Raw genomic sequence first — 144,179 nt, 5'->3', positions numbered from 1 at the left:
TTTGGGAGGCCAAGGCGGGCAGATCACGAGGTCAGGAGATAGAGACCATCCTGGCGAACACGGTGAAACCCCGTCTCTACTAAAAATACAAAAAAATTAGCAGGGCGTGGTACCAGGCGCCTGTAGTCCTAGCTACTCGGGAGGCTGAGGCAGGAGAATGGTGTAAACCCAAGAGGCGGAGCTTGCAGTGAGCCGAGATCGCGCCACTGCACTCCAGCCTAGGCAACAGAGTGAGACTCCATCTCAAAAAAAAAGAAAAAAAAAAAAAAGATTCATTAGTAACTGGGGCAGAATCTATTCCCCAGGGTGCGCACAAAGCCCTTTTCACTTTCACAGCCAACAAACACTTTGATGTCCAAAGCCTCGCCAAAAAAAAAGCAGCCATTTCCTCTCACAGCAATAATATCAATTCCCCACGTTTTAATGGAACTCTGCACTTAACAAACACTGTCACACCCATTATCATCTCATTAGATTTCAGTGAAAGAACGAGTAGAGCAAAAGCAAAATAATTCTTTTCTCAGAAATAACTGTGAATGAGCCAGTGGTTTATGTTCGCCGGGACATTGCACCGTTCATAATTAACGTCATCTCCGTTATCAGCCTCTTGTGGTCCTCAATGCTTCCCCAGGGAGAAACTGAACTGTAAAGAAAACCAGGTTGGGGAATCGAGCCCAGCTTAGTGTCACCTCATTGATGTGACTCAATGCCTGGTGGATACACGTGTTTCTCTGGGTCACCCAGATTTGGTCAAATGCTCTTGCTGGGGGTTCTGCCTTCAGCAATCAGCAGTAGGGTAGGACATAGAACTCCCTGAGAAAACAAACAAACAAACAAACAACAAAACCTATTACATGGTATATGGAAAGATACATCTGAGAGATTTGGTAAAGAGGCTCTGTTGCCCACCACACCAAGGTGCCGATGGGCTTCTCCCTGGTCTATATGCCCTTTGGGCACCAGCTGCCTCCTGGCCCACCACCCATCCTCATGCAGGGACTCCTGGCCTCTGGCCTCCCGTATCCTTCCTTCTGGCTCTCTCTACATCCCATCCTTTCCTTTTCCGGGCCTTGCAGTTTTTTCCTGCTTTCTCCAACCTTGTCTCCTCACACTCATTCGTTCACTCGTATTTATTGAGCAGCTGCGATGTAGCAGACGCTGCTCCAGGGGCTGGAATTACAGCAGGGAACGAAGCAAAGCCCCCACCCTTATGTACTTTATGCTCTAGCCAGAGAGATGGAGGGCAAACAGATATACAATGCTCTGCTACTAGAGAGTGAACAGGGGCGCGAAGAGAAATAAGACAGAAATAGGAAAGAAGAGATGGGAAGGGGAGATTTGAGATAGGCCAATGGCTCTTATCCAGGGGAGATTTTGATTGGTGTCTGATTCATAAACACCTTTTGGCTAAGGCTTTGCACAAAAGTAAAATTAAAAATACTCACATAAAAGAGTGCCTTGGACATCTGTACCTGGATGTGATTTCAGTTCTGCCACTTACTGGTAGTTCCTTTACTTCTTCAGTCTCCATTTTCTTAACTTGAAATGGGAACTTGGCCTCTTCTGCAGGGTTATGGTACAGATTAGGTGAGATGATGTGTCCTGTGTGCACAGTGTCCGGCACACAGGAGCACTGATGTGTGGTAGCCGTGACGACAGTGATGGTCCAGATGATGGCAAGACCAATAATCCAATAATAAGCAGGTACTTATTAGACATATTTGGGGCTCTCAGCCCCATATCAGGCACTGTTCAAAAAATGGTGGGGAAACTATGACCTTTGACTTAAAAATACTGCCCCCCACCCAACACTTGTAACACAGCTTTCTAGGCACAGAATGGGGGAGAGCTACCTTTGTCCCCGTCCCACCCACTTCAGTTTCTCATAGCCTCAAAATCAAAATCATAGAGGTAGGAAAGATCTTAAGATCAAGTCTCACCCATCCATGTTATAGATGAGGAAGATGAGGCCCTGAGAGCAGAAGTGATCGCATCCTTGGTAGAAGTCTGTGGATAGTGGCCTGACTATTTCTTTTGGGCATAGTGGTGAGGAATGCTTAAGAGTAGAGGCTACCGGGCATGGTGGTGCACGCCTGTAATCTCAGTTACTTGGGAGGCTGAGGCAGGAGAATAGTTTGAACCCAGGAGGCAGAGGTTGCAGTGAGCTGAGATTGTGCCACCACACTCCAGCCTGGGCAACAGGGCAAGGCTCTGCCTCAAAAAAACAAAAACAAAAAAGTAGAAAAGTAGAGGGAGACTGCATAGGGTGGAGGGCTACTAGAAGATGGAGAGGCAGGAGATGAAGGGGGTCCAATCAGCACTCCCTCCCCAGGTAGGTTCCTGGCAGTGGACTACCCAAACACATCTTATTTACGTACTGTTTCTTTCTTCTTTTCTTCATCTACTAAGATAGAAGCTGTGTGAACTCTATCAAGCTTCTTGTGTATCTGGTTCTCCTCTATAGCCCTAGTCCTTAAAACTTTCCCCACACTCCAACAAACATATGAAAAAAAAAGCTCATCATCACTGGTCATTAGAGAAATGCAAATCAAAACCATAATGAGATATCATCTCACGTCAGTTAGAATGGCGATCATTAAAGTCTGGAAACAACAGATGCTGGAGAGGATGTGGAGAAATAGGAACACTTTTACACTGTTGGTGGGAATGTAAATTAGTTCAATCATTGTGGAACACAGTGTGGCAATTCCTCAAGGATCTAGAACCAGAAATACCATTTGACCCAGCAATCCCATTACTGGGTATATACCCAAAGGATTATAAATCATTCTACTATAAAGACACATGCACTCGTATGTTTATTGCAGCACTATTTACAATAGCAGACTTGGAAACAACCCAAATGCCCATCAGTGATAGACTGGATAAAGAAAATGTGGCACATATACACCACGTAATACAATAGTATATAATCAGTCATAAAAAAGAATGAGCTCATGTCCTTTGCAGGGACATGGATGAAGCTGGAAACCATCATCCTCAGCAAACTCACATAGGTACAGAAAGCCAAACACTGCATGTTCTCATTCATAAGTGGGAGTTGAACATTGAGAACACATGGACACAGGGAGGGGAACATCACACACCAGGGCCTCTCGGGGGTTGGGGGAAAGGGGAGGGAGAGCTTTAGGACAAATACCTAATGCATGTGGGGCTTAAAACCTAGACGGGTTGATGGGTGCAGCAAACCACCATGGCACATGTATACCTATGCAACAAACCTGCACATTCTGCACATGTATCCCAGAATTTAAAGTAAAAATAATAATAATAAAACTTTTCCCTACACTGAGCAGGTGCTCAATAAACCCAGAAGAAGTGCTCACCACCTGCACAGGCTCAACTGCTCCCTCAGAGATCATGATGAAAACCCCATCTCTCCCTGCCTGGGAACCTCGGTGCCTCCAATCCAGACAAAAATCCCCATGACAGTCAAATCACAAACACTTTTAAACAGCAGCTACTTATTTTTATTATGGCTTTTATCAGTAACAACAGTAGTATTTTAAAAGTATACGGAGGTCGAGCGCGGTGGCTTATACCAGTAATCCCAGCACTTTGGGAGGCTGAGGTGGGCAGATCACTTGTGGTCAGGAGTTCAAGACCAGCCCGGCCAACATGATGAAACCCTGTCTCTACTAAATATACAAAGATTAGCCAGGCATGGTGGTGGGCGCCTCTAATCCCAGTTACTTGGGAGGCTGAGGCAGGAGAATCACTTGAACCCAAAAGGCAGAGGTTGCAGTGAGCAGAGATCATACCACTGCACTCCAGCCTTGGCAACAGAGTGAGACTCAGTCTTAAAAAAAAAAAAAAGTGTATGGAGATCAACAATAAGCCAGTGTTTTCATATGCATTATTGGACTCTTTCCAATGTATCACCAAACTCTTTTTAAATCATGAACATTCTCCTGTTAACCACCCTATTGGTTGGGCCTTTTGTCTTATTCCATTTCAAAGAGTTGGGCTGAACCTGGTAAAAATCTCCACCAGAGGGGGCAGAATTAGTTTAGAAGGGTCTTGGGACCAAATATAATCAGAAAGATGTACACTCAGGTGACTTGAAGGTACAGCCAGGAGACAACCAAGATTGTTAATCCAAGGTCACAGCCAAGAGCTTGCAGTGCTTTGCATCAAATCCCAAAAAACAAAGGATGTCAATCAGAGAATGAACAGCACTGTTGGTGACTGAGAGGGTCCAAATAAAATGTCACAACTGAGCACGGAAAAGGGTTCAGCACGGATTTGTCAATGTAGTAAAGCAATCTGTTTGGTGCCTGTACCAAAAGTCTCAGAATGAGAGCTTAAAGGAGATTTTGAGTGGGCCCCTGTGGGTCACTTCCCACTTCTCAGTCTCCAGGTTAAAGGAACGTGGAAGAGATATGTTTTGATGGAGGATTAAGTCTGACGGGAGCATGTAGCCTTGGTCTCTGCAGCTCTGTCATCATTTGCTTTTAATTTCATGAAGAGCTTTAATGTGGGGTGAAAGCAGTATAAACATTCAATAAGTGGTGTGTCTTTGTCACTTTTAAATAATGATACTAAAGCAATAAGCTTCTTGCTACGGAAAATGGAGATGATATAAAATGGGCAGTTGAGATGATTCCCTAAATAATTTGGGAAGAAACAAATAACCAGCTACTGGGAAGGAAGTGCTTATTAAGTCTAAGGTGTATTGTCCAGTTTTGTACACCTGTCCTTTCATTCAACAAGTATTGACAGTTCTCTAAACACCTGCCTCCACTAGATAATTCTATTGCACTTCTCTATTCTGCTTGTGCAGACACAATCTTTCTCTCTCCACAGCCGAGAGACTTGCCAATTGCCAAGTTCAGCTACAAGGAGGTCTACGTTGGTGACTGAGGCCCTCGGAATTGCATTCTCACTCACTATGGGCAGTTCTCACTCACGATTTGGTGAGGTGTCCAGCTCCTTATCAATGCAGCCCAGGAGGCAAGATGGAGATACTCCCCCAACCCTGGAGAAGAATCACCAATCAGAATGTCTTGAAAGCATCTCTCAGTTGCTAAGTAATAAATGCTTCTGTTGGTAGTGCCCTCACTCTGATTTTGACATAGGGAAGAATGAGAAAATCAAGGTTCCCACCCTGGTAACAGAATGCCCATGACCCCAGCTATACTCAAGTAATTGGTTTTTACACAACCTGCTTAAAAGAGGACACATGACAGATCTCTCAAAGGCCTGTGGAAACAGGCACAATCTGTTTTAAAACCTCAGCAAAGAAGAAAAAAAGGCCTTGGAGTAAGAGAACATACAAGATTAATGATCTCCCTGCACTGTAGGGAGAAGTCAACACCAGCTGGGGATAGATCTGTCAGAGGCAATGAACGTGATGAAAAAAGGCAGCTGATAAGTTCATTCGGTGTAGAATTTCAACTATGATCTATGGATACACACTGCAAGTACAGGAGCATCATTTTTTTGCAGAGTATAAATACCCCAGAATACAAACGAACCAGCTCTAGTTCTCATTTTGTCCTGACCCTGCATCCTGTTGTAAGTCATATTAGTCAGAGGCAACAAACAGGACAATTGTGAATATTCAGTTTCTTTAAACGATGGTGGAGGAAATGTGTCTGTAATATGCATTTTCATAATGAAACCAACTCAAGAAGTCAACTTCTTATTTACAAGGATACTTGTTTATTCTAATATTTTACAGGTATAAATATACCAAGTGTGGTGGGGTGTAGTGGCTCACATCTGTAATCACAGCACTTTGGGAGGCTGAGGCAGGAGAATCACTTCAGCCCAGGAGTTCAAAACTGCAGTGAGCTATGATTGCACCGCTATTCTCCAGCCTGGGCTACGGAATGAGACTCTGTCCCTAAATACCAAGTATGTATTATTTCCATGTAATGCATAATATTTTGAGTATATTAAAACTGAAGCTCATGAGGGATTCTGGTTTAAGCTCAGTTGTTATGTTGGACGGCACATGGCCCCAGCTTCCTCACTATGTAGGGCAAAAATTTCTACAGTGACGACCGTAAGGAGAAAAGATAATCAAATTATGTGAGCGGGTCTCATTTCAATGATGTCAGACTCATGTAGCTGATTTTGTAACATTTTTACTAGATGTTTGATTGAATTAACTTTAGAATTTCAACCCACAAATAATCTAATAAAGGTAGGGTTTGAATCCATAAGTCATCTAAATTCAGGCGGCATTGAATTTGCTTCCCCAAACCTTTTTCAGAAGCTTATGTCTTCAACGCAAGGCTCAGCTGTCGCTTCCCATCCTCTGCAGGTGATCACAAGCTGTCAAGCAACAGAGGGGCCATTGCCTAAAAAGGACAGTGAGCAACAGCAAGCCGACAAACACACCCTACAAATTAGGGCGGCTCTGCCCCAGTGAGGGTCAGTCAGTGTCCAAGAAGCTTTGAATGCAAGAACTAGGTGATCACTTGGAGATTCAGTCCAGAGCTGCAAAATTCAGGGATCCAGATCACCCAAATGGTGAATGGATTGGAATCCTCTTCTGCTAATTCCTCTCCCAAGCTCTATTGAAAGATGCCGGGTTTAAAAACAAAAGCAAAACAACACAACCCCAAACTGGAAATATGTGGCTTCCAAACCATGAGTCAGCTCTGGTTCCAACTACCGCCCATCTGGCATACACAGCATAAATCCACATGTTTCAGAGGCTTTTCTAGTAACAACACACAAAATTTAAATCCCAAATCTGTGATTTTAGCCTGAAAAGTTTTTTAAAACCAGAAAAAGAGAGAACGACTTTATACTTAGAAATGAGGAGTACCACAGCTCATTTATATATACACGGGTTGACTAAAACCTGGAGCTGGGTGTTTTTAACCTGAATTTTTTATCAGAAAATGAGAAAAAGAGAAACTTTCCAAAGCACCTGCGGTTTCCAGATCTTGGGGAGAAGGTAAAGCATTTTAGAGACGTTTCAGATAATATTTTCTCATTTTAAAATATGAGTGATAGCTTTAGGGCATGTGCATAGAGAGAGAGAGAGAGAGAGAGAGAGAGGAAGAGAGATTGAAACAAAGAAATTGAGAGAGAAAGAGGAAGGGAGACAGTGAGAGGGGCTTTTTCTTGCCATCATTTCCCAATTCTTTTCCATCTCTGTCTCGACCGGGCCAGCTACAACTCCCTACCTCTATACCAACAGGTCCACATCTATTTCTCTTACATGGCTATGAACTAGAAATAATGAGCTTTTATAATTTATTTTGGGATGTGAATAATTTTTCAAAAAATCTTATACTGTGGTTGGGTGCAGTAGCTCACGCCTGTAATCCCAAAACTTTGGGAGGCTAAGGCAAGTGGATCACTTGAGATCAGAAGTTCAAGACCAGTCTGGCCAACATGGCAAAACCCCATTTCCACTAAAAATACAAAAAAATTAGCCGGACATGGTGGTGCACACCTGTAATCCCAGCTACTTGGGAGGCTGAGGCACAAGAATCACTTGAACCCAGGAAGTGGAAGCTGCAGTGAGCCGAGATCACACTACTGCATTTCAGCCTGGGCAACAGAGTGATATTCTGCCTCGAAAAAGAAATCTTATATGGTGATTTTTTTTTCTGCCTGTGGTTTCAGTGGCCCTTCATAGAAACAGGTTCCCCACCCTTCACTCCGCTGATGATACATCACGTAAAAACCCTTCAGTGGGGACAAAATTAACTTCCCTCCCTTAGAGAAGAGAAAAATCGTCAAGTATTGTAACTTCAGTCTTCTGTTTACATACACAATGGTTCTGATTCCTCGCTTTTGTCTCTGGTCATCTTAACCTTGAGTCCCCACTGCTTACATGCTGACCCTTGAGCAGGGAGGGAAAGATATGCCAAGCTGTCCCCGTGATGATGGTGACAGGGGAGAATATTTAAGGTACAACAGAAGTCGCTCCCTCCAAAAGAGAAGTACTGAGATGAGGGTTGGTTTCAGGGTATGCCCCATGAGGGGTCGTCATTATACTTCCAATTCTGAAAAAAAATCCTGTCTGGAAGCACACAGATTTTTTGAACTCTGTTTTTCTTGACTGTGGTCTAGTATTTACAAATTCCTTCGAAGCATGTACTTGTCAGCCAGTGCATACTTCAAGAATTAGCTTTAGAAATATGTCTGTGTGCATATACACATTAAAATATGTGCATTCTGTTTTCAAAGTAGTACAATGAGAGGCTGATGAGCTTAGCTAGAGAAGTTGTACGATGTCCTGTCTGTCCTCTCATGAGCCCATGACCCAGCAGGCAAGTTTTAATACAGAAAATCAGCAGAAGAGAGGTCTTACTGTCATAGAAGAATACCTTGATCTACTGCTGTATTAGTATGTTAGGATAAATAACTGCAACAACAACCCCCAAATCTCAGTGGCTTGGTACAATATAGGCCTATTCCTTACTCAAATCACATGGAAAGCAGTTTGGTAGCTCACTTCCAGGAGGTGACTCAGGAATCTAAGTTCCTTCCATCTTATGCTGCCACCATCTTAAACACGTGGACTTCCACGTTGTCACAGAAGGGGAAGAAGGAGCATGTCGGGTTTTTATGCCAGGCCCAGAAGCAGCTTGAATCTCTCCCAGCCACATTCCACTGGCGAAAACCCAGTCATCTGGCCCCAGCCTAAGTAGAATGGAATTTGGGAAATGCAATCTCCCAGGGTGCCTGGAAGAGAAAACAGGATTGATATTTAGCCAACCCCTGCCATAGGTGATTTTTCTTCAGTCTATTACGTTTTTAAACTTTGAGTGTGCTAAATAAATAAGCAAAGGTAACAAAGAAAAAGCTAAATAAGAGCTTTGTACGTCTGATAAAATTAGACCTCTGATCGGACCCAATTTCCCCAAGTGGCAGACCAAATGGAGCTACACCAGGGTAGAACATCCAATATACAGACCTCAAAGGTACTTTTTATTCCAACGTGTATAGACACCACACCTTGCAGGAGCTGTCTTACCCAAAGGGCATCCCAAGACAGGGAGTGCCGTTGCAACACTACGACGATCCGGCCTCGAGGTGGGTGTATCCATTGGGCCCTAGCTGAGGAAGGAGGGACAAGCCACTCCTGAGAATTATTCTACAACTGTGCTATTCCCTAGTGAAATGAGGACAAGCGAGGGACAGAGGGCTATCCAGTGAAGTGGGGGGTCCAGGACCATTCTTAGCAGGGTGGGGGACCCCAACAGGAACCAGATCATACTGTGCACCTCCACACACACCATGTGCCCGTGCTGTGTTCCCTACCCCAAGGAATGCCACCACCATCCACCCATTTCCCCAAGCCAGGCTCCTCTCACTCCTACCTCCTACTACACAACATTGCCACTCTGTTGACCTCACCTCCTGGCTCTCTCTCCAAGGCATCCCACTTTCTTAATCTCACTGCCTCATGACCGCTCCCTGGTCTTCTGCCGCAGCCTCATACCTGGCCTCCCTGCCTCGAGAGAGGCACCAACGCTTCAGGGGGCAGAGTACTTGTTCTAAAACATAAAGCTGCTCATGTCATCCCTGTTTAAAACCCCTAATATAGCTGAAGTTCCCATTGCCTTTAGAACAAAACTCAGAATCCCTGGCATGACCATCAAAACCCCACATAACTGGTTTCTTGCTTGTTCACCCAGCCTCGGCTTTCTCCATTGCCCCTTCTCCCGAACGCCCCCATGCATGCTACAACCAGCTAAGCGTTACCGCTTGCAGTTCCCAATATGGGCTCCTGCCCCTTCCTCTGCCTCAAACTCTCACCCTCTCACCTTCTCCCTCCTCGCCAGATGACTTCCCACTTGTCTCCAACAGGACAACGAACAAAATATTCCTCTGTTCCGACTCCAGAAGGAATGATTGGAACATGGTACCATTCGTATTGAAGAGGGAATCTGACTAGACGTAGCGTCATAGCCCCAGGTCACTGTTTGGCAGAGATTTGGGTCAAAGTATTGTTATCAGAAGAAATCTGCCTTCCTTCACGCAGACTAGATTGGGAGTTCAGCCAGAGAAGCACTCTCCAGGGTGGACTCCAAGTCTTCTTATATGCACTTGAAAAGCACCCATGGCCCCACATTGCAGGTGAAGAGGAACCTCCCTGAAATGGAGGTGCCCACAGGCACCTTGCTGTTGTTCCTCTCTCTGACCCCATCTCAGCCCTCTCTCCGGAGAAGTCATCAGGAGCCAGGGCAGACAGAGACAATATGGAGTCTCGTCATGTTGCCCAGGCTGGTTTCGAAATCTCAGGCTCAAACAATCTTCCTGCCCCAGCCTCTCGAGTAGCTTACAGGTGAGAGTCACCATGCCCAGAGGGACAGAGACACTAGTGACATTGACTGGCAGAATTTGTAGCTTCTCGAGACAGCCTTAGGACTGGAGCTCATCAGTTATTCCATGGGGGAGCTTGTGAGCTGATGGAGAATGCATGGACACCAGGCAGCGAGGGTTAAAGGGGCTGTAGAATGGCCACAGGGAGGACTGGGGGAATGAGAGTACTCTGAAGGTGTAGTCATGTAGTCAGTGAGTCCTCTGCTGATGCCCCAAAGAGGAGATTCAGAGGCAGCAAATGCATCTGCACTCTACAAAAGGCGCTGCACCATCTACGGAGGACTGCCTATGGGTCCCCTAAACCAAGCGTGTGACCTCGAGCCCAGGGCTGCCTGCAGGCTCTGCGCCAGGGGTGAGAGCGATCAGGGAGCAGGTGCAAGGCAGGATTCCTGATGGTCTGGAGGGCTGGGTGTTCCCTCACCCATGTTACGAAAAGGACAGGGGTTCCTGAAGTCAGGTGAAGGGGTTTTTAGAGAAATACTTGCAGAACATGATGTGGCCCCTGGAATCTGGAGGACCCAGAGAGAGAGGGTGCCTGATCTCAGCCTGTCTGTAGCATTCTGAAAACAAAAGTCTGACCTGAGGCCCCCTTGGGTATAGGGTGGGAGAACAAAGTATAAGCAGCCTGCTTTTCCGAGTTCAGAGGGGTGAATGTGTGCTCCCTATGAACCAGAGCAATTGCTGCAGAAGGTCATGAAGCTTGAGCTGTCTTGAAAGGGTCCCTCCCAACAGGTCCACCTGCAGCCAGAAGTGACCACAAATGAAGAGTCTGTGAAGGGTGGATCTCCAAAAGTAGAAGCTGGGAGGAACAATCAAAATGGCAGGCCTGTGGGGCATCACCTGCACAATTGCACCTGTGAACCATGCAGGGGGCATCACCTGCACCATTGCACCCATGAACCATGCAGGGGACATCACCTGCACCACTGTACCCATGAGCCATGCAGGGGGCATCACCTGCACCATTGTACCCATGAACCATGCAGGGCATCACCTGCACCATTGCACCCACAAACCATGCAGGGGGCATCACCTGCACCATTGCACCCGTGAACCATGCAGGGGGCATCACCTGCACCATTGTACCCATGAACCATGCAGGGCATCACCTGCACCATTGCACCCATGAACCATGCAGGGGGCATCACCTGCACCATTGCACCCGTGAACCATGCAGGGGGCATCACCTGCACCATTGTACCCAGGAGCCATGCAGGGGGCATCACCTGCACCATTGCACCCATGAACCATGCAGGGGGCATCACCTGCACCTCTGTATCCATGAGCCATGCAGTGGGCATCACCTGCACCTGTGAGTCATGCAGTGGGCAGGGGACTCCAAGGGGGTTCCCCAGGGGGACACTTTCACAGAACTCACCATAATCAGAGCTAGCATTTGGGCCCTGTCTCCCCTTCCTGCACTTTATCTCCCTGCTCTTCCTCTAGGTAGAGCAGGTCTCCCCATGGAGAACAAGTCAGCTTAGGGGGTGGGAGATGAGTGTAGGGTGGGAGACAAATCCTGAAGAAGCAGACCACTCTGCTATCTCCTCCAATGTGGGTTTCCAAGACTAATGCAGGTCAACACTGGACTGAGGGCAAGAATCTTTAAATGGGAGACCCTAGAGCTTTCATATTAGATTAAATTAGACTTTTTTTAACCCTAAAAAAATGAGACTGCTTATTAGGACCTAAACCTGGTCAAGAAAGCTGTTAATTGGATAGATATATATGTCGGTGAGTTGAGGTAATGATGAGGAGCATCAGTTTTTGTTTTTTTTTGCTTACTCTGCATCAAGTCTAGCTCATTTGATGAACCAGTGATGTCAGCTACACTGGGGCCACATTCTCCATCACGGAAACCTTGGACCCACGCATGGATAAGGGAGCTTTCAGAAGTCTTGTGGGCTTTGGGTAAACTAAAATTTTGGCCAGCAAACAGACACAAAGCTGCACCTTAAATCCGTCTAACCTTTCTTAAAGGTTGGCCATCCTGAGTGAAGGGGACCACTCTGGTGTTGACTCTCCTGAAGCCACCAGGGCTGCTTAGGCAGGATTTATGATCCTGCTCAGGGAGCACTCATCTGTTCACGTGGAGCCTGGCATCACCCTGCACTGGTTCCAGGGGCGGGAAGGGAAGCCACAGCCAGGCAGCCCAAGGGCTTCTGTGCTGACATCCTGGGAATTCATTCTGCCTTCCTGGTGAGGGCTGTTGATTCCAGGCACAGACCCAAGAACTGGAAAATGTCAGGCTTTGCTCGGCAAGTCCCTTCTGTGATTGAGAGAAATGGATGAGTTGGAAGGGAATACAAATGGGGGAAGCACGTAAAACAGCTGAATAAACCTGACAGCCTTTCTCCAACCTTTTAGAGGGAGCAGAGAAAGAGAGTAGGGAGGGAGAAATTCTTTCCAGGGGTCTCGCCCTCGAGTAGGGGAGACGTTACTTTTCTGGGCATATGAATACTTCAGTATTTCTCCCCCTTAATGTTGTTTTCATCTTCTTCTTTTTTTTTAAAGGTGGAAGAGTGTGTGAGTGTGTGTGTGTGTGTGTGTGTGTGTGTGTGTGTGTGTGTGTGTGTGTGTTAGAGAGAGAGAGGGAAAAGGTATATTAGTTTTCTAGGGCTGCTGAAACAAATTGCTACAAACGATGTGGCTAAAACAACAAATTTATTCTTAAAGTTCTAGAAGCTAGAACTCCAAAAATCAAAGTTTCAGCAGGGTCATGTTTTCTCTCCGAAGGTTCTAGGGAAAATTTCATTGTTGCCTGTCTAGTTCTGGTGGCTCCAGGCATCCCTTGGCTTGTGGCAGCCTCACTCCAATCTCTGCCTTCGTCTTCACATGGCCCTCTCCTGTGTGTGCCCCTATCTTTTCTTCTATCTCTTATACCGATACTTGTCATTGGATTTAGGGTCAACCTGAATAATCCAGGATGATCTCATCTTGAGATTCTTTCTTTCTTTTTTTTTTTTTTTTTGAGATGCAGTCTCGTACTGTTGCCTGGGCTAGAGTGCAGTGGCACAATCTCAGCTCACTGCAACCTCTGCCTCCCAGGTTCAAGCGATTCTCTTGCCTCAGCCTCCCTAGTAGCTGGGATTACAGGCATCCACCATCACGCCCAGCTAACTTTTTGTATTTTTAGTAGAGACGGGATTTCACCATGTTGGCCAGGCTGGTCTCAAACTCCTGACTTTATGATTTGCCCGCCTCGGCCTCCCAAAGTGTTGGGATTACAGGCGTAAGCCACCGAGCCCGGCCTTTCTTAATTATATCTGAAAAGACTCTTTTTCCAAATAAAATTACAGTCACAGGTTCCTAGTGGATGTGTTTTTTGTTGGGGAGGAGGACACCATTCAACCCACTGCAGAAGACCAAAAGACAGCAATGAAATGATAAACTGTTTAAGGTCCAGGAATAAGGAACTGGGGTTCATGGGAAAGCTCTTCCATTTTAGGGATACGCGTCCAGCCCCTCCTTATCTCCACGCAGCACGTGCCAGGTGGGCCTCCATACCACTGCCTCTCTTGGAATCTCTGGTCTGGGTCAGGTGGGGGCATTGGGACCAAGAGGAGATAGCTGTGCTCTCCCCAGGGCTTTGTACCAAGACCATGCCTCTGTTTAGTGGCACACAACGGAAGCATCAGTGTTAGTAAGGAGTAAGAAATGACTTATCTTTCTTGAAATAAAAAAAATCAATTGCCTGTAAGGAAGCCAAGGCCTGTTTCTCCAGGACCAGCTCTTTAAATGCATACGACTCTCTTGAGGATAATTAAAAGTCCTTTGTAAATTTTGAAGAGCTATATAAACATAAGACTTCTTCATATCATCACCATCATTATTCCAAGGAAATAAACTCTAACGACAGCAAGTACCTTCTGTATATTGAACACATTCCACATACTGCACATGGACATGCATCACGCTCCACATTTTACTCCCATAGCCTCAGTTAGTCTCATGTCTCATTTTCCTTTCCTTTTTTTTTTATTTTGACAGGGTCTCACTCTGTCATCTAGGCTGGAGTACAGTGGTAAAATCATGCCTCACTGCAGCTGTGACCTGTCGGGCTCAGGCGATTTTCCCACCTCAGCGATTCTCCCACCTCAGCCTGTAGTTGAGACTACAGGCATGCACCACACTCAGCTAATTTTTTGCTTTTTGTTTTTTGTAGAGGTTTTGTCATGTTGCCCAGGCTGGTCTCGAACTCCTGGGCTCAAGCGATTCTCCCACCTCTGCCTACCAAAATGCTGGGATTACAGGCTTGAGCCACTGTACCCAGCCTCATTTTCCTTATTTTTTAAATGGAAATGAAAACACCTCCTTCTCCAGTTATTCTGAAAATCACGTAAGTAAAACAGCTTACCCAAGGTCATACAACCAGAGAATGATACACTGGGGACTCAAATCCAGATTTTTCTGATTCCAAAACTGCTGAGCTGAAATCCAGTGTTTTTTTCCCATTTGTGTGACTTTTTAAAAGGGGTAGTTTCTGCCACAGGGGCCAGGGATGGGGGGCGGGGGGTGCTTTTTGGCACTCTTGGGAATTATCTTCTCCTTTCTTCACCTGTGCAGACTTGCAAGCACCTTTTAGAAAAATGAGGGACAGGTGGATCCTCAGAGGGTTAGACTTGGTGTGGAACGGCCTATTCTGGGCTAAGGAACTGGGCGTTTTCTGACTTTCTGATCCCAAGTCTCTAAGCTATGGTTCTGCTGTACCTCAAATAGATCTTGTGGAAAACCGCAGGACTATGGCATCAGGCTGCTCTTCTGCAGGTATTTATGGAAACCCTGGTAGAGGAAGGATGCCTTCATGGAGGTTCAACCTGGCTGGGGAGAGAGAAATCTGAGCATAATCAGAAGAGTGTAAAATTAAGTGTTAGTAGGAGAGCAAACTGTAAGTAACAGGTGCCAGGGAAGTGGACAATCAGAAAGATGTAAGGATGTACTTTGTTCAAGTCATAGCTCTGGTCCACCCACCTCCGTGAAACTGACTTCAGGCCTGCGGCTGGCCCCCTTTCTGATGGCAGGAGGCAGGAATGACGTCCTGTCTCCTTTTGCCAAGAATCTGAGCCAGTGACTGTAGGGTAGTACTGTGAGCACACGGAAGCGTGAAGAGTGGCTCCATGGATCTGCCTGACACCGAGGTGTCCCAGACTCCTCCACCCTTCAAGGCTCACATGCTCAATAATGCCCTGAAAACAGCGGTCCAAGCCTGGTACTCCTGGGACTCCCCCAGGAATGCTGTCCTCACCGTGAGGGTCACCTCATCAGCCGTCTGGCTCTCTGCCCAAGCTTGAACCCTGCACTACTTGTTAGTTCTAATTATAGATTGTAATGATTAATTAAGTTTTGATGACATAAATACGTTTTGATGGGGATAACAGGAGGTTTGGCTACTCTTGGAGCCCAGGGGTCAAGCCTTCTTCAAGGTCCCCACTAGACACCATTCTCTGTGGTCACAGTGAAGAGGCCAACTCGGTTCCCAAAGAACCATGTCTCTCCAACTTTGAGTCCAGGCAGATATTTTCTGAGGCTCCCATAGAAGAAGAAAAAAAAGTTGTTTCTAGGAGAAAAATCATCTGAGATGTGCAATTCTGCCCTCAATGAAGACATATTAATTTCACAAAATTTGTATATCCTTGTTGTCTTAAACCACTCTATTCCAGAAGATGGTCTGGGGTATATGCGTTTCATAACCCAAAGGTTTATTAAAGTGTTATTCTGCAATTAATGATGCCTGTCCTCTATCTCTAAAGAAACAGACACATAATAGGTAGGTTTGGAAAGAGCAGTTCCTTCCTATGTTGATATTTTTTTTAGGAAAAAAAATAAAAAGAACTAGAGCCATAAGCAAAGAGTAAATAAATGGAAAGAAAGAAGAATGGAGGGAGGGGGAAGGAAATAAGAGGGGGAGGGAGAAAGCCTCCTTAGATGCTGGCTTTTCAAACCATTAGCTGTCAGCTTAGTTACAACTCCTTAAAGCCCCGGTTCCCTCATCTTCTTGGGGACAGATTACAAAAAAAGAAAAACTTCATCCCTGAGAAGTGCAAATTCTCTATGAGACCTTTGAGGTATCTGAATAAGGTTAAAAAGAATGTATCTATCTAAAAACTCCTTAATTCCTCCAAGACGTGGAGTGTTCGCTACACCAGGTGGCTGGTTGTACCCGATACAGTGGCATAGACCTCACAGTTAACTGTTCCTCATCGTGAGTAATTTTCTTTTAAATTAAGAATTTAAGGCGTGCAATGATCCAATTGCGATGACTTTCTCTTAAAGATAATATCCCTTAAAATGGCATTACAAATTAGGAATCTAATTTGTAGCAATATTTTTAAAAATTAAACTTCTACACTCAAAATTAGCATCTTCTTACATTAAACTATCAAATGTGACTCAGCTTAATCTTGGCTCACTGGTTTACATTATTATCCCGAATCTTTAGATCTGTAATTTCTTAGTAGTACCATTTCTTTGAGGCTCCATAGATTTATATGTTTAAGAAAAGAATGAAAGGAAAAGGGAAGTGAAGGAAAGGGAAGCGAAGAGAAGGGAAAGGAAGGGTGAGAGGAGAAAAAAAGAAGAAAAGGAAAATAAATGGAAAGAGAAAAGAAAAAGCAGAAAAGAAAGGAGAAACAAAAAGAAAAGAAAAAAGCCTCTTGATTTAGTAGGGTGCTATGTTACTTCTGCTTCCAAGTCCTACCAATTAGCTCCAGCACATGGTTTTTCTTGGCAGCTTTCTGCTTCCCATCCCAGATGGTATGGAAAAGTCTGGCTGCTGACTTTCTGGCTCTTCATTCCTACTTCCTCTCCACATAGCTAATTTAAGAAAGTCTACACGATACCAGGACAACTGTCGGCCCTGCCTCATTTCCCCTGCCTCTGCCTTCTTCAGCCACCCACAGCCACAGCTGCGGCTGCCCCCCTCTAGCACCTGAGCCTGATTTGACAGCAACAGGAAATAAATCAGCATCCTCGGCCACATGGCGTGGAATTCAGCTGCACCCCCTTCCCCATGAGGATCGAGTGACCCATATATACTTCTGGGCTCCGGCAAGCTCCAGCTGCCCATGGGCATTTTCTCGGCTGCCAACCATATCTGGGTGCTAGTCAACGAGGCAAGACCTACAAGCTTTCATACTGAGCATGCCTCGCCCTTCCAGTGTGGGTCCACTCCATGGACCTAGGCTACTACCTGGGCCTGATTAGCTCCTCCACCACTCTAGGCAGGGCAGTCCTAGTATCTACTGTTCATAGCCATATCCTGGTTCTTCCCACCTCGCCCCATGGAGGGACCACTCATTTCTCAATGCCTATCGAGGATAGGCAGGATTTAACAGGCCACATATGTGGACCCCATTATGATTATAGGCCCTACTGGGGCCAGCATCTCTGCCTGGACATACTCCTAATCCACATGCTCACTTCCTGCACTTGGCTTTCGGAACGCATGTGGAGGCAATGAGACAGGAACTCCCTACTGATGGCTGATGTGACAGAACCCCACTGCTGCCAGGGAACAGCCAGGCACCCTGCGGTTGCTGGGTACTCAGGAACTCAGCTGTAATTGGGCCAGGAGTAGAACCTGCTCAGGTCAAAGGAGCCTTTGTGAAATTCAGCTCTGACCCATCACTCCCCTGCTCCATGATTTCTGATGCTTTCTTATTGCCTGCAAAATAGCTTGACCCACAAATTCCCTTACAATCTGGGATCATGGTTTTCCAGCTTCACTTCCCAATGCACCCCTATACAAGTCCTTCCTCTAACCACCCAGAGACTAGCAACTATTCCTTGCACACACCAGGAACTTCAGTAGCTTTGGGCCCTTGTCCATCTCTGTGTACTCCCAGAATCCTGTTCCTGTGTCTTAGCACATTTCATTGTAATTAGCTGTTTACCTGCCTGGATTTTTGATGTCCTCAAAGACACATTCAGTCTCTTAATCATCTTTCCATTGCCAATCTCTGCAAAGTAGTGGGAACACTGTAAGCCTTCAATGCATATTTGTTTTTAAAAAGTTGGTCCAGAAAGTTGATGACCCATATCAAAGATGAGGGCTTAGGGTGTGAACCATGGTCAGGAATGAACAAGGAGACACAAGTTCAGAAAGTCATAATGAAGCTGCAGAAATCACGAAGGGCTTCATCAAGAAAATCACATTTGCATTGTGCCCTGGAGGACGATGAGATTTCAGCAGGTAGAGATGTGGAGGGTATTCCTGTGGTAGAACCCCTTAAGGAAAAGCAGAGAAGTGGGAAGGTACAGAGAATGTTCAGGAAGAGTGGATACAGTTTTCCTAGAACAGAGACTAAGTGAAGGTGGGGTGGAGCAGGTGCTGGGAAGGCAGCAGGGGCCAGATCATTGCAAGTGGCAACGCCAGCCTCAGCGCCATGGGTGTTTTCAGATGCTGTGGTAAGCCATGGGAGGCGGTCTATGCGAAGGGGTTGGGGAGTGATGTAATGATTGAGGTTGGGCTGTCACTTCTGCCTTTGCCAGGAAAGTTATTAGAGTGAGGTTGCTAATGTGGCAGTTGTGAGGGGTGAGCTCACTGACGCAAGAGTGAATTAAACATTCGGGATGGGCCCGGGAAGCCACCTTCACTATCATTCATTGCCAAACCCTAAACGGGGCCACAGATCTGACTGCTTCAGTTTCACTTATTGGTGTCATTTAGATACTGTCTGATAGAGGAAGTAGAGGAAAATGTTTCAAAAGCTGAAAGACCTAGACAATGGCTATGCCTTAGTCTTGGCAGCAAATGCAAGCGAACCCAAAGATGGGCAGGATGTCATCAAGTTAGTCCTCAGTGTGAGTAGAAAGGCTGTGCTCAGGCTGCTGGGGCTGCGGTGCACACCTTAGCAGGGACCCGAGGGCTGAGCTTTCAAAGGCCCCTCTTCCGGAGGCTGAGGATCAGTCTGTCCTACAGCTCTACACTTCCAGCCTCTGCATCACTCCTGTCAGTGTCTGCAGAAACCTCAGGGAAAGGAAGAGCTTGGGCTCCTGTAAAAAAAAAGCACTCACTGAGAGGCAGAGGGCTCGCAAATAGGGCTGCTGCCTACTTTGTTCTTCTAACTCCTTCCCTTCCCCACCCTTCATTGTTTTTCTTCCCTTAGTTCAGTCTCAGATATGATTGTGAATGCAGAGCTCCAAACAATGCCCTTTTCAAGTGATTTGCCTCAGCCTGGAGCATCCAGGGAAGAGCAGATCCCCATCCCACCACTCAACAGCTCCCCTACTTTCCCCAAGCCCCACTCACCACAGCTGTTAGCAATGCGGTCCCCATGGCCTCCCATCTAAGGCCTATACCTCCTCTGCAGATCAGACTGAGAGCTCCTGCAGGCAGGAGCTGGGCAGGCTTGTTTTCTGGGCTCCCCACTCCTGATTAGTATGGTCTTCAGGCACTGGTGGTCCAGTTTTATGGACCAGGGTGAGATGCAGGCAGAAGTGTGCAGGTATTTGCATAAAGCTCTGCACATAGAACACTCAGCACCGCTGTTTTGGGATCTAGGACAAAGCCTGCCCCACCGTGTACAGCCCCAGGGAGCAAAATGGCAGCGTGGTGCTCCACTCTATCCCGGTTTTATTCTCAGCTGGGTTCTGAAGCCCCAGCTGCAGCCAGTTTGATATGATTGAAGCAGAGCTTCAGGGAGGAGAAAGGAGGCAGAGGACTAAATATCCCATAATATTTCTTCCATTAAAGTCTTTCAATGAGGGAAAAAATCAACAAAATGGTTTTTCCATTTTGAAAAAGAAAAAGACAAAGACAAACCCAGCAGGAGATTGAGAAAATGAATGAAAGGCTTATTAAGCAGGGAAGTATTTTGTTTACTTCCTGCAGGCTGCATTCCACAATTACTACCTTTCTTCTATTAACAAAAATCACGGCCAAATGATGGGATAAATTGTCTGCCTGAGCCTCGTAAGGATTTACTGAGGCAAAACCTCAAAAAAAGAGCATGTGGCGGGGTGCTGCTTCTTCCAGCAACACTGTAGGTGGCAGGTGATTCCAAGGGCTATGCTGATCCCACTGCCCAAGATAAAGCATTTGGGACATTACAGCCTCCCTCCATCGAAACTAAAATAATGAAGACTGATGAAAAAACAACAGCAACAACAACACTGTATTTTGACCCTTAAGAGCCAAGGAGGTGCCGGGCACGGTGGCTCATGCCTGTAATCCCAGCACTTTGGGAGGCCGAGGTGGGTGGATCACCTGAGGTCAAGAATTGGAGGCCAGCCTGGCCAACATGGTGAAACCCCATCTCTACTAAAACTACAAAAATTAGCTGAGCATGGTGGCAGGTGCCCGCAATCTCAGCTACTCAGGAGGCTGAGGCAGGAGAATTGTTTGAACCTGGGAGGTAGAGGTTACAGTGAGCCGAGATCATGCCACTGTACTCCAGCCTGGGTGACAGAGCAAGACTCCGTCTTCAAAAAAAAAAAAAGAACCAAAGAGGGATGCCTACCTTGTGAGCAGTAAGGCCACACTGGCTCTGCCATTCTGAAGCCAGGAGCTCCTGGGGCCACACCCTGAGGACGGCCCATCCTGGGTGCTAGAACAAGAGAAGCGGACCCTCCGCAAGGTCTGCCATTCACTGCACTACCCGATTCAATCCTCGCTCCAGTCCATTCTCACACTGCTATACAGATACTACCAGAGACTAGGTGATTTTTAAAGAGAAGAGGTTTAATTGACTTACAGTGCCACATGGCTGGGGAGGCCTCAGGAAACTTAAAATCGTAGCAGAAGGTGAAGGGGAAGCAAGGCACATCTTACATGGCAGCAGGAGAGAGACAGCATAGGGGAAGCTGCCACTTTTAAACCATCAGATTTCGTGAGAATTCCCTCACTATCACAAGAACAGCACAGGCGAAACTGCCCCCATGACCCAATCACCTCCCACCAGGTCCCTCCCTCCAAACGTGGGGATTCCAATTCGAGATGAGATTTGGGTGGGAACACAGAGTCAAACCATATCAATGATTATCTCCATTCTTCAGATAAGAAAACAGAAGTCCAGAGAGGTTAAGTAACCTATCCAAGCTCACACAGCTAGTAGAATTTGAAGTCAGGCCTGTCTGAGACCAAGGCTTGAGGCTCTGACTTTTTGAAGCCCCGCCAGTTGCTCACTTCAGGGTGAGGGACCAAGGGGAGGAATATCACAAGCTGGAGCCTAAGTATTGGGGGAAAGCATGGACACAAACCATATCCTACCCACAATTCCAGAGATATCCGAACCCAAACCCCACCTCTCCCAGAACTCTCAGGAATGATCCCACATCCTATAGATCCATCCAGCCATGGATAAGCTTTTGCCCCAATATTCTGGATTATTACAAATATAAAACAGAAACATCAGGCCTCATGAATAGCAGCTAAGACAACAAAATTAATCTTCATGGCCTCTTCCTTTCCCTCCTTTTTGGTCTGTATTGGAACGAGCAGGAGGAAAGGCAAGCATATTTACTAATGATGGTGTGTTTCTTCACCTACTCTATTATTCTGTATTCAGCTACCTGGAAGGTTAAAGGGGTGAGAAATGTCAGGGACAAAGTAAGTATAAGAGGATGGCATTTTCAAATGTCTAATCATTTTTGAAAACCAGTTGCAATGTCCAGTGCATAGACCTACATGCCTTTGCTACACTGCACCACACACTCCATTCCCGGGAACCTCTACCCAGAGACTGGCAAAGCTTGGTCTCAGCTTGGTGACCTGCTGGGCTGCCCCAAGAGGGAGAAACACCTTCTCCCACATTGCACAAAATACTCACTGTTAATGGGGTGCCCAATTTGACACAAAGGATTTATGTAAGAAATCAGACTTAACGGCTGGGTATGGTGGCTTATGCCTGTAATCCCAGCAGTTTAGGAGGCCGAGATGGGCAGATTGCTTGAGCTTAGGAGTTCAAGACCAGCCTGGGCAACATAGCGAAACCCCATCTTAAAAAAAAAAAAAAATACAAAAGATTAGCTGGGTGTGATGGTGTGTGCCTGTGGTCCCTGCTACTTAGGGGGCTAAGATAGGAGGATCACTGAAGCCCAGGAGGTGGAGGCTGCAGTGAGCTGTGATTGTGCCACTGTACTCCAGCCTGGGTGACAGAGTGAGAGAGGAAGGAAGGAAGGAAGGAAGGAGGGAGGGAGGGAGGGGGAGGGGAGGGAAGAAGGGAGGGAGGGGAGGGAAGGGAGGGAAGGGGAGGGGAAGGTTAACTAACACAAGGTCTCACACTTAGCATTTTTGTTTTCGTTGGTCGAAGGAGTAATGAAACCTGGTTTCCTCATTTGTGTGATTAAACCCTAGCAAAACTTCTTTGTAATCTGTCTCCTGTATGACTTTCCAAAAGCTTTGAGAGAAGGCTCCAATGACGCCAAACCTTTCATCAAATGTCTTGGGCATTGGTTACACAGTGCTTGGCAGGCTTTGTTCGGCAGGGTGGGTGGGAAGACAAACAGTGGCTTCTCCTTCCTGGGGGCAGTGGAGTGTCAGGATGGCTCAGTAGCTGGCTGTACTTCCACCAAAGACCAAAGCCATAAAAAGTCACCTTGCCTCTGTATGCCATTCATCCCAAATAAGAAAACACAGACTCTGGGAAAACCAACTACAGAAAAGCTCTCCGAATGCACAGAACCAAGCAACATACCTCCTTCTGAGCAGCCATGTCTTATCTGGTGGTAAGCTCAGCTGCTCCTGCAGTCCTGCACGCTGCCTCTGCTTCTTTCCAGTGAAAACATACTAGGACACAGTGATGCTCTCTCCCTGCTATACATTCAAAAAATTAAAAGAGCACCAAAGAAAGGAGAATTTTGGAAAGGAAGTAAGCAGCTGTCAGAATAAATTTATATGAGACAAACACTCAAATATTGATCTACTCCCAAGATTTCCAAAACCTATCTATAAGCCTGCAGTTGAATTGCTTGTGAAAGCTTTTTGCACAAATAAGCGCTGAGTAGGAATGTCAGTTGGCAGTAGAAAAAGATCCTTAAGAGACAAATGATGATCTACAGATAGACAGAAATAATTCACAGCACTATTTTTATTAGAACTTACCCTATGCAGCCCTCCTTGAGTCAGCTGGTGAGGAAGTGGATTGCAGTATTCATTTGTGGCAGACATACACTTTTGGTTTGCACTGCATGACCTTTTTTTTGGGAAATGCCCCTCTCCACCCTCTGTGATTTCCTGGAGCTGTTGTTCCTGGGACTTTACCCTCTATGTCCAGCAGTGAGCACAGACTGCATCCTTGTTGTCTAAGGGAGGCAGCTTCTGAGTGTGCCCCACAGGGGTCCTGCCTCCTCGCATTCACACGCTCATGGAGCCCCTGCCTACAATTGACCACAGCTGCTCTAAAGTGACCAATAATGGCAGAAAGGATGGTATGTCATTTTCAAGGTTAGGTTTTACAAGACTGCAGCTCTACAATGGGTTCTCCTTGTCTCTTCTCTTTCCCTCTTGGATATGCCATTCTGGAAAATGCCAGCTGCCATTTGAAGAGGACACTCAGACAGCCTGTGAAGAGGCCACATGGCAAGGTGCCCTACAGCCAGTGAGGAACTGAGGCCTGAAAGCAGCCATGTCGGTGAGTGTGGACGAGATCCTCCAGCCCCCATTGAGCCTTGAGAAGAAGCCCTGGCCAACAGCTTGACTGCAGCCTCATAAGAGGCCCTGAGCCAGAATCACCCAACTAAGCTGCTCACAGATTCCTGACCAGAGAAATTGGTTTAGGTTATACATATTTGAAGTTGCTAAGTTTTGGAGTAATTTGCTCAGGAGCAATAACTATACATTGACCAATCACACTCTGGCAAAGCCCTTTACACATTAAAGACTGTGACTGGCTCAGGGGTGGAAACATAAGCCCAGCAGAGCTCATCAGAATCCTTTTCAGGAACTGATATAGACACTAGGTGATAGAGAATCAGGCCATCTTCTCTGGGATCACAACCGTGGGTATAAAGTCAGCCTAGAGTTGTGGCTCTCAATTAGAGGCCATACTGCCTCCCTAAGGGGCATTTGGAAATGTGGGGGACGTATTTAGTCCCAATGTATGAAGGTGCTGCTAGCATTTGATACCCGGAAGCCAGGGATGCTATATATCCTGCAATGTATGGGACAGTCCCACATAACAAAAAGTATCCACTCCACATGTCGTTAGCATTCACAATGGGAAACCCTGGCATAGGACCTTCTGTGGCTTTATTATTAGTCCATATGGAGAGAACTTTCATGAGAATGACACAAATCTAGGTGACAGAAGAACCAAGACACACTGAAAGATCAAGCCCCCATGATAGAATTTGAATCCCTGCATAGTCATGCCTGAAGCTAGAACTACCCTTAGAATGTCCCAATTTTCACATGAGCCCATATATTTTCTCTCATGCTTAAAACCAGTTAAATTGGTGTAATGGACTGAATGTTTATTCCTCCCCAAATTCGTATGTTGAAATCCCAACGCTCACAGTAATGGCATTAGAGCATTAGAAGGCCCTTTGGGAGGTGATTAGGTCATGACATTGGAGCCCTCAGGAATGGGATTCATGCCCCTATAAAAGGGGTTCCAGAGAGTTCCTTGCCTTTTCCCCCACAATGGTATGTATGGTGGAGGTTATCATCTATGGACCACGGAGGTAGCCTTCCTTAGATGCCAAACCTGCTAGCACTTTGACCCTGGACTCCTAACCCTCCGGAACCACGAAAAATGTTTACAAGCTACCCACTCTGTTACTTTATCATAGAAGCCCCAGAGCCATAACTATTTTACCATCCAACTGCGTGTAGAATTAGTAGGTCCTTGATCTCACCGACTTCAAGAATAAAACCAGATCCTCAGTAAGTATTAGTTTTTAGAGGCAGCGTGCTCAGCATTTAGTTTTTACTAACGTTCGCATGTGTTCAGAGTTTTTTCTTTTTCTATGGGTTCATGATCTTGCTGGTGTTAACAATGAAGCTTCAAACTTTCCCAGTGCTACAGCTCAATAAAGGTAGTATAGACCTAAAACGTGAACACCAGCAAAACTTATTGCACAGCAAAAGAACTAAAGCTTCCACAACACGAAACAACACGTAAAGCAGATTGCCACTGCTTGCTCTGGCAGCCTGCTTTTATTCTCCTATCTGGCCCCACCCACATCCTGCTGATTGGCCCATTTTACAGAGAGCCCATTGGTCTGTTTTACAGAGAGCTGATTGGTCCGTTTTGACAGGGTGCTGATTGGTGCGTTTACAATCCCTGAGCTAGACACAAAAGTTCTCCACCTCCCCGCTAGATTAGCTGGGTAACAGAGTGTGGACTGGTGCATTCACAAATCCTGAGCTAGACATAGAGTGCTGGTTGGTGTGTTTACAAACCTTGAGCTAGATACAGAGTGTCGATTGGTGTATTTACAATCCCTTAGCTAGACATAAAGATTTTCCAAGTCCCCACCAGACTCAGGAGCCCAGCTGGTTTCACTCTGTGGATCTCGCACTGGGGCCGCAGGTGGAGCTGCCTGTTAGTCCCGAGCTCTGCGCACGCGCTCCTCAGCCCTTGGGCCGTCAATGGCACTGGCCGCTGTGAAGCAGGGGGCGGCGCTCATCAGGGAGGCTCAGGCCACGCAGGAGCCCACGGCGGGGGGTGGGGGGAGGCTCAGGCATGGGGGTGCTGCAGGTCCGGAGCTGTGCCCCGCGGGGAGGCAGCTAAGGCCCAGCGAGAAATTGAGCACAGCAGCTGCTGGTCCAGGTGCTAAGCCCCTCACTTCCCGGGGCTTGCGGGCCGGCCGGCCGCTCCGAGTGCGGGGCCCGCCGAGCCCACCCCCACCCGGAACTCGTGCTGGCCTGCAAGGGCCGCGCGCAGCCCCGGTTCCCGCCCGCGCCTCTCCCTCCACACCTCCCTGCAAGCTGACGGAGCCGGCTCTGGCCTTGGCCAGCCCAGAAAAGGGCTCCCACAGTGGAGCGGTGGGCTGAAGGGCTCCTCAAGCACGGCCAGAGTGGGCGCCAAGGCCAAGGAGGCGCCGAGAGCGAGCGAGAGCTGTGAGGGCTGCCAGGGCTGCCAGCATGCTGTCACTTCTCACAACCATCCATTCATTCAAACAATGTTTATTGAGCCTTGACTATGTGTAAGGCGCTGGTTTATGTCCTGAGGATACATAGTTAAAAAAGACATTCCAGAATGACAAAGAATTAACTAGCAATTACAATACAAGATACATACTCTCCCCGCTGCCCTTTAATGCTATGGAAATACAAAAGAGGAACATCAGCTCAGTCTAATGGTAGGAGGTAGTCAGGGAAGATCTCAGATTTAAAAAAAAAGGAAATTGATAACTTATAAAAGATTGTCCAGAAATGCCAGCAAAAAGAGTAGAGGAGTCTTGTTTGTTAAACAAGTGACTCGTTGCCCAGGCCAAAGCTTTTAATATATACTACTTCTGGCTATTGAGACTGAGATCACAGTGATTCAAGAATCACAGGCTATTTGGGAAAACACAGATTAATAAGACAAAGAGGCATTGATCCAATAAACTGTCCCTTATAAAGCACTCGGGTCATTTTCTTTCTCTACTTCCTTATGATCTCTAGTATTTCATCACAAGAAATAAGTCTCTATTATGAAAGGAACTCTGCTTTTTAAAAGTGATGAGGGAGGAAGATATTTTTCCCCCAACCAGACTCAGGTCAGAGCAGTCAAAATCATTTTCGTTTGCTCCTAACATTTTTACATCTCCTTCACCAGTACACAGAGTTACAGGAGGGGAACTCCACACTATTAATCAGTGCTGTTGCAATCACACTATTTCATAGCACCAGAAAGGATATAAACAGTCCTCTGTGTCAGGGAGGCTCTCAGTCTCCAGTGAGCACTGGGGTCTAGGGTATACGTGGAGAAAGGAGTAGCCACTGAATTTCTTTCCAGATATCTCTAAACATTTCCCAACTAGCTCCCCTAACCCTGAAATTCACACGCCATCAATCAATCACATTATAATATCGACTAAGGCATTATTCCAGGCATATAGGAAAACAGAGGGAAAGAGACACAGTCCTTGTTCTCAAGGAAGCTACAATCTAATTAAGGAGACACTCAAGAAGTGACAAGAATTCACTGTCACAGAGCTGGCTGAACTGCAACAGAAGACTGAATAGGAGGCGGTTCACAGATACCTGCCTGGGCCCTGCGCTGGGCCTGCAGAATGGGTAGTGTTTGATCAAGAAGACAGAAGGAAGAATGCTTTCTTTAATGGAAGTGAATAGAATTCCTTAATAGAATGAGCAGAGCCTGGAGGGAGCCGGCCGAAGCAGCCAGACTGACAGGCCAGAGGGCGAGTGCTGAAAAACAGAATCCGGGAAGTGGGGTGAGCCGGACTGGGGACGCAGGGAAAGGCTGGTGTCCAGCTAGCAATCCGTTGATCCCTTGCCTCTCGGCCCCAAATCTGCTCTGTGACAAGAGTTCGGGCGTTTCTCCTTTGCACCAAACACAATATTCAGCTTTGTCAGTAGCGTGCTCTGAGTCTATGCAGGAGGAAGGGGCTTCTCCTCCTGGGTCTGGCTTGCTACTGTCTTCTCCTGCCTCCAGCTGTATGGCTCTTATCACTGCCCCAGCCATGTGCCGAGTGTGCAGTCTTCAGGCTCATGGCCCAGCCCCACCTCTTGGCCACCCATGGTGACCACCTCACCACGATGTTCCTAATGCAGGCCTGGCATGCCCCAGTCTTCACTACCCTGCTGGAGAGCAGGCCCCTGACGCCTGCAGCCCTCCATGCACTCTTGCACCAGCCTTAGCCTCTACCCAAGACTGTTGATTTCTCCTTGTCCAGTAACCATGGGCAACCCAGGGAACCTTTCTGCCACTCAGTGGGCTACAACCACACCTCTGATGCAGTCCGGATTCCGGATCTCAGCCTTGAAGAGGGGTCTTCTTTAAACTTGTCCTTCCCCAGATGCTCTCCATCAGCCTCAGGGTCACCTTCAGAGTTTTCTTTACATCTTCTTATCACTTCACTGTTACAGTTAAGTAATCTTTATATTAAACATCCCACATTCAAATTACTGTGTGGTTTCTGTTCCCTGATTGGACCCTGAATGACACGGCCAGGTAGAGAAATCCAGATGATGTGGTAAAGGGGCCAGGCAAGTGGAGGTGTGGATGTGTGTGCTAAAGGCTGGAGTGGAGGTGCTGGACTAGGAGAGCAACAGGTGCCAGAGCTGTTTTGTTCCTGGTCTATCTAATAATCTCAGGAAAATGAAGAAGAGTGGGAGGGATGAGAAAAGGAGAGGAGGAGAGAGAGCAGAGGAATGGAGGAAGAGCAAGAACCACAGTCATGGAGATCTTCTTCATCCAGCGTCCCAGCCACCCGTCCATCCGTCACTGGCTCTCAGGAGATGTTTCTGATCCTGCTGACTCCGAGCCTGAGAGCCAGCACAGTGATGCGTTTGAGAATGATGAGCCTGGGAGGAGCTTGGGGAATGGACTGGAGTGAGTGGCTGACATGGTCTGAATGTGTTCCCCAAAGTTTATGTGTTGGAAACTTAATCCCCAATGCAACAGTGTCAGGAGGTGGGGCCCAATGGAGGTTGCGAGGGCTCCACCCTCATGACTGGATCAATGCTGCTATAAAAAGAGCTTGGAGGAGTGGGCTCACTCTCTCACTCTTCTACCATGTGAGGACACAACATTCGTCACCTCTTACCCTTCCACCTTCCACTATGTGAGGACACAGCAAAATGGTCCCCACCAGATATCAACACCTTGATCTTGGATTTATCCCATCCTTGAGAACTGTGGGTACATAAATTTCTGTTCTTTATAAATTAGCCAGTCTGTGATGGTTTATTATAGCAGCACAAAATGGACTAAGATAGTGGCAAATAGGTGGAGGAAAAAATGCAGAAGTGAGGTTGACTGTCTGTGGGACCAGACAGTCCAAAGGAAGAATGGACAGGGATTGGTAACAGGCTAGGTCTAAATAACAAAGGATTCTGGGAACAAACAAGCAAACCAAAGAAGTAGATATTTCCAGGAAACCTCCCTTAAGAAAAGAGGAAAGGAGAGGATTGGCCTCTCCCATGCGTGCATTCCTTGGCTAAGTCATTGGCCTTTCTCATCTCAGTTTCTGTACATACACAGTAGGGATACTAACACCTGCTGCAAAGGATGGTCTTGGGATTAAATGGAATGCATTTGGTACTACATCTGGAACTTGGAAATTCTCATCGTGTTGGAAAGTGGAGAGAGAAGGCTGGGAGTCCCAGTGGGTGAGCTTAGATCCCGGTGTGGGGCATGTGAGGTTGGGAGGGGCTGCCAACATGAACAGGGCCCCTCACATTCTGGGAAATGAAGAAGCAGCAGGACAGCATCTGGCTCCTAACGCAGGGCAGGAGAATTCCTTGAGTGAAGAGAAGAATTCAAAAAGAAAGAGGGAGGAAATCACACCTTCTCATAACTTTGCTGGAACTAGGGCTTTTAAATTTTAAACTAATCATTGTGTCACATTTATTGATGTTCCTCACTGGTTTCAGCAGGGCAGGTATGTATTGGGCCATTTAAAGTGTATGAGTAGGCTGGGCATGGTGGCTCATGCCTGTAATCCCAGCACTTTGGGAGGCCAAGGCAGGCGGATCACCTGAGGTCAGGAGTTCAAGACCAGCCTGGCCAACATGGTGAAACCCCATCTCTACTAAAAATACAAAAATTAGCTGGGTGTGGTGGTGGCCACCTGTAATCCCAGCTACCTGGGAGGCTGAAGCAGGAGAATCACTTGAACCCGGGAGGCAGATGTTGCAGTGAGCTGAGATGGCGCCACTGTACTCTAGCCTGGGCGACAAGAGCAAGACTCCATCTAAATAAATAAATAAAATAAAATATATGAGTATATTTTTTTCTTGGAACTGACATTCCATGAATACATTTTTAAATGGATAATCTGCCTTATGCAGGTACATCAGAGGTCCCCCCTTGCTCTGTGGGTACATCAAAAAGTCAGGAGAAAATGCATGTATTACCTTTGTAAGGGACCTTCCCACCTCTAATTTTTTTAAACCTCTGATCTTAGAAAATCCTCTAAAGGTTAATTAAAGCTTTACTTTCTAGCCTCTGGTGTATTGTGCTAAATTTATTTGTTGGTGTGGATGTCAACAGCAACTGATATTTGTGAATAGCTTATGCAATATCAAAGAGTTGAGTAAAAGAAGAGAAAAAACCCTCAAGTACTATATGTCAGGGCTGAATAATTGCCTCACCTTCAATGCTTATTAAAGTAATCTAATTCTACATAAGAAGTACTTTATTAAAAGGCTATAGGTAAATAAATACATTCAAATTATGCAAAATTTCCATTTAAATAAAGCACTTCAGTATTATTCATATTTGTTTATTAGAATACGATTGTGAATTGGTTGGGTCAAGAGTAATTGACAAATATAATGTGATAAAAATGGTTTTATCTTAAAAGTCTGATGAAACCTCTCTCTCACACACACACCTACACACACACACACACACACACACACACACTGCCACCACCACCACCACCTGCCTTCTGATGGGAGGCAGAGCAGACCCATTCATCATACTCCATTATATACATTAACAAAAATGGCCAATATATTGGTTAAAAGCTTTAATCTCTTGAACCAGAATTCTGACCTTTATTCAGATTCTAGATCCAATGATGAAGATGAGGAAGAGGATGATAACAATAATAATTTTTCAAAGGTTTAAAAGCAAAACCAGAATTTTTGGGAAGATGCACTCTTAGAATGATTTTCCCTTTGAGAGATAGCCCAATTCAAATTTACTCTAAAAAGAACACCTAATTTCCCAGGAAGAGGTTTATGCTAACTAGAGCCAACACCTTTGGATTATCAATAATTCGTTACCCTTAAAAACAAATTTCATTAAATTCCTTCTCCGTCGTTCTGAACTCTCTGCTTCTATTAATTACTTAACGATTGTGCAGTGTATTAGGGACCCCCTTGGAAACAACAGAAGGAATGCAAGAGCCATTTAGCACTTGCTTGCTTGGCTTCTACAGCAGTAGATGAAGTACTTCCCTACAGCAGTGTAGGGAAGTGGAACTCAGCTTAGTGGTGTTGTTGGGAAATCAGGGCTTGGCACCTCTTGCAGGCAACTCTTCCAGCAGGCACCATGTTCCAATGATTCCACCATCCCTGCCCAGTCTCCAATTTGGGCCCTGGAGTCTGCTCTGTCAAACTCCATCTGTAATCACCATGTCCTAAGGCTATGTCACCCTTGTTCCCAGGTTGGGATTTGTCCTGTGTACCCAGCCTACCCCCTGGACTCATGCAGCAAACCACAGCAGGCTGAATGCATGACCGGTAAATAATGCGTGCTTTCAAACTGGTCCAATGGCTAATTTAATGTGTCAACTTGATTGGGCTAAGGGATGCCCAGATAGCTGGTCAAACATTCTTTCTGGGTATGACTGTGAGGGTTTCCAGCAGAGACTAGCATTTGAATCAGCAGATTGAGTAAAGAAGATCACCCTCCTCAGTGTGGAAGGGCATTATCCAATCCTTTGATGGCCTGCATAGAACAAAAAGACAGAGGAGAGGCTAACTCACTTTCTCCTTTTGAGCTGGGACATCCATCTTCTCCTGTCCTCCGACACTGGCACTCCTGGTTCTCAGGCCTTCAGAGTCTATCTGAGACTTACACTAGCAGGCTCCCACACCACTCCTGTTTCTCAGCTCTTTGGACTTGGACCAGGACTGATATGCTTTGGCTGTGTCCCCACCCAAATCTCATCTTGAATTGTAGCTCCCATAATTGCCACATGTTGTGGGAGGGACCCAGTGGGAGATAACTGAATCATGGGGGGTGGTTTCCCCCATACCATTCTCATGGTAGTGAATAAATCTCATGAGATCTCATGGTTTTATAAGAGGTTTCTGCTTTCACTTTGCTCTCATTCTCTCTCTTGCCTGCTGCCATGTTAAACACGTCTTTCACCTTCTGCCATGATTGTGAGGTCTCCCCAGCCACGTGGAACTGTGAGTCCATTAAACCTCTTTTTTTTTTTTTTATAATTTACCAAGTCTCAGGTATGTCTTTATCAGCAGCATGAAAACAGACAAATACAAGGACTTACATCACCAGCTTCCCTGGTTCTCAGACTTACAGACTGAGACTGAAGTACCCCCACTGGCTTTTCTGGTTCTCCAGCTTGCAGATAGCACATCATGGAACTTCTTAGCTTCCACGGTCCCATGAGGCAATTCCCATGATAAATCTCCTCTCTCTCTCTCTCTCTGTGTGTGTGTGTGTGTGTGTGTGTGTGTGTGTGTGTGTGTGTGTCCTATTGGTTCTGTTTCTCTGAAGAACTTTGACTCTCTGACTAATATAGCTGGGTAATTGGATAGGCTAAACCCACCATTAGCCACCTCCCTGTCCATGAGTGAATCTGAGACCCTATAAAAATGGGTAAATAGATACCCTGTGGAGAGAGGAGAGAAGACATAAGAAGAATCAACTATAAGTGGGGAGAAAGTCAAAAGAAATCATAACTGAGTCTTGTCTGTCAAGATTTATCACCTTAAGGCACAGTGGCTCACACCTATAATTCCCATAGTTTGGGAGGCTGAGGAGGGAGGATCACTTGAGCCCAGGAGTTGGAGACCAGCCTGGGCAACATAGTGAGACCCTGTCTCTACAAAATATTTTTTTAAAAAAGCTGGGTATGGTGGTGCATGCCTATAGGCCCAGCTACTTCAGAGGCTGAAGTAGCTACTTCAGAGGCTGAGCATGGGAGGTCGAGGCTGCAGTGAGCACTGCACCCCAGCCTGGGTAACACAGAAAAACCCCATCTTAAAAAAAGAAAGAAAGAACAGATTTATGACCCTAGACTCTGATTGGATGGAATGCTAAAGGTTACTGTATTAGCTGAGGTAACTGCTAGCTGCTAAAACAAGTAAATACAGAAAGCTCAGTGATTTCACAAAATAAGAGTTTAAAACTGCAAGGGAGTTTGGGAAGGGTGATCTAGTTGATGCCCAATAAGAAGAGAAAACAGCAATGAGCCAAGCTCAACCACAGTTTCCTAGTACAACCTTTCACACTTCCCCTTAACATCTACACAAGTGTTACATACCTACCCTTGAACACCTCCAGTGATGAGCACCTCATCCCCAGCTGGCAACCATGGAGCATACTCAGGGCCCAAACAAATGAGCAAGTGGAAAATCTGACACTTGGGCAGGTCCTGCCAGGGACTAAATGGCTCTCCTCATCCTGTATTAGAAGACACACACCAACCAGGGCTTAATTCTAAACTGATTCCAGCATTATTGGAAATGCAGGCTCTACAATCATAAGACAACTGGAAACTTTGAAAGTCTGCCCAACAAGCTTCTGGAATAGAGCGACAGAGATTCAATAGTGGTAATGACTTAGAATGTTTGTTGAGTATCTAAGACTGAGTAAATAGTGGCAGGTCATTGTTAAAAATCATTGCATAATCAGTTATTCTCTACTCATTTGGTTGACAGGGGTGTTGGGATGTTTTGTAACCTGTGAAACTCTATATACAGGTAAGAAACTGTTAATGTTCATTTACACTAACAGATAAGTATTAATTCAAATATTTCGCACAATAAGTTTTTAGTGTCATCGCTATTCCTTGAGAACACTGAAGAAAGAAGTGCAACACACACACACCCTGTGTGTCCTATTTATTACTTCTATGGACATGTATTTCTGCCCCTTTAGGTGTTTTGTGTGCTATACATCAGTCTTAAGCACACACACACAAATGCTGATTCCTCATACCGGTCACAATAGTTCAGTGTAATTGTACAGTGATGCCTGGCCCCTTGTTCAGAGCCAGGTTGATCTGTAATAGAAGATGTGGTAATTCCTGATGACATCTGCAGGTTGTCAAACACTAGCAAATAGTAAAACACTGTGAAAGGACATGAGGAGAGATTTTTAACTATTAATAATTGGTTGTGGGTAGCAAGAAATAAAAATGGAATGAAGGGCTTTGGTGTAAAGAGGGCAGAGTGTACTAGCCAGAACCTATTCTCATAAGATGCTTTTTTCTGTCCTAAATTCAGGGTAGTCTCTAAACCTTGCCCTGCAGAGCCCCATTTTCTAGAGGACATTCAAAGACGGTCAATGTTTTTTGTGAGAGGGCAACAGCAAAGCTTGTATTTGAGTGGACTCTCTGTTCCTGAAGTCTCTGCATGTTTCCATTGTGTGCAGGAGCTTAACCCAGAAAGGCCCAGCAGGGGCTTTGGAAATGCAGCTGATGGCATTTGTGGGGTGCAGACAACAAACTCACACAAGCCCTGAGAGGGGAACAGCAATGGGAGGAGTTAGGATTGGACATGTTGCTGGGGGTAAGCTGTGTCTTCCAGAAGCAGCCAGTAGGACTGACGACAGCCCTGCCAGCAGATGCAGGAAAAGAGCTGAGGCCATCACACTCAAAATTAGCCCATGCTATCTTCCGTAGCACTTAGCAGGTTGTAGAGAGGCAATGATCTTAAGAGTAATGTCATCATGAACATCTCTCGGTGCTACTGATAGATTTTTCTCTCCTCAAAAAATAGATTCCAGCATTTATTTCTCTAGCTTGCAATGCGGTATATTCCATGAAACCAGAAGTGTCTTTAGCATGCTATTGAGGCTGATGGCTACTTCAAAGATCTTGTTAATGCCAGTGTTGTAAGATTCATATTGAGTGCAGAGGCATAAGGGAATGCATTTGTTCTTATCAGACCCACAACAATTTGTAAAATAGGAAAACAGAAAATTTGTTTTCTCGAATGAGCTCAGAGCATTTTAAAGCACTCCCAGGTAGCCTAATAACAGATTCATGAGGCAAGGGAGGTAGAAAGTCACATGTGCAATTTATAAACGGTGAAAGGGGCACTCATAAGAGAGTTGTGCAATAACATAAAACGTGCAATTTATAACATGTGTATAACATATAACATGTATAATTTATAACATACAATATGTGCAATTTATAACATACAGGTGCAATTTATAACATATATGTGCGATTTATAACATACAACATATGCAATGCATAACATATAACATGTGCAATTTATAACATATAACGTGCAATTTATAACATACAACAGTGCGATTTATAACATACAACATATGCAATGCATAACATATAACATGTGCAATTTATAATAACATATAATGTGCAATTTATAAATGGTGAAAGAGAAACCCAAAAAAGACTTCCTACAGCCCTAAGGCATGCTGCACAGAGAAATGGGGACAGCAGCCCAGGGTCCACCACAAATCAGTCCCTAACAAATGTTTTTGAGTGATGATGGAAAATCAGGCCTCTAACACAAGGCTGAGACACTTAACACCCCTCATTTTCTTTTCTGACTCCCTAAACTTTATCTGACTTTATCTCAGAGAGATGACTGAAGGAGCTTGCTATTAAGTAAAAAATGGGCATGGAGCAAACATCCAATTAGAAAAGGACCTTTATGATTATTTTACAGGCAGGGAAACTGAGATAGAGAAGGCCAATGGCTTCCTCTGAACACAGAAGTAGTAAGTGACAGAGCCGGATAAGATCTCAGACTGAATTCCTCTGCCATGCTATCCCCCTGTAGAGACTTAAAGCTCAACCCATCCTTTAAGTCCCCCTTCCACAGAAAACAGACAGGCAAGACTAATCGCTATTTTGGTAAAGTCTGTGTAATAACTGATCAAACTCTGCCAGGAGATCATCTCGCTGACATTTTGATTTCTAGAATGTCAAAACATATAAAGGATCATGAAGTTAAAATTAGATCTCAGGTGGGTTGGAGAAAATTGTCAGGTTTTTTAAAAGAATATAAAAGAAAGAGAAAAAGAAAAAACTTCATCTCTCTCCCATAACAGTAGGAATCACAGTCAGCAGTATACTGTTTTCAATGAGAAGATCAAGGCAGCCACCCTGAAAAAGCTTCCACTGGCTTCCCAGCCACCAACAAAGCATCAGTGTTCTGTGAAGAAAGTTACCAGCAACAGGCTCTGAAAAATGTCTGCAGTGGATGCAGAAAGAGGGAGAGTCCTCAAAATGGAACTTTTTTTTTTTTTTTTTTTTTTAAGACGAGTCTCACTTTGTTGCCCAGGCTGGAGCGCAGTGGCAGGATCTTGGTTTACTGCAACATCCGCCTCCCAGGTTCAAGCAATTCTCCTGTCCCAGCCTCCTGAGTAGCTGGGGCTACAGTCACATGCCACCATGCCCAGCTAATTTTTGTATTTTTAGTAGAGACGGGGTTTCACTATATTGGTCAGGCTGGTCTCGAATTCCTGATCTCAGGTAATCTGCCTCAGCCTCCCAAAGTGCTGGGATTATAGGCATGAGCCACCTTGCCCGGCCAAAATGAAACTTTTACATTGGGAAAATTCAAATGAGAGTGCAGGACAAGATAAGGATAAATCGTCTATAGAAATTCAAGCTGAGTACAGTAGCTCATACCTGTAACCCCAGCACTGTAGGAGGCCGAGGCAGGAGGACCACTTGAGCCCAGGAGTTCAAGACCAGCCTGGGCAACATAGGGAGACCCCCATCTCTACAAAAAAATTAAAAATTAGCTAGTTGTGGTGGCATATGCTTGTAGTCCTAGTTACTTGGGAGCCTGAGGTGGGAGGATCACTTGAGCCTGGGAGGCTGAGGGTGCAGTGAGCTATGATCACACCACTGCACTCCAGTCTGGGCAACAGAGCAAGACCTTGTCTCGAAAAAAAAAAAGAGAGAGAGAGAGAAAAGAAATTAATTCCCTCCATCCTAAGAGAGCCATGAATTCTGATAAGCAGTTATTACTTGGAAGAGAGGAAGAAAGCGAATGAAATGGGGGGGACGGGGTGGGGAGGAAAGGGAAAGGGGAGGGATGCGGAGGGGTGGGACGGCAATTCACAAAATGATAGACTCGATATTTCGCTAGAAGGACCTTCCCAAGGTAACTGCCGCACCTGTTCTTTCAAGCACGGCTTAGACACAGAGGAAATGTGGTATAATAATCCGAAAGAACAAATCAGCAAATCTTTTTGTATTAGAAGAAAAACAATAGACTAGCAAAACGAATTTTGACAACCTGTTAACAAGGTGTGAGTTCTAAACTCTGTTTCAGTAGGGAGCAAACATCCTCACTGTCAGAAGAGCATATAAGGGATATTTGGGTGTGGAAATGCTGATGTCAAGTTGATAGCAGGACAAATGAAATGGGGTGTGCAAAGGAGGGTATCAAAGTGCGGCAGGTCCAGGAGGCGCCTTTTCTGAAACTACACGCAGGGCCAGTGTTGACTTCCACTCTGGTCCTAAATTTTCAGATCAGTTTAAAGATAGAAATGGATATTTTCCTGTGTGAAAAAAGCAAATGGTATTATTCAATAAAATCTCAACGCTAAGGTGCAAATTACCTCCTCTACTCTAGGCTTTAACTCCATGACTGTGCAGTCAAAGTGGGATACACCCCTCACTTGGGACAAAAAAAGTCAATTCTGTGACATTCTGTGTTCCACAGAAAAGTCCTCATTGGGGTGATTCAAGAAAAGAACCCGGCTGGGCGCGGTGGCTCATGCCTGTAATCCCAGCACTTTGGGAGCCCAAGGTGAGTGGATCACGAGATCAGGATATCCAGACCATCCTGGCTAACATGGTGAAACCCCGTCTCTACTAAAAATACAAAAATTAGCTGGGCGTTGTGGCACGTGCCTGTAGTCCCAGCTACTCAGGAGGCTGAGGCAGGAGAATCATTTGAACCCGGGAGGCAGAGGTTGCAGTGAGCCAAGATTGTGCCACTGCGCTCCAGCCTGGGCGACAGAATGAGACTCTGTCTCAAAAAAAAAAAAAAAAAAGAAAGAAAAACCCAATTTTCTACTGGAAATGCTTTCCTCAAATTTAGGGCAGCAGATGTGTGTGGTCCTTATTTTTATGCTGCGTAAAGGATGCATTCAAGTAGAACAAGGAGCATGCCCATGTGCCCATCATCATTAATAGAAACACCTGCGTTTCTCTTAGCACTACTCTGAGAATTCATCACTAGAAAGCTCTTGGCTACCCATCTAGACGCATTCTTGGAAGTAGCCTGGGGTTCTCTGTTTAGGTCATAAAATAAAAATCTTGAGGAGATGAATTTCCATTTTTCTTGTGTTCAGAACAGTTTACTGTGGAGTTCCTCACTGAGGGCAGGAACAGAAGGTTTTTCTGAGAAAAGTCGTGGCAGCTGGGTAGTGTCTTAATGCCCTCAATGGCTCTTTATCATTCATACCTGGGAGGCCCACCTATTTCTGTTGCTATGAAGATTTGCAATGGGTTGAAGGAATGCACTGACTTTTGCTTTCATGCTGGAATTTGAAATAATAAAATGTATTCCAATCTGGGCCTTAGTTATCACACAGCTCTACATAAATCAAGCAAGAGGGCTGGTCAGGAAACTAGGCTCAGTCCTCCTATCTCCCTCCACTCATGTTCCCCCAGTTTGTTGGTTTCCAGTACCAAAATTCACAAGTTTCTTTTATGGAAACAATTTAGAAGACTGTAGCCTGTGCAACTGGCTTCCATCACTAGCAGCTTTGTGGCCCTCACCTAAACTCCTCTTTTCATCTAACCTTGGGCTCCTGAACACAACTTCATCATGACCTATGGCATATGACATGCATTGGAAGTGTAAATTGGATGAGAAAATGAGATAAATGGCCATTCTACATTATTTCTTATACGAAACTCTACAGCTCAAACCACCTTTGTTCTACAGCTATTCAACCAGTTATTGAGGGAACGTTTTCAATTATTGGAGGGCTGAGCCCGACGGGTTATATGACACCTTGGAGGAGCAGGAACTTCTATCCTTGTGCCTTCATCAACAAAAGAAAGAGAAAGGATAAAAGAAACACAGGCAATTGAAAGACATCTGAAAAATACTGGCAAGTAGAAAAGAAAAAAATTAAAATCACCTGCATTCTGTGATCCGCTGATAACCACTGTTCACACGTTCCCTGGAGTCACTACAGCCCTTTTTCTGTTTTGTCCCCACAGTTGAAATTATACCGGATATATGAATTTTCCTATTTTTCTTGTAATATGATAAGAAGAATATTTCCATTATTACCAGAGAAACTCTGTGGACAAGATTTTGTCCTAATTAGCTGTCCTGCCTTTGATCTCCTGTGATGGAATCATTCATCTAATTTGAAAAGCTTTTGTTTCAAAGTTTCATTACGTTCTGATTAAGGAGGGATTGGAAAGCGATGTTCTGGTGTTGCTGAGGTTTGTCGGGGTTTAAGTCCTGAGGGATCATCCACACACCCTCACGGTTCAAAGGAAGAAAAGCGAATGTTAACGGGGGAAGCATCCTCCCTTCAGATGGGAAAAAGTCAGCTCTAGACCCAGCTGGCAAATGCAGACACAGAGAGCAAAGGGATTACTGGGAAAATCAAATGAACGGGTGATTTGAAGGCCAGATTATACTTCTATTAAGTGCAATCAAGGCAAAGAATCTCTTGTGGGAGGCAAGCAGAGCCTGCAGGAAGTAAGTCCTCCATGGAGCTAATGGAATATGGACAGTGAAAGGTCTTCTGAAAGGAATTCAGGATAAGAAAAAAACACACGTTCTCTTTAAGACCAGACACGTGAATGCCAAGTTTAGATGCGCAGTTAACTAAAAACGGCTACGAATAGCGTAAATGGGTGCCTTATTTTAGTTATACTTGTATATGTCTTTATTCTGGTCAATCAAATTGCAGAGTTGGAAAGTGTTATGGGTTAAATTGTGTCCCCTGCAAATTCGTATGTTCAAGTCCTAGCCCCTCTTACCTCAGGATGTGGCCTTATCTGAAACTTAATTCGAAGATACAGTTGTTGGACATGTAATTAGTCAAGATGAACTCACGCCAGAGGAAAACTAATCCTACAGGACTTGTGACCTTTTAAGGAGAAATCTAGATGCAGACATACATACAGGGAGAATGCCACGTAAAAGCTGGAACAACACCGCCACAAGCCAGAGAACTAGAAGCTGGAAAGAGGCTGGAGCAGAGCCTTCCCTGGGGCATCAGAAGGAGCTTGTCCCTGCCCAAACATTGATTTCAGCCCTCGAGCCTCCAGAAAAAGAGAAAAATAAATTTTGTTGTTTAAGCCCTGGGTTTCCGCTACGTCACAGCAACTTCAGGAAAATATAGAAGGGGTCCTAGACACTATTTGGTCTAACTTCCTCCATAACATAGATTTCTTTCCCAACGTGGATATATATATATATATATATATATATATATATATATATACATGCTCCCTTTGTGTCCAGCATGGGTGGGTTCTTGGTCTCACTAACTTCAAGAATGAAGCCACGGACCCTCACGGTGAGCATTACAGTTCTTAAAGGTGGTATATCCAAAGTTCGTTCCTTTTGAGGTTCGGATATATCAGGAGTTTCATTCGTTAATTGGTGGTTGGGGGGGTTCAGTGGTCCCGCTTGCTCACGAGTAGAGCTACAGACCTTCCAGATGAAAGTTACAGCTCTTAAGTATAAGAGTCTGAAGTTGTTCCTTCTTCCCAGTAGGTTCAGTGGTTTTACTAACTTCAAGAGTGAAACTACAAGACCTTTCCCAAAAATACTACAGCTCAAAAAAAGCAGTACGTACCCCCCACAACCAGCAGCAACAAAACTTACCAAAAACAATTAATAAACAAACCTGTCACACGGTAGAAGAGAACCCAAAAGAGTTACCACTGTGGCATGGGGCAGCCTACTTTTATTTTTTTATTTGGCCCCCCCCCCCCCACATCCTGCTGATTGGTCCATTTTACAGAAAACCAATTGGTCTGCTTTACAGAGAGCTGATTGGTCCGTTTTGACAGGGTGCTGATTGGTGCATTTACAATCCCTGAGCTAGACACAAAAGTTCTCCACCTCCCCACTGGATTAGCTAGATACAGAGTGTCCATTGGTGCATTCACAAACCCTGAGCTAGACACAGAGTGCTGATTGGTGTGTTTACAAACCTTGAGCTAGATACAGAGTGCTGATTGGTGTATTTACAATCCCTTAGCTAGACATAAAGATTCTCCAAGTCCCCACCAGACTCAGGAGCCCAGCTGGCTTCACCCAGTTGCTACCCCAGTGGGGCTGCAGGTGGAGCTGTCTGCCAGTCCTGGCCGTGCACCCACACTCCTCACCGCTTGGGCAGTCGATGGGACTGGGAGCCGTGGAGCGGGGACGGCACACGTCTGAGAGGCTAGGGCCGCGCAGGAGCCCACCGCGGGCGGGCGGGAGGGAGACTCAGGCATGGCAGGTTGCAGCTCCCGAGTTCTGCCCCGTGGGGAGGCAGCTAAGGCCCAGCGAGAAATCGAGCACAGCAACTGCTGGCCCAGGTGCTAAGCTCCTCACTGCCTGGGGCCAGCGGGGCTGGCCGGCCGCTCCGACTGCGGGGCCTAGCCAAGCCGACGCCCATCCAGAACTTGCGCTGGCCTGCAAGCACCGCGCGCAGCCCCGGTTCCCGCCCGCGCCTCTCCCTCCACATCTCACCACAAGCTGAGGGAGCCGGCTCCGGCCTTGGCTAGCCCGGAAAGGGGCTCCCACAGTGCAGCGGTGGGCTGAAGGGCTCCTCAAGCGCGGCCAGAGTGGGCACCAAAGCGAGGAGGCGCCGAGAGCGAGCCAGGGCTGCCAGCCCGCTGTCACCTCTCACCTTCAGCAGTCTCCGTGGAACACGTCCAGTGATGGGACCTCACTGTTCTCGGGGCAACACCTTCCGTTACTTGAATAGCTCCAATTATTACACTTCATGTAGTACCAAGCTTTTGTAATACAGTTATTAGTAAAACCGACTAACGTTAAACTTCACCATTTTTTTTCTTTAAAGTTCTATTTTGCATTCAATAAAAGGGTGCTGTGTGGAAAAGCATGCATGCATCTGCCTCTTGGCCCATAATCAAGGCACCATCATTCACCTGGGGCAGCAAAAGTATGAGGCACTTGGATGGAAATAAACAGCCTCTGAGTTTTGACCTTGCTGATGGTGGTGAGCGCACACTTCACCCTCGCTTCTGTGGTTAGCAGGGCCTTCTGCCCAACGGTGTCCACCAAGAACAAATCAATGCTAACAGGCTGGCCGACTGAGTCATAAGAAGCACAATTCATGAGTGAGAAGCACAGCATCTTCCCTTCCTGCCACAAAAGGGCAGGGAAAGAAGTGGAGCCGTGAGTCATACAGCAGCGCTGGTCATGGGAAGATCCCACCAGAGTTGTCAAGCGGCCAGGAGAGACATCTCCTTTGATATGTTCCGTTACATTCCTTTTTCTCCAACCAGCCATATTTGAGGAGAGATTAACAGCTAGACTCCCTTCAGTCCAATTCAACAAGGATTTGTTGTGTATACGCTGACCATTTTCCCCGAGGGGAATGACTGCAGTGATGAAGCTGATTAATTCTTATGAGCCAGCTGGGAGGAGGTGCTTGGGGGCTAATGACTCATGATCAGAGATCAATGCTTTGGGGAGAGGTGGCAAACAGACCTCATTTCCAGAATGCCTGGCTCCGGATGTGGATGAGAAATTCAGTCTCTGCTCTGTAACGTGGCCTCCTTCCAATATTTAGTGACGAGATCAGGCCACTTCATTGGAGGAAGCAGATTCTGTGTTTCCACCCCCCGGGGCTGTTAATATTCTGAGACCCTCTCTGCTGGGTGCATCTAGACTTCTTGTCTCACACATTCACATTTAGTTAAACCCAATAAATGTTTACCAAGTGCTGTTTCCTCTGGACAGCCCCATGCTGTAGAAGTTACAAAAGTAAGACCCAATGCACTAAAGGAGCTTGGGGAGAACACAAGACAATTACGCTCTCCTGGCTTGCTAGCAGCAGCTCAGAGGCAATGCTGCTGCTTTTCCCCATGGGAATCAGTATCCTAGGCTCACATCCTGGCACTGGTAAGTGCTTGCTGTGGAGCACGAGACAAACTTCTAAGATGGACTTCATAAAACTTGACAAACTGATTTAGAAATTCATAGCAAAAGCAAAATATTGGGATGAGCAGAAACAAATTTACTCTTTGTAGTTTTGTTTTGTTTTTTGAGACAGGGTCTTGCGATGTTGCTCAGAACTGCTGGGCTCAAGCGATTCTCCCATCTCAGCCTCCTGAATAGCTGGGACTACAGGAGCATGCCACCAAGCCCAGGTAACATCGTTTTAAAGGAGACAGTCAGGTTAGGGGTCTCTTACTGCAAGATATCAGATTAATAGCTGCATGAAGCTCCTGTGATTAACACTGGGGAGTCATCACAGAACCGAACGAGTAGAACAATGACACAGAAGAGAAAGCCAGAAAACTCACACCAACCTGAAAACTTGGTAAGTGACAGGTGATGTTACAGACCAAGAAGTACTGGAGATTCCAAAAATAGCTGATGCTATTGATTATTTCCATAAAAATTAATTTCTTACTTCAAAGTTATGAGTCATTATTAGGGCTGTTCACCCAATGCACCAACTGTATCTGCCTTCTGGGCCCAGGATGGGGTTGTACCTCTTTGTCCCCTCTGAAGCTAGACCTGGTCCCTGTGACTTGCTTTGGCTGCTGAAACTGATCAGAAGAAATGTGTGTTACCTTCAAGCAGAACCAAAGCGCCATGTATATGACTCTCCACACCCCCTCCTTGCTGCAGGCATTTCAGATGCCCCTGTCTAGAAAAGCATCCTTCAACCTGCATCCCTCAGGGACTCTGATGAGCAGAGACGCCTGCAAACCCACAGTGGACATGCAGTTTGTATAAATGAGACACAACTTGGGGTTAAACCTCTGCGATTTGGGGTTGTTTCTTTGGTATAACCTAGTCTGTCCTACCTAATACAAAATAAACAACTCCAGGTGATTAAAGACCTGCATATAGAAATGTGTAAAATTTGAGGAAATGATATAGGCAAATTTGATAACCTCAGAGTATAGCAGGATTTCTTTTAAAGTTTTTAAACTTATAAACCATGAAGGAAAAGATGAATGCATTTGACTGCATCAAATTTGAAGTCTTCATTTCACCAATAAACACTACAAATTGAAAAGACAAGCCACAAGCTGGAAATGATATTTGCAGTGTGTCTAACTGACAAAAGATGAGCAAACAGCTCACACAATAATACCCTGAAGACCAATGAGGAAAAGACAAACAAGCCAAAAGAAAAATGAGCAAATTACATGAAAAAACAAGAAACATATGGAAAAACTGCTGAAATCAGTTAATAATTGGGGAAATGCAAATTAAAGCAATTTAAACCATTCCACACCCATCAGTTTGGTAAAAAATTAAAATTTGATAATACCCAGGATTGTCAAGAACATAAAGAAACAGAAACTGGTTTTGGGTGTTTGTTTGAGACAGGATCTCGCTCTGTCATCAAGGCTGATGATCTCGGCTCACTGCAGCCTTAACATCCCAGGCTCAGGCCATCCTCACGCCTCAGGCCCCTGAGTAGCTGGGACTACAGGTGTTAGCCACCTCACCAGGCTAATTTTTGTATTTTTTGTAGAGCCAGAATTTTGGCATGTTTCCCAGACTGGTCTCAAACTCCTGGGCTCAAGCAATCCTCACATCTTGGCCTCTGAAAGTGCTGGGATTACAGGTGTGAGCCACTGCGCCTGGCCCTGAAACTGTTTTGATAACATTGGTGGAAGTGAAAGGTTGGAAAAACCACATTTGTGGTATATGCAATGGAATACCACACAGCTACTTGTGTCAACATGGATAAATCTCAAAAACATAACGTGAAACAACAACAAAAACAATCATGTTACAGAAAGTTGTGTGGTATATGTACCATTTACACAAAGTTAGAAATCACCTACACTTTAGTAAATACATACGTAGTAAGGCAATACAGTGCACAGAAGAATGATAAATAACTCTGAAGAGAGAGGATAACAGGGTAAGAAAGGGGTACAAAGTTAATTATTAAGAGAAATAAACTAATATAGCACAACTTTTGACTGAGATTGGATATAGCTGGGAGGTAAGCTCATTATGCTGTTTTCTGTAATTTTCCATTTATATACTTTTTTTCATTCATAATTTCCCAAGGCCTCTGGTATATTAATAGTTTGGGTATTTGTCCCCTCCAAACCTCATATTGAAATTTGATCCCTGATGTTGGAGGTGGAGCCTGGTGGGAGGTATTTGGGTCATGAGGTGGATCCCTTATAATGGCTTGGTGCCATTCTTGTGGCATTGAGTGAGCTCTCACTCTAGTTCCTGTGAGATCTGGATGTTGAAGAGTCTGGCACCGCCCTCCCCTATCTCTTTTCCTTCCTCTCTTGCCACATGATGCCTGCTCCCTTTCTTCTTTGTCAGAGTGGAAGCTCCCTGAAGCCCTCCCCAGAAGCCAATGCCGGCACCATGCTTCTTGTACAGTCTGCAGAACTATGAGCCAAATAAACCTCTTTTCTTTGTAGATTACCCAGCCTCAGGTATTTCCTTTATAGCAACAAAAACAAACTAAGCTTCATAATGAGCAAATTGCAAGATGAACCCCAGATATTCTAATTAAATTGGTCTGGTGTGTGGCCTGGGTAGGAACGGTATTTAAAGCTTCCAAGTGATTCTTATCTGCAGTCAAGGCAAAAAACCACTGCATTAGGAGAAATGCAGGGAAGAACCCAGGTTTTAGAATCGGCCAGCTGTGGGGAAGAATCCCAGGTCTGCCACTGTTTTGTAAGCTTGGCCAACCGCACAATCAGTGTTTCCATCAGTACAATGGGGTAATAATACCTATTTTGTTGAATTGCTAGAAGAATTACAAAATAGTGATGTGTGTGAATTACCCAGTGTAGTATCTGACTTATCACACTAATAAGTAATTTTTCTCCTTGGGGTTGATGTATACAATTCTGATGTATTTTCTTGAAGTAAAACTTCATTACTCTATGGTATGATCTTACAAGAAACGAACAACAAACAGATTGCTTAGGTCCTAGGAGTGGGCTGAACATCTCAACACCGTCTCCCACCCGATGCCCCAGTCTCCCTTCTCTCTTCTCCAACCCACTTACTATATTCTAGAACAGCTTATAATCCTGCTGCTTTCTCAGCCCATCTTATTGAAATGTGTGCTTGTTATTTTGAAAGCCATAATTGCATGTTTACACCCAAAACACAGCTCTTCATCCAACGATTTGGTCTGTTGGATTCTCAACATTTCTTTTTAACTGGTATCATTATCTCAATGTGTCAAATAATACCACTGAAGTGATGAATGGAAAATGCTTTTTCTTTTTTTAATTCTTTACAATAGAAGGAAAGATGCCATATTACCAAGCCACAGTCTTTTAAACTACTTTGCTCAGAATTAGACTTCTCTTAACCTCAGAAGAACAGGCTCTGTTTTCAAGGTCTACTGATGTTGCATATCATGTATTACAAAAATAATTTTAGGCTGGGAGCAGTGGCTCATGCCTGTAATCCCAGCGCTTTGGGAGGCCGAGATGGGCAGATCACAAGGTCAGGAGTTTGAGACCAGCCTGGCCAACATAGTGAAACCCCATCTCTACTAAAAATATAAAAAAATTAGCTGGGCGCAGTGGCGGGCACATGTAATCCCAGCTACTCAGGAGGCTGAGGCAGGAGAATCGCCTGAACCCAGGAGGTAGAGGCTGCAGTGAGCTGAGATAGCACCACTGTACTCCAGCCCAGGCAACAGTGCAAGACTCCGTCTTAAAAAATAATAATAATAAATAAGTAAATAAAAACAATTTTAAATACTCATCATTTTCAAAACAACCTACTAATTTTTCAAATCTCCCCTTTATGTGTTTGAGAAAAGGGTTGATGAGGAGTTTAGGTATCCGAGAGAGAGGACTGTAACCATATAGCCTATCGGGGGACTGTGCTGACCAGGTGCCATTCTGTGTCTTAAGCAAACATTCACTGTGTGTCTACCTTATACTAGATGTGAGAGACAAGCAATGCGTAAGACATAGCTTCTATGCACAAGACACTCGCAATAGATTTCTGATGAAAAGATACAGGCTTGAAAACTCATAAGACAGTAAATGATTTAAGGCTAGTAAATCATTTACAATTTACAAATCATTACATAGAGGCAATACCTGTGGGAATTCTGTGAAAAGAGAGACCATGGCAGTTGGTGTGGTGAGGAGACAGTTGGGGTAGGGGATGGTGCCTGATCTGAGCATCGAAGGATGAATGGTCTGTGCTATGGTTTGAGTGCTTGTCCTCTCTCAAACTACTGTTGAAACTTAATCCCCAATGTGGCTGTACTGAGAGGTGGGACCTTTAAGAGGTAATTGGGTCATGAGGGTCAGCCCTTATAAATAGATTGATCCATTCATGGACTAATGGGTTAATGAATGAATGGGTTATCATAGGAGTGGGACTGGTGGCTTTAAAGAAGAGGAAGAGAGACCTGAGCCAGCACTCTCAGCCCCCTCACCATGTGATGCTCTGCACCATCTTGGGACTCTGGAGAGAGTGCCCACCAGCAAGCAGGAAGGCCCTAGCCAAATATAGCACCTTGACCTTGGACTTAGCCCTCATAATGTAAGAAATAAATTCCTTTTCTTTACAAATTACCCAGTTTCTAACACAGGAACAGGAAGCCAAACACTGCATGTTCTCACTCTTAAATGGTAGTTGAGCAATGAGAACTCATGGACACAGAGAGGGGAATGACACACTGGGGTCTGTCGGGGGACGGGGAGGGGAGAGAGAGCATCAGGACAAACAGCTAATGCATGCGAGGCTTAAAACCTAGATGATGGGTTGATAGGTGCAGCAAACCACCATGGCACACGTATACCTATGGAACAAACCTGCACGTTCTGCGCATGTATCCCGGAACTTAAAGTAAAATAAAAATAAAAATAAATTTAAAAAACACAAATTACCCAGTTTTAGGTATTACGTTATAAGCAACAGAAAACAAAGTCTGGCAGACCCTGAAGTTTCTCCCCAAAGTCATTCCCCCATTCCCGATGGCTTTCAGATCCCCAATTTTGTTTAGACATCAATGTGCCCACTTCTGGAAATAAATCATGTCTATAACAACCCTGATGCCTGCAACTGATGGACCTGGGGATGGGTTTAAGGTCTACTTCTGCCCACTTGAATTCTGGGAAATATTTTCTTGCCTTTTGCTCCCACTCCCTTTCTTTCTGCCTGGATTCCTGTCCTATGAAGACGTAACTTTTTTTCTTTTCTTTTCTTTTTCTTTTTTTTTTTTTTGAGACAGAGTCTCACTCTACCGCCAGGCTGGAGTGCAGTGGCACCATCTCAGTTCACTGTAACATCCGACTCCCTGGTTCAAGTGATTCTCCTGCCTCAGCCTCCCGAGTAGCTGTGATTACAGGCACGCGCCACCACACCCAGCTAATTTTTGTATTTTTAGTAGAGACGGAGTTTCATCATGTTGGCCAGGGTGGTCTCAATCTCTTGACCTTCTGATCCACCGGCCTCAGCCTCCTAAAGTGCTGGGGTTACAGGCGTGAGCCACCACGCCTGGCCAAGACATGACTCTTAAAGCTGAATCAGCCTTCTAGTGAACATATGGGAGATACCACCAAAACTATGAAGATGACAAAAATACAAAGAGGAACAAGTGTGGGCCATTGGTAACACTGAAGAGCCATTCTGTCCATCCTACGACTGTCCACTACCAAATTTTCTGTTATGTGAAATAACTATGTCTTTATTATTTAAGTTGCTCTGGTTGGCTATTTCATTACTAATGCAGGTGAGTCAGGCATTCCAAGGATAACAGCAAAAGCTAATAGCATGTTTGGGGGACAATGAATAGACAAATTTGACTGGACTGGAATACAGGGCTCGATAAAGGGAATATACATTAATCTAAGGAATAAAGCAGTCAACCAGACAGACCTGGGATCCAATCCTGGCTTAGTCATTTATTATCTGTGTGATTGTGGGCAAGTTACTCCAGTTCTCCACATCTAGTATTCACATCTGAAAAAATGGAGACACCTCTACCTTGTAGTGTTATTGTCATACACTTGTAAATAGTAGGTGCTCAATAAATGACAGCACTATTATTTGAAGAGAAAGCTGAGAAGTTAGGTTGAAGCCAAAATCTGGAGGCTTTTGGCTACCAGGCTAAAGAGCTCAAACTCAATCTTATTGATAATAGGAAGTCCTTGAAGGTTTGCATTTTGCAGCTTTTAATATTATCTATATGTTTATTTTAAAATTATTAATGTTAGCTAGATTAACACAAATTCTCACACTAAAGGCCTATCTACCCCAGTTCTCATCACATAATACAAAATGTCCAGCTTCCAACTGAACTACCAAAATTCACATGAGAAAACCTAGATAACCTGAATAACCCTATATCTACTAAAGAAATTGTATCAATAATTATAGCCTCCCAAAAGAGAAAGCACTAGGTTCAGATGGTTTTCTGGTTAATTCTACAAAACATTTAAAGAAGAAATCATACCAATTATCTACAATCTCTAGCAGAAAACAGAAGCAGAGGGAACACTTCCTAAGTCATTCAGTGAGGCCAGTATTACCCAAATAACAGAACCAGATAAAGATGTTACAAGAAGGAAAAACTACAGACCAATATGTCTCATGAACATAGATGGAAAAACCCTCAACAAAATATTAGCAGATCAAATCCAACAATACATAAAAATTATACACCATAACCAAGTGGGATTTACTCCAGGTATACAAGACTGGTTCAGCATTTGGAAATCAATCAATGTAATCCACTATATCAACAGGCAAAAGAAGGAAAATCATATGATACTATCAACTGAATTGGAAAAAGCATTTGACAAAATCCAACACTCATTTATGATAAAAACTCAGGAAATAAGGAAAAAGGGGAATTACCTGAACTTGATAGCGAGCATCTATAAGGCAAAATTCTATGGAGCATCACACCTGATGCTGAAAGGCTGAATGCTTTCTCCTACAAACAGAGGTACACAAATGCAGACAACTGATCTTTCACAAAGGAGCAAAGACTATCCCTTTCTCCTACAAATGGAGGTACACAAATACAGACAACCGATCTTTCACAGAGGAGCAAAGGCAATTCCGTGGAGAAAAGGATAGTCCCCTCCATGATGTTGGAACCACTGGATGTCCATATATCAAAAGCTGAACCTATATACAGACCTCAAACTTCTCCCAATAATTAAATTAAAATGAAACATAGACTTAACTGTAAAGAAAGGGAAGAGAACAAAGGAGAAAAGAAAGAAAGAAAGAAAAAGAAAGAGAGAGAGAGAGAAGAAGGAAGGAAGAAAGAAAGAAGGAAGGAAAGAAAGAAGGGAGAAAGAAAACAAGGGAGAAAACCCAGGCAACCTTAAGTTTGGTGATAAACTTCAGATACAACACAAAAACCACAATCCACAAAAAAAGGTGATAAATTCGATTTTATTAAAAATTGACAAACTGGACTTTAATATTTTCTTCTCTGAAAAAGACATTGTTAAGTAAATGAAATGATCAGCCACGGTCTAGGAGAAGATATTTGCAAAACATATCTCTGATAAAAGGCTTGCACCTAGAATATACAAAGAACTCTTAAAACTCAATAAAAATCAAACAACCTGATTAACAAATAGGCAAAATATCTGAACAGACACCTCACCAAAGGAGATATATATCTATATCTATCTATCTATCTATATAGAACTTCTTGTAGTTCCCAAAGTAAGAAAGTGCTCAAAAAGAAAAACAATATAAAAATCCACCATGATTAGCACGTGTCAAAAGGAAATACAAGCCAACTGAAAAACTTCTCAATGGCCAAAGCTGGAAGAATTTCAGCAACAAAATAAATAAAGTAGTACTGGATTATATCGCAAAGTATAAAATGTGTACCCATGAGTCCATGTTGAAATAACTAAAGATTGAAAACATGAATAAATGAAGGAGAAGAGACAAATCTCCCATATGGAAATATTCCAAATAATTGACTAGATGCTCTATGCTCAAGAAAATGGAGCATAACCCACACTCCTTAAGTGCAGGCTGCTCATAGTGACTTCCTTCCAAAGAGTACGGTGCAGAAAGTGGGGAAAAGAGTAGCCTTACAGAGGAGAAATATGATAAACACTGTGTCAGCCAGATGACCAGGCCATCAACCATGATGAGTCACGTTCATAGTCTGTATCATGATATGATGCAAGAAAATGGCACTTAATCTCTGTGATCTTGCTCCCAAGAACCCATAGCCCCTGTCTAATGATGAGAAAAACATCAGACAAGTTGAGAGACATTTTGTAAAATACCTGACTAAATCTGCCAAAGTCATGAAAAACAAGAAAAGCTGGCTGGGCACGGTGACTCACACTTGTAATCCCAGCAGTTTGGGAGGTCTAGGCAGGTGGATCACTTGAGGCCAGGAGTTTGAGACCAGCCTGGCCAACATGGTGAAATCCCATCTCTACTAAAAATACAAAAACTAGCCAGGTTTGGTGGTACTCGCCTGTAATCCCAGCTACTTGTGAGGCTGAGGCAGGAGAATCGCTTGAACCCAGGTGGCAGAGGTTGCAGTGAGCCGAGATTGCACCATTGCACTCCAGCCTGGTCAACAAGAGTGAAATTCCAACTGAAAAAAAAAAAAAAAAAGTCTAACAATCTGTCACAGCCAACAGGAACCTAAGGAGACAGGACAACTAAATGTAATGTAATTTCCTAGATGGGATCCTGGGACATAAAAAGGACATTAGAACAAAACTAAGGAAATCCAAATAGAGTATGAACTTTCTCAATAATAATTTATTAATACGGGTTCATTAATTGTAATAAGCATACCCTATCAATGTTAGATATTAATAAGAAGAGAAACTGGGTGTAGGGTATATGGGAATTCTCTCTACTGTCTTCTGAATTTTTCTGTAAGTGTAAAGCTTTTTCTAAATAAAAAAGTTTATTTAAAAAAATATTTACTTCAGGCTGCTTGCAAGCATAGCATTTGGCCTTTTTCAGAGTTTCCATTCCAAATCAAAAAAAGCTGAGATCTCAGAATCAGAGTTTAGGGAACAAAGAGAGGCATCCAGACATGGAGACATTAGATTGAAGTTGAAGTATACGACCAGTTTGGTAGAAGAATTACAGATAACATAATCGATAAAATTTAAGAGAAGAGACAGTGGAAAGTAATGTGAGTTAAGTATCTCCACTCTCAAAGACTGGAATCTATAGGTACTATGTAAAGTAGATACATTTTAATAATAATAATAATAAAACAGCTTAAAGGAAATACCTGTAAGGAATAGAGCTGTGTTTGGGAAAAGACAACTTTTCTTTTTCACCTGGTAGCATCCTGAATTTAGTCTCTAGATGAGCACAACAGAGTTGCTATGGCGATTGACTGAAATATGCATTTTAAGACAGTTACCCCAGGCCGGATGCGGTGGCTCACGCCTGTAATCCTAGCACTTTGGGAGGCAGAGGTGGGTGGATCATTTGAGGTCAGGAGTTCAAAACCAGCCTGCCCGACATGGTGAAACCCCATCTCCACTAAACAAAAATTAGCTGGGCATGGTAACGGGCACCTGTAATCCTAGCTACTAGAGGAGGCTGAAGCAGGAGAATCACTTGAACCCGGGAGGCGGAGGTTGCAGTGAGTTGAGATTGCACCACTGCACTGCAGCTTGGGCGACAGAGTGAGACTCCATCTAAAAAAAAAAAAAAAAAAAAAAATGGCAGTTAACCCAGAACTAAGAATATATGTAAGTGCTCAGTAAATCTTTGACAGTGCTATCATTTGCAAGTCTCCCATGCTACAGATGCTACAGGAAGAGGGAACAAGGCCTTACATTCTTCAGAGGATTTACAATTCATAACCATCAGTAACTTAAAAAGTTCAGAAAAATACTTTGTTGCTCAACAGAGCACGTCACTTCAGGTTTGTTACTCCTTAATATATAGCATGTTATAATTTCACAACCCAAAGTTATGCAGTAGTTGGCTGATGTACCAACGTCAGATGCTTGTACAGACGCAACAGACTCTAGTCCCACATTTACCTGCACAATTGAAAACAAATGATGCCTGACAAATGTTTAATTATTTCTGAATTTTATATTAGAACAATGTCAGCATCTTGCAAAATAGATTTTGATGAATACTTTGGCCACAATAAACCTTTTAAAAGAAAAACACTGGCTTTTATGATCTGAGATTTTCAGATTATGAGATCATTAATCACTCCAAGTGTTACGTCTCATTTCTACCCGAGAGTTATTTTATACCCTTAGGACCATGACATGTTTATTAGACTTAAGTTAAAACAGAGAATGATTTCTGCTCATGGTTATTCAAATTCCATTAAAAATAACTTCTAAGCCAGTGACCATTTTTCCATGTCTCCATTAAATATAGGAAATGTTAGAGCGAGTTGGAAAACAAATCTACCAGACTCCCCTGCACATTTTTCACACCCTAATGTAGTGAGATGATATTAACAGCCATTGATAAAGAATCTCTCTCTTTGGTGAGATTGCTACTGAGGATGTGTGTCTCTTTTGCAATTCTGAACTCCAAGTGAACCCATCCATGCTCCAAGTAGAATGGGTATATGGCACTGCATGTGCTTTGGGAACATTTTTAACTCTCACTGCATCGCGTGTATACATTAGAAGAAAAAGTTCTAACATTTCTGGAACCCATGGGAGCTTATTTTGAATCACTACAGCCAATAAATGTAGTAGGCATATATTTTACCGCAAGTTGCCCCCAAGCCTGCAGCAGGAGCAAGTGGAAAGGCAGGGAGGAGAGGAAGGGTAAGCTAATTCTTGCAGAACAACCTTGGAAAAGCTGGAGAATTAAAGACACCAGCTACCTGTGACTCTGGAGAGGACCAGGCCATTGAGAGTTGGCACCCAGAAAATTCGCCTCCCAGATCCCCTTGTCTATTCCTCCATGAAGCCTGGCAACTGCTCCTCCCCTGCCCTGCTGAAGACCAGAGAATGTCTGTCCTCAGAGACACCACATGCACCTGAGGGTGGAATGAGCCCTGCTGAAAACAAAGGTATTCAATGACAGGCTGCATATTGAGAAGGGAGTCTGACATCCTCCTTCCTTCAGCTTCCAAGACACTGGCAGCGAGGATTATCCTCTGTGGTGAGATTCGTCAATATAAAAGAAAGACCTACATGGATTGAGAATTGGTTATCTGCCAATAAAACAGGAGACACCTCCCCGGAGGCCCATCAGTTGACAAGCCCCAGCCATGCATACACAGCTTCCGACTAGTTTGTTTAGCTCCTCACTAAACTGAAAAGACAGCTAAAGATCAGATACTTGAAGGATCGTCTCCATGAAAGATAGGGACCAAAATAAACAGACAATATGACTCAGAGGAAATAGCGCAGGGAGCAAAAGAACACATAAAAACTCTAAAATTAATATTCTCACAAAAGAATGAGAAGAAATAAGAAGAGAGTATCATTTAAAAAACAACAACAAAAGAAACATTCAGAGGACAAGAAAGCACGCTAAGAAATTAAAAATGATGGCAAGCATGATAAAGTTAAAGAGAAATGTTGATAGATAAATTTGAGGTAAATTCTCTGAAATCAGATTAAACATGAAAGATGAGAAACAGGATAAGAAACTCAGAGGATCAACTCAGAAGGTTCAAAGGCTGATGGGCAGGAGTTCCAGAAACAAGAAGAAAGGAAACATAAAGAAAGCTATTTTGTAAAAAAATTAAAAAAATTTTTAAAATGCAAGAACATTTCTAGAACTGAGGGACATGAGCTTCCCAATGGAAAGGGCCTATTGAGTCCCTAGTAAAACAAATGGGGGAAAACAGCTGCACACTAATTTTTTTATTGCGACATTGTGGAACACTGTAGATAAAAAGAAGACCCTAATGGTTTTCAAAATGGAAAAATAATGACATACAAAGAATCAGAGATTACAATGCTCATTGTGAACTTTTAGAACACTGTGGAGAAAAAAGAAGACCCTAATGGTTTTCAAAATGGAAAAAAAAAAAAAAAGACATACGAAGAATCAGAGATTAGAATGCTAAATAACTCCTCTGCAGCAAAGTGGGGATTGAAAGGCACCAAAGCAATGAGGGAAGATGATTTCTAACCAAATCATCGATCAAGCTTAGGGCTAGAGGAAAGACATTTTGAGATGAGATCAGGCACGTTCAGAGTGGTATAGCTGTAGACGGAAAGATATTTTCAGACATGCAGGGTCTTAGCATTTTTACCTCCATGCATCTTTTTCTCCCAGCAAGCTAGTAGAGAATGTGCTTTCTTGTCAAAAAATGAATAAACCTAGCAAAAGACGGCAAGGGACTCAAGAAAAGGGGATCAGAGAATTCTCAGGATGCGTGGCTGGCAGCTGTGCAGAAAGTAACTAATCTGGATTAAATCAAGAGAGTGAAGGGCTCCAGGAGGGCTGTCGCCATGAGAGTAAACTGGCACATTATCTATCACGTTTGACAGAAAGGAAAGGTTTCTTCAATAATCATAGACTCTGGGGATGCTTCAGTTATACATACAAAGAAAACTAAGCAAATTCTAAAATGAGGCAATTAATTCCAGGGAAAACAAAAAGTTGTATATGAAAGAAAATGTATTCACAATACACTAGAACCTCAGCTATGAGTGATATTAGATAGTCATAACAATCTAAACACCAAATGTTGATTTTACCAAGAATTGTGATATAATTATATTGGGAACATGTAAGAAGTGAAAGAGTGTGTGTGTGTGTGTGTGTGTGTGTGTGTGTAGGGAAGGTCATAAGAAAATTAAGTCATTTTCCACAATAGAATATCGATAGATAATGGCTAAAATTGAAAAAAAATTAAGAAATTATCATATAAGTACAATTTTCAGAAATATGGAAGTAAAGAGAAAGAAATATTTAAGAGTAGAAAGTGGTTGCCCTTAGGAGGACAGGGAAGGATGGTTCAGAGGCACCTGTTTTTCATTAAAAGTGCTTAATACTATGTAACTTTTAATACCATGAAGATGTACAATTTTAATAAAAATAGAAGTTACTTTTTTGAAGAGCTATCAGTCCCTCTGAGAAAGCAGTTTCAGTGAAGTTGTAAAAGCCAAAACGCAAGCCACTCGAGAGCATGCATGGGTGATGAGAGCGAGTGAGTGAGAGGACGGCGTCGGGACCCATCACCAGAGTGGAGGTCCATGCACTGAGGGAGCAGGGCATGCAAACATCATCTTCCTGGATCTGATCATGATCCCAGGTACCGAGGAGGTCAGAATGTCATAGGGTGCTCTTTACACGATGCAGTAAAATTGCCTCAAAGATGATTGCAACTATCCAGGTAAGGGTCTAGATTAGGGTGCTGCACAGGGTAAGGAAAGATTATGTGAAAGCCTCCTGATTCTGATCATTTGTCACTCAAGTACTGACCTCTCACCTCAACGCTCTTCCTTTCCCTAATGACTACAGCCGTCTGCTTGTATATGATAAAGCTCTGTGTCTGCTTATGAATAAGTTTTCACTTCTCACATGCTTTGACCTTACTTCTCGAGAACAAAATGGGATGTTGAAGAATGTAGGTGATTATTTCATATCCTCATTACATATTTTTGTAGCTAGACATAGCTTCTAAGCATAAAATAATCTCTGTCCCACTGCATATTTTGTTGTCCATAAAATTCAGTAACCCATGTGGGAAAAATAAATTGACGGCTATTGACAAAGAGACAGGGGAGTGTAGGGTAAAAAGCAGACTGGGACTTCAGTGGTCCTTATTAGAACCTATCTCTCGCCTTTGTGAGAGGGATCATTTCTAAGTGTTGGTTTCATCATTTAAAACAAGGCAGCTTATAAGTGTGGGTTTAATCATTTAAAACAAGGCAGTGTCTACGTGTTGGTTTGATAATTTAAAACAAGGCAGTTGGCCTCTGATATATAAAATCTTTCCAGCCCTAACGTTCAATGACCAAAACTTTAAAAATCTGGTACATGTTTTCCAACAGTTGGAATATTAGGTCTATTCTGAGAATTAGCTGTGGAAGTTTCATAGGCTCAAAAAATAACTAGCACTTAATTATTCCACTTGAAATCTCCTTCTACATATATTTAGATATTTAGTAGGGGCTAGAGACAAAGCTTGAATATGTCATTCCATGAAAGTCTGACAAGAATTGTTCATTGTAAATTGTTTTATGTTGGGAACAAGTGTAGGGATCAATACTCCTTCACTATCCATGCTCCTGGTGGTCTGTTCCTTTGCCCCTTTGCACTTTGCCACTCTCCTGGGATGCACTGCCTAATTGTGACTTTTTGACTGCCTTTTAGATTCATGCACTGGTTTCGTGATTTCTGTCTGCCTTCAGATTCTATATTATGACTTTTATCAATTCTGTATTGCAGAGTTCACAAAATATGCTCCACAGAACACTAATTCCACAAAATATTAATAGATGTTTTGAGAAAGATTTCCATGGTTACATAGTTTGGGGGAAACATTGGATTGGACTGCTAAATAAGTTTCTTTAACCAAATGACTTCTCAGGCCCTTTCCTGCAGCAACACTCATGAGAATCTCTAAAAGAAAGATGCATAGGCACAGCTTCTGAGCAGGCACAGCCAGGAAGTCCTCCTTTCCTGGGCCAGCTACTGAGACATGTTTTATGTCATATATTTTGAAACTACTGCTTTAATCAGATACACCTTGGAAACATTATACTTGTCTTTATATCCTTCCAATGAGTTGTGACATGTATGGATATCTTGTCAAAGAATCAAGAAATATTTATATGTTATGCATCATAAGTAGTCAATATTTGAGTTAAAATAATGAATCTTTAGGTTTCGTATCAAAAACTTTGGCAAGGTTCCCATTTGGGATATAAAGCTGTAAGTAGGAAAGAGGGTTGTCTTCATCCATTTTTGCATTACTATAAAGGAATACCCGAGGCTGGGTAATGTATAAGGAAAAGAGATATGTTTGGCTCACAGTTCTGTAGGCTGTACAAGAAGAATGGCACCAGTGTCTGCTCAGCTTCTGGTGAAGTCCTCAGGCTGCTTCCACTCATGACAGAAGGCAAAGGGGAGCCTGTGTGTGCAGAGATCACATGGCCAGAGAGGAAGCAAGGGAGAAGGGGGAAGTGCCAGGCTCCTTTAACAACCAGCTCTTGGGGAACCTAACAGAGCAAGAACTCACCCTCTAGCAGGAGAAGAACGGCACCAAACCATTCATGAGGGATCCACCCCATGACTCAAACCTTTTGTTAGGCTCCACCTCCAACATTGGGATCAAATATTTAACATGAGGTTTCGGGGGACAAGTAAGTATCCAAACTATATCAAAAGTCTGGTAATTAGCAGTGCCACCTTCCTCCCGTTTCAAGGACAGAATTTAATATTCTTTGGTCTCCCAATGACCACTTCTCCGTTCTCCACTCTGGCAACAGAAAAATCCCACAAAAGTAGGGCATATTGTTTATTCCCTCTTAACTGGTGATTAAGAGTTGGTCAAATTATAGGCTAGAAATAATTTCATAATTTTTAAAATTCTAACCAACAATAAAATTTGTAATGACAGTAAATTTAACCATAGAAATACACAGTTCAAACTGGAATCTCTTGGAAAAAAAAAAAATCACATCAGGTCAGGCGTGGTGGCTCAGGCCTGTAGTCCCAGCACTTTGGGAAGCCAAGGCGGGCAGATCACGAGGTCAGGGGATTGAGATTATCCTGGCCAACATGGTGAAACCCTGTCTCTACTAAAAATACAAAAATTAGCTGGGTGTGGTGGCACATGCCTGTAGTCCCAGCTACAAGGGAGGCTGAGGCAAGAGAATCACTTGAACCCAGGAGGCGGAGGTTTCAGTGAGCCTAGATTGCGTCACTGCCCTCCAGCCTGGCGACAGAGCGAGATTCCGTCTAAACAAAAACAAAACAAAACCAAAAAAAACACAAAAAACCGTCAAATGGAATCACTGTCAACAACCATTCCATCATTTAGCTAGGAAAAATCTCCATTGCTCAGCTATGGTGAATATTGCAAAAGAGGGCACAATTACCTCTGAGACAAGCAGCCGAATCCATTGTTCTACAAGAAGTCATAAATGTAGTTGTTAGTCATCACAAAAATATTTTAAAATAATACTTAAATGGATAATCCCCAGCTAGTGGAAGACTAATGTGGTTCTCTTTCACAGAGCTTTGTTTCCTGAAATATAAAGCGTGTGTGTGTACAGGAGGTGTGGAGGAAGGTGGCAGTGACTGCGTTAGGTCACTAATGTCCTAAGTGACATTAAAGAAATCAGAGGAAATGGGGGAAGAAACAAAGAGCGCAGGAGGTTTTGGCTCAGCACATAGCAAAAACAGATGTTCATTTATTGACTAATGGTGTTATGTGGCATTAAAAATAACATTTCATAGCTAAAGTGTCACTTTAACTCTTTTGAAATGCTATGTTAAAAGATGAGCTCTCTTATTTGTAGGCACGGAACAATAAAAAGTTTAACTTATTCGGAACTACTGAGAAGGATTTACCATTAAGCCAACTCAGAATTATCTGACTTTAGTCCAGTATACATCTGTTAACCAAGACATAATTCGTGATTGGCTCAACCAAATTGGGACTGTATTGGCAAGAATTAGGGGCAAGTGTTAAGTTTAGAATTACACAGCATATATGTACTAAAAATAATGCTTACTAAAAGTTTGAAAACATTATCTAAAGACTACAGAATTTATTGTATGACTTGATAGATGCCCTGCATGCATTCTACTTGCTGCTATGAAGAATGAAAAAGATCTAACAACAGGGAGTGGATATACAGAAAAGTTCCAGCAGAGTATCAAGACTGGGAACACACAGTGAATGCTGTGGAGGAACCCACTGCCTGGCAGGGATTTTAAGAAGAGATGAAATGGTCAGACAATAGGCAAGAGGTTATTCTGGGCAAACAGGATCACTCTGAAAAACAGACTAAATTACTAGAATAACAAGGAAAGAGAGCTGTCTAAAGCAAAGAATTTAAGATTTGACAAAGATTGAGAATAAGGAGTACATAGTCTTCAAGGAAGTAATGATTCAGCAGATGAACAGAGAGCTGCCTATGAAATGTTCAACAAGAGATTGGTTGAGAGTGGACAGTTCAAGGCTAGAGTCCAGTGAATTATTTAAAGGTTAAAAAAAGGTACTTCACAGATGATTTGGGCTTCTTTCTCCTCTGAGATCATAGAAAGTACATTGGAAGATAAAAGATTGTGATTTTCATTCCAGTTTATGCCTTCAATAATTGGGTAACTATAAAGATGCATTCAAACCTTAAGATTTACTGAAGCTTTAGACAAGGGTTGGCTCCTATGGTTCTATTTCCTCCATTACACAGCTGACAGTCGAGGCGGGAGTTAGTTCTCACTAGAATAACACTCCAAATCTTTGGAAAACGAAGTACCTGTAGTTGATTCGTGCAAGGATCATTATTGGCTGTTAAAACCATCAGGTGAAAATTGTTAGGGAAGAGAATATTTGCATGGATCCAAAGTGTCACCCCATGGATTTTTTTTACAGTTGCACAGGGGAAGTAGAGACCACCTTAACTGAGTGATCAAACTGAGTGTTTTGAATGGGAGGGCAACCTTTCATTTTATGCCTCCAAATGTGATGTGATACAAAGGTGACTAAGACAACTTGTTGCCCAAAATCTGAGTCCAATCAAGCTTATAGATTTTTGGCTTACAGAAAATACAGGTAACAGAAATTAAACACCACCAAATACAGAATGCGGGACATCATACAAGGTAACTGGTTTGCTTTCTTCAAGAAGTCAAGGTTATGGGGAAAACAAGGTGGGGTGACTATTCCAGAAGGAGAGAATAAAGATATAAAAAAATCAAAGGCAATGTGTGAGACTAGACCAGATCCCGGTATTTTTTTTTTATTTTTGTTGGTTGAGTTTTTTTTTTTAAGTTACAAAACATATTTGAGAATAGAAAAATTTGAGAAAAATGTATACAAAATGATATTAGAAAGGTATTTTTAATTGTCTGAGATAATATAATAATGTTTTAGTCAAATTAGAGGGAAGTTCTTTATTTTTAAGGGTGATAGAAAACAAATATTGCAAAAGGTTAACAATTGACTCTAAGTGATAAGTGTACAGGTGATAATTATTCTATTTTCTCAACTTTTCTGTATCTTTGAAAATCTTCGTGAAATAAGCTTGAAGAACCTTTCTTTCTTTCACCATCCAATCTACTTCTGTTGTGTTCACCCAATCATCCTAACTCCCCCCTCATCCTTGCTCCCATGACCACTGCCTCTGGTGTCCATTCTCCCCCTCTGGTTGCACCATGACAGTGGCTGTGCCCACTGCCCTACTGAGCATTCAGAGTTATAGCCTGGAGAGCTCAGCCTCTCAGTCCTCTCTGGGCCTCAACATTTCTCTACCCCCTCACCTTCAGCTGCTATTGAAATACACTGTTGGTGGAAATATAAACTAGTACAGTCACTAGGGAGAATAGTACAGTCGCTGTGGAGAATAGGATCCTCAAAAAACTAATAAGACTGTGATCCAGCAATCCAGAGCATTTATCCAAAGGAAAGAAATCAGTGTATGGAAGAGACATCTGCACCCCATGTTTACTGCAGCACTGTTCACAATAGCCAAGATATGGAGTCAACCTAGGTATCTAAGAACAGATGAATGGATAAAGAAAATGTGGTATAGTACACAATGGAATCCTATTCAGACATAAAACATAATGAAATCCTATCATTTGTGGCAACATGGATGGAACTGGAGGACCTTATGTTAAGTGAAGTAAGCCAGGAACAGAAAGTTAAATACCGGTGTTCTCACTCATCTATGGAAGCTAAAAAAAAAAAGTTGTTCTCATAGAAGTAAAAAGCAGAACAGAATACCAGAGGCAGGCAGCGTAGAGGGAAGGGAGAGATGGGGAGAAATTTGTTCAAGGATACAGAATTACAGCTCGATGGGAGGAGTAAGTTCTAGTATTCCATAACACTGTAGGATGACCCTAGTTAACAATAGATTATATAGTTTTAAATAGCTAGAAGGAGGATAGTGAATATTCCCAACAAAAAAATGAAAAATGTGTGAGATGGCTATGCTAATTAGCCTGATCTGATCACTATACATTATATGTATCAAAACACCACTATGTACTACATATATACAATTATATTTCAATTTAAAAATCTTAAAAATAGACTATAAAAAAGAAGAATTGCTAAAGACTCCCAAAGCTATGTCTTCAGGCCAGACCTCTTATCTGGGGTAATAAGAATGTAAATGTAATGTGAACGTGAATGTACAAAGAAACTTTCCTTACACTTCATGCGAAAAACAAGATCTAAAACCACCTACTGTCAGAGCATATTCTTTCTCCTGTGAAATTCCAACCTTCTCAATTTAAAGTGTTAATATGTTACAAATCTAATAAACTCTTAATTAAAATGCTTGTGACTTTTCAGTTAATTGATGTTTTAATTAAATCAAGGTTTAACACTTTTAAAAATACATTAGCACAGATCCCTACTTAGTATACACAGTGTTCAGGATGTAATTTAATTTTTGATTCTTTTATTCATAAGCTTAAAGCACCTTCATGTCAGAACCATAAATGTCTGCACACTGAGTATATGCAGATTTGGAGTCTACCACAGTATGAAATGATATCAGGAACTGGGTTGAATCTGTATTACCTCCAGGACTCATTTGGAATTTACTCAAATTTCAACATTCACATTTTTTAAATCTCTCTTACACAAAAATAAATGTGTAAGGAAAGACCCAATACTAAGCCTACAGTTCCTCACAAAGGAGTAAAAATTCATAAAGGGTATTGAAGTAGAGAGAATAATTTAATAAAAGGGCAAAGATGTAGAAAGCACACAAAACTCTAACTTGGAGAGCAAATGGTTAAACTCTTTCAGGGACCATACCAAGACTCTCACAGGTTTTGAGTAAAGCTCTGGAATAATATGTGGTGTTTCTATGGCATTTCCAAGGAATCAAGTTGAGGTATTTTTTACCAAGAAGAGTAGGCAAAAAGAGCAAGTCTCAAAAAATGCAGAAACATAAAATCGTAGTTTGCTTGCATGATACTCTCTCTAACTCATTTGCATCTCATCTGTATCTCATGAACTATAAATATGAGCTACTCCAGAGCTCATATTCATAATGGCTATATCAGTTTGCCTATCGATACCAGGATTCATTTGGCTTTGGGACTACCTGGTTGACATACTAAGACATTTCTTCAAGGTGTCTTCGAAGCCTAGTATCTGTTTACAATCTGGCAAATACATATCACTTTCAAGTCTCTCGGCAGATATGCATGAGTTCACCCTGTAAGTTATGACCAATACAGGTAACTGCTTTCTTTAAGCTGATTCTTTGCTCATTTACATAAACATTTCAGAAGTGAATGAAACCATTATTCTTGCCAATTCACTAATTATCATAAGCATAAAACTGCTGCATATTCCCAAATTATTTCTACTTTGCCTAACAATGGTCATAGTTAGATGCCATGTGATTTTTAAAATTTTCCCAGACCATACAAGGTAAGTGATTTCCCAACTAAGTTGGATTCTATTTTGTTGAGTAGTTAGGCAAAAACCTGGAAATGAAATCAAACAAACTAAAACCGAAGAATTTATTTATAAAGACGATATTTTTATTTCATCTCCCCTAATTTTTCTCCCCTGCTTTAAAATAAATAAATAAAATAAAATAAAATAAAATAAAATAAAATAAAATAAAAAAACTATGAAGGCCTTTTAAAAGTGTGATGGGTTAGGTCCCCTTTGTTGGAAAGTTCTGAAGTCTTCACGGGCATGATAAAGGCATTAGCTGAACCAACGTTTCTGAATGTTCATGTTTGCCGTTATCTAAAGCTAACAGAGGTGCAAAGTCATAACTGAATTTTAACCATAAGTCAGAGAAATCAAACTTCTAAATTTGGAAATAATAACAATTTAATAGACAAACAAAATAGTATCACAGTGAATAAAATATTAAAGCATTATCTTTTTATCATTCAATAGCATGAAGAGTTTTCTGGTGTCATACAAAGATTGCTCTCTAAAGCCAAATTAACTAGAAAAAAAGACTGCCACAATACACGGAGACACAAGTTTATCACTGTAGACATTATACAGAGAAGCAAAACACATCGTACCCATGTCCAGAGCTTTCTAGAAATCTCATTATATAACTCACCAATTTACTCAATGTTACATTTCAAACAAAACGAACATTTTTTTAAAAAAACCTTACAAATATATAAATCCAAACCACAAAACATCTTCTAAACATGGTATTTACTCTAAACACAAATGGATTTCTGGAAATTGCATCACAATGCTATCTAAACTAGATTTTATGAAATCATAAATGTATTTAGCTGTATCTTGGGGCTTAAATTCATTGGACCATATCCCATGTATACTATTCTCATCCTACTTACTTTGGGCATACATATTCCCGAAGTTTAGTTTTACAATTAAAATCAAACTGCTATTCCAGTTGGAATGGGCGCACTGTACCTGCATCACACAACAAAGATTTCATAACAAGTTAAAGTCGTCTTAGTAATGCCCCCTTTCTAAGAGTTACAAATATTTTAATGTTAATCATTAGTAATGGGTTTTAGAGACTAGAATGTTTTTTTAAATTTTTGCCTAGTTTCTGTGAACAGTCTATTTTGCCAACTTGTAATCTGCTAAACAAATTCTTCTTAGAAATATATACATTCAACTTTCCCTACATCATGAAAAGAAGTTCATTAACTCAAATCACCTAGATTATGCTTGTATTCAAAATAAATTGTGTAAGAACTTGAATCCATTCCAAAACCAACTCAAAAACAACAGGGATAGCAACATGTTAAGCTGCACTCTGCCCCTGCCATTTTACTTCCTTGAAGGGTCTTTTCAAGCAGGGCTTCAGCTTTGCATGTCTCTTGCCCACCCCTTTGTCTAGACTACAACACAAAGTCTTGCACATAAACCTAAACCATCATATTTTGGTACAGCTCAGTACCGTACAGCAAAATACTTAGGTTCTCAGCACTTCAAACTGTGAGCTGAAGCATCTCATTAACTGTTTCTGGTTTTCATTGCCACAGTTCACCTCGAATTGTTATAAGATTCAGTTAAGTAAATCCTAATAGAACCAAAAATATAATAGGGAAAAAAAGTATTGATGAATTTATAGCAACTAATTTAAATGGAACCTTTTCAGGACAAGGGGTGAGGCTGATTGGGCAATGTGGTTTAAAAAAACCAAAACTAAGATGTTATAAGGAAAGACTCAAATGAAGGTTTTCATCAATAATAACCGCTGTATGAGAAGTTCCTTCTCCTCCATTCTTCTCAGATAAGACTGAGGAGAGAGGAAAACAGACATGGAGGAAAGAGTGTGTCTCAAGGACAAATGGCCACATTCTGCCATGAAGCTGACTGTGATGCAAATTCCTCAGTGCTTTTCATTCTCCTTAGTAATGTGGCAAAACTGGTATTCAGTTGAAACTACCCAAGGGAATGGAACCGAGTTTCCTCTTGGCAAGGGAGAATGGGCAGAGGAAACAAGTATCTCAATGGGATCGCCGACCACAGAGAGTGACTTAAGAGAGAAAACACCTGAAGACAATTCTAGGGTGTTCCAATACCAGGGGTATGGGGTGGGAAAGGAGTACACACTTTGTGTCTCAGAGCAACTTTCCTCTTGTGTCCAACTGCCATCATAGAACATCCATGAATACGAAAGGAGGGATCCATGCTCTCCCTATAGTATAACACACCACACCCCTGCCGTCTGTCTGGCAGTGCTGAGAGAAACCCTGTCCTTTCTCTGGGAAGACTCACTGCTGTCAGTGCTCCATGAAGTGTGAGCTTATACAATTTTGCTAACCCCTAAGTAGAAATGAACATTTTTACTTCCAGCCTACAGGAAAACCAATCAAGTCAACATGTGGCCAAGGGTTTTGTTAATGTCATGGATACTAATCATAAAGAACATAAAAGAAAATAAATTATAAATTATCTAACTTCACACTCAAACAGGGCAATGTGTGTCCAATTTCTTATTTTGCATATCAGTTAAGAAGGAGGTGCCATACAGTCTAGAAATTCATGACAAACACACTGGCAAAAACCATACACCATAAGAATAACGAGGCTCGAAGGGACCAGGCTGACAAAGACGACCCCAAGGGTGACTTTCTTAGACACCAGTAAGTAGATTCCTAAGGGTAAGGAGCTGAAGTAGAGCAAACCTAGCAACCACACTAACACCCGGATGGATGTCTGAAACAGCAGGGACGTGCAGTTCCACACAGTCCAGTTGTGTGACACAGTGGTGACAGAGTCGAAACTCGCAGGCCTATAAAATTCTACCACAGGAGTGGAGCTCAGGGACGGGGAGCTCTCTCTCTGCACCTCCATGATGGTTATGACCAGGCAGTTGGAGGACGTGTGAGAAGGACTGACCAGAGAGGCCAGCCTCTTGGGGGTGAGCAGCAGCTCAGTAGGGTTCTCTGGCAGGCACTTCTTCCCTTTGCCTCCACAAGTCAAGTTTACAAGGATGTTGTTGTCATCGGGCAGGCTACTAACTTCATCATCTGGCAGGCACGTCTCAAACCTGCAGAAAGGACAGACAATGACACCTTGTGGGGAGTCCCCAAAGTCTATGATCTTGTAGAGGCATTTGGCACAAACCCTATGACAACACTCCAGCACTTTGGGTTTCCTCTGTTTCAGATTGTATCGATTGTAACAGATTTTGCACTCCAGCTCATCAGAGGCCTGAGACTCCGCAGTGTCTTCAGGAGGTTGACTGGCCATCTTGAATTATGTGTGCAATCTTATGCCAGGTGGGTCTTGTTGAAGAATGGCTTTGATTAAGGTGCCCCTCTGAATATCATATCATCCAAATCTGGCAGCGATGCAAAAAGGCAGGATAAGTAGTGAAAGAAACCAGAAATCTTCCAGGCATTTTCAACTTCTGCATATAACTCTGTCTCAAACGCATATTTATAAAGGCCACATGAAGGGTCTGTAAAGAAGAAAAGAGATTCTAATATAATGAACAGTTCACTGAAACGGTGTTTCTGAAAAGTGCTTTATGGAATTTTCTGAGCTTCAAGGATTAGAAGCAATAAACTTAAAAGGTTAAATCCCCTTCATCTTTTCACACACTTCTGTCCCTGGAACGGAAAAGTGTTATTTCCATGCTTAGCTGTTTCAGTCAACAAGCATGATAGTGAAGAAAGAGTTAAGAATCCTAATGGGTGTAAAGGACAGTGTAGAGCTAGCTATGTGCTCTAGAACATACTTTAGTCTAGATACAAGAGATTTTCACTCTGAAACTTGTAACAAATTCTGGCCTCTGAAAACAGAATGGGACATGTATCAGAAACAGAAAACTAATTCAGAGTATTGTTGGTGTAAATACCAGGTGTCTAAATACCGTCAATAGTGCTTAGGAATACACAAAAGGGAATATTAAGGACAAATGTTAAAAATGTGTTTTCAGAGACTGCTTTGATAGAGATAAGAGCATATTTAAGTAGAGCAGACTGTTCTTACCTTCTCAGTGTAAAGAAATCTGTTATATAAATGCTTTTATTGTTTGATTATTCCATTTCAATTTTTTTGTTTCAATACCAGTCTTGAAAACCACAGCTGTGCATATACATTCATTAAAGGAAGAATGAGGCATATAACACCCGATATAAGCATTATGAACAAGTCAAGTCTAAGTCCCAAGAAAGAGAAGTAAACACAGATAAAACATGCATAGCTATGTCTCTAGACATGAAGAAATCACTTGTGCATGGCTATGAAGAAATACTCAACATTCACTTACTCATCTACTTTATTTCATGCAAACTCTTTCTTTAGTAAAAGGAAAGTGTAATACAATCTACAGTCCTTGCTATTACTAATTACTATTACTGGTTATTACCAGCTTTGGACAAATGGTTGAAGGTTAATTTCATATGCACAGTCAGTTCTCAATTTTCAGTACTAATGGAAGGGAGCAGTAATATACAAAATCTCAAAATTATTTTTAATTAGCTTTAATATATGTAGTATTTTTGGTAGTTGATTCACCTTAAATTATGTTTGGCTTAGAAAAATATCAAAATGTATTTGATTTTCTGAGCACATCTCCAAGCAATAATAGCAGAAAGCTGTCATAACAGTTCTGAGGGCAGAGAGTAACTGCGCTAGACATTTAAATTTGCTATGGATCATACTGCACTAACAGAGAAAGGCAGTGGGTAGCTGAATCTGGATAACTTTAAAAATCATGAATAGTTGACTTATTAATACATATTATCTTCATTTTAAGACTTTAATTTTTAATTGACTTCCTATTCTACAAGAATGTGTAACGGATAGCAGTGGCAAGATGTATAGTTGGTGGCAAAAAGAAGTCAATCTATAGAATCTCTGGTAGCCAAAAATGTAGGTAGGATTTTTTCAAATACAGTATATGTATGCCTGTATTTCAAAACTGCTACCACGAACCAAGCTCTATGTATCTAGCCTAACACACAAAAAAGATATACAGACAGAAACATCAACTCTTCTCTCTCCTTTCCTTCCATGTGCCCTAATTTCCCTCATTCCTGATCCTGATCCCATTCAGGATACACATGCCCATGTCACTGCAAAATATGACTATGTCCTGCTCACAGTTCCACAAGGCTGGCATTTTTTTTCCTCCTGTGGGATGAACATCTTCAGGATGACAGCCAAAGAACAAGAAGGAGTTCTATCCTGGTCACCACACACAGTCCTAGCTCACTTCATGGGACAGTCCCCAGCCCTGGGCAGTTCACTGGTGATCTGCCACCTGGAAAGCTCCCATTCATTCCCTGCTGAGCACAAGGCTCTTACAACAGTACCCCTGGTAGCCACACACAGACTTCAGCCCACCCAAATGGAACATGTCATTTGTTCTTTGCAGCTACATGCCCACCCAGATGTAATGCTCTCCTGAATCCAGAGGTTAGGAAGCTGATGGTCCCAGTAGGGTTAGCAGCAGTGTCTGTCCCCATTGCCATAGAAAGGACTGAGGTATGTGAAGTCATGTGGAAAAAGGAAAAGAAAGTATGTAAACACATGCATAAAGACATCAGAAAAAAAGAGTAAAACAGCCAGTGAAGATAACTAGGCAAAATTACACCTAGAAATTTTGTACAGAAAGCTAGAGTAGACATGTGAGTGTTTATGAATACGTAAGAACACATTAGAACATCAGCATTTGACAGTCAGCAGGTCACATTCCTACTTTCTGTACCAAGCTTCCAACCATTAGAAGAGTAGCAGTAACACTTTATGTTGGGCCAGCCACAATTTCTAGCTGATAATTATGTGAACCTAAATTATTTCCTTGAAAATATTGAGCTATTATTTGAAACAAAGCTTTGTTTTGTCACAGAAATACTCTATCAGATTACTGAGTATGTTAAGATAGAGTGTTATGTGATTATAATGTTCATATTTATACAAATTTATATAAGGGACTTCTTGGTAACGTGCAATGGAAATACTCAATATTCAAATATCCAGTAAAAAATATACCTACTCTAATTCCAAGGCCAGCTCTAGCAAACCTATTCCATCAGCAGGAAAGCCTTCATCAAGTCCTGCCTCTAAGAACGGCTCTTCTGGGCAAGACCAGGTGACAGCCTTGAGCTCTGGTAGCATCCCTGGAAATGCAGCCAACACAAGTATTTCTTCCTGGAATGGCAGAAAAGAGCATGGTGATTGTTCCTCTTGAAAAGCCAGGCTACCAACTGCTACAGTTAAAAAAAAAAAAGTTTCATCTATCTTATTATGATTTTAAGATCCCTCAAAGAACTTGAATAATAACCAAAAATCTAAACCTTTCTAGGGTTATAATTAGTCAGAGTTGTTCTCTGGGTCTCTAAGAGATACTCATTCCAGCCCATCTCCAACCTGCCTTCACTTCTGTCAAAAGCTGTGGACAACAATCATGATGTTCAGTGAAAGCCAGGTCCAAAAGAGTAATACTGTATGAGTCCATTAATATAAAGTTCACAAACCAGGCAGAACCAAGCTGTAGCATTTAGGGGTGCAAGCTTAGGTGGTAAAGCTATGATGAAAACTCTGGCGGTGATTAGACTACATGTCAGGTTTATTAGTCCATTCTCATGCTGCTAATAAAGACATACCCAAGACTGAGTAATTTATATAGAAAAAGAGGTTTCACGGACTCATAGTTCCACATGGCTGGGGAGGCCTCACAATCATGGCAGAAGGTGAAGGAGGAGCAAAGGCATGTCTTACATGGCGGCAGGCAAGAGACAATGAATGCCAAGCAAAATGGGAAACCCCTTATAAAACCATGAGATCTTGTGAGAACTCACTATCATGAGAACAGTATAGGGGAAACTGACTCCATGATTCAATTATCTCCACCTGGCCCTGCCCTTGACATGTGGGGATTATTACAATATAAGGTCAGATTTGGGTGGGGACACACAGCCAAACCATATTATTCCACCTCTGGCCCCTCCCAAATCTCATGTCCTCACATCTCAAAACCAATCGTGCCCTCCCAACAGTCCCCCAATGTCTTAACTCATTTCAACATTAACTCAAAAGTCCATAGTCCAAAGTCTCATCTGAGACAAGGCAAGTCCCATCTGCCTATGAGCCTGTAAAATCAAAAGCAAGTTAGTTACTTCCCAGATATAATGGGGGTACAGGCATTGGATAAATACACCCATTCCAAATGGGAGAAACTGGTCAAAACAAAGGGGCTACAGGCCCCATGCAAGTCCAAAATCCAGCAGGGCAGCCAAATCTTTGACTCCATGTCTCACATCCAGGTCATGCTGATGCAAGAGGTGGGTTCCCATGGTCTTGGACAGCCCTGCCCCTGTGGCTCTGTAGGGTACAGCCTCCCTCCTGGCTGCTTTCACAGGCTGGCATTGAATGTCTGCAGCTTTTCCAAATGCATGGTACAAGCTGTCTATGGATCTATCACTGTGGGGTCTGGAGGACAGTGGCCCTCTTCTCACAGCTCCACTAGGCAGTGCCCCAGTGGGGACTCAGTGTGGGGGCTCCAACCCCACATTTCCCTTCCACACTGCCCTAGCAGAAGTTCTCCATGAGGGCCCCACCCCTGCAGCAAACTTCTGCCTGGACGTCCAGGCATTTCCATACATCCTCTGAAATCTAGGTGGAGGTTCCCAAACCTCAATTCTCGACTTCTGTGCACCCACAGGCTCAATGCCGCATGGAAGCTGCCAAGGTTTGGGGCTTGCACCCTCTGAAGTCATGGGCTGAGCTGTACATTGACCCCTTTTAGCCATGGCTAGGATGTAAGGCACCAAGTCCCAAGACTGCACAAAGCAGCAAGGCCCTAGGTCCGGCCCACAAAACCATTTTTTCTCTTAGCCCTCTGGGTCTGTGATGGGAGGGGCTGCCATAAAGACCTCTGATATGCAGAGACATTTTCCCCATTGTCTTGGCAATTAACATTTGGCTCCTCATTACTTATGCAAATTTCTGGAGCCAGCTTCAATTTCTCCTCAGAAAATTGGTTTTTCTTTTCTATTGCATCGTCAAGCTGCAAATTTTCTCAACTTTTATGCCCTGCTTTTTTTTTTTTTTTTTGAGACAGAGTCTTGCTCTGTCACCCAGGCTGGAGTGCAGTGGCACAATCTCAGCTCACTGCAAGTTCCACCTCCTGGGTACACACCATTCTCCTGCCTCAGCCTCCTGAGTAGCTGAGACTACAGGCGCGTTCCACCATGCCCAGCTAATTTTTTTTTTTTGTATTTTTTAGTAGACGGGGTTTCACCGTGTTAGCCAGGATGGTCTTGATCTCCTGATCTCGTGATCTGCCTGCCTTGGCCTCCCAAGGTGCTGGGATTACAGGCATGAGCCACTGCACCCAGCCGCTCTGTTTCCCTTTTAAACACAAATTCCAATTCCAAACCATATCTTTGTGAATACATAAAACTGAATGCTTTTAACAGCACCCAAATCACATCTTGAATGCTTTGCTGCTTAGAAATTTCTTTCACCACATACCCTAAATCATCTCTCTCAAGTTCAAAGTTCCACAGATCTCTAGGGCAGGGGCAAAATGCCATCAGTCTCTTTGCTAAAACATAGCAAGAGTCACCTTTATTCCAGTTCTCAACAAGTTCCTCATCTCCATCTGAGACAACCTCAACCTGGACCTTATTGTCCATATCACTATCAGCATTTTGGTCAAAGGCATTCAAAGTCTCTAGGAAATTCCAAACTTCCCCACATCTTTCTGTCTCTGAGCCCTCCAAGACTCTAGGAAGTTCCAAACTTGCCCACATTTTCCTGTCTTCTTCTGAGCCTTTCAAACTGTTCCAACCTCTGTCTGTTACCCAGTTCCAAAGTTGCTCCCACGTTTTCAGGTATCCTTATAGCAGTACCCCACTCCTGGTACTAATTTACTGTATTAGTTGATTCTTACGCTAATAAAGATATACCCAAGACTAAGTAATTTATAAAGAAAAAGAGGGTTAATGGACTCACAATTTCACATGGCTGGGGAGGCCTCACAATCATGACAGAAGGCGAAAAAGGAGCAAAGGCACATCTTATGTGGTGACAGGCAAGAGAGAATGAATGCCAAGTAAAATGGGAAACCCTTCATAAAATCATCAGATCTCATGAGAACTTACTATCATGAGAACAGTATGGGGGAAACTGCCCCCATAATTCAATTATCTCCACCTGGCTCCACCCTTGATGTGGGAATTATTACAGTTCAAGGTGAGATTTGGGTGGGGAAACAGAGCCAAATCATATCATCAGGACAGCCGACGCCTTGAAGGGAAGAAAAAACAGTGTCCAAGCAGACTTAGTGCAGGCTATGGAGTGGCTAACAATGCTCTCTTCTTGACCGGGGTGGTACTTACAAGTGTTCATTTTGTGCTACTCCATCACACAGTACGTCTTCTGTACTAGTGTTATCTTTCACAGTAAAAAAGGAAAGGAAAGGAAATAGAAAACGAAAAAGGAAAGAAAGGGAATCTATGACTGTTTTGGCTATTTTTATAGATACAGATTTTTCTACATTCAAAATGTATATTTTTCTGCCAACGCGTATTTTGGATCAACTTACTTTTTCCATATGATCTGTATGTAAGTCCATTAATTTTTTTCACAAAATTGAAATGTCACGTATCTATCACCTTAATATTCATGCATTACTATAAATCAATACTGGTGGTAAGAATATAAATTAGTACAACCACTATGGAAAACAGTATAAACATTTCTCAAAAAACTAAAAATAGAAATACCTTACAACCCAGCAATTCTTCTACTTGGTATCTATCCAAAGAAAAAGAAATCAATATATCAAAGGGATACATGCACCCCCATTTTTATTGCAGGACTATCCACAATAGCAAAGATATGGAATCAAGCTATGTGCCCATCAACAGAGGAATGGATAAAAAAATGTGAACTACTATTTGGCAATAACAAAGAATGAAATCCTGTCATTTGTAGCAACATGAATGGAACCAGAAGTGATTATGTTAAGTGCAATAAGCCAGGCACAGAAAGACAAATACCTCATGTTCTCACTCATATGGGAGCTAAAAAACTTTATCTCAGGATGAGGTGGGAGAGGGAGAAAGAAGAGAGGTTGGTTAATGGGTACAAACATACAATCAGATAGAAGAAATAATTCTAATATTTGATAGCATACTAGGGTGACTATACTTAGCAACAATAATGTGTATATTTCAAAGTAACCAGAAGGCTTGAAATACCAACATATAAAAATAATAAACAGTTAAGGTGATGAATACCCTAATTACCCTGACTTGACCATCATACATTCTTTGTATGTTACACTCACATGTACCCCATAAATATGTAAATTATTATATATTAACAAAAGAGGGAAAATGGATGAATCTCTAGGATGGACATATCTGTAGCATGCCTTGATAAGAACAAGTGCTAAAGTATGTCTCACCAGACACTGAGGAAAGAATCTGGTATGCTGAAATTGCCTTAAAAATAAATACAAAGTTTTCTTTTCCTAGAAAAATACATACATTTTCAAATATATGAAGCTGGTATTCCTAACTAACCAATGAACAGTCTTTCATCCTTTTATAAGTCATCTGGGGATAAGACTATACAAATAAATAATTACCTACTATTATTCTCATAAATTAGCTTGAGCTCCTGGACTATTGGGCAAATGATTGTTTTCACAGCCCTAAATAATAAACCACTTATTATTAGACTCAAATCCATCTTACTCTGCTACTTAATTCCCTTGATGGTGAAGATGCAAACTTGGCTTATATTTTAAAGCAAAGTCCCTCCAGTGGACACCTGTTGTTATTGTCTACCTAGGATCTTTTTTTCTCCTTTAGATCACATTGCTCCCTTCCCAACTGCCCCCACTTCTTCGGGGTAGTGTTTCCTACTCACTCAAATTACAAAATGGTGGGTGGGCTGTGCTAATCATAGTACCTCCCTTCTCTCCAAAGGTGTGGACTTGGGACCAGGCCTGGCTGATCACATACTCCACTACTCCCCTACTCACAAGGATTAGTCTAATGGGCATGTGACCCAAACCGGACTTCTCAAAGCTCCTGACTGCAACTCTTTATTTGAAGCTAGGGACAAGACAGGACAGGACAGGGACCAGGGGAAGGGATACAGAACCAGAAAAAGATGTATCAAGAAACTGCCATGGCAGCAAGAGGGAGAAGAAGAAGAATAAAGCCAAAAATATTAAGACAGTAAAGGAAAACAAGAGGCAGAGGTAAAACAACAACAACAACAACAACAACAACAAAAAACAGAGACAAGCCTGATGAGACCTGAACTGAGTTTCTGAAGTCAATAATGTATGAAGGTTTCTGTGAGCCAATAAATTCCTTTTTTTGCTTATGCTAGTTTTCTGGATGGATTTCTGTTACTTACAACCCAAAGTGCCCTAATACAGTTACCATGCTGTACTTGACGTTGAGAATTTATTGTGTTTTTAGATCTAGGTTCCTACTTAGTATTACAGAAATTTATATAAATAAATAATTCAACAAAACTCACAGGCAATAGGCATTCTCTAAGATTTCATTTGCACACGTGCACACATGCATGCACATGTACACATAAACACATTTACATATATAAATACACAAAGGTCATCAGACATATTTATTTATTTATTAGTGGCCTTTGTGTGTGTGCATTCTTTTTTATTTGGTTCTTTTCTCCTCCACCAGTATCAGCCTGAATACCACCCCAAATGAAATCTTAGAGAAACTTTACATCTGTACTGAAAATTAAATTGGTCTCTAGACTTTTTTGTGCTGTTAGGTTTTGGTATTAACTGTATGCTTATTTTATAAGTGAAACACGAGCTATTCATCTTCTGGAACAGTTTAAATACTGATAAAATTATGTGTTCTTTAAAAGTTACATAAAACTCAGCTGTAATTTCATATGATTCCATTGTCATTTGCAGTAGTAGATCTTTAATCATTTTTCCATCTCTTTTAGGGTTACTGTCCTATTCAAATGTTCATTTCTTCCTCAGTTAAATTTAGACATTTATATTTGACAAAGAAAAAATCCATTTCTTCTGGGTTTTCAAATTCATTGCTGTAGAGTTCCGCAAATTCTGTTATCGTCTTTGCATCACCTCTGCCCCTGATTGTTTCTTTTCTCACTTATAGTCTTCTAAATTGTTTTACTCCTTATTAATTACCTAATCAAACTATTTTACTGTGCTTTTCAAAGACCAACTAATATATGTATTTATCCTTTCTGTTACTTTTAATTTCATTAATTTCAGCTTTTATCTTTATTATTCCCTCTAATTTATTTTTGTTTGTTATGATTTTTTTCCCAATTCATACTAAGAGTACACTTTGTCTTTATGCTTAAATACTGAAAATAGCTAAAGACTATAGTGTTTCCACTGGCTACAGCTTTCACTCTATCCCATAGCTTGTGGAATAGATTGTGTACCTTTTATTGATTTCTAGATGGCTTGTGATTTGACCTTTGATTTCTCCTTTGATATAAAGGTAATACAGGGCCAGGCATGGTGGCTCACGCCTGTAATTCCAGGAGGCTGAGGGTAGAGAATCACTTGAGCCTTAGGAGTTTGAGACTAGCCAGGGCAATATTAGACTCCATCTCTATTTTTTAAAAAAAAATTAATAAATTTTAAAAAGGTTATATACTTTTCTTAAATTTCTAAATAAAATTTATTTTTTATTGCCATATGTAATTTCTAATAGTACGGGATTATGATCAGAGAACAAAATCTATAAGAAAATCTTTTCCTTTTAATTTATTATGGTGCTCTTTGTGGTAAAGTATATTTTTCTAAGTAGTCTAGAAAGAAATATTCTGTGTGGTTCTAGAATACCTATTAAACCTAACTTTTTAATTTATTCAATTTCTGAATCATCAAGGTATGTGCAAGGTTATCACAGGTCAAAACAAGTGAGAGAGGTTTATTTAAGTGTCTCACTATAACTATATTTGCATTTCTAACAGTTTTGTTTTACAGAGTTAGTGGCTATGTTAGCTTACATATACAACTTTATTTTCTTCATAAACTCTGCCTCTTTTTGTCATTATATAATGTCTTTCCTTATCCTATTTATGCCTTTAACTTAAATATCAACCTTTATACCTTATCTAAAGCTTATATTACTTGTTCTATTGACTCCGCATTTGCCTGGGATGTATGTGCATCCTTTCAACTCCATCTTCAATTACTTTATCTCGAATGTTTCTTATAAACAGCTGCCAGAGATGTGGTACACAGCCTGTAATCCCAGCACTTTGGGAGGCCAAGATAGGTGGATCACTTGAGCCCAAGAGTTGGAGACCAGCCTAGGAAACAAGGCAAAGCTCTGTCTCTACAAAAACATACAAAAATTAGCCAGGCGTGGTGGTGCACGCCTGTGGTCCCAGCTACTCAGAAGGCTGAGATGGGAGGCTCACTTGAGTCCAGGAGGCCGAGGCTGCAGTAAGCTATGATTGCACCACTGCACTCCAGCCTGGGCAACAGAGAGAGCATGTTTGAAAACACACACACACACACACACACGCACGCGCACACACACAAAACAGCATACTACTGGGTTTTACTTTTTTTTGGTGGGGGGGTGGGGGGGTGGGGACAGGTTCCTGATCTGTCGCCCAGGCTGGAGTGCAGTGGCATGATCTCAGCTCACTGTAACCTCCACCCCGCGGGGTCAAGCAATCTTCCCGCCTCAGCCTCCCAAGTAGCTGAGATTACAGGTGTGCGCCACCACGCTTAGCTAATTTTTGTATTTTTAGTAGAGACGGGGTTTTGCCATGTTGCCCAGGCTGGTCTCAAACTCCTGTACTCAAGCGATCCACCTACCTTGGCCTCCCAAAGTGCTGGGATTACAGGTATGAGCCACCATGCCTGACCTGGGTTTTGGTTTTTAACTCAGTCTGACAATTTTCCAATTAAAACATCTAATGAATTCTAAAAATTTGTGAATTTTCCAAGTTCATTCACCTTTAATGTAAAGGCTGTTATATATTAACTCATTCTTTCCTCCTCACTTGATTTATTTGATTCAATTCCAAATATTTCCCTCCTGTCATCTTCCTGTATCTCAAGGTCTGTGTTTCTGGTTAACTTTTTGTTCAGTTACTTTTTCTTTGTATTATTGAGTATCTTTGTCAGAAAATAGGTGATGATATTTCTAAATTCTTATGTAGTAATAAATTTCCTCCTGACAGGGAAATGTATGGGATTTTCTGGCTGCTGTCTTTTTTCTCTCTGAAACCAACCCAGTAGTCCTATAGACTATTCTTTTGTATAAACATAGATTGCCCTTTCTTGTCTTAAAGCTTAAAACTTGTATTTGTTTTATCTGAGCTCCGTCCTCAGGAGAGTACTTCCAGTCCACTCAAAAAAAAGTATCAAAGAACTGAAACTCACCAGATCACCACACCAGATCCTTGAGGGGCCCCTCACTGATCATGATTGCTTCCTTGCCCCTCTCTAGTTCCTGTTTTCTTATACATTGTTACATTTCTGCCCTGCTATATAAGCCCTCGGTTTTAGTCTGTCAGAGAGATGGATTTGAGAAGGATCTCCCATCTCCTCAGCCCCAGCACCCAATTAAAGCCTTCTTCCTTGGCAATACTCATCGTCTCGTGATTGGCTTTCTGTGTGGTGAGCAAGTAGGGCCTAGACCAAACCCTTGGTATTTTGGTAACATCTCCATGGCCTGCAGAAATTACTATTTCTAGTTTTCTGTGTCACAGATGAGAAATCTGCTGCTAGTGTGATACTTCTTCATGGTAAGTAATTTGCTCTGTCTAGAAGCTTCTAAGATTTTGCCTCTTATTCTTAATATATAGTTCAAGAACTTTTCCAATAAATCCAGAGTGTCTTTTTTCATAAATTTTGCCTGGAACTTAATAAGCTATTTGAATTTACAGACTCAAGTCCTGATTTTTAAGCTCAAAAAATTTGTTTCTTATATTTACTTAATTATTGCCTTTCCTCCATCTGTTCCTTTTTCTCTTTCTGGCTTTCCTGTTACTCACATGTTATATTTCCTGGATCTATTTTCTTTTGTGGTTTCCATTCCTTTATATTTTTGTTCTGTACTTTCAGATTCTTCTAGCTGACCAACTAGGCTACCAAATCAAGCCCCAAGAATGATCATTATCACCTTCAGTTCATTTACTAAAATGTTTGATGGGGAAATCATGCATTTCATCTCTAGAAAGTCTTCTTGTGCTGCATCTGCATCTCCTTATGTGCTCTTTCTATTTTTTGTCAGGTTGTCATCTGTCTCTGGCTGCCGCTCCATCACATTCAGCGTGAGTTCTGTCTGTTCTCATAGACTGCCTTCCCTTTGGCTACAGTGCCAATATTTTTCTTTGTTATATCACTGGGGTTCAGGTCTGATTGTTGAAGGACCCATGGAACTGAAGTTCTATGAGTAGGGTGAAACACAATGGTCTCTTCTCCTGTGATCTAGCAGTGTGACAGCAGGTGGGCTGCCAGGACCCTTCCAAGGTCTCCTGCTCCAAAGGACGCACCCAACTATGGATTTTTCTCCTTGGTCTCTTGTGGAACACACACACTATGGGGTGAGGGTGAGTTTCAGTTTTCCTCCCAGGAGTCCCCACCCTCTGTAGGTCAAGTTCATCACAGTATCCAGTGCATCCTGATCTTCTGGTGGGACTCATCAAATGGATGCCAGCCCTCGGTACCAGCCAAGCCTAGGAAGGAATCCCCCATCTGCTCCCCACTCCCCACCCTCAGCTTTCACAAAGCTTGGGGTTTCACTTGCACTCAGGGGTCTGCTGGCTCCAGGAGTCGTTGGGATCAGGAAAGGCAGATAGAGTAGAATTGAGAGAGCAAGATAGCAAGCCACTTTAGCTTGCTATCTTTCAAGAATCCTTGCCAACTATAATTCCTGGAGTTTTTCCCAAATATTTACCTAGATGGAAAAATGGAAATTTGTGATAAAAGTTTAATTTGGGCAGAACATTGGCAATACTAAGCATGTTCAGCGGCTATTACATAAAGATATGTACCAAACTGATACTCATCCCTAAGTTAACTGTTTCTGAAATTCACTTTTTAGAATTCTCCTTTTTGCATATTATTATTTTTTACTTCCTCTATATCAAACTGTCTCATTCTAAGAATCCATAAACTGGACACTCAAGGGTATGAGAATCATTTTCCTTTGCCTTTGGCTATCTTTCCTAAATAATGCCTTTCAAGTTCTACCTTTTAATTCAAAGACCTGTATTTCTATATACTAGTTAGATAATGATTCTTTTTTTTTTTTTACATTTTAAAAAATTCGTGTTTTTCTTAACTGAGATTGTCTTGAGTCTTTGCTGTTTGGATCTTGAACTGTTTTTGGGTCTTCTTCCCCACTTTTTCATGATATTACCCTTCAATTTCAAATTTTTTAATTTATTACTAAACCATCTCCCCTAAATACTCTTTGCCCTAGCCCCTATCATGTGTGGCAACTTGTCTGCAAATATGGCTGCAATAATTCTCCACAGACCTGTACAAATACTTTCTACAATGTGATCTTCTTTTCATCTGATCAACAAGTAGAGGAATCTGTTTTTCCCCACCCCTTAAATCTTGGCCTTGTGACTTGCTTTGACCAACATTAAGAGTGTGAAGCAAATTTCTGACCTCAGGGTGTCTTGAAGCTTCTGCTCTTGCTCTCTTGGAATTCTGAGACCACCATCAAAGAAGCCCAGGCTAGCCTCTCTGAAGATGAGAAACCATAGAGAGAAAGGCCCAGACAAAAGCCAGCACCAACTCTAGTCATGTGAGACCATTAGAGACCATCCAGCCTCAACTAACCACCAGGGACAACACCTGTTTGAATGAGTAGCACCATGAAAGAACAGCTGAAGAATGTGCCCCACTGAGCCCAGTAGAAAATGCTGAGCCACAGACTCATGAACCAATAAAATGGCTGTTGTTTCCAGCCACTAGTTTTGAGGTGCTTTTGTAACAATAGATAAGCAAAATAGCATGCTATTTCTTTCCAAATTAATCCAAAGCCAATCTCTGCCCAAAGAAATTATTTCCCTCATTTATCAATGAGTATCATGCCTACCTAGAAGACTCTTTTATGAACTTTGAAGCTGTCCAATCCATACATCTTGCAAGTTCTGTCAGTCAAAATACAGTTTCTATGTATTCTTCCATGCATAAACTTTAATAATTTGTATTATGATAACTTCTATTAATTCAAGTCTTTTTAAAAAGCTCAAAAATTTTAGAAACACTGCATAAGCTCTACTACAGTAAGGGGAAATTATAATTCCCACTTAATAGGCATATGAACATCCATTGAAGTATCTTTCCTAAGATTACATAAGAAGTCAGGACAAAAAAAGTCAAAATAAGTAGAGCTCAAAAAAACAAAACAAAAAACAGAGCTGTCACTGTGATCCTATTATCTATCCAGGGCTCTATGCTATGTATTACTCCACTGTCCATATGAATTAATTGTATAGGTCTTAGGGTAAGTTGAGTTTCTTCAAAATATTTCATATACAGTTTCATGTAGCCTGAATCATTCTTATAGAATCCATCAACCATTTTAATGCGGCATCAACAGGAGAGATTATATTTTTCCCCTTATGAAAAGACAACTGTCAAATTTCAACTCTCATTTCCAAAATATTCCTCCCATCCTGGAAAATAAATGTTGTAAACACTGCTTTCTAGATGATGAGACAATATATTTTAAATGGCTCTGTAACAAGAAAACTGATAGAAGTTAAGGTATTGTCATTTTCATTAACTATGGTTTCTGTTTTTATAAATGGTGCTAAATACCTGCTTCTATGTTCAATTTATTTTGTGCAAAATGGAGAATCACTCTTCAAACACTTTCACTTCTTGATTATCAGTTTCTATGATGTCTTAAATTCTTTGACTAATAACTCTATCTTCAAAAACATATGAGAGATTCTAGCACTTGTAGCATCATTTTTCTTTGTGACTATCAAGGCAGAACATTGGTTTTTACGCTCAGCTATTGATAAAGTACACATGCTTGCCATCTCTCTGACACCCAATTGCTCATTCACAAAACCCGATGTTCCTAACCTCATTATTTATGGAGCTTGAGTCTCAAATTAAGCTTAAACCACACATGTGGCATCTACCTCCAAGAAAGTCCAGTTTTTCCACCTAGAGATTCAGAAGCTGGATTCTAGTTAGAGCTTAAAAGACTCTCATTACTGTTAATAATTACTAACAATAATATGTTGGCCTCAGTCCCAATTATCAGTTATCCCTTAGTGAGCATTAACAATAGTTGAACTTTGTAGAGACGATGGTCTCAGAATTAAGGGTTTTACTATGCCTTTCATTAAAAACTATGCCTTTCATTAAAATGCCATTCAAAAAAATCCTTCTCACTATAATAAAAGTCTCCAACTCAAAAATCCTAAAAAGAATAGGCTCAACAAATGCCAAGTACTCATTCTTGAAGGACCATCAGCTGACTCTAGAAGAATTTAACCCACAATACCCATAACCCCTAATGGTTGTTTGGCAGCATAAGGAGCAATTCCAGAAAGCCTCCCTCAACAATTAAAACTCTTACCTCCCCCCTCCTCCAAGAACATGCAATTTAATTTGATGGAGAGTCATAATCTATTTATTAGGATACAGCCAAGTTAATAACCTAGCAATCTAAGTTATTAATTTTGGAAGAGAGGCCACTATTTTTATATATGGAGTTGTGATTTATGCTGTGCTGTTTGCCAGCAGTTTTAAACCAATAAATGTTCAGGAATAAGAGAGAAAAAAACCAGGTACTCCGCACCCTATATTTAGGTATCCACATCTGCTTTCTTCTTCAAGACTCTGGAAGTGCAGCCAGGAGTATGACCATCCCTTGCAGGCAGTCTACAATGGAAGCACATAGCATCTAGAGTCAGGAGACCGAGATTTGGGACCTGGCTCTGACACTGTGATCTTGGACTAAAAGACAACACCTGCCTCACAAAGTGGTTGTGAGGATTCAATGGAATCATTTAGGTGTAAATACTTTACATACATAAGCACTATATGGATGCGACTAGAAATTTAGAAATAATGGATCCATTGATATGGTACTTCAGCATTCTAAATTGGTAGTAGACAGAATATGCATTGAACACAGTATCAGAAGGTATACAGGTTTTCTGTCTATAGATAGAGCAGATAGTAAGTACAGCAAGTAAAGCACAATTTACCAATGTTGTAATAACTTCCGCTACCTGATAAGCTGAGAGGGAAATGTCATTATTTCTCTTTTGTTTATATTATCTATATGGAACGCCAACAAATAATATATAAAGCTCATAAGTCTAGGTTTTTGCTTAGTACCTTACTCTTTATTTGGAAGATGCAAACAAAGATATAATTTAAGATCATGATTAATAAGAATATGGCCTGAAAATTAGATTATTAAGAATGACTGAATCTTCTTCCATTAGACTAATTTCTTTCCTATTAATTTCTTCCTTCATAATTTCCCTTGGCCAAAGTTTAATAAAACTCTCTAACCTTATCAAGAAAAACTAAAATGTCTAAAGAAATTAGCATAGGTTATATGTACCATTTCTACAATTTCAAACTTAAGTAGATTATTTTGATGCCTATTTCACTAAATGTAACTAATACTGTACATCACATGCATGTGCACGCGCGCACACACACACACACACACACACACACACACACACACTCTCTCTCTCCCTCCATCAAAAAAGTACATATTACTCCCAAAGCCATGGCTGAAAATCACCAACTGTCCTTCATCAATACATTTGTGATTGACAGAAAAGTCGTCTTCAACTGCTATAGAATTCACTTAAAAGAGTAACAGTTGGGTTTGGTTTTTTGTTTGTGTTTGTTTGTTTTTTGTAAAGACGGGGTCTTGGTATATTGCCCAGACTGGTCTCAAATTCCTGGCCTCAAGTGATCCTCCTGCCTTGGCCTCCCAACGTGCTGGGATTACAGATATAAGCCATTGCACCTGGCCAAGTTAGGTTTTAATTCTTGATGGACTCATGATGTAGCCCTCTTTTGATATATTATCACTTTCATTTAATAATTCAGCAAGCATTTACTTAATATCTATTAAGTGTCATACCATGTGCAAGATGCTGGGGATGCAAAGACAATCAAGACAAGGTTCCTGAAAGCAGAGGCTGATTGTAAAGGCAAATGGATCCTTTTCTGTCTTCACCTTGTCTCACCTGTCCTTCACCTTCTTCCCAATGACTATACCCTTACTCTTGAAACTATCTATTCTCACAGGTTCCATGACATCACAGTCTTCCAGCTTTCCTCCTAGTTCACTGATCACTATTCTCAATCTTTTCTGCCAGCTCCTCTTCTATCAAATCTCTAGATGTTAGAACTCCCTAGCCCTTGCTTGCACTCTTTCCCTTGGATTGTTCCATCTCCTCCAGTAGCTTTGAATATCATGACATGATGACTGCCCCCCAGTTTGTGTCTGCAGCCTATCCCTTCCCTCTGAGTTCCAGAGGGCTTACAGTACCTCCATTTGTATTAACACAAACACTTCAAATTTAACAGGTCTAAGACAAATTTCAACCCTCACCTCTCACTACCACCAAATTGTTTCCTGCAGTTTTCCCCATTTTAATAAATGGCACCACCATTCTCTCAGTTTTTCAAAAACTAGGAGTCACCTTTGATTCTACATTATACCTCACTCCTCATGTCCAATCCATTGGCAAGCCAGTCAATTCAACCAAAGTATGTTTCCAATCTTCCAATTTCATTCCATCTTCATCATCAACATCCTAATCCAGGTTTTGACCTTGTTCATTGCAGAACCTTCTAATTTATCTTCATGCTTCTAATCTTGCCCCACTATAAATTATTTTCATTGCAATAACCAAAGTAAGCTTCTAAAAATGTAAATGGGATTATATCTACCATCCGTTTATTACACTTAAATCATTTTTCATTACATAGAGATTAAAATCCAAACTCTACACAGCAAGGTACCGTATAATCTGGCCTCTGCCTTCCCTCCAACCCTGTCTTGAACTTATTGTTTTCCTGCCGCCCTGGCCTTTGTTAAGTTCCATGAACAGTACAAAGTCTTTCATGTTTTAGGCTGTTTGCTCAATGTGAAATGTCATACTAATCTCATTCCTTCTTAGAGATCTTGCCTTAGTCTGTTTTGTGTTGCTATAAAGGAATACCTTGACGCTGGGTAAATTATAAAGAAAAGAGGTTTATTTGATTCAGAATTCTGGCTGGCTGGCAAGTTCAGGACTGGACATCTGCATATGAAGAGGATCTCAGGCTGCTTCTATCCATGGGAAGAAATGAAAGGGAGCCGATATCTGCAGAGATCACATGGCAAGATAGGAAGCAAGAGACAGGGGAGGTGCCAGGCTCTTTTTAACAATGAGCTCTCAAGGGAACTAACAAGAATAAGAATTCATTCACCCCCAAAGAAGAGCATTAATCTATTCATGAGAGATCTAGTCAAATTTCAACATGAGGTCTAGAAGTAACAAATATCCAAAACCACAGCAGATCTCAATATGAAGTCCTCAAGGAGGTCCTCTCCAATTACTCGTTTTCAAAATCCCTTACCCCTTATTTTCTATTATGGCACTCTGTTTACTTCCTTCAACAAACTTCAAGAAGCCCAATTTAACTTATTTGTTTGTTCTAAATTTCTACTACTAAAATGTAAATTATAAGAATATAAGAACCACTAATATGTTGCTTACCATTCTAGCACAAGCACCTATCATAAGCTAGCACAGAGTAGATAATAAATACCTGCCATATAAATATATTGAAATGTCTCCAAGACTCCTCCCACCTCTTCCTATCCATGAATGGTATACCACACCCTTCTGAGTGTGGTGAAGTCAGCACTTTGTCTTGATAAATATTCTTGAATGCTACACATTTTATAATGTAGACTTTCAGATTATAGATTTTATTATTATTATTATTATTTTGAGATGGAGTCTTGCTCTGTTGCCAGGCTGGAGTGCAGTGGTGCAATCTCGGCTCACTGCAACCTCCCTCTCCCGGGTTCAGGCGATTCTCCTGCTTCAGCCTCCCAAGTAGCTAGGACTACAGGCGCACACCACCACACCCAGCTAACTTTTGTATTTTTAATAGAGACGGGGTTTCACCATGTTGGACAGGATGGTCTCTATCTCTTGACCTCGTGATCTGCCTGCCTCGGCCTCCCAACAGATTATAAATTTAACATTCTAAAATGTCCATAAAAATATCAAATCAGATGAACTTCCCAAGAAATCTATAAACATTAAAAAAAACATAAAAGACTTATAAGTCATAGCATCTAGGAAGCTCTCAATACATGTTGAAAAAATAAAAGAATTCCATTCTTTGTCTTCATCATTTAAAATCTCCAATTGATAAATATTTGTCCACAATCAGCTTCAGGTTTAGGCTCACCAAAAGTATCTATTAATACAATTCAGAGAATAAAATTCTCATAGGATTGTTTCTCTGTAAATGTCCAGATGTCAACCTGAAGAAGTATACTTTGTCCTTAAGGCTTTTAAATTTTCCACAAATGTTTCTTTACATACTAGCAAAATAGTTATCACTACAATATCTCAGTATTCACAGTGTTCTAAAAATTACAAATACAGTTAAAGCCACAAAGGTATTATTTTTATAATATTATCCTAAAATAAAAACAAAGTCACAAACCAAAACGTTTTGCTCACTTTCCATAATTCTAAAGAATACACCATCTCTTCTCCAGCATTAATAAAAATGGCTACAACATCTCATGAGATGAAGCAGATTTCTGTTCACCAAGGTCCAACCGTACTCGGACTCAGCAAAAATGTCACCAATCCAATTAATGAAATGCCTCAATTAATAATGGGCAAAAAGGTTTTAAAAGGAAATTTAAAAACTTTCTATATTCTACCACATTTAATACATGACTTAATCCAAGCTTGACAAGAAGAAAAAGAACTATAGATTAAATTTTATTGAATTTATTTGCCCTCAGTGGCTTTTCTCAATAGGCCTTTTAGAATCAATCTTAATGAATGTGTCACTTTGCAACACAGCCACATAATGTGGCATTGTTGATTGACATATATTCAACTGTGAAGATTAGGATAAAGTAAAAGCCTGCAGTGTTTTTTAAATGAGACAAAATGATACTTACATAAAAAGAAGATTGCTAGGAAAGATAGTTTTATATTTATTGTATATTAAGTAGTTTTGCCGTGTGACAGACATTCTAAATACTCTATCCCAAAAGGCACCTATGCAAGATGGAGTCACTCTAGTTTGAATACCTCTGACAGATTCCTTGGTGTGGAAACTGTGTGGCATTTCATTCCATTCGGTCACACAGTGGACAGGTGATTTACTAGTGAAGATGTAGAACAAAGGGATTAGTACTGCCCTGGGTGTGTGTGTATGGTGGGGGGCGGGGGGTGGTGCTTGTTACTGACTATAGAGCAGGAAGAAAGTAGAGCATGGCTTCCTTTCATATCAGCCCAGGAAATGATGAATTTGGGGAAGCTTTTAAATTATAAATACATTCTTCCTATATTTGTGGTTGAGAGAAAAAGAGCTCAGCCGTTGGTATCCTTGAAGACGGTCATAATTAGTCTGGAAAACCTCCATGGAAAGAAGTGAAACTTACGACACTTTTGTAGTGAGCCAAGATACATTAAGCAGAGAAAGAACATTATAGAGTAGTCTAACGCAAAGGACAGGCCGGGAGCATTGGCTCACGCAGGTAATCCCAGCACTCTGGGAGGCCAAGACGGGTGGATCACCTGAGGTCAGGAGTTTGAGACCAACCTGGCCAACACGGTGAAACCCCATCTCTGCTGAAAATACAAAAATTAGCTGGGTGTGGTGGCATGCATCTGTAATCCCAGCTACTAGGGAGGCTGAGGCAGGAGAATCAATTGAATCTGGGAGGTGGAGGTTGCAGTGAGCGTAGATCACACCATTGCACTCCAGCCTGGATGATGGGAGCAAGACTCCATCTCAAAAAAACAAAAAAGGAAAAAAAAAAAAAGCAAAGAACAGTCAGGATATATTAGGCCAAAGCAGAGACAGTGTGCAGCAGAAGCTAAAAACAGACAGCTGGTCACTATTACAATAGCCAATAGCCAAGATTTGGAATCAAGTGGCCATCAACAGATGAATGGATATAAAAATGTGGTAGGTATACACAATGAAATACTATTCAGCCCTAAGCAAGAATGAAATCTTGTCATCTGCAGCAATATGAATAAGTCTGAACGACATTATGTGAAGTGAAAGAAGCCAGGCACAGAAAGAGAAGTACTGAACGTTCTCACTCATATGTGGGAGCTAATAAAAAGTTTTAGCCCATGGAAATGTTAAATATTATGTAAAACTGTTGGAAAGAATCAAATTTCTGAATTTGAAAACCATATATTTTCATACCTAATAAAGGTATGAAAATGGGGAGGGCATAGAGATAGGGTCTTGCTATGTTGTCCAGGCTGGTCTTGAACTCCTGGCCTCAAGCAATCCTCCCACCTCAACCTCCCAAAGTGCTGCAATTACAGGTGTGAGCCACACTGTACCTGGCCTAATAAAACTTTTAAAAAATGGTACCATGGTGGATCATAAAGCTGCAGACAGAGACCACTCATACAATTTACAATAACAGTACAACTGAGACATGGAAACATTCTGCCATGGAGCACATAATGCATCAAGGGCCCTGTGGTTGCTGTGCAACTGTTAACCAACACCAGCCATGGGGCTCCTCCTGTGTACCCACAGGGCCTAAGTCCAGAAAGACTGAAACACCAAGTATGTTAAAAAGCCATTATTTCATGGTGATACTTAAAAAACAAAATGAACTCCTTTGGAAGATGTGAGGAACATAACCCACTCTGAAACCAAATAACCAAGGGAAAGACACAAGAATTTATTCTGCCTTTTCTTTATATGCAGCTTCCTTTCTGTTATGCCTTTAAAGTAACCAAATAATTGATGAGGTAAAATTCTTTTTATAGAAGGATTTCAACCAATGATGGAATTGTATTACTGTGTAATCCTTAGTACAATAATCAATCTAGATCAAGAGTTGGCAGATAACTCCCAGTAGGTCCAAATCTAATCTGGTAAATGAAGTTTTATGGGCACGTAGTTGTACCCATTCATGCACATCCCGTCCAACGCTGCATTCCTACTACAATGACAGAGACCATATTGGCCCTCAAAGCCAAAACTATTTACTATCTGGCTCTTTACATAAAAAGTTTACTGACCCCTAACCTACACAATAATTATCAATGGCTGCCAAAATCACAAAGCAAAAAACAGATAAGGAGGCGGATGACACACAGGTCAGGCTTACAACACCTGTGCTCACTGATGGGGCTTCACACAACAAAGGGAGGGACAAGGCAGCAGTTGCCTCCTGATGCCATGCAGCAGGAAGCGTAGAGCCCCTCCACCTTCACAGGCCTTCTTGCCAAAAATCTGAAAATATGATCAAACCTCAGGTTCTCATTACCTGTTCACAGGAAATACAGGGGACAGAAAAATGAATTAAAGTACATGGGGATGTAGTTAGTTAAAATTCTGACTGTGAGAAATTCTACAGGACAAAGGATCCAGTTTCTTCAATAAATAAATTGCAAGGAAAAAAAGAAGGGTGAACCCACAGACCAAGGATGCCCAATCTTTCAGTTTCCTGTGCCACACTGTAAGGGAGAATTGTCTTGAGCAACACATAAAATACACTAATACTAATGATACCCAAAGAGCTAAAAAAAAAATTTAATTTAATTTAAATTTAAATTTAAAAATCCCATAATGTTCTCAGAAAGTTTATGAATTTTTGTTGAACCACATTCAAAGCTGTCCTGGCAGCATGTGGCCCACAGGCCACAGGTTAGAAAAGCTTGCTATAGACTAAAAGCCTAAGAGATTTATTAGCTAAATACATGAGTAGTCCTTGTTTGGATTCTAATTCTAACCAACCAATGGGGAAGGGGAGAATTTACAAGACAATAAGGGAAATTTGAATACCAATATTTCATGACAGTAAGGAATTACTCTGCAATTGTTTTCTGGTGTGATAATGACATTGCAGTTATATTATTTAAAGGCAAGTCTCTTCAATGTTTTGAAGATACATACTGAGGTTTCACAGATGAAATAATATGACATCTGGGCTTTGTTTCAAAATAATCCAATGGGGAGGGGGGCAGATAAATGAAGCAAGATTGGCCATATGTTGATCACTGTTGAGGCTGAGTGATAAGTAAAAAGGGATTCATTATATCATTTTCTCTACTTTTGAATATGTTTAAACTTTTTCCATAATAAAAAGATAAAAATAAAATCATTAGCAAAGCTTTCTCTCTACTTTCCAACATCTGTGCTCATGGATGCTTTGTTTCTCCCCCTGCCCATCCACCATGTATATTCATTCATTAACCAAATGCCTACTGAATGTTTAGTACAGCATAAGCCCTGGGCTAGGTGCTGGCGATGGCCTCACCTTCAAGAAATATACAGTCTAGAGGGGGAGCCCATAAGGAACTCAGCCATTACCACGCTTGATGGTCAATGTCGCATGAGCAGGACCCACAGAGTGCTAAGGAATGCAGAGAAGGCGCATCTATGCCTTCCCATGTTCCTCATTCCCACTCCTTAATATTCTTTAACAGCATGGCTAATCTCTCCTGATTGTCTACTTTGCTCTTCTAAGGAGAAATTTCCTTTCTCTAAGTGGCCCTGACTTACGCCACTTTATAAGCCAGAGGCTTCACACTGCCTATTCCATGACTCGTGAATATAAAACACTGGACTCTTCCTCCACTCTGTTCCCTGCATGCCTTTGACTTCTGTGATAACTACCCTGACAGCCCCAAAATCCCATCCTCACCCAGTCTCTCCTACTTACCTCCTGCTCTATAGCCAGTAACAACTGCCACCACCCCTCTGCCCCCCACCATACACACACACCCAGGGCAGTACTAATCCCTTTGTTCTACATCTTCACTAGTAACTCACCTGTCCACTGTGTCACTGAATGGAATGAAATGCCACACAGTTTCCACACCAAGGAATCTGTCAGAAGTGTTCAAACTAGAGTGACTCCTTCTTGCCTAGGGGCTGAGTAAAATGAGGCTGAGACCTACTGGCTGCATTCCTAGGAGGCTAGGCTTTCTTAGTCACAGGATATTAACAGTTAAGGGAAGAAGTTAATAATGTTTATTGAACAGACCCAGGACTTAACAAACCCAGTAAATAACAGACCCAGGAAATGTCCTGATGTCCTGTCTTATGAACAAAAGCATTCTTAGTTTAAGTTTTGCAGTAACATTCCATCTCAAAAGGAAAAAAGAATAAGTTTTGCTTTAAAAATAATATTCCTGTGAAAGTAGTTACACAAAGATTAACAGTCCTTTGTCACAAGCCGTTGTAGTAGAGCACATCTCCCTACGACTTTTTGCTTTGTTATCTTATATATAAACAAGCATTGTACCTAACTAAGACAGATGTGTTCCTCCTCTCGCTTTTGGGAATGCCCTGGTCTCTCTGTGGAGTAGTCACCTTTTTATTCCCTTACTTTCTTCATGAACTTGCTTTCACTTTATTCTGTGGACTTGCCTCAAATTGTTTCCTGTGCAATATCTGAGAACCCTCTCTTGGGGTCTGGACTGGGACCCCTTTCCAGTAACATATTCTGTGATGAGCCATGAAGGGATGATACCGGAGAGACCCCCACTTAACCAAAGGAAAATCGTCTGCACAGCACCAATTGGCCGACTTTGGATAAACCGTAGGATACATTTCATCCCAGGTAAAGGACAAAGTTGGGTTAAAGACCCAACTCAGAAGGGTTAGCATCCCTCCCGAGACGTAAGGGGTTAGAGGGTCCTCTCAGTAAGGCCTCTTTTGGTCAAAAATGGATTTGACACTATGGGATGTTGACCGCTTTTCTCTGTGGATTAATCTGCCTTGAACTCTTTGCTGACAGCTGTGGGTGACAGGATTAGGCATGTACAGGATAGTGGGACAATGAGGAGCTTTCTCTCCCGCAAAGGGGGAAATGTGAGAGCTGACGGCCTGCTGGAGAAGATCTCTTCACAACTGACAAGCAGCTGCCTAGACTTTTGATTCAGTGTTGCTGCACTGGGTGGGTCTTTCCCTGGTCTCCCTGAGCTCCTCGCCTCCCAGCCCCACAACAGACAATGCTTTTCGCCCTTCCCTTTCCTCTCTCTCTCTCCTGTCTCTTTACTATCTTTTCTGTCTTGCAGGGCAACTGTCTGCTTTTCCATCTTGCCCAGAGACCACATGTTGAAACTCCTGGTTAGAGGTCATCCCACCCCACTTTAAGTGGATCAAAGATGACAGGCAGGGGCCAAAAGGGGCAAGTTTGAGCCTTGCCAGGTTGATGCTGGGTGATGAGTGGGGTGACTAGTATCTAAGTTTGTCATGTGTATTTTGCTCTGGACAAAATGGAAAATGTTCATTTGTTTCCCCCACATAGCCTGTTGGGTGGCATCTTGCAAAACTGAGAGTCTTTGCCTATGGGTCCACGAAATGGAAAAAGATGATTTTCTTTTATAATGTGGCTTGGACCCCACAGCTATGGGGCAACAAGCAAGACTATCAGAGCCACTCAGAGAAAGGTAACCCAGAAACCTGGCATGCTGGCAAAAAGGTAGGAATTTCCTACCAGTCAGGCTTCTGGCCTGTCTGTGAAAACTGGTTAAATGAATGGTCAAAATCACTTGCATTATGAGAGCTTTTAGCCTTGGTGTGTAATAACTAGGTAGGACATATACTTTTAGGGACAGCTAATGGCAGCTATGAGGGAGGAATACTCTGCTCTTGGCACACTGGGATCAGAGAAGCATGTTCTTGACCACCTGGAAGGTACGGAAATGTCCCCACCCCAACTGAGAGATAAGACTCCCATAGGGGATGGGCTAATTCTCTCTTTTTGGGGATCAAGGATCCAGTATAAAAATGGGGCTCTTAATTTTGGAGGATCTGTTTTGCCTTCCAACCATGCCTGCTTATTAGGCCCTAGAAACTGCATGCTTTCCTGACCCTGTTCCTTGAAGGTCTTCTGCCTGAAGCCAGTAATCCAGTTAAGAAACTTAAAACTGGCAAATAAAAAATATTATAACTATTAGATCTTCTTCCATCTCTCCGTGTATTTATATGTGTTGTGTGTGTGATGTTTACATATGAAAGAGCTCTGGTTAACTGACTTAAAGAAAAATAAGTGGCTGGGCACAATGGCTCACACCTGTAATCTCAGCACTTTGGAAGGCTGAGGTGGGCAGATCACCTGAGGCCAGGTGTTCAAGACCAGCCTGGCCAACATGGTGACACCCCGTCTCTACTAAATATACAAAAGTTAGCCAGGTGTGGTGGCACACGACTGTAGTCCCAGCTACTCAGGAGGCTGAGGCAGGAGAATCACTTGAACCCAAGAGCCAGAGATTGCAGTGAGCTGAGATTGCATCACTGCACTCCAGCCTAGGTGACAGAACAAGACTCTATCTCAAAAAAAATAAAGGGGGAGTGCAGGTGTGGTGGCTCATGCCTGTAATCTCAGCACTTTGGGAAGCCAAGGCAGGCAGATTACCTGAGATCAGGAGTTCAAGACCAGCCTGGCCAACATGGTGAAGCCCCATCTCTACTAAAAATACAAAAATTAGCCATGTGTGGTGGTGTGTGCCTGTAATCCCAGGTACTCGGGAGGTTGAGGCACGAGAATTGTTGAACCCGGGAGATGGAGGTTGCAGGGAGCCAAGATTGTGTTATCACACTCCAACGTGGGAGACAGAGCAGGACTCTGTCAAAAAAAAAAAAAAAAAAAGTACCTGTTTTGTCAGAAAAATAAAAACTTTAATGTCATTTAGTTCACATGACTTTTAGACATTTAGTCTAAATTAGGCAAGCTGAATACTGTCCTTGGTAAATGTGTTAAGGTCATAAACTGCTTCTATGACATTTTTTATAATTATTTGACTTGTCTGCTTTACAGCGAATTCCAGGTAAGGCCTTGAGATGTATGGAATTAGCCTGGTCCCCTGACTAGGCTGGGAAGGTCAGACTTTACAGCTCTGTCCTTGTCTTGGGCTCTACAATCTGATACAAGGTTAAAATCGCTCACTCACCAAGTTTTTCACCAAAAATAAAAGTTGCTACGAGTTAACATTGTAACATATGTAATTGAGACTATTGGAGCAAGGTATGTAAGAAAAGTAGAATGTATTTTTTGTAAAAGCTTATAAAAAGACATGGGAATGTGAGAAGTTTCTTGCCTAGTTCAGAGGGCTGAATAATTATTTTAAGTTAGATAGAATAAAGCTAAAAATTTGAGCAAATGGTGGAAAGTTTGTGAAAAATTAATCTTGTAAAAGAAATTCTGTGTGTGAACAAATTGACTAAAATTAAGAGGGTATTGTTTAGTTTTTCCATAAATTGAATACTGGAAAAATGCACAACAGGGTTTTCTTAGAGCACTGATCTACTCTTCAGCAAAATTTTTTTTAAGTTTTAAAACTTTTATAAGTTTAACGTTGGCACTGTATGTTTACCTATTCGTTGGTACAATTTACATCAAGTTTTATACTTACCCATTTTTGTGAAGATATCGTACACAAAGATACATATTCAATAACTGAGAAACAAGTAAAACTTCTGATCTATACTTTCAGGTTTGTTCGATCATGATAACTTCTGATAAGAATCATCGTCATATCAGTTTTTCACCTCTTCCAGAAGGACATCATCATTTTATCTAAGAGTTCACTCTGGGTTTTACTGCAGAACACAGATTCCCTCAATTGCTTTTTTCTTGCAAGTGTCTTTTTCCGTAATTTTTTCTTATAACCAGCCTTTCTCGTCAACCAAAGGCCAGAATGAAGTCAAAGAAACCTATAGATGACAGCTTTCACAGTCTTTCTCTTGCCTTTTTGTGTACAAATGAATGTTAGAGATCTGACTGGCAGCTTCAGGACACTTGGAAGCAAGGGGGCCACTCTATTAAAGATTACCGCAGGATGCCCACATGTCAGGTTTCTGACAGATGTGGTAAGTCTGGGAGCAGAGGAAACAACTGGTGTCTGAATATGACTAAAACGTCCAGTGGACAATGCAGAAATAAGAGAGGCATTCTTGACACACAGTTTTGGTAGGCTGAAGATGCCAAAATATTCAGGGGCTATAAGATTCCTGAAGCTGCTCTCACTGCACTGGCAAAGGCAGTGGCAGCCATCTTGCCATCAACAAAAAATTTAAAGGGTTATAAAAGGTTTGTGAAAATCTTACTTTATGGTCAAACTGATTAGGAGTGAGTAGATTTTGTCCGTATGATTTTATTAAAAATTGGATTTGACATTAATAGTACATTAATGCAAAAGTGAAATTTGGCTTTCTCTTTTGAACAAGATTTTCATGTAATATTAAAAGATAAAAGATTTTTGTTTGTCTTTTGAATAAACTAAAGAAAAAAAAAGAAAGGAGAGAAAAGAGACATTATTTGGAAAGCTAACTCTTCCCTCTATCAATGGGTAAAGGTTTTTGCCTTTTTAAAATCTTTAAGTTGTCATTTTGGCTAAATAAATGACTTACAGTGACCTGAGATTCTATTTTATAACATAAAGTGTTTTACACCTTTGCTATTTAACAAACATTCCCAAATCAAACTAGGACTTAAGTAGGACCTAAAGACTTAATAAGTCTTTCCTGACTTGATAATCCTTTTAGATATTAGGTCCCCTGAAGTCCAATAATGGCATATTTGACTTATTTGACATACTAAAATCATACAGGAAGTACTGTCAAATACAAAATGGCATCTGACATTTTTTGGGTTATTTAAATGTGTTATTGGTATGTGTTCCAAAATTATGCAAAACTACTATAATTCTGGTATAACTTAGTATATGTTATCATTAATAGTTATAATTGTTATCTTAAATTATTGTGTGCCACAAGGGGCCAAATTTCCTTGTCAATTGTGTCTCTGACTGTAGCTGCCCTAAGACTTTTTGTCATCTACAAGCAATTGTCTTGTTTTGATTCTCTTCAAAAGGCAGTTTATAATCAGTTATAGGACTCTGACAAGTACTCTTATAAAGCAGGACTTTCACAGCTTTGAAATGTATGCCATTAAAACGAAGAAAAACTTCCAAGACTCTTGGAAAACTAATGTATTCATAAATATTGAGAAAAACAGGAATTGCATAGACAACTAATAGAAGACCAAAATAATCTATTCATGACTTTTTGCCTTTGTTTTGTTTTTCAGAGTCAAGAAAACTTTTATTTTGAGCTATTTACAGCTTTCAACAATTGAGTATAATATACTACTGTAAACAAAATTTAGAGCACATTTCTTTCTCTCTACCTGATTTCTCCCAAATTTGGAAACTATTTGTGAGTATTTTTAACTTATGGTGATATAGCTATTTACATAAGTCCAGTAAGAATTTTTCCTTTGTGACAAGACACAATTGGAGACACTGGTTATTTTACCAAGGCTTTGACTGGAATGACTGACATGCTTTCAAATGTAAACAAACTGGTTTAAGGAATCAAAATTCATTTATAGAGCCAATTAAAGCCCCTAAGAAAACTGACCTCATATCTTGAGCCTTGTACAGGGCTCCTGACCTGTAGCAAGTAAAGAATGTCACTTTCTGACAGGCCCAGGAGCCCCAAATATCTTGGGACATCCAGAGGAGAGAAACTTATCCAACTCATATTTGCAGACACACATAAATCCATGACTGGTCTCAAGGCTTTAAAAAGTCTAATCTAAGATTAGATTATAGAACACAGTTCCATCAAAGCCAAAAGAGCCTATATGGCAAATAATTATTCTTGCTTCACTTTATACAAATAACCAGGCCACATACAATAAGACTAAAATTTATTTTGCCAACAAATCAGTCCACATACAATAAGACTAAAATTTATTTTGCCAACAAATCAGTCCTACCATGGTTTGTTTAAATAAAAATAGGGACTGGAGAGAGAAAAATTATGTTTCACAAACTATGGTACACCTGTTACCAGACTCTAGTCTCATCCATTGTTTTTGAGTTTTTTCTGCAATTTAGACTGACCCTGCTTATTCCTGTGAACCAACCAGTGATCTCTGGCTGCTGCTCAAAAGAAACATGAGGCATGATTAACATAAAAATCTGAATCACTATTCTAATTCTGGACACATAATGAAATCAGCTAGCGACCCCATATCAGCTTGGTTCCCACAATTGCCCAGTTCATAGAAAGCTCTTATTTAATTTTAGACAATTTTACTGATTTCGCTTTACAGTTGTAGAATATATTGCTGTTGTACTCTTTGTATATAATTCAGGATAAGCTTACTCAATGTTTTCTTAAATACTTACTAATCTTCCAGGTATCATCTTTCATCAGGACTCAGAGTTTTGAATGACCTTCACCATACTAACACTTTATGACTAAACTCCTCCCAACTCTAAATACAAGAGACCCTAAAAATTGTTAGGCAGGAATATCATTGCCCCTGTTCAGCCTGAAGAAGCTACAGAAGATAAATTTCTATCCCTCTGCAACCTTCAGGATTAAGGGTCCCCTTATAAATGGGAGGGGGGAAATGTGTCAGAGGCATTCAAACCAGAGTGACTCCATCTTGAATTAGGGCTGGGTAAAATGAGGCTGAGACCTACTGTGCTGGATTCCCAGGAGGCTAGACATTTTTAGTCATAGGATATTTACAGTTAAGGGAAGAAGTTAATAATGTTTACTGAACAGACCCAGGACTTAACAAACCCAGGAAATAACAGACCCAGGAAATGTCCTGATGTCCTGATATCTTATGAACAAAAGCATTCTTAGTTTAAGAATAAGTTTTGCAGTCAGGTACGGTGGCTCATGCCTGTAATCCCAACACTTTGGGAGGCCAAGGCGGGTGGATCACCTGAGGTCAGGGGTTTGAGACCAGCCTGTCCAACATGGTAAAACCCCATTTCTACTAAAATACAAAAATTACCCAGGCATAATGCACATGCCTGTAGTTCCAGCTGCTCAGGAGGCTGAGGCAGGAGAATTGCTTCAACCCAGGAGGCAGAGGTTGCAGTGAGCTGAGATTGTGCCACTGCACTCTAGCCTGGGCAACAGAGCAGGACTCTATCTCAAAATAATAATAATAATAATAATAATAATAATAATAATAATAATGTTTTGCTTTAAAGATAATACAGATTCTTTCCAAAGTAGTTACACAAAGATTAACAATACTTTGTCACAAACCCTTGTAGTAAAGCACATCTCCCCATGACTTTTTCCTTTGTTATATATAAATAAGCATTATACCTAAGGCAGACGTGTTTCTCCTCTTGCTTTTGGGAATGCCCTAGTCTCTCTATGGAATAGCCACCCTTTTATTCCCTTACTTCCTTAATGTACTTGTTTTCACTTTACTCTGTGGACTCACCTCAAATTCTTTATTGCACAAGATCCAAGAACCCTCTCTTGAGGTCTGGTTTGGGACCCCTTTCTGGTAACAGATCCACTGGTGTAATCAGAATGAATGGGATGCCAAAAAGGCAGAGGAAAACTGTCAAGATGAAATTAAGGCACAGCAGTAATGGAATATAACAAGGGAATAAACATTTTACTGTTTAACACAAAAAATAGCATAAACTAATAGGTCTTAACACAAATAAGAGAAGAGGTCTATGTCAATCTTTGAAATTGTTAAAACATTGTAGTGACAAAAATTTTTTTAAGGTTCATTTGTTTATCCATGTTGGTTGTTTTGTTGTTGTTGTCATGTTGCTGTTACTATATTTTTGCCTAACCTATAGCATCACACTAAACACTTCAGACAGAAGTGTTTAAAACAGAAAGCTCTGCAAAATCATCTAAACGGGCTCTGAGGGGCACTGCTGAAGTACCATCATCTCCTCATAAGGGCAATTCCAACGTTTAAGGTTATTTGCTAAAAGAATGCCCTGGCAACGAAGTGGCAGTTTCACATTTGATACATACATTTTGTGATGACAACATCTGAGGGTAAATCCCTAAAGTGGGCCACAATAATTTTTGGCTAAATCAAGCCCAGCTCTCTCTAATGTACAGACTCTGAGATCTTGAGTAAATCACTTAAACTTTCTGGGTCATGGCTTTTTCATCTGAGAAATTAAGATTCTGGGCTTGATGGCTAAAGACCTTCCAGCTCCAACATAACAGGGCTCTATAACTAAGAGCAACCTTTCCACATGTATTGGGGTGTTAGCAGGAATTCAAGTGACAACTGAGGGCATTTCCACCCTAAGAAAGCAAATCTCTAGTAACACTCTTATGTTCTCACTCCTCAATGTTTATTAAGCCCGGCTAAATGTTCTTCTTAGGATCAGGCACTTAGTAAGCAGCTTAGCAATCTTAACTGTTATTAATGTAAATCACTTCTGAGGAAAGCAAATTGCTATATAACAATATTAAAATACATACTGATGATCAGAGTCATTTGAAGTCAAAAACATCTGGGTTGGAATCCCAACTCCACTGATCACTGACTATATGACCCTGAACATGTTATTTAAAATATCTGTGCTTCTGTCTCTTGATTGTAACATAGAGACAGTACTGACCTCACAGGTGTATTGAAAGGATTAAGTACAAATAACAGATATAGCACACCTGGTTAACTAAACATTCGTTCTTTCTCAGCCAGTGCTGGACATTAAATTCTGATAGGTATGCCTAATTTCCACCCCATTTCTGGTTTCATCCTGAATTTCCATGCATAAATTACCTTTCCTTGCCCTGCATTATTGACAAAGACCCTCTCCTTGACCAAACTTTAGTCAGGCTCCTCTGAGTCCTCTTTTCAACTAGGCCTCCACTTTGACCTATACAAACTGCAACTTTCAGCACAACCCATTTCATCAACCCTCCACACTAAGACATTTGAACAAACACTAGCTCAGGTTCTATCAGCCCAAGGCCATGTCCCTAGGATGACAAAACCACCTCCTTAACATGCCTACCTGAGAAAGCTCAGAGCTTTCTCAAATTATTTCTTAAGCCAAAATAACTTACTGTTGGTTCTAGCCAACACCTGATAATAGGTCCCTGACCTTCCTTTTCTAGAGCATTTACTCCTGAAAGCTTGCAACTGTAAATCTTTTCCTTGTACCTTTGAGATGTAAATCCTCTACCACCCAGAAACAGTTCCTCAAGGACCTGGGAGCCACCTCTTTGAAATGTAAACATCCAGAGAGATACCTCTCCTGTTGCCCAGTTCTTCTTGTAGGAGGGTAAGAGCCTAACTGGTGGGCATCTTGTCCCAAATTGCAAAGCTATATTTCCTGTCCTAAAGACACAAGAACCAATTTGCACAACTATATTTCCTGTCCTAAGGATACAAGAAGTTTGTTTCTCCTCCAGATAAACACCAATTAACAAACCCACACTGCCTAACTACACATACAAATCACCCTTAATGTCTTTTAGTACCTTTTGTTTAGTACATCCCAGCATTTAAAAGGGCTCCTGTCTTTTGTTCAGTTCAGTTAAGCTCCGGTAACACTGAGGTCTCTCCCCTACTGAAGTAGTACTGAATAAAATATGTCTTATCATTTTTAAAAGTGTCGGCTGCAAAACTTTAACATTATTCACTTAGCAAACATTTGTTGAATACTTCCCATGTTCTAGGTGCCATACAATGATACTAACAATGAGCAAGACATTGTCACCTTCCTCAAAAAATTTGTAATTCACAGAGGGGGACAGGCATGTATGCAAAATATAGCAGTTCCAAGGCGGTAAGATAAGTACCAATGGTACAAAGTTGTAACTAGCATCTCAAAATTCACTTACCCAGTAGCATACATGATTTACTGTTAAAAAAAGAAAGTCCATTTTTATATCTCCATCAAAAAAACATGGACTTCAGCCAGGCACAGTGGCTCAGGCCTCTAATCCTATCACTTTGGAAGGCTGAGGCAGGAGGATCACTTGAGCCCAGCAGTTCAAGAACAACTTGGACAACACGGTGAGACCCTATTTCTACAAAAAGAAAAAAAAAAAAAGCAGGAACCACCTCTATGCACATGGTAATAACACCTTACATTGTATAGCATTTTATTTTTACCAAGGGTTTTGATATATATGTTATTAAATATTTTTTATTTGGATGAGTAAAAGTATACATTAACAGTACTTTATAATTTAGAAACTACTTTCACCATTTAGATAAGGTAGCCATTAGTATTCCCTGAATGTAATTAAATAACTATAGCTCTATCAGGGCTGTTTGTATCTACTAATCTACCAAATAAGAATTTCAGAAAAGACAAAGAATAAGGTAAGATTTTCTTTCTCTGGTTGCAGAACTCTGTGAATTTAACTAAGATCATTGAATGCTACACCTACAATGGGTGAATTTTATGGCGTATAAGTTATACTTCCATAAAGCCCTAACAAAATAAAATAAAAATAAGAACGGAACAGAAGATGAGAACATTAGTGAATTGAAACATAGGTCATTAGAAAGTTTCCAAACTAAAGAGGAAAAAATACAATGGAAAATAGGAAAAAGAGTTTAGGAGTCAAATAGAACAGGGTGAAAGAGTCTAAAGGATATAAAATTGTACTTCTAGGAGCAGAGGAAAGTGATCAGACCAGAAGAAATACTATTTGATGAGATAGCTGCTGAGAATATTCTAAAACTGGCCAGGGGTGGTGGCTCACACCTGTAATCCCAGCACTCTGGTAGGCTGAGGCAAGTAGATCAGTTGAGGACAGGAGTTTGAGATCAGTCTGGCCAAAATGGTAAAATCTTATCTCTACTGAAAACACAAAAATTAGCCAGGTGTGGTGGCACGTGTAGTCAGTCCCAGCTACTCAGAAGGCTGAGGCAGGAGGATCACCTAAGCCCAGGAGGCAGAGGTTGCAGTGAGCTGAGATCACACCACTTGACTCCAGCCTGGGCCACAGAGCAAGATTTTGTCTCAAAAAAAATTTTTTTTAATTAAAGAATATTCTAAAACTGATTCAAGAACCTCTATGATCCCCAAGCAAGATAGACAGTAAAGAAAAAGTGTCTCAGCATATCTTAACAGAACCCTTCAATACCAAACACAAAGAAAAAATTTTTAACACACAGAGGAAAAAGGCACATCACCTCTAAAGGACCAAAGTGAGACTGACAGCCAATTTCTCAACAAAAACAATGGAAAACAGAGGACAATGAAATTACATCTTTAAAGTACTGAAAGAAACTGACAACCTAGAATTCCACATGCAGCAAAAATATGCTTCAAAAATTAAGACAAAATAGTTTCAAACAAGTAAAAATAGAAAGAAATACTAAAGGGAGTTCTTCCAGCAGAAAGAAAATAATCCCAAAGGGAAACACAGACTTACATGAAGGAATGAAAATAAATGATAAATATAGATAAATACTAACTGTATAAAACAGCAATAATGTATAATGTTATTTTATTCATGTGTGGAATTAAACTGATACAACGATTCCAAAAAGAGCAAGGGGTTTATAGAGTCAAAGTATTCTAATAACACTACACCATCACGGAAGGATTAAAATACTAATTTAAAGTATATTCATAAGTGAAAAATAGATGTTATAATCTCTAGGATAACAGTCAAAAGAGTAAAACACAATGTATAACTAACAAGAAAAGAGAGAAGAAAACTGAATTAAAATTTCTTTATTAATTTTTTTAAAGGCAAGAAAGAAAAAAAGAACAAAGAACAGATAGGACAGTTAGAAAACAAATAGTACAATGGGAAGTTTAAACCCAATTATATTATCAAGTACTTTACATGTAAATGAACTATTAGCTGCTCCAAAGACTGTCAGGTGAGATAAGTAAACAAAAGCCAGCTATATGCGGCTTATAAAAGAAACAACTAAAAATAGAGTCAGGAAATTTAAAGTATATAAGAAGATATACCATGCAAACACTAACCAACTAACAAAGGAGAGTTGGTATATACTACTATAAGACCTGTAGACAGTAAGTCAAGAACCATTATGAGAGCTACAGAGAGGAAAGGTGTCCAATACACCAAGGAATTATAACAATTATAAGTTTGTATATATCCAATAACATATCCTCAAAATATATACTTAAAAACTGACAGAATGAAAGGTAGAAAAATTCATCATCTCAGTGAGAGATTTTGCTTATCCTTCCCAGTAATTGACAGAACAAGCAGACTGAAAAATTGTAGATAGAAACTTTGATCAATACAATTAATGAATTTGACCCAATCTATGTGCACCAAATTCTGCAATTACAACTACAGATTGATTATATTGTATAGTCTATTCAAGTGCATGTCTATCACTCAGCAAAAATGATCATATCCAGGCCATAAGAATAGTCTCAAAAAAAAAGACTAAAATGTTAATAGCGTGTTCTTTGACAATAGCTGGATTAAGCTAGAAATCAACAAAAAGATTTTTAGAATATCCTAAACCGTTGGAAATTAAGTAATAAATGTCTAATAACTTATGGTCAAAGAAAAAACACATGGATATTTTTAAATATTTTGAGCAGAAAAAATGTGACAGAATTTAAGAGCATACTATTAAAGCCATGCTTGAGGAAAATGCAGAGCTTCGAATGCATATGTTAGAAAAGTTGAAAATCAATAATCTAAGTAGCATTTTCACAAAGTTAGAAAAAACAGAAAACCTAAAGCCAAAAATATTAGGAAAGAACAAACTATGAACAGAAATGAATAAATTAGAAAATAAGCATACAATAGCAAAAAAAAGTCAAAATAAGTTCACTGATAAAATAATAAATTTGATAAACCCCAGGCAAGACTGATCAAGGGGGGAAAAAAGGCACAGATTGTAAATATCAAAAATGAAAAGGGAGGCACTATTCAGCTACTTACACCAATCTCTCTCCTAAACATAGACAAATTCTCAAACAAAATTTCACTAAATTGAGTCCAACAAAACACTAAAATAATAGCACATCAGTTGGATTTATTATAGAAATGCAAAACTGTTCTAACATTTTTTTAAAATGTGATTACCATATTGACAAAATAAAGGAGGAACAAATCATATCATCATCTCGATAAATGCGGAAAATCATTTGCTAAAACTCAACACATGTTCATGATTAAAATATCTATTAATTAGAAATAAGAGATCTTCTTAATCGATAAAAAGGTTTCAACAACACTTGTAAGCAAGAGCCATATTTTAAATATTGAATGCTTTCCCCCTGAAATTGGGAATAAGACAAAGTACATGCTATCACCATTTCTATTCAAAATTATAATTGAGGTCCTAGATAGAGCAATGAGGCAATAAAAAAAAGTGTAAGATACAAGAATCAGGCAAGAAAGAAACAAAGCTCTTTATTCATCACATACAGTGATGTACACAGAAAATCCAAATCATTCTACAAATAAGTTATTAAGATTAAGAAGTGAATGCAGCAAAATCCCTAGAATCAAGGTCAAGATACAAAAATGCATTTATGCCCGGGCACAGTGGCTCACGCCTGTAATCCCAGCACTTTGGAAGGCTGAGGCGGGTGGATCACGAGGTCAGGAGATCAAGATCATCCTGGCTAACAAGGTGAAACCCCATCTCTACTAAAAATACAAAAAATTAGCCAGGCGTGGTGGCAGGCGCCTGTAGTCCCAGCTACTCAGGAGGCTGAGGCAGGAGAATGGCATGAACCTGGGAGGCAGGGCTTGCAGCGAGCCCAGATCGCGCCACTGCACTCCAGTGTGGGCAACAGAGAGAGACTCTGTCTCAAAAAATAAAAATAAAAAAATAAAAATAAATACAAAATAAAAAAATAAAAACAAAAATGTATTTATATACACAAGAAACAAAAAATTACAAGGTGAAAAGATGGCATTTGCAATAACAACAAAAAGAACAAATCTAATGAAAGAAGTACAATACTACAGAGAGAACTTCAAAACATTACTTAGAGAAATTAAAGACAACATAATTAAATGGAGAGCTATATTGTGTTCATTGATTAGAAGACTCAATATTATAAAAATGTCAACTCTCCCAAACTGATCTACACAGTCAATGCAATTCCAATCAAAATCTATCAGGTTGTTTGTGGAAACTGACAGGATGATACTAAAATTTGTATGTAAACGCCAAACACTAAAAATGGGCTAAAAGAAAATCAAGACAAAAAACAAAACTGAAGAACTTATACTACCTGATATCAGGATTACATCAATGTAAAACACTTTTTGGTTTTGTTTTTTTGAGACAGGGTCTTGCTCTTGTTGCCCAGGCTAGAGTGCAGTGGTGCAATCTTGGCTCACTACAACCTCTGCCTCCTGGGTTCAAGCAATTCACATGCCTCAGCCACCCAAGTAGCTGGGATTACAGGCGTGAACCACCACACCTGGCTTATTTTTGTATTTTTAGTAGAGACGGGGTTTCACCATGTTGGCCAGGCTGGTCTCAAACTCCTGACCTCAGGTGATCCACCCACCTCGGCCTCCCAAAGTGCTGGGATTATGTAAGACACTTTATTAGACAAATACATCATAAGGACAAAATACAGAATCCAGACAGAGATTCACAAGCATATGATTACTTATTTTTATGAAAAGAATGCCACTGCAATTTAATGGAGAAGAGATAATATTTTCAATAAATAACGCTGGGTCAACAGGATATTTACATAGATAAAAATCATTTTGACCCTTACCTCACACCCTACACAAAAATCAATTCAAAGGGGTTATAGATCTAAATGTGAAAAGTAAAACAATAAAACTTCTTGGTAGCATAGGAGAATATCTTCATGATATTGGAGCAGGCAAAAAATTCTTAAAGAAGACACAAAAAGCACTAACATTAAAAGAAGATGTATAAATGAGTTCATTAAAATTAAACACTTCTCATTGAAAAATTATAAGAGTTAAAAGCAAGCTACAGTGTGGAAGAATTCTGTAACACATACATTGCACAAAGGACTTCTATCTAGAAAATATAAAGAACTCCATAAAAATCAATAAGAAAAAGGCCAGGCGCAGTGGCTCACGCCTGTAATCCCAGCACTTTGGGAGGGCGAGGTTGGCAGATTACGAGGTCAGGAGATTGAGACCATCCTGGCTATCACGGTGAAACCCCGTCTCTACTAAAAAAAAAAAAAAAAAAAAAAATACAAAAAATTAGCCAGGCATGGTGGCGGGCGCCTGTAGTCCCAGTTACGCAGAGACCGAGGCAGGAGAATGGCGTGAACCCGGTAGGCGGAGTTTGCAGTGAGCGGAGACTGCACTCCAGCCTGGGCGACGACAGAAACTCTGTCTCAAAAAAAAAAAAAAAAAAAAAAACAGTAAGAAAAAGATAATCTTTTTTAATGGACAAAAATATTTGAACTGGCATTTCATGGAAGAGGCTATCCAAATGGCTAATAAAACATGAAAAAATGCTCAATATCACTTATTAGGAAAGTACAAATAAAAACTACAATGAGATATCATTTTTCATCTGCTACTATGACTGGCAATACCAACTATGAGCAAGAATGAGAAACAACTAGAACTTTCATACACTGATGTTGAGAATGTCGCCGATATAACCACCTGGACAACTGTTTGGCAAATGTTTGATAGCAGTATCACAGCTAAATCATACATATAACCCATGACCTTTCTACTTCTACACAGATGCACAACAGAAATGCTCACATACACATGTATAAGAATGTTTATAGCAGCACTATTTGTAATAGGTGAAATGGGAACAACCCAAATGTCTATGAACAGTAAATGATTTTAAAAATTGTGCTACAGGCAGCAATGAAATACTATACCAAAATGAGAGAGACAAAAAACAAACTATTACTACATCCAGCAGCAAGGATGAATATCCCAAATAGTTGGTGAAAGCTATCATACACACACACATAAAGTACACACTGCCTGATTCCATTTGTATAAAGTTCTAAACTGGGCAAAACTAATCAACAGTGTTAGAATTCAGACTATGGGTCACCTTTGGGGGCAGGTAATAACTGAAAAAGGCAAAGGAAGGATTTGGGGGTAATAGTAATCTTCTATTTTTTGATGTGAGTAGTAGTTACACAGGAGACTCACTTGAAAATGCATAAAAGCTATATATCCTTACGATTCGTGCACTTTTCTATATGTATGTTAACCTTCAATAACAAATGTATTTAAAAATAAAAGTAATGCTTCCTATGTCTATACAAGATACATACAACACAAAACAAGTAATGTGATTGTGAAAAGTCTATATGCAACACCATGAGAGACTTTCTAAAACTCAAATCTGATCATTTACTCTCCTGCTCAACATATTTTAACGTCTTCCTAATCTGGCCTCTGTCTACCTCACCAGCCACATCTCTTACTCCTTTCTCCTCCTCGACCTCACTCCACCCCCTCCCCAATTCTTTTTACTCTCCAAAAGAAGCCACATTATTTCAAATGGATTCTAAGCTTTTATGATGCCCTGTTCCCTCTTTATAGCTCTTTTACCCACACTTACCACCCCAAACTGTCCCATATTTGCCTGCTTTCCTGGGACATCCTTCATCCAGTATAGACATCAATTATTCCCAAATCCCAAATCTTGCTTGGATGCCTCTCCTACAGACTCCACAGGCATCACACATATGCCCCATCATGGCACACACTTGTGTAATGACCAGACACTTATCTGTAATTTCTTCTGTTAGCCTCAGGAGGGTAGGGCTATACCTGATTTGTTCATCTTTGAGTCATTAGTGCCTAGCACAGTGTTACTTAAGAAATTTCCCACTCTACAATGTGAGATTTTTACAAGAGCTGTCTAAATGTTCCCCTTTTTAAACTGCCTGTGAAAGAAAAATTTATATTTATAGACCAATCAACCACGACCATGTAAATTTACTGCAGACCAAAGAATAATTGAATCTCAGTAGAGATATTATCCTGAGTTCTAAAATGCTTTAAGCTTCTCCTAATTATGTGTCCAATTGTTGACATAAAGCTCTTTAAGGATTTCTAACTCTTCCATCATTGTCTGTACAGATAGGGAAAGGGAAAACATTAAATTTTTTATGATGCTAGTTCCTTACTGATATGGTTTGGCTCTGTGTCCCCACCCAAATCTCATGTTGAATTGTAATTCCCAATGTTGGAGGCGGGGCCTGGTGGTAGGTGATTAGATCAAGGGGCAGTTTCTAATGGTTTAGCACAATCCCCATAGTGCTATCTCGCGACAGAATTCTCAGGAGATCTGGTTCTTTGAAAGTGTGTGCCACCTCTCCCATCTCTCTTCCTCCTTCCTGCTCTGGCCATGTAAGATGTGCCTCTTTTCCCTTGGCCTTGTGCCATGATTGTTAAGTTTCCTGAGGCCTCCCCAACCATGCTTCCTGTACAGCCTGCAGAACTGTGAGTCAATTAAATCTCTTTTCTTCATAAATTACCCACTCTCAAGTAGTTCCTTATAGCAATGTGAGAATGGACTAATACACTCATCAAACTGTATCAATAGCATAGCCCATTTCTAATGCCCCATTATAATAAGTGATGTCTATCTCAAATGAATCATAGTAAGATGTCTTATTTTTAAACATCTTTTGTAGTATGTATTCAATGTAAGATACATTGCTGAGTAACTTCTATCCATACATTATCATGATTAAGAGATCATAACAATTTCAACAATTTCAGTGACATCCTGTGGTTATAACTAATGTGCTATCTTTTTGGATCATCAAATGTTCTGACTTCCTGTGAAAACATCTTCTACTTATTAATATGTAGCTTGTAAGTCATTCCACTGTCAGAATCAGAGTGAAGGACTTCCAACTCTAATCTGCATATATGAATAAAGGCCTTGATATTCTGACTTTAGGAATACTTTCCTGCCAGCTACAATAATTTATTTGGTCATGATACACACACATATCTTGTGTGTGTGAAATATGGAAAATGCTGAATTGACAGTTAAGTCAACATACGGGGACTACATCTGGGAATACAACACAGGGATTACAACTTTAGGCAAAAAGAAAAAAAAAAGACATTGTTTCTGCCCTGTTGGAGCTTACAGTCTAGTGACGATGGTATCAATCGATCACATAAATAAATGTAAAATTAGAACTGTGGTAAATACACCATCTCTCACCTGGACTATTGACATTGGCTCCTAACAAGTCTCCCTGCTACCAATCTTGCCCCCTTGCATCTTCCATGTACATCCATTCTCTACATGGAAGAATATTTCTAAAATGTTAACCAAATTACTCCCATCTTTCCCAGACCATCTCTACACAAAGTCCTAGAATGGCTTCCTATTCCACATAGAATAAAACCCAAGTCCTTACACTGAATAACAAAGTCTGGAGCAATCTGGCCACCCCTTTTCTTTCTAACCGCATTTCATCTGACTCTCCTGTCTTCTCTCTCTGCCTCAGGGCCTTTGCACTGATTCTGTCTGAAATGCTCTGCTCTTGATCAAATCTTCTCGTCACTCAAATCCCTATTTAAATGTTACCTTACCCTTTAATCTAAGGTACTCATCCACTCATTTGCATTAATTATCTCAATTTTATTTATCTCTGCTAATATTCTTGTTTATTTATTTGGATTTTGTTTGTCCAGGACAGGAGAATAATGAACAAACTAGAAAAAAGGAATGGAGCTGCCAGCCAGCATTAAGAGCTCATGCGTGGATCACAGTTCAGTCTTCATAATCCTATCTAAATGGCAAACTACCTATGACAAAACAGAGATGGCATAAGCTTACCTCACTGCACCACCTTTGGAACTATTACAACTGTTGTAAACAAATCAAAAAAACATTGTTGGAGAAGTCACTCAGAAAAATAGGCGAAGGTATAGAATATTTGGATCTAATGAAATTACATTAAAATGCCTTTCAAACCCAGCAGATGTCATTAAAACAACTAACGTAACTGTGAGCGACGGAAATGAAGAATCCAACAGAATGAAAGGAGATATCTCAAACACTGGTGGGCACGGCCTAAAGCTGACATAGACAGGCTTGGCCCTCCTGTATAGTCATCATAACAACAGGAGACTCCATAACAATAAGAGACAGGGTGAGGAGTGACTCTGAATCAAGTCTAGGACTACACTATTCAACATGGCAGCCACTAGTCATGTTTGGCTATTGAGCACTTGAAATGTGGCTGGTGCAACTAAGAAGCTGAAATCTACATCATATTTAATTTCAATTAATTTAAATTTAGAAACTGAAACAATGAAAAATACTTTTCCTGCAAATACAACATTACTTTTTTGGTAAGGCCACATTTCTTTTTTTTAATTTTTTTTCCTGTTTTTGAGACCGAGTCTTCCCCTGTTGCCCAGGCTGGAGTGCAGTGGTGCAATCTTGGCTCACTGCAACCACTGCCTCCCAGGTTCAAGCGATTCTCCTGCCTCAGCTTCCCGAGTAGCTGGGACTACAGGCGCATGCCACCAGGCCTAGCTAATTTTTGTATTTTTAGTGGAGACGGGGTTTCACCACATTGGCCAGGTTGGTCTCGAACTACCGACCTCAGGTGACCTGTCCACCTCAGCCTTCCAAAGCGCTGGGATTACAGGCATAAGCCACCATGCCTGGCCTCACTTTAACTGCTGAAAATATATCCTCCAAATTGAGATGTTCTCTAAGTGTAAAATGCATATCAGATTCGAAATAGTTTGTGCAAAATGAAAATGTTTAAAATCTCATTAATAATTTTTATATTGATTACATGTTGAAATTATGGTAATTTTGATATATTAGGTTAAATAAAATCTACTACTAAAAATAATTACTTTTTACTTTTTCTTTTTTTTTAAGGGGCACAGTCTCACTCCATACTGGAGTGCAGTGGAATAATCATGGCTCATGGAAACCTGAACTCCTGAGCTCAAGCATCCTCCTGCCTCATCCTACCTCAGCCTTTGGAGCAGCTGGGACTACACGTGCGTACCACCATGCCCAGCTAATTTTTGCATTTTTTGTAGAGGTGGGATCTCACTATGTTGCCCAAGCTGGTCTTGAACTCCTGGCCTCAAGTGATCTTCCTGCTTCGGCCTCCAGGTGTGAGACACGCACCTGGCCAATTCTTACTTTTTAATATAACCCATAACTTAAAAGTACATATTGGACAGCACTGGTCTAAGGATTAAAAAATCAATACTACCTGAAAAGAAGGGTTTGGAGTCTCCTATTGTTATGATGACTACACAGGAGGGCCAAGCCTGTCCATCTGTGTCATAGGAAGAATTCTCCAGAATGTGTGCCATCCAGATGCAGCATTCAAGCCTTAAATGGGTGATCAATAAGCAACCATATTTTAATTAAAAAATGCTCGGACAGCAATTTCAAATCAATATGGGATGGTAAGATAACTAAAGTTCACCTAGAATGGTACCTTCAGTTTATCTGAGATTATAAACTTCCTTCTAGTGGGTAACTAACTCCAATCCAGAGAAGGTTTAGAATTAAATATAGAGATGAGGAAAATCAGACTTGTATTATTACTTTTTAGAAAAGTTTAGAAATATGTCTTATATTAATTGGAACAGCCTGTACACAATTGTCATGTTTTTAACGTTTAAAAGAATCTGACATCAAACTGACAGATGAGCTTTGTGATTCTAGTTCAAAATGTGTAATAGATTTCAGATATGATTTATTTTGATTGAAATGTTTAGGAGTATTTGACTATGTCTATACAATATTAATTTTGTAAGTGACAAAATATTCAAAGGAACTTAACCTAAGTATTTGGTAAGGTTTTACTTACTTGAGTCATAAATTTGCCCAATAAACATATGATTTATCTAAATAGAAAAATAAATACATTAAAGTAACATGCGATTTAAAATATTTAAGGTTTGAAATTTAACTAAGTTCATAAATGAGACTGATAATTTAAGAAATCCAATCTGTTCAATTTGAATTAAAGTTTAGTCAAAGAAAAAGTGAAGATGATTGCTCATATTTACCAGATATATAAACAGAGTATTAACATATGCAAGTTGAACTTAAAGGCCTAAAGAAAATTAGATTTTTGTTTCTACCTGAAATAAATATTAATTTTCCTTTCTCCACACAAAACTTACCCTTAATAACTAATAATTAAGTACATTAGAAATGTTAATTCATTTAATCCTCACAATCACCAAGTGAAGTAATATTATTGTCTCCACTTTACAGGTAATTGTCTTAGTCTGCTCAGATTGCTCTAACAAAATACCATATGCTGAATGGCTTATAAACAACAGAAATTTCTTCATCACTGTTCTGGGAACTGGGAAGTCCAAGATTAAGGTGCTGGCAGATTAGGTATCTGGTCAAAGACCACTTATTGGTTCACAGATGGTGCCTTATCACCGTGTTCTCACATGGCAGAAGGGGCCAATGACCTCTCTGGGGTCTCTTTTATAAGGGCACTAATACTATTTATGAGGGCTCCACCCTCATGGCCTAATCACCTCCCAAAGGCCCTACCTCCTAATACCATCACCTTGGGAGTTAGAATTTCAACATATGAATTTGGAGGGGACATGAGCATGCTGTCCATTGCAGTAACGAAATGAAGGCACAGAGAGATTAAGCAGCTACCTCAAGGTCGTATCACTAAAAGGTGGCAGAGGCAGTATTCAAATCCAGGCTGTCTGGCTTCTCATACTGGCCTTGAACATTAAAAAAAAAAGAGAAAAAAAGGTCACAGTGATCTATATAATTAGATGATCATAAAAGTGGGTTTATTCCTTACTATTCAGATTCTAAGTCTCATTCCTTTTTCCCCCCCAGGAGTTATCAAGGAAAGTATGCACCAGGAATTCCAGGAAAACCCCATGTCATGCAGGAGAATGACCCAAATGAAAACATCTTTCCAAACTTCTAACTTCATCCCTGATACCACACTCCAGACCTTCGGCATCCTAAAACAAGGAAATCTCCCACTGTAGCAAAAAGCATGTTGCTCTGACCCTGAGGGAATTTAGCCTGGGGGATATGACATTTATTGAGTTACTTTTCATTTCATTTCATCCTATACCACTCATGTAGCCCTTGTCCTTGTTCATTTCCAATCCAGAACACAGTATAAAACAAAACACAAATTCAGGAGACAGAAAATAACTCCATTTAATTTTGGTTTTTGTTCCAAAAATAGACTTGAGGATAGGGGTTCTCTGTCTCTTTCTACTCTAAAAGCCCATCTGAGGTCTGCAGCAATAACTGTGAACAACGATGTCTTTTTCTTGGCTACCTCCTGAGAACTACCTCCTCCTTCTCAGCCAGCCATACCTGCCACTCTGAATTTGCTCCACCAGGCAGTCCTCAACTGCCACTCTTTCCAAAGTAACATAATCCCAAAAGCATCTTCACTGCAGCAGAAAGGCATTTTTTGTCTGCTGGTAATTAACAAAGCAATCATAGTCAAATTCAGATTGTGGTTTATCCACACAAATCATGTTTTTAAATCTACCAACTCTGTACAATCTTGGATAAGCTATTTATTAGCCTTTTATAGATGAGGAAACAAGAATTATGGTGACAATCAAAAGAGACAGCTTGTGTGGAATACTTAATAGCGTACCTGGCACCAAGTAAATGCTTAATAAATGGTAGTTATTACAATATTTACTATTAAAAGAACCTACAGAACTATGTTTACTCACTTGCTTTTATGAACACCTGTCTCTTATTTAGTCCTACTTTTCACATAGCTTAAATAAGCTCCTGAAATTAAAATGCTTAATCATTCTTCTATGGAGACAGTAAGAACATGTGTTATTTCAGAGGAGGGACATGCAGAGTTCTACTGGGAGGGAGTGAGAAGGGAGTATCACTTAGTCCTTAGCACATGTAAGAGGTAGCCTAGGAAAGAGCAGGTGAGCCCAGGTTGAGGATAACCCCGTGAGGCAATGCAAATGGATCAACATTTCCAAGATAGATTTACATGTATATAGCAAGGCCAATACCACAGAAAATATGTAGTCACCCCTCAATATCTGCAGGGGGGCTGGCTCCAGGACCCCCAAGGATACCAAAATCTGAGGATGCTCAAGTCCCTGGTATAACATGGCATAGTATTTGCATATAACCTATGTACATCCTGCCATGTACTTTAAATCATCTGTAGATTGCTTATAATACCTAATACAATGTAAATACCATGTAAATAGTTCTTAGACTGGGTTTCTTATTTGAATTATTTTTTGGAATATTTTCCAAATATTTTTCCAAATATTTCCAATCCATAATTGATAGAATCTGCAGATGTGGAACCTGCAGATATGCAAGGCTGACTATATTCTTTTAATATATGAATACGAATAATAAATTAAGGAACAACTACCTTTGGAAAACATCTTTTTCATAAATTATTCTAGTTTCTATGTACAGAAAAGAATACTGGTACATGTCACAATATGCTATGAAGAAATGCTTCTTGTTTTATGACTTTAGGTTTTGTTTCTTTTTAGCAAAAAGAGAAAATAAGATGGGGGAGGAAAGCCCAAGCATAATAATTAGTGTCATTATTTCTACACTTAGTAGATATCAGTAAACAGAAAATAAAGCTTGCTGCATTCCTTGACATAAAGCCAGGATTCTGGTATATTTTGTGTACCTTTGGGTTAACGTAACAGAAAGTGATCATATTAGTTTCCTCACTCATAAAAAAGGGATAATAGTACCTACTTCAAAGGGTTGTTGTGAGGATTAAATGAGTTGATATTTCTGAAGTGCTTAGAAAAGTGTCTGGCCCATAGGGAAGAATTCATAAAGGTTTGATTGACAGAGAAGAGCTGGAAGTCAAAATTACTGCAATCAGACTAAACAAGTTCTCAGTAAACCAATATACAGGAAGAAAAAAGGCCAGAGAAGACCACACAGAAACCTTTTATTGTAGATTTAAAATTCAAGAGTTTGAATAAACAACAATTCTTCAGTATAACTGTGCCCAACACATCACATGGTGATCAAATTATGTAAAACACCATGTCTGCCTTGAATGACTATAGCTATAGAAGAGGGAAGATGATTCACAACAGACTGATCAGAAACACAACTTCTCACTCAAATACAATATGTTGGCCAAACACACAGTTTTATTTTATAGTTCCATTGCCATCTTGATTATCTAAATCATGTACCTGACCAATTAGATAACATTTCTCATGTGGAAAAATTTTATTATTGGGCCTTAATTTGTGGTTTACAATGCTTAAAGTGCACTTAAACCACAATTCAAGAGAGTCACGTTTTAGTTAATTGGGAGGAAAAATGGAGGCAAGTGACCAGGACCAGCACCAGCAACTCTTTTGTAGGACTAGCCAGCCTCTGGAAATGGTCACTAGGTAAAGACCTCAGGTAATCTGCTTTAGAGTCTGGACCATAAAGTGTTAAAAGAGATTATTAGAGCCATCACTGTCCCCCAGCTTCCTGCCCCAGACTCCCTGACCCTGCCCTCCCAACCACCACCACCGCACCCCCACCCCTGCACCACCTTTGGCCACTATGCCAGCAGACTCTCAGTATGTATTGATCTCTTTAACACCTTTTAACTCACTGCTGCCTCTACCTCCTAGTTCTTTGGTTTTCACTTCAACCGATTATAAGATACAGAAGCAAGGATCAAGTTCAAAACATGTATGGAAATAAGCAATCACCTAACAGGATCCCAGATTCTACTATCCAACAAACCATGTCTATAAATACTCAAAATGCAAAATATAAAGATTATAATGTGTTTTTTATGCCCACTATTTTCTGATCAAATTACAAATTAACCAAATCATTTTTAAAATAAGCTCTGGAAATATAAAACTTTTTAAAAAAACATTACAAAATTAACTGGTAACTTTTGAAAAAAGGAAGGCTGAAAACAAAGGAGAGTATTTGGGTATCATACATTAAGAATTACATATAAAATAAATAATCCTAATAGCTGAGAAACAAGTAAGTCCCCAACTATAAGAGGTTGGTTGACTTTCATCAAGCAACATAGAATATATAGAAGGAAGCATTTGATAAACATTTGATGACTGATGTCCAAAACCATACTCCATAACTGCTACAAAAAATTGGCACATCAGGAAAACAATCGTTTATCTTGAACTATGTTTATATCACTTAAATTATGTACAATACTGTATAAAAGTATACATTTTCCCCAAGCACTTGTGGCTTACCAAACAGCTTAAGACATCTTATCTCCATTTTAATTGAAAACATGAAAAATGAAACACACGTCCACAAAAGTTTTTCAGCTTCTATCAATCACTATTAATAATCCATGTCACTAAACACCACAACCTATCACCATGACCATGTGTCTCCTGTGCCTTTTCTCAGCACAGTAGTTCTGACAAATACCCACTGTGCACAGCAGGTCAGTTAACAATACCTGATATTTACAGCATTTTGTCTTGAGGTCTCAGGGCCACACTATTCTCCCCAGCCACAAATCTAAATCTAAGTGTTTTGGTAATGAAGAAATCATTTAAAAACTACCATCCTTCACAAATGTGCTTTTATAAATGCTACAACACATTGCACTAGATGCTAAATTACCAACCAGTAATCATGTTATCACAGTGCAACTAGAAATTGCAAGAGAATGTTGACCCAGAAACAGTCAATAAAGGCTTCAGTGGCTTTATTTAGGCTGCCTATGCAGGCTTATATGGTTACAAACAACTGACTTTCAATGGCACAAACATAATGTTAATCCTAACTTAAACAGGAACATTTGTGGCTTTTTTTTGTCTTTGGATATGCTTCATAAACTGAATTACAGAATTCTTTCAGGTAGAATACAGCTATGGTGACAATTATCAGGCCATATTTTACAGCTTATACCAAAAATTAGGACCAATTTTACGTCATAAAATTAAAACCCGTAAGCTAAAATGCAGGAAAAGACTCCTACTCCCGTGAATCAGCAAGAGTGATGACTAGTATTTTACACCTGGGGATATGCAATGCTGTTGCCTGCTTCCACCAGGTGGCTAAACCATGGACAGAAAACACAATTGCTGTTTGCATTTTCTAAGGACATATTGCAGATATCATAGTATTTTTTCTTTCATTATCTGGTTATGCACATACCTCAGAACACTAGTAACACATATAAACATGCCAGATTATTGTTTTCCACTGCACTGACACAAGCTTCATTTCATGCTTCGGAGCTCTTATTAATAAGCCACTACAACCAAGCAGTGCATGCAATACATGATTGTTGATTTCTGTATACCGACTTTATTTTTTGGCAGAAAATGATGCAGCTCTGAAGAAGCCAAACTATATTGAATGTTGTGCCCGTGTGAGCTAGCAGCAAAGGCAAAGCACCGGTCCTTACTGTGCTAAATTCACCATGGATATCTCCGTTCTTCAGCACTCAGATTAAGGGCCACAACATAAATGTTTAGGCTAGAACTCACAGTGTGGGTTTCATCTGGCAGAAAGCACGGACCAAGTCCTTGAACTTGAATACTGGTTTTGCTAACAAAGATCTGAATAAAGCTGTTCTGTTGGTCCCTCAGGAAAAAAAAAAAAACACACACACACACACAAACACACAAAATAATTTATTTTTAGTACAAAACATAAAACTACATTCTCTGTCTATATAATGTGCCTAGGCTTCAATATCCTATTTGCTGTTCATGCTTAAGTGAGAAAATACTTTTCTCTCCCGTTTATCTTCTCAAAACAGATCTACTTCGTTTTAATCAATGTACGATTTTATTACCGTCATGAAAGAGTATTTAGCAGAGCATCTGTGAATCTTCCACAGGTAAAATTCAGTTTAAAAACAAGCCCAATTGTGAAATAACCTGCAAACTGTTAATTGCAACTTCAATCCTTTAGTTTCCAATACAATCTTCTAATGAAGTGGCATTACTTGAAGTTGCTGGCAAATATGAACAGACTGAGAAACCTAGTAATCAGCAGGCTAACAGGTGTTGAAATCCCAAAAGAGGGAAGAGGAATATTAAATAATCACTCTTTGCCTGACACCTCAAGTAGCTGTAATATGCAGAATTCCAATCAACTTAACTGCAATTCAAAATGATCAGTGGTACTGTTTTCATTAATTACTCTCTAGCAAAAATATAATTTCTTGCATTCCATATAGTTCTTTAAATGACCTATTCCAACTTATACATTATTTTACTAAGTTGGATATACAATTTTATATGTTAGATTATTTTCCAGTTATCAATATGACATCTCATATTGTTTAAATATGATTTAAAACAAATCTTATTAACATATATACAATTTCCTTCTGAATTGATCAACTGTATTTCTGAAAATGTATCTGTTTTCTTTCATATTACTACATGTAAGATGATGTCTAAGTACCAAAAAAAAAAGTCTTCACAGTCACAATTTAAATCTGTGCTTCGCGTCTGCAACAAACTATCACGAAATGATTGCAAGGGTTGGGGCCACTGAGAAAGGTACCTATAACCTATCCAGTGCCCCAGTGGCAACCGCATCGTGGTCCTCATCATCCCACTCATAAACACCGATGCAAACACCGCCCAGCTACCTGCCTCCAGAGGTGCTTTGGATTGCCTCCCTACACATAAAAACAAAAGGCACTTTCCAGTTCCTTACAGCATGAACACAATACCTTCTAGAAACAAAAGCAATGACCTCGGTGCCAAGTATCTCCTTGACAAAGTATCGGTACTGCTCTACATTCTGGTCTTGCTAGTCGGGGAAAGCCGGGCTACCCTTACCATCCAGTTATAGGTGCAACTGCACCTTCCAAAGAAAAAAAGGTCTTTCGATTCAATATCCAAACGAACTTCAGAAGCCTCCTCAAAATGCTTCAGCCACAGGCATAAAAATGGGCTCACTTTTCAGAGATTCGTAAAAATCTTTCGCTTGTCCCTCTTACTACCCTCCCAACCCCTCCTCAAAGAGAATGCCATGAAACATGAAAGTCCAAAGGTAAATACTTTCATACCTTTTTTTCCCCCAAAAGCCTCGATGGCACGCCAAGAAGGAAAATAACAACAACAACAGAGGGGCAGCTCCCTGAGCAGGTGCAGCCCGCGCGGGCGCTCCGCAGCCGCCCTCCGCCGCACAGCCCCTCAAGTTGGTGCCAGGACGGCGGCCCCCGTGGTGCCCGGAGGGAGACTCCGCGCGCGGGCCCCGGCGCCGCTCGGCCCGAAGTTTGCCGCCCCCTCTCCTCGGCGCGCTTGGGCGGCCCGGCGCCGTCCAGGACTGCGGGGCTGGCTGCTGCCCCAGCGTTGGGGAGGCCCGGCGTCCCGCCGACCCCTCCCCGGCCGCGGGCGCGATCGCCTTACCTGGCCGGCGGCGGCCCAGGGCCCGGGAGCCGCTCCGGCTGCGGCGGCGCCTGGGAGGGGAGGGAGGTTCCCGTGGAGGAGGAGCTCGCGCGAGGAGCTAGCGGGCTGGCGGGCGGGCGGCTTTGTCTCTACGGCGCTGAGCCGCCGACCCTGCGTCACCATGGCAACCGCCGGGGCCCCCCCGGCCCTTCCCCTCAGCAGTCCGGGTATTCGGAGAGGACAAGGACCCCCGATGGGCCGCCACCACCACAAACACGCCCCTCTCTCAGTCTCCCTCACAAACCGCCTGTTTCTCCCCAGCGAGAGGGGAAGGCTAAAGCGGAGCGAGCCCAGGGCCAAGTGGTATTCGCATCCTAGTAGGCACTCCTTTGCTTCCCCACACTGGACATTCCAACTCCCGTCGCACCACCATCCCCCCCACAGACACCCTCCACCACTACCACCACCACACCTTTCTCCTGTGGAGCTGTACCCTCAAAATGGAAATTCACTTAAGGGAGGAGAAAGAGCAATGCAAAGTGATAAAGTGTTGAGCAACTGGTACTCGGTTCTCCTGTTGCAACTGCCGCAGCATGCACGGAGCTGCCAAGGGACGCCGTGCCGCCTCCTCCCTCTCCCCCTCCTCCTCCTCTCTCTTTTAGCAAGCTTTGCCTCTGCTGGATGTGGTCTCACTCCACCCAACCCGTGTATCTGTCTTGTTGAGGGCTCCCGTAGGAGAGAGGGGAAAGGGGGCTTTATCTCTGATGTAAACACTGGATACACTTGTAACCTCAGAAGCTGAAACACAACTTTCAGGCTGCAGTATGGATCTCAGCTGCTGCCACACTGCGCAGCTACTGGCTGTGACCGCTAAGCATCTACCATGAGCCCTGAGTGACTCTGTGCCAAGGACTGGTCACGTACTGCAGGCCATGGCACTCAGGAGCAGAGAAAAGAAAGCTAACTTTTTCCTCTCCTGAGGAAATTCTTAGAGAGGGAGAGAAAAGTACCAGCAGACCCTTGGTCATGCTTCCTCTAAAGGACGAACTAGAGGGCAGCCTCCATGGGGGGAGTGAGTCATCCCTCCATACTGTTTTCTTGAAAGATCCGTTGCTGAATCCAAAAGCTACAGTGTCTTTCTTCAAACCCTGGGGAACATGACATTTATTTTTTGGCATTTGTGAATCACCAAAGGAATGTCAATGATTTATAATAAAATCCACGGTAGCTGATGTTTTCTGGGTTTACTACTTGAGAAGCCACAAAGCAGAACAATGTTATTGCCATTTGAAGGTACACCTATATTAACTAATGAAAAGATAAGATCTATTTCATGGTGGAAAAGGAAAACAGTTTGTTCCTCGGAGAGACTGGCCACTTTCTTGTAATGGGAATATTCTGAATGAAGTCAATAATATTCCAGATGAAGTCAAAAGACAAGGTCTTTTTGGCAGGCCATTAAGCATTTGGCAATACCTGCCAGAATTCAAAATGCACATACATTTCTCCCAGCTATCTCAATTCTAGAGATCTGTCATACAGAAACACACAAATGTGTAATGATAGATATAAAAGGATATGCATTGCAGAAGTTTTGTAATAGTAAATGTTTGAAACAACTTATATGCCCATCAATAGTGATATGGTTAAATAATGTGGCACTTCATACCATGTAATACTATGCATCCATTAATAAGAATAAAATATATAAAATTCATAGATATTGATTTCTTATTAAATGGAAAAGGGGGGCTCAGAACCGTATGTGTGGGTGATCCCATTCTGTACAAAAAAACTGGATATATAGGAACAGAACAAAAACATAGGGATAAAGGTCTATAAGAATGCCTACCTAATTGCTAGAAGTGGTAACCTGTTAACTACAAAAAAAATTGAAGGGACAGTTACCTCTTACGATGTACAATTTAGTACACATATTTGGTTTGTTTGGCTTTTTCAAATGAGCATTTATTAGTAATTTATCAATGAAGAAGCAAAAACAAAAAGCTTTAATAAATGTTTGTTGACCTGCATGCACATTACTGCCTGATCAAAAACTGAATACAGAACAGGGAGGGACCATTGACTTGGCCATCCCTGCCCTCAGCTGAAGGCTTGGAAAAGTCCACGTTGTGTCCCCACTTAGAGCATTGCTTAGTGACCTGGTCCTGCGTTATTCTGTGAGACATTCTTCCAGACATTCATTTTTCCAAAAGAGGTTTAGCTTTATCTTAAGGTCTGCTTCCATTCTGCCTCTTGGAGAAAATTAAAAGACTTGTCAGGAAACCATCTTAAAATGTGCCACCTTACTTACCAGGGGATATCATTTGAATAGGTTAAGTGGCAGCTTTTAGTCTGTTTAGCTAAACTGAAACTGAAGATACTAAAGCTTAAAAATTAATGTGTGGATACATGACTAGTCTTTCTTATTCTCACCATTTTTGAAATGAGGTTAAAATAATGAATTTGCTTTCCTAAAAAGATCTAGAGCTGCACAGTCTAATTCAGTAACTGCTAGCCACATATGAATTAGCTACTGAATTGGTATGTTCAGTAAGTGCAAAATACACACCAGATTTCAAAGACTTGGAACAATAACTTTAAAAAAATAATATCTTATTAATAATGTTTATATTGGTTACATGTTAAAATATATTTTGAATTTATTGAGTTAAATAAAAGATGTTATTAAAATCATTAACTTTTGTTCCTTTCCACTTTTTTAACATGATTATTAGAAAATTATAAATTATATATGTGACATTTTGGACAGCTCTGTTTTAGAATTAGTGTTTATAGCAAAATATCATTAAGAAATCTAAAGTTAGCTATTCTTCTTAACTTTTAGTTAAAATGTAATTACCTTATTAATGCTCCCCAACTCATAAAGATGCCACAGTATGGCAATTTCTGTTAAATAATTTCAACTTATTAGAATCCTATTATATGCAAGCATTAGCTTATGCTTTTATATTTTAGAAAGATTTTAGCACAGACACTAAAGTCAGATTACCTGGACCTGAATCTCAGCTCTGTTTATCAACTACATGACCTCAGCAAGCAATTTAATACATCTGTTCCTCAGTTTCCTTACCTATAAAATAGGGATTATAATAATACTTACCTCCTTGAGTTGTAAAAATTAGATGCTTGATTGTCTACAATGCTGAATAAATGTTAACTATTATTACTTTTATTATTATACTTTGTTGGTTCTCTCACTTTTTTTTTTTTTTTGAGACGGAGTCTCACTCTGTTGCCCAGGCTGGAGTGCAGTGGCACAATCTCCACTCACTGCAAGCTCCTCCTCCCAAGTTCACGCCATTCTCCTGCCTCAGCCTCCCGAGTAGCTGGGACTACAGGCGCCCACCACCACGTCCGGCTAATTTTTTGTATTTTTAGTAGAAATGGGATTTCACCATGTTAGCCAGGATGGTCTCAATCTCCTGACCTCATGATCTGCCCACCTCGGCCTCCCAAAGTGCTGGGATTACAGGCGTGAGCCACTGTGCCTGGCCAGCTCTCTCACTTACTCTACTAACCTTCAATTCAAGTTAGTCTATATATGTATATATAAATCTTTCATCTATATATAGAGATAAATCTCTCATTTTCCTTTAAATGGTCTGATTGGAACTGTAACTGAGTCATCAAAAGTTCATTCTTTTTACCCTTGAACTGACTATAAAGTTATCAAAATTAAAGAGATATTTTGATTCAAGTTAGTAAAATAAACCAGAAATTTCAATAACAAGATCAGCACCTATAATAATTTCATTTTGATAAATATTAAATTTTTTTGGTTTAACAAAATGCAGCAAATGTTATCAAGTGGTTTAAAGTCAATTTATTGTAGTCAAATTTCTAATATTTAAAGTAAATAATACATCCCTACTAAAGCATTTGTATAAAAATTTTCCTATTCCCTAACTTGAAATTTGTCTATTCAAATCCTTATTTTTTCCTCAATTATACGTCATAATCATAACTGGCATTTATTGCACACTGTGTCCAAGGTCACACAGTTATTTAGTAGCAGAATTACTACTCTACTAACCACTACACCCTACGGCTTCAATAAAGGGGAAAATAACATTTCTTAACCTTTACTTCTTGACACAATCAAACACTAAAAGGAAAAGCAACTATCCTAAGAAATATCTTAAAATTATTTAAGAGCTGGAGCTCAAATATCTTATCCCGCTAAGTCATGCATTTTGGAACAAGCAGAAGGAAAATGCAAGCTTCGATGTTTGCTCATTACTATCTCATTAAGCAACGGCTCCTTCAACTCCTGGCTTCTGGCCATGTTCTGACATTGTTTAATGAGGTGATACGAATACATTCAAGACACATTTAAAAATACTTGTTTATGTCTTAGATGTTATGTTAAAATACTTGTTTATGTCTTAAAATTAGTTTTCTTCATGGCTAGCTTTTGAATTTGACTGGGAAAATCCCAGGCCCAGCCATTTAGAAGGGTTGAAAAAGAAAATACATCTCAGCTGAGTCTATAGAAGCCAGAAACCCAGAACTCACAATTTCCTGTCTTCCCAATGGCCCCCCTTTAAGGCACTGGGCACATCTGCTCTAAAAGGCAAATATTGACTAAGATATGCCTGTAAGTAGAGAAAATGTACTTTTTTATACACTGCTCCTAAGTGGTTTGAACATCCTTGTTCCAAGGAGATATGTTGATCCCTTGAATTCAACAACCTGTGTCCATAGTGGGGAGTTTAAATCAAATTTGTTTCAAAGGCTCCAAGGGGTGCCCAATTACCCTTCTCAATTCCTTAATCATAGTGAATCTCTTCGAGAAATTAAAGATTCAGCCAAATGACAAGAATTCTACCCAACTTGAAATTAGTTCTGTGTATGATGCCTTGGTTTACAAAGACTATGGTCTACCCTACTGGCTTTAGCAATAAAGAAATTAAAGGACACCCAGCTTTCTTATCAATGCCAAACAGTCCCATAATTGCTTATAGAAGTGAAGGAGGCTATCTTCTCTCTTCAATCCATTCCACAAAGATAAGATAAATTTTGAAATATCCTTGCTACTAAACCAAGTATTGTGAAAAATTTTGTCAATAATTGATAGTGGTGATACATTTAACCACCAAGCTATCTGGCACATCAGTAGTTGCCACTGATTAAAGAAGTGTATCCTCTGAAAATCTTGGAAAATATAGCCAAAAGTAAATGGGATTGAGAAGCACTGTCTTATTCATCATTTCTTATGCCCTTGTGTTTATTGTATAGGTCATTTAAAAATATATATGTGTTATTAACAATGGGGAAAACGGCATGGAAACACAGAGTTAAAAAACTGTAGGTCATCGAATTTTAGCAAAAGAAAAGAAAGCAACTAATACATTGCAGTTCTCTGCCAAGAGCTCTCTACAGAGAGATCCAACATAACATCTCAACTGAAAGTATAATTTGATATTGATAAGATAAGATTAAAGTAAACTTTTTATGTACTTTAACTTGATTTTAAGTAAATTTTGTTTTAAATAAATTAACTTTTGGCTATCTTGAAAAATGTATTCAGAGAGTTAGCGTAAAGATATCATTTCCTTTTCTTGGAATATTAAGTAGAGACATCTCTTTTCACGGCCCCTCCACATCCCACCTTGCCCATACTCACAGCTTATCTCATCTCAGTGGCAAAAATGTGTCAGAATATGAACTAGTTCCAATAGTATCTGTTTTAAATTTCATTATCTGTTTACTCACTTACTGATCTCTGACACAGCTGCAAATTAGCTCTTAGCAGAATGGAAATGATTTGTTTCTAGTTTCCCCATCTATAAAATGAAGGTGGTGAGGTCTGCTCTTATCTCCAGGAAAGAATTAGATCGTTCAGTAAAGTTCATTGATCAAAGGCTCTTTGAGACTAATGTTGCAATACTATTGGAGTGAGAGACTAGAAGCGTTATCAAAGGAAACTTGTATATGGTACACATCGTTATAACAGTAAAACTATTTTAAAGGCCCTCTTTGTGACTAGATCTTTTGAACATTATAAATGAAGAAGTCTACACCATCAAAGGCAAGCCAAGGGTGTTGTGACCAGACAGGCTCTTCATGGATGAGGTACTCAATGTGTCAAGGGAAAGATGCAACACAGCATTTTCCACTGACACCTGGCCGCCCAGCTGAGAGTGTACCTTGCTTTGCTGGATAGGTACAGATCACAGGAAATACCCAGACACAGGCTTGTTAACTGCAGCCAGATGTGGCAGATTAGGCCAGAGTGAAAATCTGGAACAAGCTCTGCTCACTGGGGTGGGGTGGATCTAGAAAGGGGGAGAGTAGAGTTGCCAGATGAAAGAAAATTCATGCAATATTTGGAACATAAGGACACTAAACCATCTATTCTTTGTGTTTATCTGAAATTCAAATCTAACTGGGCATCCTGTATTATTATTTGCTAAATCAAGTAACCCTTGACAGGGAGCTCAGGGAAGATTTTAACATTTGTAGATGTGGCTCCTAGGAAGAACCTATTCTAGTGAGCAGAACCAGATCAACACAATATTAGTCAATGGCCAATAACAGATAAGCAGTCAGCAAAGGAAGTAGGGAGGCTGAGGGAGAGGAAAAGCAAGTTATTAGAAATGGCACGAGATTAAGGCCACATTAACCAAAGCAAACTGACAGGCCCAAAACAATAGGCTCAAGGGGTGGCCTCTGCCTCCATACCATTCACAAAACCAAACCCTCCCATCAGAGACACCTCATTTCTATTTCCCTGGAGATGTATCAGATTTCCCAACAAGGAGGTAGAGTCTATGAAATCCACCCCAAAAATGCACCACCACCTTGAATGCGACCTTCCCCCTGATTAATGGTTTAAAGACCACTCTATTTTGTGAAGAGTGGATTTGTGGGGAGCAAGATGAAGACAAGGAGACCCATGAGCAGAATAGTTCAGGAGGTTAGGTAGGAGACAATAGTGGATGGGACAGGGGCCAAGGTGGGTAGCGGTGGAGATGGAGAGAGGTAAAACACTAAAGAAGCATTTTGGAGGAAGAACAGAGAGGACTTGGTAAGGGGCTTCCTCCAGGACATAAGGGAGAGGAAAGCGCCAAGAATCCTTCGCAGGTTTCTGGACTTCCATGAAGGATTCTTTGTTATGGGAGAAAGGCTGAGCCAATTTGATGATCATTCCTGAAAGAAGAGACTGGGATCAGTTGGTAGAAGTAGATATAGCTGAGATGTCATGATACACGAGTAAGACTAACTGCCATACTGATCCCTGGGAAGGGGGAAGATAAGCAACTGCAAAGAGAGAAACAGAGAGGCCGAGGTGGGTGGATCACCTGAGGTCAGGAGTTCGAGACCAGCCTGACCAACATGGTGAAACCCCCTCTCTACTAAAAATACAAAAATTAGCCGAGTGTGGTGGCACATGCCTGTAATCCCAGCTACTCGGGAGTCTGAGGCAGGAGAATCACTTGAACCCAGGAGGCGGAAGTTGCAGTGTACTAAGATCGTGCCATTGTACTCCAGCCTGGGCAACAAGGGTGAAACTCTGTCTCAAAAAAATAAAATAAAATAAAGAGAGAGAGAGAGAGAAACAGAGACAACAGCTTTGTGGCTCCTATGAGTCCCAAAGGGCAGCCTTTCTTTCTTTCTGGTCTTGGAACTCATCACATACATTCCTTTCTGGGCCCTCTGCCCTTCTGTTCCTTCCCTAGCCTGGAATGCTTTTCCTCTCAGCTTCTCACAAGACTGTCCCCCTTGTGCCTCTCAGCTCTCAGCTTTCCACTCAAATGTCACCTACTCAAAGAGAACTTTCCTGACAACCCAACCTGAAATAGCACTTAGTTTCTCATTATCACATTGCCCTCTTTTATCGTTTTCAAAATATTTACCATCTTCTGACACTGTCATGATGCTCATATGTGTATTGCCCTTGTCTGCGATCACACCCTCTAGAATGTGAGTCCTAGGGGACTTGCCTGTCTTTTTTCACACTGACAACTCAGCTTCTAGAACAGCACCAGGTACAATGATCACTCAGTAAACACCTGACGAAGGGCAAACAGACAGCTTCCCAGTGCCTGGTTCTAGTTCACAGGGAGCCAGCTTTCATTTGTTTCCTGCCCTTGGATGCTGTAAAATAGCCATGTCCTTAAAATAACTTTTTTTTAAAATCTCCTTTGAGTGGCTTCTTTTTCCTACCAACAAAAGGGCTGAATCAGAACACACATAGGAATCTAAGTGAGCAGAAGGGCTGGATGAAGGCCAGGGAATGTGTCAACTAGGTCAGCCTCTAATAAGAAGAGCCATGGGTTTGTAAATGTTAGAACAGGTATGTCAAGAGAAGGAAAATCCATCATGTGAAATGCTAGCTTACTACCTGTTGATGAACATTAGCCAATTCAAAGATTTTATTTCTTCATGCAATATTATGTGCTGCCTTCCTTCCTTCTCTGTACAATCTCTGGGCTGGGCCAGAGATCCAGAGATGAATAACGGGTGGCCCCAGCCCTGAGGAAAGGCTGTCTGCAGATAAGGAAACAGTGACAATTAATAACAGCCTAGGTGTATGTGCTGCGTAACCGTTGAAGATCATGCTTGGGGCCCTGTAGGGTATTAAGAAGGTAATGTTGGCACTGGCCTCTGAGGCAACAGAGGAAGGGAGGTCATTCCAGGTAGAGGAAGCAACAGATGCAAGGCGTGGAGACGCTGAGCCAGCATATCAAGTTCTGAGGCTCAATTCCCCAGGGACAGAATTTAGAGTGTTCATGGGCTGATGGCAGGAAATGACACCAGGCCAGTAGCAAGGCCCCAGATTGTATGGACCTGTGTGCAGAAAAGCCATTTTCTTTAGTAAGATTAAAACCCAGGATAGTAAAATCTAGCCCTGGAAAAATGCTTTCCTGGTGACCAAGACCTCACTGGTGACCAGAATATGGCACCACTTCCCTCCCCTTGGAACTCTCATTGCTTACGCTGTCATTCTTGTGCTGGCCTGAGGGGTCCCTTGTCCTCCACACTGAGGAGCTGGGACTTTATCCCCTAGTGACCACACATATGCACACACCCTTTCTTGCAGGCTCTTTGGCATTATTTATGAAACTGCATTCAAATGAGTTTAGCAAATATTAAAGCCCAATGTGATTAATAATGAAGTATATTGGAAGTTAACAGGCCTGTTGGTTTCAGTCCTGGTTTCCATGGACAGATATCCAGTGTCGCCAAGACCAGCACCATTGTTAGCCTCATCAATGACAGCTTGCTAGAGACAGGCAGGGGGCCAGGAATCCCCCAAAGCTGCCTGTTGATTTGGCTGATGGAGACTTTAGACTCACAAGGGGCTTCAGTTAACTTATTTAACAGAAAAGACATTCACTAGAACCGTTTGATTTTAATGAAAACAAATCTTTAGTCTGGAAGGGTACCCTGTTCTTTCAGAAACTCACACTACAGATGCAAGCCAGGGTGAAACTTCTCTCCTGGCTCTAGCCATTTGCTGCATTCTATTAACTCCATATTCAGGTTTCAGATTGACCTTCCTACTCCTTTTCATTTCCACTATCCTAGTAAGGACTTTCTGTATTTTATCTGAAATATCATAATAGCTTCTCAACTGGCCATGTGGTCTTCTGTCTCTCCCATCTTTGGTCAACCCACTCTTTGCTGCTGGCTTAACCTTCACATAGCTTTGAACATGTCATGCCCTGCCCCTAAATACTCCATGACTCCCCATTGCCTATAGAATGACAATCTTACCCAACTCTTTTGCTCTCTCTGTTTTTCCCATTGTAACCCCATTACATTGTCTTCATGCCCTGGCTAAACTAAGATACAGTATTCTTCTGTAACAACGTGTTCATTCAGCTTTGGAGTGTCCTTTTTCTCCCACTCTCCCAGGTTCAAATACTACCCACCCTTCAATGCTCACTTCAAATGCCCACACTGCCAGGAAACAATCTCTCATTCTTTGAGTGGGATGGAATCTCTCTCATCTATCATCTTCTATAGCATATAACCTTGTATCTTTCTTGCAGAGCTTACAACCTTACATTTTGTGCTCGAGTGGCATTTGCATATGTCAAAAACAAAAGTTTGGTGCCTTATCTTTGAATCCCATGTAGCCCCTAGCGTGGTGTCTTGCCCTCCCTTGGCAGTTAGTTTGTTGAATTAACGAGTTAAGTATTTCGTTTGACATAGAATTCCCACCCCAGGTGTAACTTCCATCCGGGACACTGCTGTGGCATTATGTTTAGCTGACGAGTGAAAGTGCACATCAAAGGTTTGTTTTGTCTTTCTATTTTGTGTGGGAAGTGGTAGTTGGTTGTTTGGGGTTTTGTTTGTTTTGGGGTTACGGCAAACTGAAGAGGTGCCAGTTTGTAAAATGTGGCCTGGAAATTAACTTGCCTCATTGCTCCGAAAGCACTCTTATTGGCACAAAAGCACAGCTTTGGAATTGCAGTCTGAGCTTCCTTTCCCTAGTCCCTAATTACTCATCTGTGCTTCTTTTGTGGGAAGGTCTTTTTCCTTTCTTGGACTTTTGCCCTGTTTAACAGCCCTGAGCACCCTAGTACTGGAGACACATTTATTTCATCAGCTTTTACTCCAAAAGGATTTTACAGGATCAATTTGCTTAAGCAAACTTTTAATTTGGTTTTGTTTCTCTCTTCAGGGACTTTATTTGTAAAACTGTAATGCATGTGCACAAAATCAGATGACTAAGATGATTATAGTCCTGGGGAGCAGAAAGCCAACTCACCTCAGGGGACATGGGGACAAACTCACTGCTTACACCTCAAATGGATGCACTGGTTGTTTTCACGCTTGTGGCAGCAAATGTTAAATTATTAAAGTTCTCCTGTCAGGTAGGATGCTTTTAACTATGAGGAGGGAAATCACTGAATAAAATCAGTCCAAATGATAGGTGTTTATTTCACAAAGCAAGACATCCAGAGGTAGGCGATTCCAGCAGCTCATGGTGTCAGCAAAGGCTGGGCTCTTGTGATCTCTGCTCTGTTTTCCCAGTTGGCTGGCAGGAGCTTCCCTTACAAGCACAAAATGGCTGGCATGGCTGCGAACTTCATGTCTTCACACAAATACATCCAAACAGGAGGAAATGGAAAGTGACAAAATGCATTTCTCATCATCCTTCTCCCTTTAATCAGGGAGCAACATTTTTCCCAGAAACCCTCGGTGGCTGAAGTCTCAATAGATTGATTGGGGTCACATGCTCATCCCTGAGCCAATCATAGTCAAAGGGAATTTCTGAAACCATGATTGGCATGGGCCAATCACATCATTCCCTGGGGCTGGACACACTGGCAGGTTAAAAAAAAAAAAAAAAAAAAAAAAAAAAAAGGACTTCTAAGAGTACGAAAAAGGAAACAGTTGTTGAGCAGACACCTGCCAAATGCTCCCTACTGCTCTCCATCTAGTTCAATGCCGAGAAGTTTCTTACAAACAGTAAATCAGCACTGTTAGGAGCGAATGAAGAACTTCCTATATAAATGAATCCAAACCCAGTCATATAACAATCATAACCTACTATTGGTATCATCATCATCATCATCATCAACAGGGATCATGATGAAAGGCTGAATCTAAAAGACCAGGATTGTCCACTTGATTTAAGCTGTAGCTTGTTTTATTGTCCTGGATACTTTTATACACAGTTACCGAAAACACTTATCTTACACTCACCTAAATTAAGCTGAAAGGCTATCACTATTCATTGCTTTCATGTTGATTGCCAAATTAAATAGGGGCTTATGTATAATTATTTGACGTGGAGGCTTGTCCTGACTTGTGGGAAAATTCCTCTCGATCTGTCCATCACCATCAGCTTTCATTCATTCAAACTGAGTCACCCAACCTTTATCACTTCCTGCTAGCCTGACTACAGCTGTCATTTATCTCTTATCACTGCTTCACAGTATGCCACCTTGTGTCCTTCATTTTTGTTGTTGTTCTTTCTCACCTCAAATTTATTTGATTTACTTTTGCATGGATTTACTCATCCCCCATGTCTTGGCGTTCACACGTTTACTGCAATGTTCTTTTTGAACATGTTGTAATCTAACATTGCTCACAGATATATAAATTCCTCCATGGGAAACCTTCAAGGTTACAAATCACATGTAAGACTACAAATATCAGAGTGCTCTTTGAAGCTGTGCTCCATTTTGAGCCATTTAAGAGACTGCAGGGGGAATGAACAGCGCAATTGAGCAATTCAAGAAGGATGACAGAAATGCCAGGGAACAGAAAGATAGCTCAGCCTCAAAGAAAACTCAGAGGACCTTGGGGCAAACTAACTGCCAATACTGTAAAGAGACAGGAGGAGCACAAAAGCTAGCAGAGGACTCTTGTGGAAAGCTGATTTAGGGAAGATAACAATACAAGAAGGATAACTACTGGCCAGGCGCGGTGGCTCACGCCTGTAATCCCAGCACTTTGGGCGGCCGAGGTGGGCAGATCACCTGAGGTCAGGAATTCAAAACCAGCCTCGCCAACATGGAAAAACCCCATCTCTACTAAAAATATACAATTAGCCAGGCATGGTGGCAGGTGCCTGTAATCCCAGCTACTCAGGAGGCTGAGGCAGGAGAATTGCTTGAACCCTGGAGGTGGAAGTTGCAGTGAGCTGAGGTCATGCCACTGCACTCCAGCCTGGGCGACAGAGCAAGACTCTGTCTCACAAAAAGAAAAAAAAAAAAAGATAACTATGAGGAACAATGGTGATCATATGGTAATTCAGGCTTTCTTCGATATTCTGTAACTTTAAGTCACTTAATAGAATGCCAAGGCTTGTTTCTGCTTCCCCATCTGTCTCCATAGCCTGGGATCCACTCCCTTCCTCCTTAGACACAATGGTGACACAGAAGAGGAATGTGGAACACCTAATAGTTTCTCACAGAAAAAGAACCATTCTGACTTCAAGCAAGATCTTTCTACAAATTTAGTTCCCTTGAAATCTTCTGATAATACATAATGAAAAATGAAACAGGCAATATTTCATGGACATGCTTGCATATTATTTCACTTTACTTCTATGAACTCCCAAATCCCCAACTAATTTTATTGCCTGCATCCTCATTTTCTTCTTTTTAACAGCCCCCCCTCCACCATCTATGCATTTTGACCTGACTCATATCCCAGGTTCAAAAATAATAATAATAATTTCTAAGAAAAAATGGTCCCCTGTGTAAGTGAATGACTCTGAGTTTGTCCTGCCTAACCCTTTAGTGCCTAGCTAACATGATACCACTGCGTCTCAAACCAGGAGCAGTAGCCTTGGCTCTATGGCAGCTCCACCCTAAGCGTGCCTTGTTTTTCCATATATAAAATGAAGGGGGTTTAACGAGGTGATCACACACACAGATCTCTTCTCTCACAAGCAGTATGGCCTATGATTAAGAGCAGAATTTCTGAAGCCCTTCCAGTTTTACACAAGAGATTCTAATGTGGCCTTTCTTGTAAACTAAGTAACCTTGGGCAAGACTCTTCATACCCCTGTGTCTTGGTTTTTCCATCTGTAAAATGGGCAAGATTAAATTACCTATCTGGTGAGATTGTGCTGAGGATTAAAAGAGTTAACATATGCAAAGTGCTTAGAATACTACCTGGCAAATAAGCTCTACATTAAGTAGCTGTAGCTGATTATGGATTCTTTTTTTAAAAACAACTTTTTTGAGATATAATTCACATGCCATACAATTCACCCACTTTAAGTGTATAACTCAATGGTTTTCAGTATATTTACAGAGTTGGAAAACCATGAGCACAATCAATTTCAGAACGTTTTTTATCACCTCAAAAAAATACCCTATACCCTTTAGCTATCACCTTCTGATCCTCCTACACTTTGCCCCCAGCCCTAGGCAACCACTAATCTGCTTTCCATGTCTACAGATTTGCCTACTCTGGAGATTTCATATAAATGGAATGATACAATATGTGGTCTCTTGTGGCTGGCTTCTTTCACTCAGCATCATGTTTTCAAGGTTCATAAATGTTGTAGTGTGAATCAGTATTTCATTCATGACATTGTATGAATATACCCATTCAACAGTTGATGGACATTTGGGTTGTTCCCACATTTTAGCTATTATGAGTAATCCTGCTATGAACAGTCATGTACAAGTTTTTGTGTGGACATGCTTTTTCATTTTCTTTGGGTATAAACCTAGAAGTAGAATTTCATAGGTAATTCTACGTTAAATCATTTGAGGAACCACTAGACTGTTTTCCAAACTGGCTGCGTTTTTTTTTCATTCTCACCAGCAGTGTATGAGGGTTCCAATTTTCTACATCTTTACCAACATTTGTTTTCTGACTTTTAGATTCTAGCCATCTTACTTGGTGTGAAGTAGTATCTCATTTTGGTTTTGATTTGCATTTCCCCAGTGACTAATGATGTTGAGCATTTTTGCATGTGCTTATTGGCCATTTGTAAGCTTTGGATTCTTATAAACTATCTATTCCTGATGCTTCAGGAGACCTTATACAGTCAGAGACACCCACAGTAGATCCAGATCCTAGATTTCTATGAGAGTTTGAGGATCCTGTTCACCATATCTTGGCCCTTACAATGTGAGGCTATTAGCCAACTTCTTTTTTATTTTATTTTAAGTTCTGGGGTACATGTGCAGGATGTGCAGGTTTGTTACACAGGTAAATGTGTGCCATGGTAGTTTGCTGCACCTATCAACCCATCACCTAAATGTTAAGCCCAGCATGTATCAGCTCTTTTTTCTGATGCTCTCCCTCTCCCCACCCTCTACCACACAGGCCCCAGTGTGTGTTGTTCTCCTGCCTATGTGCGTGTGTTCTCATTGTTCAGCTCCCACTTATAGGTGAGAACATGTGTTGTTTGGTTTTCTGTTCCTGTGTTAGTTTGCTGAGGATAGCCAAGTGCTTGATGTTACACCACTCAAGGGAAACTGGAAGAGTAGGATATTCCATCTTGAATTTGATCAGGCCCCTGTTTAGCTTCCATTTCTACTCTGGCTTCTTTCATTTCTATGAAAACCTGAAAACCCTAAGACATCCCTTTTATTCCAGTGTCTTCCAGAAGTTCCAATTATCATAATTTGGATTTTCTTAAATTTTTCTGCTGCTTTCTATCTTTTTTCTATGTGTAGAACCTCTCACTGTAAAGTCTTCAAGGTTGTGGAACATGTGTATCACTCCTTATGCACATGGTAGTGATCTGTACCTACTGGCTGAGAATGTGATCCAAGTCTTACCACATTCTAAGAAGCAGCCTCCTTAAAGTAGCTAAAGCTGTTTACACTGGGTTTGTGACTTCAAACAAATTAATTTACTTTTATTTCCTCATTGGCCAAACGAGATTCATAATAACTAGTTTGTAGAGGTCTTGTGAGGAGCAAATAGGATGATGTATATAAAGTATTTACACGGTGCTAAAGAAATAATAAGAACAAAATAAATGTATGTATACCCATCAACCAGTTTATGCCTACCTTAGGTTATCCTGTTAAAAGTCACCTGCAGGTTGACCCTCCAACCCCATGGGGCCAATGGTGCACAGCAGGATTCAAGATATGAGCTGCCCAAGAATACAATTTGCTGAGAGGTTGAAAAATAAGAGCAAGGAACTCCAGACTCCTAGGGACCACGTAGGCAAGGCTGAATTTTCAGGGGAATTTCCACTCCATCATGCTCAGAGATAAAGGAGCCAAGGCAGAAGGCACTGAGCAGTCCAGAGAAGCCCTCAGCCTCATGCCCTTTCTGATTGGCCTTAGGCATTCCTTCAGTGCTACAAGGACACTTCTCCTAAGCCTCAGAAGAAGAATCCAAACACAACAAAGTTCTCCACATCTGAAGAGAAGAGCCATCTAAGACGACTGAATGAAACAATCTCCAGAGATGGGATCTGTTCTCAGCCATGGCTTTCCCTTTCTTGTGGCTTTACAACAGATCCACCTGATAAAGACTGGCTAGAAGGCCTGGGGGTTTAGCTGCCTGGTCACTTGCTGCCATCTATGGGTAGAATATTAAAAGTGACCTAAGGGGAAATTAAAATTTCACACATCCATTCCTGCATTACGTTTAAATGTCGCTCTACAGAAAGTAGCTTGTTGTTTATTCACACTGTTTTTCCTAATTTGCAGAAATATCAGACGGAAGCTTTAGGGTATCTAGAAACCCTACTATAAATATCAAATCTGACTGAGAACTGTGATGCAGATTGTGCTACTGGTTTGAAAAATAAATGGATCCTGATTTCAAGCTCAGTATAGACTTTAAGTGGGAGCAAATTTTGAAAATAGAGATCAAATTAAGAGTTTTTTAGTAACAAAAGTTACTGTTTTAACTAAAAATAAGCTCATCAAAACCTAATAGAGCAGAAAAGGTCCATTTGTCACAGCTGCCATAGAATTAGGATCTTCACAATTATTTTAAATAGTACTTTCTCTCCACAGCTAGAAACTTCTGCATACAGAGACAGAAAAATGGGCTTTAATGAGAAAAGCTCAATTGTGTCCTGAAATATTTATACCAGCTTTGCAAACAAGTATAAAACATTTACCAATGCTGCCTACAAACACTCTCTTGAAAAGGATACAAAATGTAATCTCTGATTCACCAAAACACACACACACACAAAGTTGTTTGATTTATCTGGTCTGCCAATTTTAGATAAATTAGATAACCTAATTTATCTGGTGTGCCAATTTTAGACAAATGTAGATAAAAGTCTAGGGTAGGTCGAATAGAACAATGAAAAGAGAAAATGGCAACTTAACTTGGAGATATGGAGGTAGATGACCTATGCACATAATTCTTAAAACATTCAGCATATTTCTGGTTGTTATAACTATCTCTTAACTAGGTATGAGATCTTAGAAAGTAGAAATTATATTTTATTTATCTTTGTATACCCCACAGCCATTCTATTGCATGAAATTTAGACAATAAATATTTGTAGAAATCTAGTCGATCAAATTTATTTTGTACTACTATGTGCCAGTTGCTGCTCTTGATGCTTGTTCTGGGCATTGTTGCAGGAGGAAGGTAGGAAGGGAGGGAGGAAGGGAATGAGGAAGGGAGGGAGGAGGGGAGGAAGGGAGGGAGGGAAGGAAGGAAGGAAGGAGGGAAGGAAGGAAGGAAGGAAGGAAGGAAGGAAGGAAGGAAGGAAGGAAGGAAGGAAGGTAGGTTGGTTTGTTTCAGTGTGTGTTGAAATGATGAGTTCTAAATTTAGCCATAATATAAGGCAGGAGAAATAGTACTTTGTTGAATAGATAAGCTCAAACAGGATCTTTCGATTTGGCTAATAGTCTGCCTTGGTGCAAGCCTGCATTACCAAGAAAATGCAATGCATAAAAGCTAAACTTAGTTGGTTAAATCCAAGCAGATCAGTTGATTACTTTCAGTTAAGGCAGGTAACAATGTCACCTTTGAGAAAAATAAAAATAGATTCTCATCTATGTTATTGACACTTGTATTTCTAGAACCCAGAAAAGTTCTTGCCACATAATCCTCAACTAATATCTATTGAATGAATATTAATATCATAACCTCCTTCTAGAGGCATTGTCTAGCATACTTGTACAAATAAGGCTTTCAGAGAGATGGAACGACCCTCTCAAGGTTGTTTAACTAGAAACTAGTTGAATTCCAACTGGCATCCCAATGTTTGATTTCTGAGATTCCAAAGTTGGTCATTAGACCAGATCATGTTATACTGCTCAGATCTTGATTCTGGTCTTATTGATGCAAATAAATGCAGAGAAACAAGTATAGTGAATCTATAGCCATGGCACCTGCCTTTGCCGCAGAGCCTCACTCTGTCCACCTTCTGTCTGATGGTATCTGAAGGGTTCCATGATAATCACTGAATTACATAACCACCCAAATGAGATTGTTCTTCCATCTGTTAAGGGCCATCAGAGCCCCCGTGCAATGAATTTCAATTTAAGGAGCTTTATGTTCCATCTGGAGCAAGAGGATTCATTCCTATATAAGAGGAAAAGATCACTGTGATTTTAACCTGGTTTTAATGACAATGACTCAATTCAAATTTAAAATTTTAAATGATGTTTCAATATTGTATGTTTCAGCACACTGAGAGAATCATCTTGCCAACAATTTCCAAAGTCACATTTTCACAGCAGTAAATGCTCATTAAACCATATATACATGAACTCTCATTGCAGTATTGTCTGTAACAGGAAAAAACTTGGAACAAGCCCAACTGTCCATCAAAGATGGGATAAAAAAAATTGTGTTATGTTCATACCATACAGCTATTAAAAAGAATGAGGTAAATCTACATATGCCAGTGTGACAAGATGTCAAAGATATCACAATAAATGGAAAAAAAAACAAGATGCAAAACGCCATGCGTGTTTTTAATACAGAGAATGACTGCAATAAATGTCAGTATATGCATATCAAAAATTTTGGAAGAATATACAATAAACTATAAACAGTAATTACATTGGGAAATAACATTATGGGATAATTTCACTTTATTTTTTATTTTTTGAGACAGAGTCTTACTCTGTCACCCAGGCTGGAGTGCAGTGGAGCGTTCTCGGCTCACTGCCACCTCCGCCTCCCTGGTTTAAGCAATTCTCCTGCCTCAGCTTCCTGAGTAGCTGAGATTACAGGCGCCCATCACCACACCCAGCTAATTTTTGTATTTTTAGTAGAGACAGGGTTTCACCATGTGGTCAGGCTGGTCTCGAACTCCTCACCTCAAATGATCCGGCTGCCTCAGCCTCCCAAAGTGCTGGGATTACAGGCATGAGCCACTGCGCCCAGCCTCACTTTAAACTTTATACATCTCGGCACCATGTAAAATGTTGACAATGATCTGTAATTTAAGAAATGCTTGTTTTATTTTGTTTTAAATATAAATAAGTATAATAAATAAATTTAAAATTAGAATAATTAAACTGAAAGTTTAAAATGACACTTTATATGTAAACTGAATATGATCCTTTTGGAGAAGTACTGTGTGTCACAAGCATTACAAATGTTTATATTCTTTAGCCCAGTAAACTTTAATACAAAAAAACTTTACTCATGAAGATATTTGTTACATTACCGATATAATGCAAAAAGTTGGAAGCAAACCAAATTATTAATAGAAGAGTTAAACTGCCATTTGCAATAAAATATTATACAGCCATTCAACATTGTGATAATATTGTGACTATGAAATAACATGAAATGCTTATAATGTCAAGGATAAATGGAAAAATATAAAATTAAATATTTAAATATGCTTGGTAAATATCTCAATGGTAAAGAAGACTATGAAATAACATTGTGTTCATTAAAAAAACTGTGTTATGTTCATACCATACAGCTATTAAAAAGAATGAGGTAAGTCTACATATGCCAATGTGACAAGATGTCAAAGATATCACAATAAATGGAAAAAAAACAAGATGCAAAACGCCTTGTGTGCCTCTGTTATAATGTTAAGGATAAATGGCAAAATATAAAATTATACATTCAAATGTGCTTGGTAAATATCTTAATGGAAAAGAAAATAGAAAGAAATATACCAGCGCTAAGTAATATCGTTTAAATGGTATCACTCTTGGTTATTTTTCTTCCTTACACATTTTTATACTTTCAAATTAACCACTTACTACATTTGCACCAGAAAAGAATGTAATCATTGATGTTGATGAGATATTAAAAAGAGCAACATTTTTTTAATCACTGGCCAGACATATAAATGTATTCACATTTTTTCTTTCATTTGACCCTTGGCTTCGTGTTGAGGAAAGGTGTGTTCCAAGCCACTGCCACTAGCTTTTCTGCTGTTCTGGAGCAACCACTCACCTCTCACTCGGTTTCTGTGAAATTCAACTACTTCATTAGGCTGAATGAGAGACTGAATAATTTATAAGAAATAAGATTTCCACAAAAGAAGATAGATTCTTCTTATGACTAAGCTTTAGCTTCACAAGACAGCAAGAAGTGATTGTTGGGGGGATCAACAATTTCCACATCAAGAGAATTGAATACCAGTCACGAGGCAGACATCTCCTTGGTGAATATGCTTTGTGCCAGTTATTTACTTCTCTATTTTTTCAGTGTCTTCACCTGTGAGGGTACTGTGTTGAACAAGAATCTTAATTTTAGTCTTAGAATTTTCCTAAAATGAAGGAAATGGGAAGTATAGTGAGGTATCTGCTGTGTGCCAGGAACATACTAGATAGGTATATTACCTTTAGTTGACATAAAAGAAATTAATATTCTAAGAGAGTCAGAAGTAGACCAAGGTAGTGACAAAGTTAAGATTTATTCCCAGGGCCAGGAGAGGTGGCTCATGCCTGTGATCACTTTGGGAGGCTGAGGTGGGTGGATTTCTTAAGCCCAGGAGTTCAAGACCTCATCTCTAAAAAAAAAAAAAAAAAAAAAAAAAAATTAGCTGAGCAAGGTGGCATACACCTGTAGTCCCAGCTACCCAGGAGGCTGATCACCTGAGCCTGAGGAGATTGAGACTGGTGAGCCACAAGCCATGATCACGCCACAGCACTCCAGCCCGGGCAACAGTGAGACCCTGCCAAAAAAAAAAAAAAGATTCAGTCCCAGGCCATCTAACTCTTTCTACCAAACCACTCTTACTCTTTAGGAGTTTGTAGGTTAAGGACATGAAGCTTCAGAGGGCTGAATGATTTGCCCAAGATACACAGCAAGCTAGCACCAGAGTCAGGGCCAGAACATAGATCTCATGAGGCCAGTTCTGTGTTTACTTTCTCTTTTCTCCATTTTTTGTAAAGTTCCTTGTAGTCAATTCATAGTTCATGATCATAAATCACCTGTATTGCCCCTCTTCCGTTTTGTTTTGTTTTAACTTTTCCCCCTCATTTTCTGTCCACACTGTGTTGCCTTCCGGGGTTGTTTCTTGATCTGATATTGCAGCTCATTAATCAATTCTTCAACTACTGTATACACTTTCCACTATGTATCCCATCTCTCAGGTCGATTTTAACCATTATTTTTAATATAATCAATATCTCCAGCATGTGGTCCTTTATAACTTCTTATCTCTGCATCATCACAAATATCCAATCACTTCTTTGAAGTTCTTTTTGTGCTTATTTTAAATTCTTGGTCTATGTGATTATTTCTGGTTCCTACAGCAATACGACAGGACGGGCAAGATATGCTGCAGTAATGAGCAATCCTGGAAATTTCAGTGGCTCACACAACAAATTTTTATTTCTCACTCACAGTTGCATGGCTTTCCTTGCTCTCTAGCAACTGTGACCCAGACTACTTCACATTACAACTGCACTGTCTTAAAGTTCTTCACTGCAAGTCACAAAAATAGTAGCAAAAACAAAAATAAAACACAGAGAACTCACTTCTACACACATCCCATTAGCTAGAACTAGCCAAGTGGCCCCAAACCAACTGCAAGGGAGGCTGGAACGTGGCAGATGAGCACAAAAGCATTTGGTGAGCCCTCATTCTCTGCTTGCTTCGCATGTTGTTTCTCACTGTGCCATGCTCCCCAGATGTCCCTCAGCTCATTTTCCTCACACCTTCACGTTGCCCAGAAATGTGGATCTTGTGGGAGGCCCTAGCATATGGCACTCTTGTTAGATTTAAGGAGGGCAAGGACATGGCCCAGGACAAGGTAGAAAGACCCCTGAATCATAATCTGAGTTTGTTTCATCACTGTCTCCTACACACACACACACACACATACACACACATCCCTTCTTCACTGCCCCGTCTTCAGCACAATCCTGACCTTCAGACAAGCTTTTTGTTCTCCAACCCAGGCATTGCTCTTCAAGATAAATTTCCCCCTGATTGTAATCATCTACTGCTCAGGGTGTGGAGGGGGAACAAGAGAGGAAGGAACGCTCACTAGTGGACCCATCAGCCAGCTCCACTGTCTCCCTGATGTTATCTCTACCCCATGTCCACAGCACGGAACGGACACTGCTGTTCATCCCACAGGTGGCAAGCTGTGAGTTTCCCAAGGCAATAGAGCAGGGGGAAAAAGAGATTGTGGTCAACTTCTCCCAAACTGATGCGCACAAATGTCTTCTGCCTCTCTCTCGTTTCTTCCCCCACCAGGTCCCATCCTCACTTTCCCGAGGGATGTCTCTGCTGTCTACTTTCTCAGACTCGCACGTGTCTTTAACATCTCTGCCGCCTACAGGGTTAGGCTGGGGCTGGAGGAGGAAACCGGACACTGTCAGAGGTCCCAATTTGTCAGGTACCACAGTCCAGAGCATTTCTGCAGCAGATTTTCCTTTTTTATTTTTATTTTATGTTATTGAGACAAGGTCTCTCTCGTCCAGGCTGCAGTGCAGTGGCATGATCTTCGTTCACTGCAGCCTCAACCTCCTGAGCTCCATCAATCCTCCCACCTCAGCCTCCCATGTAGCTGGGGCTACTGGCGTACACCACTGCGCCTGGCTAATTTTTTCTATTTTTTGTAGAGATGGTGTTTTGCCATGTTGCCCAGGCTGGTCTTGAACTCCTAAGCTCAAGTGATCCTCCCACCTCAGCCTCCCAAAGTGCTGGGATTACAGACATGAGCCACTGCACCCACCCTCTACTACAGATTTATTTTTTTTTTGAGACGGACTTTTGCTCTGTCGCCCAGGCTGGAGTGCAGTGGCGCAATCTTGGCTCACTGCAAGCTCCACCTCTCGGGTTCACGCCATTCTCCTGCCTCAGCCTCCTGAGTAGCTGGGACTACAGGTGCCCGCCACAACGCCCGGCTAATTTTTTTGTATTTTTAGTAGAGACGGGGTTTCACCGTGTTAGCCAGGATGGTCTCGATCTCCTGACTTCGTGATCCACCCGCCTCAGCCTCCCAAAGTGCTGGGATTACAGGCATGAGCCACCGCACCCGGCCTCTACTACAGATTTCTAATGCCTCCTGGGAAATAGATACAATCCCAAGATAGTGAGTTTTTACTAAGGAATAACAGATCTCTTTTTCTTCTTCTTCTTCTTCTTTTTTTTTTTCCTATCTTGGAATAAGGGTCCATGGGACTGGCACTCAAAATATGTTACTTGACTGTCTTATCCCCGTTCTTGCAATGAGGAAAACACTTCTCCCAAAATATGCAGCCCTCATGAGCATGGCCACCTCCAAGTGTATTCGATTATTCCTGGAAGAAGCCTGAACTCAGCATTGCCTCTTCTCTCTAGGAGTTGTTCAGATCTGGACAGCACTTAAGAGAAGGAGAAAGGAAGTCAGGCCTGAAGCTCACGGGCTGGCTAGATTTTCTGATTTGCACCCTGCCTGGAAGTTGACTTTTATATGTATAATTAAACACCAGGAAGCAAACAAATGAGACATTGTTGTCAGTGTTTTTTATATTACGGGAAAAATGTATATGATTTGCTTATGCTATATGCTGAAAATATCATAAAAATAAATATTTCAGCTCTAAACTTATAAGCCTAAATCACAGTTTAAAAGAAATTGTTGCTTCTCCAACCACTTAATTGTATCAAAACATATCACCAGAAAAGTGGAAAGGTAAAATTACTTTTTTTCCCCTCCATCCAACATCCCCACTGTAACAGACGCTGTTGGCTTCCTAGTTCAAAACCATTCTCTGCCCGTTTGTTCCTTACCTGCCTCAAATTATAAAGGATAAAAGCCTCAGAAACTTGCCTTGCCAACCTACTTTTCAGCCAGAGTAGCAGCTATATAACCCAGTTCTGGCTAAAGGTTTGCTCGTTGGGGGAACAGGGATTATAGGAAACACATTTTATCTCCCTTAAAAAGGACCTCTAATAAGAAGAAAGGACTCTGTGGGCCGGGCGCGGTGGCTCACGCCTGTAATCCCAGCACTCTGGGAGGCTGAGGCGGGTGGATCACGAGGTCAGATGATTGAGACCATCCTAGCTAACACGGTGAAACCCCGTCTCTACTAAAAATACAAAAAATTAGCCGGGCGAGGTGGTGGGCTCCTGTAGTCCCAGCTACTCGGGAGGCTGAGGCAGGAGAATGGCGTGAACCCGGGAGGCGGAGCTTGCAGTGAGCCGAGATCGCGCCACTGCACTCCAGCCTGGGCGACAGAGCGAGACTCCATCTCAAAAAAAAAAAAAAAAAAAAAAAGAAGAAGAAGAAAGGACTTTGCCACCCCTTCCACTTGTTTGTTACCTTCAATGTAGTCACAATGTCTGGAGCTGTTGTATTATCTGGCAACCATGAAGCAGCATAGCTTAGCATGAAAAAGCACATGCTTGGAACAGCAGAGCAGAACGATAGTAGGAAGTGTCCTTGAAGTGTCCTTGAAGACACTTGAGCTGCTGCACCAAATTTGGAAATGCCCACCCCCAAACTTCTTGTTAAGGGAGATAATTCAATACTTCGTAGCATGAGCTACTACTTATTGGTATTACGTTACTTACAGCCAAAAGTATTCCTAACAATATGTGCCCTAAAGTGAGCTGCCATTATCAAAAGGAGCAATACTGAACCTCTGTAAATTGATTTTAAAAAGGTCAATAGTCAGGAAATGTACTTGAATCCTTTTGACTTGAAAATATAGAGGCCAGGCACGGTGGCTCACACCTATAATCCCAGCACTTTGGGAGGCTGAGGCGGGCAGATCACCTTAAGTCAGGAGACCAACCTGGCCAACATGGCAAAACCCCATCTCTACTAAAAATACAAAAAGTATCCAGGCACGGTGGTGCACACCTGTAGTCCCAGCTACTGAGGAGGCTGAGGCACAAGAATTGCTTGAACCTGGGAGGTGGAGGTTGCAGTGAGCAGAGATTGCGCCATTGCGCCATTGCACTCCAGCCTGGGTGACAGAGTGAGACTGTCTCAAAAAGAAAAAAAAAAAAAAGAAAAAGAAAATATAAAGGAATAATTACCATTTTTACCCTGCCAACTATAAGCTAGGCATTGTGTTAGCCACGTCATAGTATCTAGCCTACAATTTTCTCTTTTTCTAATTTTTATTTTTTAATTTTTTGCTTGTAGAGACAAGATCTCACTATGTTTCCAGTCTGGTCTCAAATTCCTGGGCTCAAGCAATCCTCCC

At 41.1% G+C, this 144,179-nt stretch overlaps 1 protein-coding gene and 1 pseudogene across 7 annotated transcripts, besides 8 other annotated features; both read right to left on the bottom strand.

Annotated features, from left to right (window-relative positions):
- Positions 8,093-9,292: an enhancer, noted in NCBI's record as "CDK7 strongly-dependent group 2 enhancer chr6:14035147-14036346 (GRCh37/hg19 assembly coordinates)". NCBI's record gives its function as "activates an origin of replication core promoter dependent on BRD2, BRD4, P300/CBP, MED14 and CDK7 cofactors, with strong dependence on CDK7, by STARR-seq in HCT116 cells {active_cell/tissue: HCT116}" and the evidence as "EXISTENCE:reporter gene assay evidence [ECO:0000049][PMID:35650434]".
- Positions 41,906-43,105: an enhancer, noted in NCBI's record as "P300/CBP strongly-dependent group 1 enhancer chr6:14001334-14002533 (GRCh37/hg19 assembly coordinates)". NCBI's record gives its function as "activates an origin of replication core promoter dependent on BRD2, BRD4, P300/CBP, MED14 and CDK7 cofactors, with strong dependence on P300/CBP, by STARR-seq in HCT116 cells {active_cell/tissue: HCT116}" and the evidence as "EXISTENCE:reporter gene assay evidence [ECO:0000049][PMID:35650434]".
- Positions 51,153-51,590: a transcriptional cis regulatory region, noted in NCBI's record as "candidate enhancer chr6.704 targeted for multiplex CRISPR interference". NCBI's record gives its function as "positively regulates RNF182 gene expression in K562 cells {active_cell/tissue: K562}" and the evidence as "EXISTENCE:mutant phenotype evidence [ECO:0000015][PMID:30612741]".
- Positions 54,442-54,542: a transcriptional cis regulatory region, noted in NCBI's record as "candidate enhancer chr6.703 targeted for multiplex CRISPR interference". NCBI's record gives its function as "positively regulates RNF182 gene expression with high confidence in K562 cells {active_cell/tissue: K562}" and the evidence as "EXISTENCE:mutant phenotype evidence [ECO:0000015][PMID:30612741]".
- Positions 56,303-56,925: a transcriptional cis regulatory region, noted in NCBI's record as "candidate enhancer chr6.702 targeted for multiplex CRISPR interference". NCBI's record gives its function as "positively regulates RNF182 gene expression in K562 cells {active_cell/tissue: K562}" and the evidence as "EXISTENCE:mutant phenotype evidence [ECO:0000015][PMID:30612741]".
- RNF182 (ring finger protein 182) lies at positions 63,898-119,762 on the bottom strand. 7 transcript variants are annotated; one of them, NM_001165032.2, is made up of 4 exons: positions 119,185-119,256; positions 82,646-82,728; positions 69,844-69,998; positions 63,898-67,299 (listed from the first exon to the last, which is right to left on the bottom strand). In NM_001165032.2, exon 4 carries the CDS (start codon positions 67,086-67,088, stop codon positions 66,345-66,347), a length of 744 nt encoding a protein of 247 aa, NP_001158504.1. In that variant the 5' UTR covers positions 67,089-67,299; positions 69,844-69,998; positions 82,646-82,728; positions 119,185-119,256; the 3' UTR covers positions 63,898-66,344. The 7 variants fall into 7 exon arrangements, with proteins under 7 accessions (NP_001158504.1, XP_047274326.1, NP_001158506.1 ...); XM_047418370.1 differs by lacking the exon at positions 119,185-119,256 and adding an exon at positions 118,842-119,103; NM_001165034.2 differs by lacking the exons at positions 82,646-82,728; positions 119,185-119,256 and adding an exon at positions 119,636-119,762.
- On the bottom strand, positions 94,598-95,116 carry MRPL35P1 (mitochondrial ribosomal protein L35 pseudogene 1; annotated as a pseudogene).
- Positions 99,750-100,265: an enhancer, noted in NCBI's record as "NANOG hESC enhancer chr6:13944174-13944689 (GRCh37/hg19 assembly coordinates)". NCBI's record gives its function as "activates a minimal SCP1, AML or CMV promoter by ChIP-STARR-seq in primed H9 embryonic stem cells {active_cell/tissue: H9 hESC(primed)}" and the evidence as "EXISTENCE:reporter gene assay evidence [ECO:0000049][PMID:30033119]".
- Positions 119,861-120,361: an enhancer, noted in NCBI's record as "H3K27ac hESC enhancer chr6:13924078-13924578 (GRCh37/hg19 assembly coordinates)". NCBI's record gives its function as "activates a minimal SCP1, AML or CMV promoter by ChIP-STARR-seq in naive H9 embryonic stem cells {active_cell/tissue: H9 hESC(naive)}" and the evidence as "EXISTENCE:reporter gene assay evidence [ECO:0000049][PMID:30033119]".
- Positions 130,882-131,243: a transcriptional cis regulatory region, noted in NCBI's record as "candidate enhancer chr6.697 targeted for multiplex CRISPR interference". NCBI's record gives its function as "positively regulates RNF182 gene expression with high confidence in K562 cells {active_cell/tissue: K562}" and the evidence as "EXISTENCE:mutant phenotype evidence [ECO:0000015][PMID:30612741]".

The sequence above is a fragment of the Homo sapiens genome, chromosome 6 (assembly GCF_000001405.40).
Source record: "Homo sapiens chromosome 6, GRCh38.p14 Primary Assembly".
NCBI classification, from domain to species: domain Eukaryota; kingdom Metazoa; phylum Chordata; class Mammalia; order Primates; family Hominidae; genus Homo; species Homo sapiens.
The sequence above is the reverse complement of the archived record's forward strand: the minus strand, read 5'-3'. Positions and strand labels throughout refer to the sequence as shown.

Coding starts and splice junctions, on each gene's coding strand:
- RNF182 (NM_001165034.2), bottom strand. CDS start 67,088: ATGGCCAGTCAACCTCCTGAAGACACTGCGGAGTCTCAGGCCTCTGAT.